Consider the following 144,179-nt stretch of genomic DNA (forward strand, 5'->3'; position numbering starts at 1 on the left):
AACGGGATCCTAAATAATGTATTTATTTTTCAAATGGGGATATTGAAGTTCAAGGACCAAATGTGACTTATCCAAAGCCACATACATTTCATTTTGACAACGATAAGAATTAGTAACCACCATTTCAATTTAAGAATTAAACCATACACCAGGCACAGTGCTAAGAGATTTTCATGTAATGTCTCATATAATGCTCACAACAGAGGAGGAATGGAGGGGAGGAGACAAAAGTTCTTCCCCAAGGTCAAATATCCAGAGAGTAACCGTCTGGATTCACAGCCAAGTCTGTCTGACTTCTTGTCTCCAACTCTATGTACTACGGCCTCTTGTGACATTGTGATGTATTATAAGAAATATGTATTTGGTCTTTATCCTTGTTTCTGGTACAGAACTCCTAAAACGCTTGGAATTTCCTAAGCAACCAGAAAGATAAAGATGCTTTTTTGTTATGTTAATGAGGTGACTTTTGGATCCTCCCTAAGATGGGAGCTAGTTGCCAGGGGAACCAACTAGGTGATTAGAGGGTTGGAACTTTCTGTTCCACCTCCTGACTTCCAGGGAGGGAAAAGGGGTTAGAGGTTGAATCAATCACCAGTGGCCAATGATTTAATTAATGGTGCCTATTCAATGAGGCCTCCATAAAAATCCGAAGGATGGGGTTGAGAGAACTTCCCAGTTGGTGAACATGTGAAGATTTGGGGAGAGTGCTGTGCTCAGAGAAAGCATGCAAGCTTGGAGCCCCTTCCCTATACCCTGCTCTATGCATCTCTTCCAACTAGCTGTTCCTGAGTTATATCCCTTTATAATAAACCAGTGATCTAGTAGGTAAAATGTTTCTCTGACGTCTGTGAGCTGTTCTATCAAATTAATCAAACCCAAGGAGGAAGTGGCGGGAACCTCTGATTTATAACCAGTCAGCCATAAGTACAAGTAACAACCTGGAATTGTGATTGGCATCCTGAGTTGGAGGGGGTTGTTGGAACCTCCAATCTATTGCCAGTTGGTCAGAAGCACAGGGGACAACCTGGACTTGCCATCGGCTTCTGAAGTGGGAGTGTAGGATTGAGCCCTCAGCCTGTAGAAGCTGACTATCTCCAGGTAGATAGTGTCAGATTTGAGTGGAATTGAGTTGCTTGGTGGTGTAGGGGAAATCTCCTCCCCTTTCACACTTTAGAATTGGGTAAGGAACCCAAATTACCTCTCAATCTGCTTTGAGCAGGATCACTGGGAGGCATGGTGGAGGGTAGATTGAAAGTTGCAGGCCTGGAGAAAGGAAAGCCAGTTCAAAGGTGCTCATGAAGTTCCCAATGACACAGTGAGGGCTTGAACTAGAACAGCGGCAGAGGGATGAAGAGATGGAGCTATTTCAGCATTTGCCTGATGCACTGCTGAGACTTGGCATAGATGTTAACATGAAGATAAATGCTACCATCCACAGGGAAGCCCAGATGGCCCACAGTATTTGTTCTATGGAAAGAGATATCAGCTATGAAGAGGTTGGTGAAGGGTGTTCTTGATCTTTCTCTGGGCATCATAGAATGGACTAGAGTATATTTCAGATACAGCTTTGAGCCAGGGCACAGTGGCTCAAAGCACACCAATAAAAGTGGCTCAATTTTTTTAAATGCCTCAAAACAACAAGGATGATAATAACATAAACCCATCAAGGACAATCTCGTGAACATCGCCAGCTGGGTCCAAGGGGGTCTTTCTGAAATGTCCAGTCCAATGTTATTTCTAATAATATTCATTCCAACAACTTTTTATTGATTAAACACATGTTTGTGTGTGAACCGCTCCTAAATATGAGAAGCACTGTGTAAGACACCTTGGGGAGATACAGCAATGAGGTAGTTATAGATGTATTCTCAAGGAGCTAACAGTAGAGTAGAAAGTATAAGATAATTTAAATGACTATAACACGAGATGGGCCGAGATAGATGACTTAAAGAGGGGACGTAGAACGGCTCTCAAAGTTGAAAGAAGATGCTTCTAGATGGAGAAGCATGAGGGAGGTGGCAGTCAGGGAGCCTTCCTGGAACAGATGACAAGAGAGTGATTTAGAAGGTTTTTAGATGTGTTCACTCCATATCTCCTCAGTTCTCCAGGAAAACCCAAAGGGGTTCAATGGAAAGGTATTATTATTATCATATTATAGAGAGGGGGACTGAGGCTTAGGGAGGCAAACTTATTTTTCAAGATTCATACCACCAGAAAGAGTGATAAAGCCAGGATGAAAACTCAGATCTTCTGTTCCCCATCCCACTACTGGTTTGGCCATGTCTCTTGGGATATGTGGGAAGGGCTCCTTTATATGTCATAAGTCCCTATCCCAACTGTGAGCAGCTGACTTTATAGACCATTTCTCAGGCTCTGGGAATGACTTTGGGCTGGCCTTGGCCAACTTGCTGTGTTGTGGAGCTTTGTTGACTGTATTCTCTGTAAGCATGTCTCTAGGGAGTTGTATGGATTCACAGGGCTCTGGAAGTTTCCTCTTGAGACCGTTGTCCTGGAAAGAGTCTGGAATGACTCTCAAATGACTTGATTTTTTCTCAGTAACACAAACACGAGGCATTTCCCAGAGTATGTATTCACATGTCCTCTGGCTTTTTAGGTAGTGGAATGTTGTGGTTAAGATTAGAGACTCTAGAGTTATGTGAATGTCACTTTGCCACTTACTAGTTGTACTGCATTGGACAACTTACTTAATTTCTCTGGGCCTCAGTCTCCAAATCTGTACAATGCAAATAATAATAATGCTTAGCTCAGATAGTTGTTGGCATATGCTAAGTTCTAGACGCATGTGAACAGTCATTTTAATTATGCCTTTTTTATTCTCAAAATAATATAGACTTTTCTGCTTCCAGTGACAATACCTTTTAAAAACAAGGGCAAAATAAAGGTTTTTTCAGCTATACAAAATTTGAAAGAATTCATCACCAGCAGATCCACACTAAAAGAAATATTAAAGAAACTCTTTCAGGCAGAAGGAAGATCATAACGAATGGAAATATGGACCTGCACAAAGGAATGAAGACCACCAGAAATACTAACTACATGGATAAATATATAAGACATTTTCTTACTATTTGAATCTATTTAAAAGATAGCTGTCTTTTTTAAAGAAAATAAAATCAATGTACTGAGATGTTCACAGTATATGTATAAGGAAAATTAATGACAACAATAGCATAGTGACAGGAAAGGGAAAGTGGAAGTATATTATTGCAAGGTTCCTATAGTACACATGAAGCTGTATAATATCACTTGAAGGTAGTCTGTGATAAGTTAAACCCTAAAGCAACCAGTAAAATAACAAAATAAAGAATTATAGCTAATGAGCCAACAAAGGACATATAATTAAATCATGACAAATACACTAATTCTAATCTAAATTAATCTAAAAGAAGAAAAACAAAGAGAATAAAGAACAGATGGGACAAATAGAATACACAAAGAGCTAAATGATAGACTCAAATTCACCATATTAACAATCACAATAAATGTAAATATCCTAAACACAAAATTGAAAGGTAGAGACTATAAGATAAATTTAAAAAAGCAAGACTCAATTATATGCTGGTTTTAAGAAACATATTTTAAATACAAGGATACAAATAGGTTAAAAGTAAAAATAAAAAGATATACCACACTAACACTAATTAAAGGAAAGCTGAATGGCTATATTAATATCAGACAAAGTAGATTTCAGAACAAAGAATATTGCCAGGAATAAAGGTCATAGTTGTAAATAAAATAGTTAATTGATAAACAGGATATAACAATCCTAATTTTATAGACCTAGTAACAGAGTTTCAAAATATGTGAACCAAAAACTAATAGAACTGCAAGGAAAATAGAAAAATTGGCATTTATAGTTAGAGATTTCAGTACTCCTCCCAAAATCGTTGATAGAACAAGCAGACAGATGCCAGCAAGGGTATAGAACACTTAAATAACGTGATCAAGCAACTTGACAGGTAAAGACAACTCCACTCAACTATAGCAGAATGCACATTCCTTTCGAGTGCACATGGAATATTTAGCAAGATAAACTCTATTTCAGGCCTGTCACTAATCTCAACAAATTTTAAATGATTCGAGTCATCCAAAGTAGGTTATTTGATCAAAACGGAATTAAATTTGAAATCAATAACAGAAATATTTCTGGAAAATCATCAAATATTTGAAGCTAAATAACACATATCTAAATAACCAGGAGTCAAAAAAGAAACCAAAAAGAAAATGCTAAGTGAATGAAAATGAAAACACAGCATATAGATATCTGTGGGATGCTGCTAAAGCTTGCTTCTGGGGAAATTTATAGCACTAAAGATTAAACCAAAATTAAACTCAAAGTAAACAGACTAAAGAAAATACTAAAGATCAGAGGAAAAACTTAATGAAATATAAAACAGAAATAGGATGGAGGAAAGCTAATAAAACCAAGAGCAGTTTCTTTGAGGAGGTAATAAGATTACCGAATTTCTGTGTCGACTGATCAAGACAAAAAGAGAGAAGACACAAATGACCAGATTCAGGCATCAGAGAGATGACATTACTAAAGATTTGGCAAATGTTAAAAGCATAATAAGTTAATATTGTGAACAATGTTATGCCAATAAATTTGACCGCTTAGATAAAATGGACAAATTCTTTGAAAGACACAAACTACCAAAGTTCACTCAAAATGAAGTAGACAACCTGAATAGCCCTACATCTATCAAAGAAATAGAATCTGTAGTGAAAAATCTTCTCACAGAGGAGAAGGGGGAGGGACACTGAGGCCTAGACAACCTCACTAGTAAATTCTACCAACACTCACGGAAGAAATAATATCAATTCTACGCAAACTCTGCCAGAAAGTTGAAGAGAAGGGAACCCTTCTCAACTCACTCTGTGAGGCCAGTGTTCTCCTGATACAAAAACCAGACAAAATGTTACAGGAAAATGTCAGAGCAATCACCCTCATAACCATAGATACAAAGTTCTTTAACAAAATTTTAACAAATGAATTCAACAGTATGCAAAAAAACTAATGTATTACAACCAAGTGGGGTTTATCCCCGGAATGCAAGGTCAACTTTCTGGAGAAGTTAAGAAAATAAATCAATGTAATTTATCACATTAACAAATTAAAAATGAAAATTCATACGACCACCTCAATAAATGTAAAAAAAGCAATTGATAAAGTCCAACAGCCATTCCTGATACAAACTCTCAGCAAACTAGAAATAGAAAGTAACTTCCTCAGCCTGATCAACGGCAGCTACAAAAAAAAAAAACAGTTAACGTCTTTCTTTTTGTTTTCTGATTTTTTTATTGATGTCATAATAGTTTAGATCATTGTGAAATTTCAGTTGTATATTATTTCTTGACTGTCACCATGTAAGTGCTCCCCTTCACCCCCTATGCCCAGCCCCCAGCTCCCTTCCCCTGGTAACCACTGAATTGTTTGTCCATGTGTTTGTTTATATTCCACATAAGAGTGAAATCATCTGGTGTTTGTCTTTCTCAGTCTGTCTTATTTTGCTTAGCATAATACCCTCCAAATCCATCCATGTCTCTTTTTATGGCTGAGTAGTATTCCATTGTACATATATACCACATCTTTATCCAATCATCAGTTGGTGGGCACTTGGATTGCTTCCATGTCTTGGCTACAGTTAACCTACAGTAAGTCTTTCTTAATGGTGAAAGAATGTATGCTTTCTCCATAAAAGCAATAACAAGGCATTTATGTTCACACTCACCACTTCTATTCAATATTATAATTTTGGTTCTAGCCAGAGCAACAAAGCAAGGAAAAGAAATAAAAAGCATCCAGATTAGAAAAGAAGTAAAACTGTCATCATCCCTTTGATGATGTGATCATTTGTTTAGAAACTCTGATGGCATCCTAAAAACAAGCTACTAGAATTAAAATGTGAATTCAGCAAGGTTGCAGGATAAGAGATCAATGTATAGAATCAAGTGTATTTCTATGTATTAGCAATAAGCAATCAGAAATTATAATAAAAATATCATTTACAATGAAATCAAAATGTATGAAATACTTAAAGATAAATATGACAATAAGTAGACAAAAACCATTCATTGAAAACAACAAATTATTACTGACAGAGAAATTGAAGAGGAACTATATAAATGAAAAGATATAATGTGGTCACGGGACAGAGCGCTTAATATTCTTAAGATGTCAGCTCTCCCCAGATTGACCTATAGATTCAACACAATCCCAAACAGAACGCCAGCAGGTTCTCTGGCCGAAATTGACAAACTCTTTCTAAAACAACTTGAAAAAGAACAGAATTAGAGAGCTAACGCTGCATGGTTTTAAGTCAGTGTTCTTACTCATTCTGCATAATCCTACATCACTGATTTTCTCACTTCACTTTGTGCCATGACTGTATCTCTTGCTGCTGCTTCAGCTGCTGAAACCCTGCTCATCTTTTTAGTACCATCTTGAAGGCCACTATCTACACACACTTTTCATGATCCTCCTACTCCTTCCAATTATATGAATAATGATTATTACTGGTCGAGTCCCCATAAGGGCCAGTTGCTTTGCGTGGTTTGCAGACAATACCAAGGAGTTTTTAATCACCGATCCTGTACACACCCAGATACATGAAAATTTTTGTTTGAACACACACTTTTCTCTGGAGGTCAAGAGACTTTGTTAGATCTTCAGAGGTGTTAGAATTTAAAAGACTTTAAGAAAACTATGTCCTTGAAACAATATGTAAGAAAATTCTTATCCTTACTCCCATCTTATGGGGGTAAAAAACAGAACTCAGGCCCAGAGTTGTCATGGCTTACCCAAATAACCGTACCACCTTAATGAAGAGAGTGCTGAGCCTCACGTACTAGGTGCTTAACTATTGGGGTCTACTGGCACGTCTTCAGAAGAGTTACCATTTTTTCTCAGTCAGATATGGGTAAAGACAGAAGACCCATAGCGCTTTGTGCCTCTTCCACATGGTTTTGGGGCTGAAAATATTTTGAGGCCCAACCTTTTAAAACAATTGCCTGAGGAGTAGCCAGCTTTCCTGAGATGTTTTTTGTGAAGATGTATTTTTGATTTTAAAATCCTGCTTTAAAAAAGTCATTGTCATTCCAGTTTGCTGTGTTGTGACAACTGAAGTGTTTAAATTCCGCCCTGTGGTTTGGCCAGAGAATGCTGCCGGCCACAGGCCCATGTGCTCCTCATGGCCCTGAGCTTCAGCCAAGCTGTCCTCTGGGCCGGGTCCAGCCAAGAGGTCTTCTCAGCTCTTTTCCAAAGAGCTTTAGTTTCCTTATGTTTTTCCTGAGCCTGGGAGTGGCAGGAGAATCAAGAGGCCTAGGTATGCGGTTAGCTCCCCAGGTTATCCTCCAGTCTCTCACCAACTCATTTCCATCTCCCACACCCTTCTCAAACATGGATCTTTAAAAACACTATCTAATCATATCAATCTTCATTTAAACATCTTTTCTGTCTCCCTGTTGCCTAAAACTCAGCAGCGTCCTCAACCCTCTCAAGGTTCTGGATCAGCGGTAAATTTTCCACACCTAGCGTAGCAGGCGAGACTCCTTACGCTCTGACCGCCGCTTACCTTTCATCTCTTTTAGCATCTCGGTAAACGGCGCCAACATCACCTTAACTCAGAATTCTGGGAGTTATCTTTGCTTTTTCCTTCTCGCTCATTCTTCACTCTCAATTTATGGTCAGGTTTGTTCAGGCCTTCTTACAAATATATTCTTACAAAATATATTATGCATTTGTTCACTTGGCTCCATGTCCACTGCCACAACTCTGATCCCTCCAAGCATTCTCTCTCCTCATCAGGGCTGCTCTATGACTCTCAAGGGCTCTAGGCACTTCTGCCTTGACGGGTCCCTTCATCCATAAAAAGATTAAATAAAAAATATATTTTAGTGCTGCATTGGCATAAAGGTAAATATAATCTAGGCTGGATTCCTTACTATATATTCACTATTATTTTATTTTTTTCTTCTGCTTTTAAAAGAAATTAAAGTTAAGACATTTTCACGGGCCCCAGGCTCTGTGCCCACCGTGTCTAGCAGATGAATGGGCCCTGGTCCTAACTACTGCAACAGCCTCTAACTGGCCTCTCTGCCTCCCCTCCACTAAATCCATTTTCCCCAAAACACCTGGAGGAATATCTTTTGTCATTGTAAATTGGATTGTGCCACTCTCTTCTTAAACACCCTGACCAGGCACTAAGGGCTTTGCATTACAGGGGATAGGAATAAAGCCTCTGGATCATGCCCTCCACACAAGTAACTGGCTGTGTTGATTTATCTCCTTCCGCACCTTCTTCTATGATATGTCGAAAATTATACAAAATGTCTATGATGTGTACAAAACATGGATTGTTTGGTGAGCCTATTGTTTTTTCATTAAATAAATGGTATCCTAACATATGTATCATTCTTCAACTCGCCTTTTTCACTCAACAGTAAGTCTTGGAGATAAATCCATGTCGATGCTTATATATCTTTCTCATCCCCTCTAACTGGTGCTCCATATTCCATACTATGAATATAGGATATTTAGCCAATACTATACTGAGGCCTATTTTTCAACTTGACAAATAATTCTGTGATGAACATGCTTGCACATGTGAGTGTTTCTCTAAGAAATATTTTGAAGTAAGATTCTTGATTTGTAGGATACATACATTTTTCTTGTACTAATAACCCTAGTTTGCCAAGTGGCTGTGTCCTTTTATATTCCTACACGCATTGTAAGAGTGGGCCCATTTCTCCACGTTTCCACCACACTAACCATGTCCAACATTCTCCAGTAATTCTTTCTGAAAGGGCCTGCAAATGGTAAGCTTTTAGAGTCTGAATATGTTTATATTTCAGCTTCACTTACATGATCCTTCAGCCAGTATTGAATGATAGGTTTACAGGTATTATCCTTTTGGACATTAAGATATTCTCTATTTCCCTCTTGTTTCCAGGTAGCTGGTGAGAAATCTGAATGTTAGTCTTATTTTTATTCTTTCTCTTTGGTAATCTTTAAGGTTTTAACTTTGTCCTTGATATCCTCACTGAAATTTTACCAGAAGAAATCTAGGGGTAATTTTGTGTATCTATCCCACTGTGGCTTCATAAATCTTTTCAGTCTGGGAATTCATGCCTTTTCTCAATTCTGGGAAAACTGACACCAATGTTTCTTCAAAGATTGCTTCTCTTCCCTTCTCTTTATTTAGTTTTTAGTGAAAATTCTGTCAGACACCCATAGCACCTTCTGCATCTATACTCCCTTTATTTTTTTTGTACTTCTGATTTCTTTACCAGGGAGAATTCCTCAGCTTGATTTTCCAAATCATTAGTTAATTTTTCAGTTGTGGCCATCCAGCTATTCATATCTATGATTGCACTTTATTTTTAATTTTAATAATTATACTTAACCTAGTTACATTTAATAAATGCAAAATTGTTGTTTTATTTTCATTAATTATCCAGTTGCTGCTTTTTTACATTTCAACCTGCTTATGTTTCAAATCTTCCTTCTATTCTTGTTTCATAGACAATATTCCCTCCTTTCGCTGGAGAGAGCTTACTTTAAAATCCTTTTCTTATGGTTCTATTAACTCTATTTCCTTCCATGAAATTCTGCTCATGTTGAGTTTCTTATCCCTTCCCCATAGACAGGCTTTAAAAAAATATTTGCTGATTTTTGTTGGGCAGTCTTTCTGTGGTGGTGGTTCCTACTCCTTCCCAAGTGACTTTGTGCTGCAGCCTTGTCCGTTTCCAGCTTCCCAATGGGACCTTAACGGCTTCCCGCATGGTCAGAATGGGTTCCCACCGTGGCCTCAGCTCACGGCTGTAGCTTCTCATCTGCTGTACTCCTTTTACAGACCTTCTCATTTTCTCATCCACAGATAATTCCTTTTCCTGATTCTGAGTGCAGTTAGTCATTTATTAATCTCATTTTTATGTCTTTCTTATTATTTCTATAAATTGGGTATAGAAGCAGGGAATTTCCATGTGTTGAAATCCAGGTAGCAGAGCCCATCATTTTAAACCTACCACCTCTTCACTAGCTAACTTGTGCTCATTCTATTCAGCTTAAACCACCATGACTTTGCTGACCACTTTGTATAACTGGGCCCTTCTATTAGTCTCTGGCATAGAACACTATTCTCTTCCTGCATGGTTCTCATCACGATTTGTAATTACAGATTCAGTTGTGTGTTTATCTGTCTTGATGCTTTCTAAAAGTTTAATTCTTTAAACATCTATGCATTTGAAAGTATGTATATGTATCTATGTATTCAGGCCCTTGAATTATTGTAGTGAAACTGTGACACAAGTAGACAATTATTTGTTCTATAATTTGACACATGCAATAATTTAAAGTACGTATAAGGAACAAAGGTAATGTTTACTTCTGTGTTGAGTGATCAGAGAAGATTTCCCAGAGAAACTGACATTTGAACAAGATTTCAAAGGATAAATGAGAAGACATTTTACAGACAAATGAGAAAGAGAAAATATCATTAAAGACCAAGAGAATCAAGTCTATAAGTGCGTACAGGCATGAGAGAGCATGAAAGAATCTGGAATATGCAACTGGTCTTGTACAAATTCTAGACGTTAAAGTGTGTATGTGTTGCGGGGGTGGGGGGGGCCCGGTGGCACAGTGGTTAAGTGCACACGTTGCGCTTTGGCAGCCTGGAGTTCGCTGGTTCCAATCCCGGGTGTGGACATGGCACCGCTCAGCACGCCTTGCTGTGGTAGGTGTCCCACATATAAAGTGGAGGAAGATGGACACCAATGTTAGCTCAGGGCCAATCTTCCTCAGCAAAAAGAGGAGGATTGGCAGCAGATGTTAACTCAGGGCTAATCTTCCTCAAAAAAAAGAAAAGTGTTTGTGCCTAAGTGTGCTGGTGGCAGGGAAGAATATGGAAGTGAAAGAGTAACTCCATTTAAGATTCCAAAAGCTCAGTAGCTTCACACAAGTTTTTTTTTACTCACGCAAAGTCTGCTGCGGGCCCCAGCGACTCTCCAGGACAGCTGTCCTCCACATGTTGGCTGAATACTGCAGGCTACTTCAATCTCTTGGCACCTCAGGTCAACAGGAACCTCCAGGGTTCAGATGCTACTCTAAGATATTTTAACTATATTCTGTAAGCCAAAGAGGGCTATGAAAGTTTTGACAGAGGGAGAGAATTAATGAGACTTGTATTTTTATAAGAGTGGTACTAAAGGCGGAGAAACCAATTAGGAGGTTGTCAAAATAATCCAGTGAGAACTAATGAAGCCCTCCACTAATGTGGGGGCAGTGAGGAATGGTGGATCTGCATGATAATGGGTTTGCAAGATACTTGTATATAGCCAATAAGACTTATTAATTGATGGCATATGAGGGGAAAGGAAAAAAATAAATCAGGGGTGACACTCCAATATCCGGCTTGGGTTTCTGAGTTGACAATGGTTCATGCACATAGTTGGTGCAGGAGAATGAGCAAATTCGGAATGGAAAGATAACGACCTCTGTCCAATGGAACCTTCAGAGGGAGGTGGGAATAGACACTTGATTTGCGGGTGAGGAACTGTGGGAAGATGTTTAGGCTAAATAAATAGATTTGTAAGTGATCACTATGTAACAGTATTTAAAACTGTAGTGGTGGAGTGTATGAGAAATATTCAGGAATAATGGTTAAAACCGAGATTCATAGCTTCAGGAGGGCCAGCAGGTCCCAGAAATTATATGCCAAGTTTTAAGAGTATGTGTATATTTAGATTTTTCTTCGGAGAAGGCCCATTCCACTAATGTTTATTAAGGTCCTACTATGTTCAAGTCAAAGGCACTATTCTTGGTAGTGTGGATAGAGCAGTAAACAAAAAATACAAAAATACTTGCCTATTTGGAGATTATGTTATTCAAATGGAGTGGGAAGCAAGCAACAAGTAAATAATTAAAGTAAATAGCATCTTAGCTGGTGGTTAGTGCCATGAAAAAAATGAAACAGGATATGGGGATAGCAAGTGTGGGTGGAACTAGAAGTAGTAAACAGAGTGGTCAGGAAGGACCTCACTGAAAAGGTGACAGCTTTAGAAAGAATTGAAGGAGTTGAGGAAGTGAACTATGTGGCTCTATTGGGGATATTCCAGACAGAGGAAATCTAGCTTTCATTAGATTCTCAGTGATTCATCAGAAAGATGAAGAGCCATTCCTCTGAAGTAAAAAGAAAGCCAAGAAACAGGTAGAGAAAGAATAATCTGCAAAGGAGTGCTGGTGATTGGTTCTGGGATTCAGAAAATGTGTAAAGCCAAGAGGATCTGACAGACTGAAAATGGAATGGTGTCAAAGGACTGGACGTCTTGGTGAGGTTGAAGTCTAGATATAGGAGCAAAAGTCCTAGAAAGAGAAGAGATGGTGGTCAGAGAATGGGGTGTTACAAGTTTAAGATTTCAGAGGTGGATAGGGCTAAGTAAGTAGTAAATGGCTAAGATGAAGTGTAAGAAGTCATCACTGAAGACGAGAAAATCAAGATACGAGAGCCCAGGCTCACCCAGGACGTCAGGAAGAATTGGCAAACAATGGTGCCACATGCCTAAGTTCTTAATGAAAGGAACAAACAGGCAGAGAAACAAAGATGAATGATAGAAGAGCAGGGGAATTCAGAAGGAGAGTGGAAAATTAATGGTCATGAAATAGCAGTAGGGAGTTAGGGAAGTGAGGACCCCGACTCCTCTGTAATCTGAGTCCTTCTCCCTACACGGTCTGACCCCAGCTCTCCTTTTGCCTCTTACAGCCTAATCAGTTCTGTCCTGTGGTTGAATCTGCTGCTCCATGTGAACTTAGCTTCTGGGCAACCCCTAGGAAGAGGAGACCTAATATGAGTGGATTGCAACTATAGTTGGTATAAAATAGATTTAGGTACAAATGTAAGGGAAGGCTGGAGGATATATTGGTTTCCTAGGGCTGTCATAACAAAATACCACAGACTGGGTCACCTACACAGCAGAAATTTATTTTCTCACAGTTCTGAAGTCTAAGATCAAGGTGTTGGCAGGTTTGGTTTCTTTTGAGACCTCTCTCCTTGGCTCGCAGGTGGCTGCCTTCTCGCTGTGTCTTCACATGGTCATCCTTCTGTCTATGCCCTAATCTCCTCTTCTTAGAAGGACACCAGTCATATTGGATTAGCACCCACCCTAATAGCCCCATTTTAACTTAATCACCCTTTTAAAGGCCCTCTCTCCAAATAGAGTCATATTCTGAGACACTGGGGGTCAGGCTTTAACATATGAATTTTGAGGGGACACGATTCAGCCTTTAACAGAAAGTATATGTCTCCAGTACTTAAGAACCCCAGGATTCTTCCTTACACATAACCTCGCCTTCTGTGAGATTACCATGAGGAGAAACAACCAAACAGGAAGCCAGGTACCCTGTGTTACCAGCTAGATTGCTACCTACTTCCGCAGAATTGGGCTTTCCAGTAAAACTGGGTTAGATAACAAGGCTTCCTTTGGTCAGAAGTTTAACTGGTGTGTCTCCACCCCCTGCCAGAGCTTAAATCCTAATCTCCTTCTCCTACCACTCTTTAGCCAGGTGTATGGAGAAAGAAGGTCAAAGAGAGAGCCAGAATGACCTACAGGAGGCTGGTTCTGAGTTGTTTTTCCCCTGAATGAAATAAGGCAGAAAGCAGGGGAAGTCGTTGAGTGTGCCCAGCTGATGCACTTCACTACCCACTAGTAAACTTAGACTCTGGCCTGGAGAAGAGTGAGGAAGAGGGTGGGAATGAGCTTAGGCTAAGAGATGGGAAAAGGGGAGAGTTGTCCTCTCTTATATAGAGACCAAAGTAGGTTCTGGAACCCTCAGGCCTAATGGCAGCTGAGAAAGAATGAAGATTTTGCTCTTTGAGAGAGGTCAAAACACCTCAGCTTACCTCTTTATTTGACAATACTGTGTGGTAGAGAGTCAGGCTGTGTTGGCCAGGCAAGGACCACTTTGAACCTTTAAAAACACAACTTTCTTTTTAAAGCACTCATCTCAGTTAGAGTGGCCTACAACCTAATATAAAAGAGCATGGGTGTAGGGAAATCTGAGTTCATGGTCTCAGCTGCACCACCTAATTTCTATGTGACCTTGGGGCAATGCATTTCCCTCCTCCGGGACTTCATCACCTCATCTCAGTATTATTAAACATATATGTAAAGCGAAGATGGTAATGTATGGCCTTTATTGGTTCTTTTGAGGATGAAATGAGTAAAAAAAGAGAAGCGTTGCTCTCGGGAATACCTTCTTCTGTGTCATCCCAGAATGCACCCTCTTTTTAAAACTACTTTGAGATCTTCTAAAACTTTAATCCAGTGTTAATAGTAGTGTAAGAGTATGTAGTTCCATACACTGAAACAGAGATATCATAAAGTGTTTAAGTAGGAATGTGCTTTAAGAAAACGAAACACGTAATCCAACATCATCATTGTGAATCAGAAATCCAAAGCCTAGATGGACAGACAAAGAACTCAAGGCTTCCCACCGGATGGGGCAGAATGTGGCCTCCATCCCTGGCATCTTGACCCACAGCCCAGTCCTCTTCCAGTATGCTGGGCTGCTTTTACTGAGCCCACGCTCTAGACTGATGTTTCCAACATTTAGTCCTTTACCTCTACAATTTTTTCATATACATGAATACCATCTATACTATTATTTATTTTATATTTTTATTTCAATCCTCTCAGGATTTTTTAAACTAAAATCCACATATTTCAAAGTGTGTTACTACCATAAATGTGGAAATAAAGACAATGACTAAAAAAATTGTGAAATTCTAGTAGATTACACACTATTGCCTCCATAAGACTCTGATCCTGGGACCTGCCTTTCCTTGTTGAAAGGAAGATTCATTTTAATAGCATAATTGCACTACTTTCAGACTTTCTTCTTAAAATTATCAGAAGTGAGAAAGAAATGAAAAAGGCAGGACTTCCTTGGTATATGAGGTGACTCACGCAACCCCCCTTCCAACCTCTGTCTTCCTTGCTGCCTGCCTCTGCTACGTAAGCTGTAAAAGTAAGAACTGGGCTTCCCAGCCTCCCTTGCACTCAGTGGTGACCGTGTGACACAGCTCTGGTTTGTGATACATAAGAAGTTCCCCAGTGCTACCTTTTCCTCTTTTCCTGCTTAGAATATGGACATAACATCTGGAGTTACAGCAACCTTTTTGTGACCACGAGGTGATAAGTACGAATGTAAAAGCCCATATCCTAAGGCTGACAGAGCAAAAAGAAAAAAAACAATGTTGAGCAGCTGCCCCAGACCTCCCTCCCTCCCTCTCACTTCCTGCCGTGTGAGGAAAACAAATTCTATCTATTTCAGCATTAGTCAAGCTTTGTCTTATTACCTACCAAACAGAATCTTAACTGATCTAGTGTCTGTTAATTCCATGCATGTGGCACCTGAAATCAGCTTGACACCACTGGTGGCACGTGTTCCATGCTTTAGGGGAACCTCACCCAAGAGAGCCTATATTAGTTTAATTGGGGTGCCATAATAAAGTACTGCAGACTGGCTAGCTTAAACAGCAGAAATTTATTTTCCTACAGTTTTGGAGACTGGAAGTTCAAGATCAGGATATTGGCAGGTGTTTCAAAATTCAAGGTCATCGTATTCTTTTAAGGCATCTCTGCTTGGCTTGCAGATGGCTGCTTTCTTGCTGTGTCCTCACATGGTCTTTTCCTCTGTGTTGTCTGTGTCCCAACCTCCTCTTACTATAAAGACACCAGTTATATTGAACTAGGGCCCCCCTAAGAGCCCGTTTTCATTAATCACCTCTTCAAAGACCTTACCACCAAATAATCACATTCTGAGATACTGGGGGTTAGGGCTCCAACATATGAATTCTGGAGGGATATAACTCAGTCCGTTACAGAGCCTAGTAGTTTATGTTTCGAACAGACGTCATTTCCCTTCCCCGAAATCTTACAGTCATGTGATAGCATGGCTCATGGATGTTCACAGTCCACAGGCAGGATCAGGAGTCTGCAGAGGAGGGGGAAAGAGTCCTGGATTTGAGGTCAGGAGGCATGGGCTCTAGAGATCGATTGTCTTGATTGTCCTCTTACTGGCACACTTAGTCTCTCTGAACCTCAGTGTCTTCATCTGTAAGAAGATGTGAATATTAAATGCAATAATGTATATGGAAGTATCTGATAACACTAAGGATATTTCATCAAATCTAAAATGCCATCAATTATCAGATACACCATTCCGTTACATGTACTCAAAATGGCAAAATCGTGCCATTTAAAATTACAGATTCTGGAGCCCCACATCAGATTCACTGATTTTGAATCTCCTGGGATGGAGCTCAGGGATCGGTCTTTTTTAAATTTCCCCTATTTTTCTGATGATCTGATAGGTTCCAAAGCAATGACTTTGAGCATACTGTCAGTCCGTGTGTTGTACAACCCAAAATTGACTTCTAAGGTGCGAGCTTCAGGGCTGTTTATCAGGTTCTTAGATATTCTATAGGAAGCCTGGATTTCGGACTTTGCCAACAAAAATCCATTGCCCAAATAGTTTACATTTTCTAACACATTCATGGAATTCCAGAAAGTCTCGGCTCGGGAGTTGCATATAATAAATACTTGAGTGGAAGATGTAAACCAAGCCTGGTTCCAGTGGTCGGAATGCTGCAGCATTCACTCTCCTAGCAGGAGCCTCTGATCCCTTTCCCTGACTACAACCTGGGGGTGCTGAGCCCACATCTGTCATTCCACACTACTGTGATTCTAAATGACATACTGCGAGTTCCTGATATGCATATTTTAAGCTTTTTTTGTCAAATTTTTTAAAAAGCTAGTTGAATCTTCTTAACGATTGTTGTTCTGAATCGCTGTGATTGAAACCTGAGTAATGTAATGCTGTGATCACCACAGATCAAGCAAGAGCCAAGAGGAGAAGGCCACTCTGGACTCCTCGATGCTCTTTACAGGTCATTAGCAATCCACCTGACCACCTCCACTGCAGCGTCATCCCATGGTCCTCACACCCGCATTGACGTGTGCTTCTTGACCTCAACAGAGTCCAATCCTCTGATTTTACAGTGGAGCAAACTGATGCCCCACTTCCTCTCCCCCCATCCAGCCAAGAAAGCAAGTGACTTGCCCAAGGTCCTGTACAAGTTAGCCGACCATATTGAGCCCACTCCCAGACCAACGTTCCTTCCATTGCTCCTACTCCCCATGATCTATCAATGGTGCCTCAGGGAGTTTTTATCAGAAGGACAGGACAATATCACCAATGCAATCCAACCCCTTGGGAAACTGAGTGAATGCCACTCAGATCATTCACTGAGCCACACAGCTCCTGTTTTCATGCAGATTCCATCTGAGCCTTGGCTAACTCCCAGGGAAACACATATCAGATCTGCTGTGTATTGGCAGAACTTTGGCTCAGAACATATTTCAAATGCCTCCCATTGAACATTGGCAGCCTTGAAAAAACATGGCCGGGAAATTACCGCGAGAGGCTCTATTGCTCTCTGACACTTTACAAGAAGCTGGTGGCTTTCCCTCTGAAGCTCTTTCCTCCATGCCCAGAACAAAGGACTGCATTTCCCTGTCTGTGCCCTACATTAGGAGAAGGGAGGGAATGTCTTTAGTGGGCAGGGCCCTCTGCACAGCAGTGTGCTTCACGCCAAGCTCTTTCTCTTTTGGTTTTAAAACCCTTGTGTACCCCAAGAGAAATGTACTCCATGTGTTTCTGATTCGTTTACACTTAAATCATCAAAATGTTGTTTGTGAGAGTTATTTGATGTCTGAGGAGCCTTTAAGTCTTCTTCATGGGACTTTTAAAGGTTTTTTTCCTACTCTTCCTGAAACAGAAAGCGACACTTTGCTGAAACACTGCCTGAGTGCAACCGTCTCCTCTCATCTCAAATACCTGCACCCACATTATCGACCGCGGCCTCTTAATAACGCCAGGCTTGGCAAGGCTGACATTCAGAAGTGTTAAAATAGAGAAACTGGAGAGAAAAGGAAGCAAGGAGAATTTCAGCAGGATTCACGCTACAGCTCCCCAGAATACACCAAAGCAAGGTTATCAGAGGGCACAAAGCACGTGTGTTTGCTGCCTCCGTCAGAGCTGGTGGTAGCCCTCTCTCAGGTACACCACTGGACAGCCACAAAAGCATTTTCACAAGAGAAGCTCACCCAAGCCTCACAGCAACTTCCATTTTCCAGATGAGGAAACAGGATCAGAGATGTTAAGTATTGGGCCCAAAGTGCACCGTTGGCTTGGATAGAAAGCAAAGATTACAGTTAAATTCTGACTCTGAGACTAACATTCTTTTCAAACTTCTTCAGATTAAGTTTCTCTGTGAATGTTGTGTGTATTCGAAATGCCATATGAATTATAATATATTAGTGAGAAGCAGTACAGTACAGTGGGTAAGAGTTCAGATTCTTCCCTATCACTTTCTAGCTGTGTGACCTTGGGTAAGTTACTTAACCTCTCTTGGCAGTTTCCTCATCTGTAAAATGGGGATAACGTTACTACCCACCTAATCAAGATGGAAAGATGAGTGAAGAGAATTAACACAATACTAGAACAGTGCCTGACACACAATGATCAATATATGTTAACTATTCATGGTATAACAGTAAGGAGTCATAAATATCTGGGTAATCCTGGCAAGTCAGAGAACCTGTCTGAGACTCAGTTTTCTCATTTGCAAAATGCATGCAGGATAATAGCATGACCCTCACAAGTTTGTGGGAATAATTGAGATGGTGTTTGTGCCCAGCACTGTGCCTAGCACAGAAAAGGCTCTCAGTACAATCTATTTTTTACTCCCAGACATCTCTCTCCCTGTTCAGTATTGGTTGTCATTTGTGGAGGGAGTAATTTTCTTTTTATTCAGCTCAGTTTAGATCTGGTGCTGCATTGCTCCACAAACCCTGGGTCTCTACGTATCTACAGACCTGGGGAGTGGGGCATGCTGGCCGTGACAGACCCTCTCTGTGCTGGATTAGACCTCAGCACACTCCGAGTTGGTAAATAGCACAAGTACCGCTTTTAAGTGGGGAGGAACAGCTGGTCAGCTGCAGGACCTGGTGCTCCCTCCCATCCCGGGCCAGCAGCTCTGTTCACGGGAAACCCGTGGTTGTTTGCTGACAGACTGAGGCTCTGGGATTTGGATCTCTTTTCTTTCCTAGTGTAGATGTCAGAACCGCCTTCTTAGTTGGTAGTTTCTGTTTAATTGGTGTCATTTTGCCAGTGTCCTGAAGAAGAGCAGAAAACTATAGCAATCTGGCAACAGAGACTAAAGAGAAACTGGACTTTGTCCCTCTACCCTCCACACACATGCACGCGTGCACACACACACCCGCACGCACACACATAGTGATACAAATACCTATTTGTGCCGCTCAGTTATTTTCTCTCAAGGGCTGGAGCCAGGAGAATAAAGGAGGGAACTGGAGGAGCAGATCTTTTGAGAAAGAAGACAGATTCTGTTCTGTCAGGTTCCTGCGAGTGTGTGTAAGAGCGAGTCAGAGGAGAGAGAGAGAGGAGAGAGGAAGAAGCAGAGGGAGAGAGGGGGAGAAGGGCTCTGTTGCAGGCAGGGGAAGGCGTGACCTGAATGGAGAATGCCAGCCAATTCCAGAGACACACAGGGACCTCAGAACAAAGATAAGGCATCGCTGACACCACACCGGGGACGAGCTCACAGACAAGTCAGGCCAGGGCGACCCAGGCCAGGCAGCCAGGAGCACCCAAGGCAGGAAAATGAGGTGAGTGCCAGGGCAGGAGTGGGCATGGGTGCCCTTTCAGGGACCAGGTGTCAAGCAGCCTGGAGGGTCTGACCTTGTGTCTGGACAGACTCACCTGTGCGTCCTGTGGGTGGTACAGGGGGTTTCTCACCAATCCTTGGGGCTCTGAGAAGGGAGAAGTGGGCTGGGCGCCTTCCCCGGGACACCAGAGACATGCAACCCGAAGTGGGAGACTTTGGGCAAATACTGCCCCACGCTGCGGAAGCTCAGATTTCTCCCTCTGCCAGCATAGGGTGCTGCCGGCTGACAAATGTCACTTTCCTCCTGTTGCCCACAAGGCTGTTTTGTTTTCTTCCTCTGCAAAGAGCATTGGTTTATCTCTTCCAATACTTTGTGAGTCAGATATGTGTTTGTGTGTTTACTTCTTCAGACCGGAAAAGAAACCAGCTTCCGACAGCTCAGCTCTGTGGTTTTTTAAACCTTCAGAAGTTTGCCAGTCAAAACCTCAATTTAGAAAACTATAATCCTGTCCCCATTTTACAGTTCCTTATAAATTTCTGCATTTCTCGCTGAAATCAGAGGCAGCTGGTGGCATGAATCAGGCTATGAATTGCACCAAATGGCTCTTAAAGGGATACCACAAATTTAAAAAAAAAAAAAAAAAAAAAAAAGAGCCTTCTGAATTCTGAAACTCTGACTTTAAATTCTAATTTTTTTTAAGTTCTTCAAATTTCCTATTCCTCAGCCTATACTTGGAGTTACTGCATCCTTCTTACCAGACATTCCTTATAAGTTTTCCTCTGCGAGTCTCAAAACCCAACCACCATAATTATTTTTACTGCTTACAAGTGTTAATGCTGTTAAAAGTCCAAAGAATAAAGAACATTCTGCAGACGCGTTAAATCCCCAAACACCTCTTTTCCCACTAATTTTCCTCTCAATTGGAAAAGCATTTCTATCTGTTTCTCTTTGCAAAGTCACCTAGCAACTTTTCTGGTTCTGGGACCAATGAGGGGTTTCAGACTGTGTTCAGTCTTTGGACTCAGATTACCTGTGGTTCAGAGAGGTAATCGGGTCTTTAAGGTTAACTCAATCATTCTGTTCTTTTTAAATCCATTGTAATTTCAAACCTGTCATATAACTTCATTTTTCTTTCTCCTAAAATAGATGAGATTTAGTCTCATCTACATGGAATGACAATTTGATTGATCTGTCACTATTTCAGTCCCACCCTGCCACCCAGGGCCCCAGCCATTGCTAACTACAGGGCTGGTTAACACTTCTGTGTCTTTGCGTTCACTCATCCTGTAACCCCGAAAGGCTTTCCCTCTTATTTTCCATCTCAAGGACCAGACTGCTCAAGCTGGCTCAAACACCACCTCCTCTGGCCAGCATCCCCAGAGTGAGCATCGCCTCCTTTGTGCTGTCTCTGTCCTTGGGAGCTACATCTCTTCTTGCCTTTGTAATATCTTCTTGTTTAAATGTCTACCCCTGCTTCCAAGACTGAATGTGCCTTAAGGTACAGGGTCTATGTCTTGTTCATCTTTGTATGCTCAGCACCCAGCATAATGTCGGTTTCCTATCAGGCATTCAATAAATATTGGCTGAATTGAATTCAGTTGTTGAATAGCAAAGCAGCCACTGGGAAAGTGCTCCACGAGAAGTCTCCAAGGGGTCTTGCCTCACATGGACACAGCACTTCAGAGTGTGCAAAGCACTTTGATAGGCACTGTCTCATCTGATCTTCAGATTTGGGATGAGGTAAGGATTTATGGAGAAGGGAGGATAAAAGCAGTTAAGCAACTTGCCCAAAGCCACACTGATCATCTCGAAAAGGCCTAGACTCACACTTGGGTCTTTGGGCTCCAAGTCCAGGATTTTCCCTACTATATTCCACCAAACTCTCAACCAAGTGTATCCTTCAATGCTGGCAGCCATCAACCCTAGCTGCACATTAGGATCATCTGCACCGCTTTAAAAAACGCCAACGACAGAACTCGCTCCAGACAATTAAACATAATCTTTTGGGAAGGGGCTTTGGTATTAGTATCTTTTTTTAAATTTCCACATAAAGCCATGGATTTTTGAATCATTTTTCACAGCATTAATTGCTTTGGCCAGATGCCTGGGCATGATATGGGCATGGACCCAGCAGGTTCCTCTGAGCTTTTGTAATTCCCTTTGTCTGTTGAAGCTAATTCACCATATGGTACTGGGCATGACATACCACCTCTTGAGGTATCCTTTTCATCCTCTGTCAAATAAGGATGTTGTCAAAGGGATCTATATAGTCCTTTCAACTCTTCTACTCAAGAACAGTCTTGGCTAGTATAGATTGAAGTGGGGAGAGTAAATGAAGGGGATAGAAAGTGCTACTCATTCCACAATCCTTGATATATGCAGGCATTTTCATGCATTCTGATAGCCTGCTCCTACAGTGGAGCCTATGAAATCCCAGCTTTATGTATTACTTTTGACATTTCAAGCAAACGTAGCTAAACTTTAATTAGCTGGAGAATAGATAGCAGGTGTCAGGAATTGTACAGCCTGTGCCTGGTGTACAAGAAGCCAAAAACATTCAGAGAGTGTGATGGGGAATGAAAGCCACCACTTACATTCGTCAGTTTGCAGCCGCTAAAGCAAGCAGGCAAGCATATGTTCGAGCCCATTATGTGCAAGGAGATATTTGTTTCATATGTTTGAAACTGTTTTGAGATGCAAACAAAATAGAACAGAAAGCTTCACAGGCTTTCCTCCCATGTTGACCTGTTGGCTACCACCCGGGGGCCGCTGAGGCTAGACAGGGCTGTCCGCTGCCAACCCTTGACAGAACTAGTGTTAAGGAGGCTCACAGTCTCCTCCATGTGGTCTGAGAAAAGCAGACATGGAGAAAGCTGACCTTTCAGCCTTGCATAATCTGAGCATTGCTATTGCAAGGAAGTCCGGTTTGGGAGCCAAAGCTCATTCCTAACTCCTGCTTTTCGGGAAGCAGCAAGATGAAGCAATCATAACTAATGTTTGCCTAAGGAAGAAGAGTTAACAAAGTACTTTCCAATCAGTCCTTTACTCCTTTAGCGACCCTGTGGGAAGTCATTGTTATCACCACTTAATGGATGAAGAAACTGAGACCTCACATGACTTCCCCAAGATGCGTCAGATAATTAAAGTCAAAGCCTGGACTTGAATATAGCTCTTATAAGCCAAGATCAGTGCTGTCCCCTCCGCAGGAGGAACTGAGCCAGAACTCCCAGCCCTAGTAACATTGGGACATTTCCTCACTTGAAAGTGGGGCTACCCGGGGCCCTGCAAGTTAGAGTTTCTGGAATCAGCTTTCCTACGAATTCACTGGAGAGCTTGGACCTAAGCTTTCCCTTCTCTCTGCCTCGGAGGCCCTCCCTCCACAGGCTGGTTTAAAAAAATATTGACCCTGGCAATTGAATTAAAACATTTTGTTTCTTTAGTTGCATCTCATTGTTGCTATTGTAGGGGCCTTGGAAAAAACATAAACACTTTTATTTTCTTTTTATTAAAAAACTAGTACAAAACCCTTCTAGACAAATTTGAACATTTCATATATTGTACACAAAAATAAAATTAAGAACATTCATGTTCCCAATTCAGAGATAACCACTGCTAATATCCCAGTGTATATCCTTCTAGGCCTTTTTGCACTTACCTATTTACCATGTATGTAAATATTATGTGAGACAGCTAGATAATCTATATATATACAGTTATCTTGTTGTGTTTACAGACTTAAAAATTCATGTGTATGCATAGATACACATATATGCATCTGTATACTGGGGAGAGAGCGTTAGGGAGAAACGATTTCCTGATTAGCAAAGATGTAATTATTAATCCAAAAATGCTGGTATAATTTCCCAGCATTGACTTTTTAGGATATTTAAGACACTGTCCCCACTTTCATTCATTCATTCTTTCATCCACCATCTATTATATACCAGCTTATGTACTAGGTCCTTTGCATATGTCATCTCCAATGCTCATGTGAGTCCTATAATTAGAGATTATAATCCCCATTTTACATATAAGGAAACTGGGGCTCAGAGAGACTACTTACCCAAGACTTCACAGCCAGTAAGTAGAAGAATTGGGATTTGAACCCAAATACATCTAACTTCAGGGGCTGTGCCTGGAGTGTGATACGTGCTCTACCGGAAGCATGGACAGGGAGCTGTGGATATGGAGGAGGGAATGTTACCCCATAGCCTGGGAGGCTCTGAGCTGGATGGTGGAGGATAAAGAAGACAAGCAGGTGAGGAACGAGCAGGGCATGTGCAATGGGGCCAAGGCATGGATGGGCATGGCACGCTCCCAGAACGGCATTACAGAGCGTTGCTGGCACTGAGATGAGGCTGGACAGGCAGATCAGCACTAGATGAAGAAGGGCTCATCAGCTGTCCGGGAGCAGATGCTTTATCCCACAGGCTAGTGGAATAGCATGGTCACATAGGTGTTTCAGCAAACCAACTTTGGTGGAAGATTGCCGAACAGTATTAAAGAGGGGAGAGGGAGATCACTCAGGAGGCAAGAGCAGTAGGCCGGGTAAGAACGTTTAAACTAACTCACTGGAGAGAAGCAGATGGAGCTCCACACCACAGGAAGCAGGATAAATAGGACTTTGGAGAGAAGTTGATGAGCCAGGTTTGGGACGTTTGAGTTCAAGGTCCTTGGGTCTTGCAGGGAGATCAATCTATTAGGTGCCTGGTGTGGTATATATTGACCGTTAGGGTTTTGACTGGCCTTGGACATTCTGCCTCATTGCATCAGCCACTTTGGGCATGCTCTGTAAGTTGTGTTGAGTTTTCCCTGCCCTTTATGCAACTCTTTGAATCTTCCATTATCTCTCATTGCTACACCTGAAAATAAATTGTAGGATTTTGCTCCTTTTATATGAACATTTACCAAGAGGAAAAAACACTTGTTTTTCTCATTTTTCTTAACTCAAAATCTTGCATTCCTTGATTGATTTTGTTAAATCTGTGTAAGGTACTGCAGATCGCATCATTGTGTATGTCTCATCCCAATATTACCGTGTTGCTATTACTGACTTTTTAGAAAACCGAATCAAGAGTTTAGGATTCTTAAAATAAAGCTGAGCTGAAGAAATAATATCAACTTTCACCTAATTATGAAATTTACATTTTCAACAGTCAAATGATATATGTCAGAGTCCCAAATGTGATACTTTCTGGGAAAGTTTAATAGTATTATCAAATCTTCAAAAGAACACCCAACTGGAAGAAACTTTAGAAATCCTCGAGTTACCATCTTCCTGTGTTATAGGCTGGGTAAGCAGGGCCCAGAGGGAAAAAGTCGTTACAGCAAGTCCGCGGCAGAGATACTGAGAACTTGGTCTCCCGGCTGCTGATTTAGTTAAATGGTGAGCACCTGTGTCCGCGAATGTACGTCGATCCATTCCTGTCTTTCAGGCGGCTCCTTCTCTGCCATGCTCTGTGCTGCTTCTTGCTGAAGGCTGAAGCCCACGCTGTGGAGCTCAATGATATGTTTGGCCAGATCCAGTCACCCGGCTATCCAGACTCCTATCCGAGTGATTCGGAAGTGACGTGGAATATCACAGTCCCAGAGGGATTTCGGATCAAGCTTTACTTCATGCACTTCAACTTGGAATCCTCCTACCTTTGCGAATATGATTATGTGAAGGTGAGACCCCTCATGTTCCCTGACTGGGCCGGTGTTCTACTGGAGAGTCTGCTGGGGGTTAGAGAAGCCCAGATGAATTAGTTGTTGTGCCTCTCTTCCCAGGGTGGCGGTCCAGTGAGGGAGAGACACACAGTTACAACGTGATCAATGAGGTTGGAGGTGATATGCCAGGTGCAGGCAGAGTGGGTAGACCTAGAGAGGATCATGAGGGAAACTGAGGCTGGCGAGATGTGACTCAGCGAAACACAACCTCCTCTTTTTCTTTCTGTTCTCAAAGTCTTTTTAATATTTTCACTAACCTCTGCTCCAAGGTCACCTTTAATTCAACAAATAGAAAAGGGCAGAGACCCCGGAGTAAGCATTAATCAGACTGAAACATGGCCATCATTATGTCCAAAGATGAGGCATTAGAAAGCATTGCCCACTCTCCTAAATAATGATCAAGTGTTAGGGAAGCGTAGGGTACACGTTAGTAGACAGGACGAGGTGAGGTTGGAAGGTTGGATTGGGGTGCGATTCTGAAGGGCATTGAAAGTCACATGCTAAAAAGTTCAGATTTTATGAGCCAAGAGTATGGACAAGAGTAGGGGGTCGGGGGCCAGCCCCATGGTCAAGTGGTTAAGTTTGCACACTCCACTTTGCTGCCCAGGGTTTCCCTGGTTCAGATCCTGGGTGGGGACGTGGCACCGTTCATCAGGACATGCTGAGGTGGCATCCCACATAGTATAACCAGAAGGACCTACAACTGAAATATACAACTATGTGCTGGGGGGATTTGGGGAGAAGAAGGAACAAAAAAGAAGATTGACAACAGATGTTAGCTCAGGTGCCAATCTTTAAAAAAAAAAGAGTAGGGTTCACTATCAGAGGTAGATGTAAAAAATGTATTAAAGAAGAGCAGGAAATGATTACGTCAAAACAATGTGCCCTAGAATTTAGAGAGAACCCACAAACGATGCCAGGGGTGGGAAGCTGTTCTCTTTTAAAAGTGGGGCTGAAGGGGTTGGTTTTGCATGCTCTGCTTCCGTGGCCAGGGGTTTGTGGGTTTGGATCCCAGGCATGAATCTACACACCATTCATCAAGCAACACTATGGCGGCATCCCATACACAAAAAAATAGGATTGGCACAGATGTTGGCTTAGGGACAATCTTCCTCGAGCAAAAAGAGGAGGGTTGACAACAGATGTTAGCTCAGGGCCAATCTTCCTCACACACACACACAAAACAAACAGTGGGGCTGAGAAAGATTGGAGTACTTCTGAGAGATCATGTTTATTAAGATTGTATCTGACTCACGAAGGTGGAGAGACCTAAGAACCTGCTTTCTAAGCTCTCTCTGGCTTCCTGAAAGAGGTTCTCATCAATCCACTCTAGAGTAGACTTCGTATATTTTTAGTATTAATGTAGCCTCATTTTGCCACAGTCAGTAATTCAACTAGTTAGCCTGTACTAACCATAGTGTTTGATCAACAGCAGAGCAGTGAGTTTACAAGGTGCTTTTACACTTATGATACTCATTCAACCTTTAAAGCCATCCTAAGAGATAGGTACAACTATCCCATTTTGCAGGCAAAGAAACAAGCCTAACAAGGTGAAGAAATTCACCCCAGGTTGTCCAGCTAGTGAGTGGTAGATCAAGGTTCCAAACCCATATCTCATGACGTTCAGTCCCATGCTCTTTCGGCTACATCAGCTGTGCTCCACTGAGCCCCAGGAATACTGCAGGGGCTTACAAGACCACTAGAGGGGGGGCAGGGAGGCCTGGTAAGTGGAGCTATGAACCCCTACCCTGCTGAAATTCATTTTAAATGTTGGGTATTGCTTACCATATATGTTGGGTCTGCGTCAAATATTCCATTTACAACAAGTTTTCCATGACTAAAAATTTTCCAAAATTGGTGCTGCATGGCAGGGTTTCTCAATTTCAGGACTATTGACATTTGGGCCTAATAATTCTTTGCTAAGGAAAGCAGTTTTGAGAATTATAGGATTTTTAGGGGCATCCCTGGCTTCTACTCCCTAGATGCCAACAGCACTCCCCCTCCAGTTGTGACAACCCAAAATATCTCCAAAAGTTGCCAATATCCGCAGAGGAGCAAAATCTCCCCATTTGAGAAGCACTGCTCTGTGGGATGCTGCCCCTCTTTGAATGTCCTCCACTAAGGACTATGAGAATTTAAGAATACAAAAGACCTGGTCCCTTACAAAGAGAGATGAGCCTAGAAAAATAGCCATTGTACAAGGTGGAAAAGAATAATGACAATAAAGGACTGAGAGGTAAAAAATGAGAAGAGGTGGAACTGGTTGCTCTAAGAGATGAAGTGGGTTGGTAATATAGATTGACATGCAGTTTCTATAAATTAATTAAAGATGGAGCCCACTTCTCAGAGTCACAAAGATCGAGCAGGGGATATTCACCGAGACCGTAAGTGTTCATCATCCTAAAGTGAAATTTCTGAGAAAGGTCAGTTATGTCTCCCAGGATGTAGCCTAGCCTCTGATAGAGCAAAGCTCCAGGAGGAGATGCATTATGGGTAGGGGGCAGAATCCCCCAGCCCGTTCTCCCAACTAATGCTGGTCATAAAACCATGGCATTCTCAAATATTTGGATTCAAGCATGGACTTAACCAGGAGGAAAATGACCAAAGATTGGCTTAACATGGCAGTAAGTTCCATGGATTTAGACAAGCCTAGATGTGAATGTCCCAACTTCTTTATTCTCTACTTTCAAACATGTCTACCATCTAGAAATTTTGTCAGTGAAAACACCTGCTTTTATTGGTAGCTAAGGCTTCAAAACCACAGAAATTACAGAATTTTTTTTCTCTAGTTGTAACCATGGCTTATTTTCATGATTCCCGCCTCCCTCCACCCCAAGAATTGACTCTCAGTTCATAGGTACTGAGCAATCGTTTCTCACAGGTTTTCCTCTTGTTCAGACAGATGCCAACTTTGACCTTGTTAGGACTCCTTTATCAACATGATAAACACACAATAGAGGATTTAACTCATTCCTTTGCCCCCAAATAAATCGAGTCTCCTGGCAAGACAGATTAAGGAGCTGACATCAGCTGTATTTTGTAGTGGAAAAAAATGACAAGGTACTTTTCGAGGACAACAATAGAATCTGAAGACCTGATGTGACACAGAATTAAGGGCACTGGAATACATTTCTACCCAGAGTTTGGCCTTTCTGGCTGGAGAATATTTTGGAAATTGATTGATGGTTTCAATCCTAGGTGGTGAGGCACCTTCCTGAAAGCTCAAGGAGATGGAACTAGGCCTTCTGGAAGGGCAGCATGGTCCCGGGTTCTTGCCTGGGATTCAGGAAATGGCTGTTCTAGTCCCAGATCTGCCACTAACTCCCAAAGGATCTGGAGTGGATGAGAAAATCTTATAGCACACTCTCTGCTCCAAAATTAGACTTGTGACCTCTGGGCATAGCAAAGAAGCAGTCTTGCGGCAACACTGGGACTGAGCTGCCCACCTGAAGTGCCCCATAGTCCTTGCAACTCTGATTTGGACACATTTTTCCAGTTTCTTTGGAAGAAGAAATTAACATATTGGGCAGGGGGAGCAGGATGTGTTTCTCTGCTTGTGCCCTTGCCCACATGTGCCCAGCAGAGTTCCCCTCCTGGAGTTGAGAGCTCACAGAATGTCAGGCTATGGGGAACCCTGGAGACTCATCTAGTCTCATGTTGTTGTGGTTATTGTTTTTCAAATATTTTCTCCCCAGTGCACATTTTCTTCTAACAAATCTTCTAGTAGGCCTGATACAGAAAACAGAAGTGGGCTGCTCAGGTTGAAGGTGTCTCTGAAGCTCACTCTGCTCACCCGTCCTCCTTGGTCACACCTTGCAGGAATTACAGCTTGAATGTTGCTTAAGTTCCCGTGGGACAAAAGAGGAGATTGAAGCTCAGAATTCAGGGACAAGACTAGTACTGTGGCCTCTGAACTCCCCAACCCAGGATCCTTCCACATATGGTTGACACTCATTCACTTTTTCTAATTGTCTCCCACCCTGGCACCTCTAGAATGTGAGCCTTTCTTGGCTATGAATGAGAGGAAAGCTCCTCCCTTTCCATCCGAATACGTGGGCATGCCATGTCACCCCTGGATAAGTCAATGTCATGCTACAAAATCCTGTTTCTTCATCTATTCCATGAGGGGGCGAGATGAGATGATCCCTAAGGTCCTTTAAATTCCAGAGTTCTAATCCTAATCCTCCTTGCCAGAACTTTCCAGATGCCCCCACCAAACCCTCATTGTCCTAGTTAGGGTAATGCACTTCAGGTAATAATATGTTACAATGGCCACTTCTCAAAGTTCCATGGCCACAAGCGCTCCAGTAGGAGCCTATAGTCTGCTGGGGATGCCTTAGTGACATGTCATTTAAAGAGGACTTGTAAACATATCATGCCATCACTCTCCTTTACCAAGCAACTTTATTTCCATTTGATGGGATAATATCCCGTTTTGAGGTTTTTTCGCTCTGCAACTGAATTCCCCTGGCAGGCCTAGGAGTGCATTTAAAGGAGCCTCCAGCTCACAGGAATGCTTTCCAGCCCAGCCCAAGCCCACAGACCACCTTTCCCACCCTGGCCCATAAGAGTGATGATGAGAGAATGGCTGATGCTGCACGTCAGTAGCTTGAAGAAGAGCAGGACCCCAGGGCTGTGGGCCGCATGCTCTCATTTTATGAAAATTCTTCTCCAGCCTGATTTTCCGCAGTCCTTGGTCTTCAAGGCATGTGCACATCTGTGCGACAGCATTTGCTCCCTTGGAATGTGGCTGCAATATGTGGATTCCTGCAGTGCACAGATGGGGTGTATGAATCACAGCTGGTTAACGCTGCAGGGGAGGTGCAGGGCACAGACGCTGGCCAGGAGTCGGGAGGCCTGGATTCTTGTGGTCATTCTCTACTATCTACGTAACTTTAGGCAAGTGACTACTTCTAGAGGAAACTCTGTTTTCTCTTCTCTCAAATACAGGGTGTTGAAACAAATGGTCTCTAAGGCCCACGTAGACCTAATATTCTATGGATCTAAGACCTCAGAAATCATGGTTCAGCTCCAGGATCCTCATGACCAAGGCCCAGGGAAGGGCAATTCATTGGCCAAGGTCACACTGGGACCAGAATGTATATCTCAGGACTCTCAGTCATTTCTTCTTTTAAAAAAATTAAATAACAGTGGAGTCTCATCTTGTGGATGCTTAGGTTTTTAAGTGTAATGTGATATAAGTAAGTATAAAGTTAGGCAAATATTGTCTGTAGTCAAACTTAATCTCTTAAGTATAGCTGAGCACTATCTTTTAGTATGTCCAGAAGAGACTTTTTTTTCAAGAAATGCAACAAATTACAGTTCCTTTGGTTGAACATCAGATGAAGTGGTTGGCTTGTATTTAGAAAGGAGCCCTGGAGCTATAGGTACTGAAGGATGTTCTTAGAAACCAGAGCCACCAAGGAACAGAAGGTTTGTACATCCTACTTTCAAGTTCTCTTCATCACATCTGTTCATTGGAAAAGCAGACAGTCAAAACCTGTGTTCAGTTTTTATTCTCTCTCTCTTTTTTTCACTGAGTGTATACAGCTCAACTGTCATCTGTTAAGCACTCATATGATGTCACATCACTGTTCTCCTGTTAACCCTATATCCATGATGTAGTCAATGTTTCTTTCATTCTTTCCGCTGTTAGCTCCTTAGCTCACCTCGTCTACGGCAATATCCTTCTAAGTGTCTACTAGCTGTCAGTCTCTGCCTGTCCAGTCCACCCTCTACCTGTGTCCAGAGAGATCTTCCTAAAACATCGCTTTGATTGTTCCACTCTCAAAATGTTTCAGTGGCTCTCCACCACCTACAGAATGAAGTCTAAGAATCCTACTGAAAATCTACCGTAAGCTGGACACTGCACCAAAGACAGGGCCCATGAAGATGAATAAGACAGTACCTGCCCTCGAAGAATTCAGAGTTTTGTAGTGTGTCATGAGACGAGTATAGAATTAATAAGTTAAAGGTGGGCAAAGTAGCACAAGGGGTAAGAGGCAGAACATAATTTGGAGAGTGGTCATTTCTGGATATTCAGGAAAGGCTTTAGATGTTTGAGATAAGTCGTGAGGGGTAAATAGGAATTCAACCGTGCAATTCCCTAATTGTCCTCCCTGTGCATCAGTTTCATCATCAGTACAAAAGAAAAGGTGTTCATGTGACACAGTACCTTTCTCACAAGTTGTGGGAGAGTTTAAATGAAACGATGGCTCTAAGTGGACTCAGTATTGCAGAAGGAAATCATGCTCAAGGGTTCGGAGACCAGGTTTTAGAACCAGTCAGGCTTGAGTTCAGGTCCTGCCTCCATCTCCGACTGCAAAATGGGGATAATATGAATGCCTATGTCATCGGCTTGTCGTGAATGCCAAATGAGATAAATGCTTTAACGACATATGTCCAACACATAATGTAATTAGCTCAATAAAACATTGTTATAGTGGTAATGGTGGCAACGGTGTGAGTGATAAAGTACCTGCTGGTATCACCAGACGCTCAGTGAATGTCCATTTTCTCATCTACTCTGACTCCACCACTAACTTGCTCCCTATGACCTGGCTCATGTCACTCAGTCTTTTCAGGCAGTTTATGGAAAAGTCCTTTGAAAGGATGGATCAAATGCAGGAGGTCGTTTATTTCTCCCGTATGTTTACCTTGTAGTGACACAATTTGTGGCAATTTCTAATCTATTGGTTCATTTGATTCTTATGGAATAGGAAGAGCAGAGATTATTATACTTAATTTACATAAAAGGAAGTTGAGGCTCAAGGAACTTAAGTGGATTTGCCAAGTCTCTCTAGAAAGCCAGGTCTTAATCCCTGGTCTTCCTACTCCCAAGTCATGATTTTGTCTCTCTGTTTGGCCCTTCTCGGAACAGGTTTTACTCTGAAAGCGACCTTCATATGCCTCCTGCCTATGCATTATTCCTAAGGCAACACTTCCTATCAGAATAATTAAGTAAAATTTAATAAAACGGGAGGAACTTGAGGGTCCCTGTGTTGTCCAGATTTTGTTAAAGAACTTTCTCTTTTATCCTGACTTTGAGAGGAAAAGTATTTTACAAAAGTAATAGGAAATGGAGTCTGAGCTGTGAAGCGTGGGAAAGTGCTCAGTTTCTCTGTTTGGGGTACCCAAGTTCTGTTGGTGAACTCAAGGTCATTCCCCTAGGCTGTCAGACCCGGAGTTTAGGGCCCATGTCTGTGGTTTTTTCCAGCAGTGAGCACAGCCCTGGGGCAAGACAGGAAAAGGCATGTGTCTCCTGGCAGTGAGCAAAAAGGAAAGGGCTCTGGTTAGAAATCAGCCACTGACTCCTGCTGAGATGCCGGGCAAGTCTCCTCTCTGCTCTGGGCCTCAGTTTCGCCATCTGCCCAGTGAGGAAATTGGACTAACAGGCCTCTCCAAGCCCTTCCAGTCTTGATGGTCTACAACTCCGAGTCTGGAGTCTGGGGCTCCCTTCCCCAAGCCTCACGGGGTCAGTCGCTTCCTGCTGTGCAGTTGAGAGATAAGTCGTCCCCCGCCCCTCGTGGCCCTGCTCCAAGCCTGGCTCCTCTGACCCCTGGGCTCCTAAATTCTGTGAGTGCTCTGTGTTTACTCAGAACATGCCCTCGACCTTCGGGCTGTGGCTGACCCCAGCTGTGGCTGCAGCTCTGCCAATTCTCTGGGAGTGGACAGGAGGCCTTGGCCCCTGAAGGAAAAGAGAAACAGATGAACACATCTCACGAATTTCAATTGTAGTCCCCAGCGGGATCCTTCCACTCCAGAGACACCAGGTCCCAACCACCAATTCTAGCTGATTGAGAAGGATCAGGAGGTGAAAATGAGCTTCAGAAAAGTGTGACAAAAGCTCATTTTATGCAGGAAGTGCAAAATCACGGGCTCTGAGTGATGGAAAACAGAAAGAAGGTGCCAGGGCTGGGGCAGCAAATGTGAGTGAGTGTGAGGTGGGAGTGCCCCCAGGGTGTGGGTGCACCTGGTGTGCAAATCTGTGTGCCATGTGTGCACGGAATGCTCTTGGATGCACCCTGGTGAAAAACAGCTTGAATTTACTTTGGTGTGCTCATAGAGGAAAAACCTAAGGAAGAGGAGTTACTTATTTATTCAACAAATATTCATTAAATGCCTACTATTTACTAGAACTTGGGGTATAGAAGTAATTAAAACAGACAGAATTGCCTGCCAGCCAGGTGTTTACGTTGTGCTGCGGGAAAGAGACAATAAACCCTAAACATAATCCAACAAGTGAATTAGGTAGTGAGTAGCCGATGACAGGTGAAGAAATGAAACAGAGCAAGGTGAAGAAATGAAACAGAGCAAGGTGAAGAGGGTCCGCCAGAGTCGGGGTGGGGTCATGCTGAAATATGTTGGTCAGGGTTGTCCTCATTGAGAGGGCGGCATCTGAGCAAAGCCTTGAAGAAGTTGAGGAAGTTAACCCTGTGACTTTCTGGGGTAAAGCATTCCAACCAGAGGGAACAGCCAGCGCAAAGGCCCCAATGTGGGAAAGTGCCTTGTGTGTTTGAAGAACAGCAAGGATGGCACTGTGGCTAGAGCAGGAGAGACAGGGATGGGAGATGAAGACAGGGAGCTTTGGGTAGGGGACAAGGAAGGAGGGCCAGATCTCCATGGGGAAATAGGATCCCTGCTAAATGCTGACAGGCAATGGCAGACTTTACAGGCTGCCTTCATGCCCATGTTTCATTTGACCTCCTGACTCTTAAGAGGCCAGAATGAATGTCCACCCAGTATGTTTGTGAAGACTGAGGCCTGAACACAGAGGTGTGCTTGTAAATGATTAAGCCCTGGCCCTGAGGGGTAGGTTGCATAGAGGGGGTGTGGGGAGAAGTGTGCAGTAGCACAGCATTCACCACTCGGATATCCCAGACATTATTAATAACCTTGACAGCACAGGTAATAGTAAAATGCTAAAAAAGGAGATGATGAGTTTTTATGTAATTTTTTTATTTGCAATATAATTTATTTGATTGTAAGTTTATAAAACACAATATGGCTGTGTTTAACAACAGGATCACAAAAATCCCTGAAAAGTTGACAGTTAGTTCCTATAAGCTGGTTTGAACCAGCTCCAGCACACTGCTGCCTGGGGAGGTTAAAGTGACACATGACATAAGTGGCAAAGCGGTGACCAGAACTCAGGTCGTTTGGTTCCTATTCGAGTTCTCTCGAAGGATACCCATGGGCAGATTTGAAGATGCATAATGGGCTGGGGCAGGGCAGGGTCGCAGGCAGTGGCAGAGGAACACGCCAACTTGCACATTCCGGGAAACTCTGCCAGGCAACCCTGGCCCATGGTGATTCCCTTCTCTCCACTTGGTACTTACTTAATCACTGCTTTCACCCTGGTCCTGACTGTGACATACCTTGAGCCAGGCTGCCTCTGCTGCAGAAGAATACAACAACACTTTGTTCTTTCCTGTCCTCAGGCTATTTTCGTGTCCTGAACTATTGGGGTTCAGCCTCCCTGTCCCCGAGGGAATTTGCATGTAAATTGGCCTGGCTCTGAAGTCACAGAAGGAGTGGGGTGGGGAGTCTGAGCCATTCACAGGCCAACAAGAGCATAAATCCTTCCTGATCCTCCTTCCCAGCCACCATCCCAGACTCTCCCCGCCCCCCACAGGACTGCTCCCACTGAGACGTGGGCACTGCCAGTTTCCCACCTGCGGGATGCCTGCTTCCCAGGCTCATGGTGACCCCTCCCCAGCCAGCTCTTTCTTCTCCCTGTGCTTCTGCTGCCTGGAGACGATCCCCTCTGCTATCCAGAGCCCTCCCCGTGAATGGGCAATCCTGCCTGTAGCAGTGGGATTCTTGGACTCCAAGGACCTGCCAGCTGTCTCTCAGGCCCCTACATTGTTGATGTGTCTGACATTTGCATGTATACAATACCTTCTTAGCAGGCCACCCAGCGCAATTAGGTTTTTACTCTGATTAACAAGTAAATAAGAACACTGTACTGGAACTATCATATACCTGGCTCCTCACCCTGACTCTGCCATTATCTGGTCATGTGACTTTGAGCCAGTTACTTCTCTGAGCCTCAGTTTCCCCTTCTAAGAAAGGAAAAAGATAGACTGGGTCACCTTTGGTGTCTTTTCCATCTCTGACTGTCTATGGTTCTCTGATTCCAATTACTGAACCAGGCCTGGAAGTCAGGACATCTGGATTTTGTCTCAGGTCTGCTATTCTTATGCTGTGTGGCCTTTGGGACTCATGCCACCTCTCTGGGCCCAGAATCACAATGTCTGCCTGAAGGGCATTCATTACAAGACTGCCATCAGAAGCAAATAGAACAAAGAAGGTGAACATACTCTGTCAACTGGAAAGTTTTACAGTTTCAACTACTATTACTCCTCCACCTCCTCCTCCTCCTGTTGTTACTATTATTATTATTTTATGGCCAAATGACTTGGGCCAAGACTGAAGCATCAACCTTTAGCCTATTTCAAATGAGGCCAACTTGAGTCTTAGACCCACCAGCTGTGCTATTTTTATTTACATAGCTTTCAAGAACTTCTGAAATGTAACACGCGCGCGCACACACACACACACACACACGTGTCTCCTGTTTTTCGTAGTCCCTGGTTTTTGTCTGGCATCTGGTGCCTTTAATTTGCTCCTTCTCATGATCTTTAACTGTAATTTGAGTAACTAGGTAAAGTAGCAAGGTTGGGCTCTTAAACCCTGGGGCAGTCCCCAGAGGTGACAGACTTGCAGTAAGGGTGACCTCAGGAGCACAGAGCACTCACTTGTGAGTCAGGAGTCCTGGGCCCAGGGCTGTCACTGAATCATTGGCCTAAATTCACACATCTGGAGAAATCCTTTGAAGGACAGGCAAGTAGAGAGATTCCTGGACTTAATGCTATTCTCTTGTGGATGGAAGCTTTCAGAGATCCCGTACATTACTCTGGTTCTCTCTCATAAAATAAGGGTAATAACCTTTCCATGTCACCCACCTCCCAGCACTGTTAGAACGCTTGTAAAATGCAGAACTTGTAAAATGCACAGGGACCTATGATGCCACCTGCCACCTGAGGAGACCAGGCTGCAAGGACTCTCTGGGTTCCCTTCCTGCTCCATCATCCTGAGATCCTGGGTCCTTATAAAAAGGGAAGTCTGTGCTGATGGCTTCAGCGAGATTAGGGAGGAAGGAGTGGAACCTGGAAACGAGAGGGTATCCAGAGTCAGTTTCAGTCTCTTAATTCTTCAAACGTGTGAAATTACCCATGCCTGACCTAGCTGGGAGTCCAGCAAGGCGTCATCTCAGTTGGTTGAACGTCAGTGGTCCTGTTCTTCTCGCTGATTGTCTGAGCGCTGACTGTATTTCGGTCATCTTTGTAGATGTTTTACACATGTTAACTCATGTCATGTTCACAACAGTCCTATGAAATAAGTACTATTATTTTCACTATTTTACAAATGAGAAAAGCTATATACAGAGGGTATTAATTTCCTAGGGCTTCCATCACAAATTACCCTAAGCCAGGCAGTTTATAACAGAAGTTGATTCTCTCACAGTTCTGGAGGCCAGAAGTCTGGAATCAAGGTGTCAGCAGGGCATGGTCCCTCTGGAGGTGATAGGAAAGAATCCTTCTTGTCCCTTCTAGCTTTCTGGTGGTTGTTGGCAATCCTTGGCATTTCCTGGGTGTGGCAGCATATCTCCAATCTCTGACTCTGTCTTCACACTTCCTTCTGTGTGTATCTCTTTGTCCAAGTTTCCCACTTCTTATAAGGATATCATTCATTGGGTTAGGGTGCACCCTAATCCAGTATGATGTCATCTTAACTTAATTACATGAGCAAAGACCTATTTCCATATAAGGTCAAGTAAAGTCTAAGGGTTAGACTTAGACTTGTCTAAGTCTTTTTGGGGAATACAATTCAACCTACAACACAGAGAATTTAAGCACTAATTTTCCCAACATCTAATAATTGGTAAAGCCTCGTGTGCAACTCATATAAAGATGAAGTCCCACATGATTCAGTCTCGGTAAGGGGTTCCACCAAAAAAACAGAAAACAAAAAATTGAAAACAATTGACAGTTCAACTCACTCTCTTGAGAAACCAGAAGGACAGAGATGTTCCTATCACAAACATTCTTAAATGTTCAATTCCTCCCCCACTGATCTCTCGCTCACTCTTCCTTTACCCAAAGTCTTTGTGAACTCCACAAGGCACTCTTCCGCCTCCCTCATCCGTCCTCCACACCCCATACACTGACTCCCTCTTGGAGCTGACAATCGCAAAAACTGTCCCCTGACATGAGACCCTCCCTGCCATGGACTACCATATGTGAATTTCAGTTATTCTGAGTTTCTTGATGGTTTTATCAGAATTTTATTTTTCAACATATTGTTTGTGTGGAATTAAAGATTTTCAGCTCTGTTGGGACCCAAGGGCTAGAGAAAATGAGAGGAGGTGAGAGGGTGATGAGAAGCTCCCATAGCATGACGATAAGGATGGGAAGACTCAGGTGCTTATGAGTGATGAAGGGGCTAGAAACCAACCCTGAACTTCCAGCTGCTTTAGTTGCCCCTCCTGTGTGTTCCCTTTGTTTGTTGACTTGAACTAACTCATTTTATGCCATTGGGTAGAAGCTGGAGAGAAGTAACTGTGGGCCTGAGTTTCTTTTTTAAATACTTTTAAAGTATAAAAACAGAGGACAAAAGAAAAATTACCTATAGTTCTGCCAGCCACTGTTAACTATTGGCTCTAACTCCTACCACTTTTATGTTCAATGCAAACTTTCAACATAGTTGTAATTACCCTATACATTCAATTTTCCCTGCTTTTTCACTTAATATAACCTACTAAGAATATTTCTAGATCATTGCAATTTCTCCATTAATGTGATAATTAACAGCTGCTTAACTAGCTTAATGCCATTTTAACTGTTCCCCTAGAATTGGAAATTTACATGCTTTCTAGTTTTTTTATTAGTATGTATAGCTGCTACACACATCGATCTTGGAAGGTAGTGAGTTTCTCATCTCTGTAACTGATTGTGAAAAAGTGGGATGAGTTTTTTTGTTTGTTTGTTTGTTTTGAAGAAGATTAGCCCTGAGCCATCATCTGCTGCCAATCCTCCTCTTTTTTGCTGAGGAAGACTGGCCCTGTGCTAACATCCATGCCCATCTTCTTCCACTTTACATGTGGGACGCCTACCACAACATGGCTTGCCAAGCGGTGCCATGTTTGCACCCAGGATCCAAATCGGCGAACCCCGGGCCGCCAAAGCAGAACGTGCGAACTTAACCACTGCACCACCAGGCTGGCCCCAAAGGGATGAGTTTTTGATAAGGGTGTGTTACAAAGATGTGAGGTTAGACTAGGTACCTTTAAAGCCCCAAAGGAGCCATGAGATTGCAATTCTCCAAATTTCAGTTCACAAATGTCAGTGTTATTCTTTGTCCAAAATTGTTTCCTTACTCCCCATATCAGTTACCTATTGCTGTGTAACAAAACGCTCTAAAACTTAGTAGCTAAAACAATGTCCATTTGATTTACCCATTATTCTGTGGTCAGGAGTTTTGGCTAGGCTCAACAAGATGGTCCTTATGCTGGACTTACCTGAGGTCATTCACATGGATACAGTCATTTAGAAGCTTCACTGAAGCTGGAAGGTTCAAGATGGCCTCCCTCACCCATCTGGTAGTTGGGGGTACTGTCAGCTAATTGGTCCAGAGACCTCAACTAGGCCTACTCATCTCTGCTCTGTATCACCTTTGTTTCTCCAGTAGGCCTGACACGCCTTCTTTACATCATGGCCTCAGGGCAGTACTCCACCTAGGAAAGAGCTACAAGTCCCATTGAGGCCTGAAGGAGTTACAAGGCCCCTTGGACGTGGCACACCATTTCGTCACATCATGTGCTTTTTGTCAAAGCAAGTCACAAGGCCAATGCATGAGCAGCAAAGCTGCTTTGCAAAAAGGGTCTGTGTACAGGAATGGAAGGGATTATTATACGTATTTTTGCAAACAATATATCACAGCCTATCCTCTGGCCAAAATAATTCATGTGCCTCCCATGTGTAAAATACACTTTTTCCCCATCCCCCCGAAGTGTCATCCCATTAGCACGTCAGGCTTGCAGTCCTGGACCTCATGATTTAAATGGGCTCCAGAGGCAGATGAGACACCCAGGATATAAATCCTTGAGTACAGTTTCTCTTGATCCAGAGACCTCTGAACCCCAAAGAAAAGTTATCTGCCCTCCACAGACCCAATATCTTCCTGTCTCGGTGATACAAGCACAAGACAACCACAATAGAACTCCCATTGATAAATGGGAGGAATAGAGGCATATGACAGTTACTGCTCCATAGCAATTCTGAAATCCATCCAGGCTCATGTTGCCTACTCCAGAGACCAGGAATGCTCCTTGATTAGAGCCCAGTTCTGCTCCCTGGGGGATTCCTCAGTCCCTTGCTCTCTGTAGCTCTTGACTCTGCCCTCTGGCTTCTCAGCTTCACCTTCTAAGACATTCTTCTTTTTCCTCCAAAATGTCCCATGTTTACAGCTGAGTAGTCCTTTCCACCTACTTCCTGTGCATTGAAACTTGGGGCCTAGAGGCCTGTTTTCATTTTAAATTGTCTCAGTCATTTCTAGTTCATGCTGGTCAGTACATCTCCCTTGAAATTTTTTGTGTGTATCTCTTATATGTCAGAATGTAGTACACGCCACTGAACAAAAACAAGACCCACAGTTCTTTTCAAAGTAGGCTGTCTCTACTTTGGAAGGCGTGTCAAGGTACTGTGGGACCATACCCTTCAAGTTCTTCATTGCCCTTTTGTCTAGCTGACGGGAGTCCTAGGCACTGCCTGAAATCTTCTACATCCTCACGTAGTGTCTTACAGCCACATCTTTGACTTGATTTTTATCCTGCAGCCATTTTGCTTTTAAAATAATTTGCTAGTGGAGAGACTAGGCATGAAAGATAGTCTTAGTTTCCAACCCAGGTAGTCCTAGGCCCTCTGTATTTCCTCTAATTTCTGCTACACTGAAAATGTACCTCTTCCTGGAGTACCTTGCCATGTACAGCTAGAATCACGTATCTACACTTTCAACATTCTCTCTGGTGATCTCCTTAGCCAGATCCACAAGTTCGTTAAGTACATTTTTCTACCTTCTAAATCGCCATAGACAAGTTGGGCCAATGGTTTTACCACTACGTGACTCAGGTTACCTTTTGTCAAACCTCTTATAGCAGTTTTCTCTCTGCTTTTCTAACCTCTACTTGCTAGACGATCCCAAAAGTGAAACCACGTGTTCTAGTTTTTTGTTACTACAGCATCCTACTTCTGATACCAATAACTGTATTAGTCAGAGTTCAGTCAGGAAAGCAGAGCTTCTGTGCGTGTTGTGAGGTAATGGATATTTATGGGCATTAGAACTCATAATTATTGGAGGAGCTGAGGAAGTGAAACTTGGGGACAGGGAGTTGGAGGACCACAGAAAGCTCACTAATCAGTTCTCCTGAAGTCCTGCAGGAATGGAAATGTTGGCATCTGCAGAGGAATCTGAGAATTCAAAGCCCATCTAAGGAGCCAAAGTGGTGCCATAAGGGGGAGCCCACAGGAAGAGGTCTGTGAGAAGCTGTTGGCTCTGAGCAGCTACCACCTCTGTGGGTCTACCTGCAAGTGTCTGGTGGTAGGTCTGGGCCACTGTTGGCCATCAGAGCTGGTGGTTGAAAAGAAGAGCTGGATGCAGAGCGGAAGAGAGTTAGGACAAGTTAGAACCTACTACGCACATCCACATCTGTCCATCTCTGTAACTGATCACAAAACAACCTTCAGAGCATAAAGACTGTTGACTTCTAAACTCACACAACTCCTTTTTTTGGCCAACTCTACCCTGGAAGTACACAGCAAAGGAGAATCTAGGGAATTGACAATGGGACAACCCCACACACTCCTTGAATGTCTGCCTAAATTAACTCTGAAAGACCCTTCAAGGGCCCAGAGAAGATGTCACAGGGCCTCCAGGATGTAGCTTGGGAGCAGTGACAAGCAAAGCCATGAGGCATTTGGATCTATAGGACAGACAGCCTTTGTTTATTCGCCTAATGCCTTAAAGGAGCATGAGCATTATCAGCCAGGGAATTGGGATGCTGTAGTTGTGGACGTGGAGCAACCACTTACTAGATAATGACCTTGCCCGATTCATTTAAATCAGAGCTACCTTCTCAATCCGTTGGTCCAAGGAGCTGATGGGGAGCTGTCCATGCCTTTGTTGAACTCTGATGAGATGACTTTATGGACATGTGAAGAGCAGCCATAGCTGTCCTCCAACTGAAATTTGGCCAACTTTTCTGCTTCCCTGCCTTAGTTTTGCCTAGGAGGCTTGTGCTGTTTCTACTAAGGTAGAAAATTCGTGGAAGACAGACTTTGGCTTCTCCTCCTTGGATCTCTCTTCCCAGCTCCCTGTTCTCAATAACACCCCTTCTCTACATCAGGCGGTGGTGGGAAGGGAGGAGCATTGAGACTGTGAATACCCTCAAGCCTCCTCTATTCCTTCTGCCTCCATGATCTCCCTACTCCCCACAACCCTCCACCTACTAATTCTACCTGCCTAAATGTCACTCACTTTTCCATCCCAGCTCAAAAGATATTCTCTTCTCCTAAATGTCTTCTGACTCCCCTCAGCTGGATGCAATTTTTTTTACCTTCTTTAAACCCCTGGGGCTACACATCTTTCATTGCAATAACTATACCCCAACAATACCCAACACATACACATTTCAGTACTTATCTTATTCTCCTAAATTTCACATTCCCAGAGGCAGAGGACTTGCTTATTAAGCTCATGCAACAAATAAATAACTTTTGGCAACTTCCGCATTACACTCCAGACAGGACTTGGTATATAAATATTTGTTGAACTGAGTTGAAAGAAAACAAATTAGGGATATGCATCCACTTGTTGGTGTCCTAAATAACAATAGTCTGAAAGGACATGGCTGCCCATCATAAATAGAAAAATGAAGAGTCTGTGATCCTCAGCCCTATGGTTCTCTATTATTATGAATTTTGTGTCTTCGTTTTCGTTTGATAGGGTATTTCTCTCCATCATGTTAATATGATGGCTCTAGAAATGGGACAATCCACATGGAAGCCAGAGCTCAATCCTGTGCCTGTACTCAGATGCAAATGACTTTTGTAGAATTTTACAATTCATAGCAGGGGCTGAAAATATTAACCAGGGCCAGTGACCCCTCTGTTTAAGTTACCCCTGGAGCTGTCGCTGAGCCACATCCTCCCTGGGAGATAGTCCATGCACCCAAGATAAGGTTTCAAGAGACCCTTGAGCCAGAAAAATTGTCTGGCAAAGTGTCTATGTCTTTTGTCATGTATTCTCTGAGTTGGTGTTTCCTTTCCAGGGTCAGAACAGTTTCCGAAAGCAAAACTGATATCAGGAAATGCTTGTAGTTATCTCTCTACCCTTGGGCAAGTCACTGCCCCTCTCTGGACCTCAGTTTCCTCTAGAAGGAGGGGGATTGAAATAGCCCTTAAAGGTTCCTTCCAGCTCTGACATTCCAGGACTCTATTCTGGGCTCCAGGCTAAATTCCCAGGGTCCCAAGCTACTGGATTCCTCTTCCCTGCTTCCAAAGGTGTGTATGGCTCAGATTTTCCCATGAGTCGTCTGGGGCATGCTTACCTGTCCTCTGGAATAGTGTGACTCTGCGGGTGATGACTGCTTATCTGCCATCATGAAAAGATCCTTAAGCCTGGAGGTCATTTATCACAGAACTCTTCATTAGATCTCTCCCTAATCCAAATTATCTCTAGTTGGCTTCACTTGAAAGTGTCCATGCTATAGGCATTATAGAAGCCAAGAGACCTTGGGGATGCCAAATTACAGGAAGGAGGCTGCTGTGTCTGGAACTGCTAATGCTCAAGGCGTGACTATTCATTGGTAATTGATTTTATATTACACAGTTATAGACCACAAACAAGTTCAAGTCCACCAAGTTCTTCAGCAGGAAGCAATCTGTGTGTTGAAACTCCTGTTCACCATCTTCTAGTTGGTTTATTTGATGTATGGATGTGATGACTAGTTAGAATACCTGTATGTCAGAATTGGAAGAGAATTTAGATGTCAGCTAGTTCAAACCCCTGGTTTACCAGGTGGATAACTGAGATCTAGAGAGAACGTGACCATGTAACAGTTTATAGCAGAGTCAGGAACAGGGCCCAGGACCTCTAAGGTCTATACACCTTACATGACTTCAAAGCAGAAATCACCAACATAGTGCACTCTAGATCATGTAGTTACTCAAAACAGAATCCCTTTCCCAGGCCTTTAGTCTAAATCTGTTCAGTCTCATTTTTATTAAGTTCTAAAAGACCAGCTTAACTGGTTTCTATTTTATAACATATTTCACCTAATAAGCTGATAAAAAGATAGGAAATAAAACACTACATGAAGAAGACACGAGAACAGCAAAGGTATTACAGTCTGGGGATGTTCAATACAGGGCAAGCAACATTGCACAACTCATATCCCCAAGACGGTTGACCTTCATAACAATGTCCCTGGATCACCAATGAAGGGATAGCATGATTCACTAAGAAAGCAGGGATTTCTATGAAGCATTTTAATAACCACTACACCTAAAAAAATATTTTTTAATTCTATTTAGGTAAGATTTCAGCTATCTGGAAAATTCAGTTAACCAAAATAACAAACCAGCTGTGATGTTCAAGGAAGTGACATTTCAGCTGTGTTCAGAGAAGCACATTCTACAGTTATAAGGCTAGAGTGAGCTCGGCTAGTATCTGCAGAAAAGGAGAATAAATAGCAAAGCTGTGATCTCATCTTCTGTTTACAATTCAATTCCCAAAGTTAGTGATTAATTGTCCCTGTGTTTTGTTGGCAGGGAAAATTGTTTTTCTTCAAAACTCCCACTCATTTTAAATAAATAAATCATTAATTTCAAAACAGAAGTGTCAAATGTCAAGATACCTCTGACATTTGAAGCTAATGAACAAAACAATGAATTCATTAGAAGCTACTAGAGATAGGCAGCCTTTGAGAACTTTCCTTTAGTGACTTTGAAAGGCAGAGGAAATCATTCTTGGTAAGAGATTTTTCTCATGCATCTTGGCTAAAACATTAATCTAGAGGTTACCAACACAAATATGAGGTTAAAAGAATCAGGTTAGGTGTAAGATGATGGAATGGTGGGCAGGCCAAGTATTGATAGTCAACCACATATACCAACCAGCTACCATGCTGTGCTTCCCAAATCAAACGCACATAAAATCAGCTTTAGGCAAGCAGTTTAGGATCTCTGCTTGGATCTCAGAATTTACGCAGGGCCTCTGGCTCTTCCAAAGTAGAGAATTCTTTTAGCAAATAGACAATTTTTGCATCTGGGTCTTGACACAAACATCATGTCTGGATGATTTCAGTAGTTTTTGTATTATTAAGACTACCTATAAATATAGTTCTGATTCCATGACTTCCCTGCTCAAAAGTTTTCAATGTCTTCCCTTTACTCATAGACTTAAGAGTCACTTCTTGTTACGGCACTCAAGGTCAACTGTAATCCAGTTTCAAACTGTCCTTCCAAGTACATCTTCTCCTCCAATCCCTACAGAATCCCTGGCTTCTCGTTGTTCTCAGAATGGGTCTTGCACTTTTAGTTCTTGATAATAAATATTTATTGGGTAACTGCTATGTTCTAGGTCCTGTTCCCAACACTGAAGACACATCTGTAAAGATAATAGTCTTGTGCTTCTGTAGCTAACATTCCAGTGGGGACCATTCACCCCTGAGTGTACTCCCAGTGCTATGTTCCCATTAAAGCACATGTCACACTGTGCAATAGCTCTATCTGTGTTTGTTTTCCTCTCTCTGAACACTGCCTCCCCTGCACAATTCTATGTCTTCCTCATTTCTCATCACCCCCTATCCCATGCTTTGTTCAGTGGCGGGTACGCACTGAACGCTCAATGAATGATTTATATTGTATATAAAGGTTCTTTTCTTTGGAACAGTGGTAAGTTTCTGTTACGTATAGAATCCATCCATGAGCTTATCTAACTATTTCTGAATTTTAACATTGAGTTGTTTTCAACAAATAAGCCATTTGGTTATTAACAGGAATGACAAATGTCAAGTTACTTTTGATGGAACTAAACAAAATGAATGAAACAATGATTGGATGGTCACATTGCCTTATCCTGTAATGCATCTTTCCTCAAATCCCAGAATCCCTAATCTCTTTCTTTATATTTCCGAGGTCTACTCATGGGCAGCCCCTTCCTCTTTTCTCCTGGAGACCAGCAGAGAATCTAACTTGCAAAGCTGCTCATCTTGTTCCCTTTCTCTTTAACCTCAAAGGTAGAAACTGAATACCAGGTGCTGGCAACATTCTGTGGCCAGGAGACCACAGACACAGAACAGACCCCTGGCCAAGAAGTGGTCCTCTCCCCTGGCTCCTTCATGTCCATCACTTTCCGGTCAGATTTCTCCAATGAGGAGCGATTCACTGGCTTTGATGCTCACTACATGGCTGTGGGTAAGTTGGAGAACTGGGTGACTCATCCACAGATCTCCCTTTCTCCCCAAAGACTAAAAGTGCCTGGTGCTGTCTTCTTTACAAGGAACACCTGTATACTCACCACATAGATTCTACTGTTAATATCTTTCCTCATTTGTTCTATCACATATTTATCCATCTGTCCTCTATCTATCCATCAATTCATCTTTTCTGATAGATTTCAAAGTAAATTGCAGACATCAGTATACTTCTCCCCAAATACTTCAGCATGCTTACCATTTTGCTAGAGTTCAATATCTATTCACAGGTTTTTTTCTTTTAATATAAAATTTACATACAATGAAACATCAAAATCTTAAGCACATTTGTTGAGTTGAAAAAATTTATATTCATGTGTAACCTGTGACCCCAAGAAGACGTTGAATTTTACCATCAACCCAGAAAGTTCCCTCATGTTCGTTCCCAATCACACTCCACTCTCACCTCCCTTAGAGGCAACAACTGTTCTTATTTTGTTCCACTTAGACTAGTTTTGCCTCTTCTAAAATTTCATATAAATGAATGCGCACAGAATATATCCTGGGGGCGTGAGAATTCTTTTACTCAACATAAAGTTTTTGAGTTTCATTGACGTTGTTGCAGTGCGTCAGTAATTTGCTCCTTCTCCTGGCAGAAGAATTTTCCATTGTATGAATATGCTATGATTGTTTTATCCATTCTCCCTTTGATGGACACCTGAGTTCTATCCATATTTTGGCTCTCACTAACAAAGTTTCTACAAACTTTCTTGTACAAGTCTTTTTGTAAACACATGTTTTCATTTCTATTGCATAAATATCTAGGAGCAGAACTGCTGGATCATAGGGTAGGTGTATGTTTAGTTTTATAAGAAATTGCCATACCTTTTCCAATGCGTTTGGACCATTTTATATCTCTCCAGCAATGTATGAGAGTTCCGGCTGTTCCTTACCCTCACTAACACTTGATGTTATCAATTTTTAAATTTTTAACCATTCTCCTGAGTATGTAGTGGTGCCTCATTATGGTTTTAATTTGCATTTCCCTGGTGACTAGTGATGTTGAGCATCTTGTTATGTGCTTGTTGGACATTCGTGTATCCTTTTTAGGGAAATGTATATTCAAATTTTTAAACCGAATTGAGAACATACATCTTTTTATCTTTATACTTGTAATGTTTAGGACAAGGCTTGACCCACAGTAGGGACTCAGAAAAGAAAGAGGAGCATGGAGTAAAGTTCAAAAGCCCAGACTGTGGAGCCAGACCCCTGGATTTGAATGCTGGCTCCACCATTTACTCTTTGTGTGACTTGGAGTCAGTTTTTTAATGCCTCTAAGTCTCAGTCTCATCGTCTGTAGAATGGGGATAGTAATAGTCCTGCTTGCTATTGTTACAACTGTTAGAGGATAGCAGCACCACCAGGAATCAGGTTGCCTGGGTTTGATCCTGGCTGTCTGTGATCTTAGGTAAGTTACCTCACCTCTCTCAGTTTCAATTTCCTCATTTGTAAATGGAGGTAACAGCTAATTCTGGATTTTATGTGAAAATTAAATGAGGGAATGCATGTACCTCCCAACAAAGTGAGTGGCCCATACTAAGTGTTCTGGAAACGTTAGCTGTTGTCTTCTTCATCATGGCTGGGTTGATTGACGGAGAGACTCTACCTGCCCCGCAGATGTGGATGAGTGTACGGAGCGCGAGGACGAGGAGCTGTCTTGTGACCACTACTGCCACAACTACATCGGTGGCTACTACTGCTCCTGCCGCTTTGGCTACATCCTCCACACAGACAACAGGACCTGCAGAGGTGGGGCCCAGGGGTGACTCTATACATCACCCTTCTGTGCCACATTTTCCAGTAAGATTGGGGGAGGCTCAGAGGAAGGACTGATATGTAGCAGGAACAGTTAAAAATGAAGTCAGAGAGCTGTGCCTCAGATACCACATGGATGAAGATGCTAAAATGCCCACTAGTCTGGAAGTCCAGGTGCAGGTTCCCAAAGGTCTGCATTTGAGAAGCCCTGGCCTCTAGGCCATTTTTCTTCCTGGGCAGCAGGAATTTCTAGTCTGTGGTCCCTATCTCCTCTCCTACTGAGGGAATCAGCCTGGCCGGGTTAAGGGAAAACCTGGGTTTCCCAATCCTCTCCCTCTGAGCCATGAACTAGACCTCACATGGCAGTTCTATTTTCTCTTCTCTTCCATGGCCCCTTAAGTTCCTCTGTGATAGGGAGAAAGGAAAGAAGAGAGGAGAGAGAGGCAAAGAGAGAGACAGGAAGAAAATGTCCCATTCCTTCTATCTCTCTCTGTGTTCATCTCTCATCAACGTGCCTACTTTGCTATAGTCTCAGGCTGGGGCAGGGGTGGGGAATTGGAAGGGTTCAGCCACTTTCTGTGAGGACCACCCCGGCTACTGGGGTAACAGCCACATAAGCAAGTGGTGAACTGTAATAACTGCTGTACAAGGAGTGTGGACACATTCCAGTCAGGCCTGAGTCTGCCTGGAGAGGTGGGCAAACCCCTCCCAGAGATGGTGCCCCTGACAGAGATGGCATTCCAGCCAGAGGGAACGGCTTCTGCGAACATTCAGAGGCATGATGGAATTCGGAAACTTTGGGGAACTACCAGTAGATAGCATGACTGCAGGGCAAGGATCTGCGTTCTAGAAAGATCACTTGGAGGCTGAGTGAGGGATCTTGGAGGAGGACAAGGCTGGAAACAAGAATTCTTTTCCTTCTTCCTTCAGAAACTTCTACTTGCTTCTGAATAAAATCCCTATATGACCCCTGAGGATAAAGCAGGCACACACAGGCATTTTCTTGAAGAGGGTTATATTTCCTATGGCTTTCATTCAATAAGTATTTATTGAGTATCTACTATATGCTGATTTCAGTGGGGGGCTAAGAATGAGCAAGTTTTCTCAATCTTTTTTTCATTTTCATCTCTGCCCCCAGGAGTCTTTTTAAACATTCTATTCTTAATTGTCCCTACCCATGAAATTTTAATTCCACAGATATACTGTATATATGTTCATGTGTCATATGTCTGTCTCTGTATTACATATAAAAAGAGTAACAACTCCCCCCCCCCAAAAAAACCAACTTTATCCCCCGTGGGGGTGATATTACCCCCATGAGAGTGAAAATGAAAACAGATGGGGATTCAAGAGACCTCATTCTAAACCCTGTTCTGTAGCCCTAGCTGTGGGATTTCAAGTTAGTCACACCTCCTTTCTGGGCTGCGGTTTTCTTATTTGCAATAAGAGGATAAACAAGAATTTAGAAAGGATTGGCATCCCCAATCGAGGAGGGGTCAGCCCAAGGGGAAAAGTTCAGTGACAAATGAAGGGGCCTTGGGCAGGGCTAAGCCATGGCCAGGGTCCCGGGATACTGGGTCCCTGGTTGCAGCTGCAGTGGGGACAAAGCAGAATCCCTGAGGTCAGGGAACTTACAGTCTAGATGGGGGAAAGAAAACCCACAAACAAATGTATTACATCATGTCAAGTAGTGGTCAGCAGCGTGCAGAGAAACCAAGCAAAACCAGAACCCAAGAGGGAGGGTGTGTGGAAGGTCCTTTGTTAGATGAGGGATCAAGAAAGGCTTTGAGCAGAGACGTAATGGAGTTCTGGGCTGAGGGGGAGCAGACAAAAGAGGACCAGACATTCCCCAGACACTCCATCTCAAAACCTTTCCAGCCCAGACCCCTCCTGTCCCCGCCAATCCCAGGGAATCTGATGCAAAGGTCACCACACTCACTGCCTTTGAGTCTTGACTCAGCAAATTGCTTGGTGTGTGACCTTGGATAAATCACTTCCCCTCATTGAGCTTCAGTTACCCCATCTGTAAAATGGGGCTAATGATTCCTCCCTTGCTTGCCTGTGGCGACCACTGGGAAAATTGTACAGTAACAGATAAGGAAGGGGTTGCCGTGGCCATGGTTGTGGCGTACCACTTGGCTTGGTGTGTTTCCCGCAGTGGAGTGCAGTGACAACCTCTTTACCCAGAGGACCGGCGTGATCACCAGCCCCGACTTCCCCAACCCCTACCCTAAGAGCTCCGAGTGCTTCTACACCATCCAGCTGGAGGAGGGCTTCATGGTCAGCCTGCAATTCGAGGACGTTTTCGACATTGAGGACCATCCTGAGGTGACCTGCCCCTACGACTACATCAAGGTAAGCCTGCAATGGACACTTGCCCTGGGGATGCTGGGAAATCTTGGCTGAATTGGGAAAATTGATGTTCTTGGCCCTCTACCTTCTCCCAGAATAGAGGGCCAAGCAGCTTGCTTCCCCAAAAGTAATTATTTGGAATAACATCTACCAGCTTAATGAGATCCAGTCTAGGGATCTTACCTGATCCAAAACTAGCCCCTTGGCCACCTGCAAAATCCCTTTTGTCATGGAATGTAACATCATAGTGAAGTAACACCAGGGGTGAAGGTCATAGGGACCATCTCAGAATTCTGCCTACCACACATACTATCCCAGGAGCTGTGCTATGAGCCTGATCCAGGCACTTAACCTCTTGGGGCTTTACTTTTTCCCCTCGCCACAATAAGGGTGACAAGATGAAGCTGTCGCCCAGGATTGTAGGAGTCACTGAATGAGGGTTAAGGAGTGCTGGTCCTCAGAGATGGAAAGAAAAAGAGTTAAAGGCATAAGAAGGACCCAGGACTGGGAGTTGGGAAATCCAGACCAGCTAATAGTGCCTGTTCTTTTCTCTCCATCCTCACTGCCTCTATCCTAGTCCAAACCCTGTTATCTCCTAGTCAACTGCAAAGCTTCCTAGCTGGTTTTCTTGCTTCACCTCTTGCCCTACACAATCTGTTCTCCTATAGCCTCAAGGAGGATCCTTTTTTTTTTTTTTTTTTGGCTGAGAAAGATTCGCCCTGAGTTAACATATGTGCCAATCTTCCTTTATTTTGTATGTGGGTCACTGCCACAGCATGGACACTGATGAGTGGTGTAGGTCCATGCCTGGGAATCAAACCCCAGGCTGCCTAAGTGGAGCACACCAAACTTAACGACTAGGCCATGGGGCTGGGAGGAGGGTCTTTTTAAAAGCCAGATTTGATCAAGATGGCCTTTGGAAATAAACATGAATTCCTCAACACGGTGTGGCCCTTGCCAGCCTTTCCAACCTCACGCCATGGCCCTCCCTCTGTTCCAGACACACTGGCCTCCTTCTGTTCTTAACACTTGCCAGGCTCTCTCCCACCTTTGATCTTGATCTTTGCATATGCTCTTTTCTCTGCCTGGAGTATATTCTCTCCTCCCGTTCAAATGACAAGCTCTTATTCATCCTACATGTCTCAAATCCAATGTCATCTCCTCAAAGAGGCCTCCCCTGACGACCTATTTAAAGTTGTTATCTATTATGTTACTGTCTATTATAGAAATGATGAATTATATAGGTTACATAGATTTTACTACATAAATTATAAACATAGAGTGTGTATTTGTACTACATATGTATATCATTCCAATTATTTTTTTATAACCCTTACCACAGCCTGTAATTATTTTGTTTGCTATTTATTGTTAGTCTTCCCCGACCGGACTGCAGGTTCTTCGAGAGCAGAACTCTTTCCTATCCTGCGCCCCTGCACATCTGCTCTGCCCCTGTCTAAGCCACAGTATGTTCATTCTTGAGCAGAGAATTGTTAGCCTGCCTTGTCCATTTCCAGGGATGTGGTAAATTATAAAGGGGAGAGTGGCGATGAAACTGATGAATGGTAAGACCCACTAAAAGCATCAGTGGATACCATGGGTTCACATAGAGGCTTCCAGAAAACTCTGGGGTGCAATGTAGAGGTCATCCCTGTAACAGCCACCACTGCTCAGTTGTGATCCTCTTTTTTTCTCTATCTTGCCCCTCACAGATTAAAGCTGGGCCGAAAGTTTGGGGGCCCTTCTGTGGAGAGAAAGCCCCAGAACAAATCAATACCCAGAGCCACAGTGTCCAGATCATGTTCCACAGCGACAACTCTGGCGAGAACCAGGGCTGGAGGCTGTCATACAGAGCGACAGGTGACTCAGCCTCCTCCCTCCTGGATCACCCTCGGTCACTGTGCTCAGCCTAACGGGACAGTGACTGAGGGAGGAGGGGGTGCAGGCCTGGGACTCCCCTGGTGATCTGGTGGGATTCCCAGCTCTGCCACTGAGTAGCTTGGAACCAAGGTACATTCTCTGTCTTGACTAAGTTTCCCATATATAAAATGGGGGCAAGGGCAGCAACGACTATGGGTTTGAACTAGACTAGTAGTATTCAAACCTTGCTGTACTTCAGAATCATGTGGGGAGTTTTTTTTTAATTTTGTTTCCTGAGCGCCACCCCTCCACCCCCTGATTCACTGGACCTAAGAGGACCCTTCCAGCTCCAGCTTTCTCCAAGTCTGGGGCAGGAATCAGTGTGGGCCCTGTAGCTCAGAATGTTTCATTAAGGTGGTTTACGCCCTTGTGCACTCCCTCTCAGACTAGCGAAGCCCATGGGTCTCATTCCCCAGTAGATTCTGGCACAAACCCTGGTAAAGCCATTTGACTCAAGGGGTCTGCAGTAACTCAAGGAAGAAGAGGATGAACATCAGTGACAAGACCGCAGCTGGGTGTGACTAATCCAATTCATAGACTGAAATCCTGGCCCTGCCTGCATTGTCACATTCAGTGCCCAGTTCAGCGGAGAGGAGTCAAGAGGATATGAACAGAGGAGAAAACATGTCAGGGTAGGACCAGGCTGGGAATCCTATCAGATTTAGTCTTTTGAAGAGAAGGCTCAGAGGCATGTGATCCCAGTCTCTCCGCCATTTTGAAGAATGATCTGGAAAGAAAGAGCAATTGGGGTCATTTGGAGTGGCCCAAGAGGGCAAACTATGCCCAAGAAGTAAAAATTACAAGGGTATAAATTTCCGCTGACTAAGGACACACTATTCCTTCAGTCAGAGGAGTCCAGCACAGAAGGAACATGATTGGGAGGCATTGAACTCCCTGTCACTGTAGGGATGCAAATAGATGTTTGATGTCATTAAGGAAGCTTCAGACAAAAGTTATACCCATTGGTATTTAATATCCTTTCCAATCCTGAGTTTTGATGAAACCCTTTGGCCAACTACCTCATGTTACAAATGAGGAAATAGAGGTCCAGGTTGGAAAGTGTCCTGCTCAAGTTTCCAGAGTCTGTCTCCTTCAGGCCCTGGAGGTCCAGGCCCACATAACCCAGTTCTGTGGTTTTTCCACCTCCATCAGGCCCTGCATTCTGGGGTCTGGCCTCTGGCTTCCAGATTTTCCTTATGTTCTCACCAGCTGTCCTTTCATGGTTCCCCACAGGGAATGAGTGCCCAGAGCTCCAGCCTCCCATTCATGGGAAAATCGAGCCCTCACAAGCCAAGTATTCCTTCAAGGACCAGGTGCTCATCAGCTGTGATACAGGCTACAAAGTGCTGAAGGTACCGGGCCCTGCCTGGGGAGGGGGAGCCACCAGGCCAGAGAGATTCTCCAGAGCCTCCCAGGGCAGGTGGGCTTCCAAAGCTTGTCATGGTCCCACCACAGTATTTCCCAGCTTCCCCATAAACCTCCAAAATGACCTAGAAATTCCAGTCTTCTGAAAACCCAACGCATGTTTCCCTGACTCTCACTTCTAGAAGTGGCGTAAGAGTCTTTTATCAGAGAACTGGCTGGTTTGAATTTCAAAAAAATCTAGATCCACTCAGCCCTACAATCAGGACAGCACAACCTTAACAAATTTCCTCAGGCTTATGCGGGGAAACTGGGACAGGAAGCAGAGACTTAAAGGAGGCAGATGGGCATTGCTCACTCTCCCACCCTCTGAAACGGCAGTTCTCCTAGCACTTACCTGGTTAACCTAAAAAACAAAAACCACTTCCCAGGCCCCACCTGAGACCAGGAAAACCAATCACTGCTCCCCACCCAGAGGTTCCTGTTCTGTTGCCCAGGTGAGTCTGATGTGAGCCAAGCTAGAGGACCACTGCTGTCACAGAATGGTTCTCCAACAGGGGTCCCCACTGCAGCATCACCTCACGTGTTAGAAAGACGAAGTCTTGGTCCCCAGGCCAGACCCACTGAATCAGAAACTCTAGGGGCTGTGCCCAGCAGTCTGTGCAAAAGCCCTCAGGGATGCTGATGCTTGCTCACATTTGAGATCCACTGCTCTGAAAAAGGAGTCAAGCGGACAGGTTCCCCTTCAAAGACAGTTGCCCAAACCACTTCTTGTACACAGTCCTTGCCTCTCTCCAGAGTCTGAATGGGGAATTTGAATTCAGCATCTCTCTTTCCCTTCTCTTCAAGCTTTCCCTTGGAGGCTCATGGTTGGAAAATCTCAGTCGAGGACAGCTGGATTTGGAGCTTGAGCTGGTTTTTCTGGGAAACAGCCACCAAACCACTCTCCTCCTTCTTCTCACACCTTCTTCATGTTTCTTCCTAGGATGACGTGGAGATGGACACATTCCAGATCGAGTGTCTCAAAGATGGGACATGGAGTAACAAGATCCCTACGTGTAAAAGTAAGAAAACAAAATCGGGTGATTGTATGGGTAATGAGCTCCCCAGCACTGGTGGCATCTGAGCAGAGACATACAAGGCTGACAGCTTGGCAGATGAACTCTAAGAGAGATGGGGGCAGGAATTCAACAGACACATTAGGGTTGGACAAAAAGGCTATTCATGCCCCTTTCTGTAATAAGACTTTAGGATTCTCAAAAAAACTTCTTGTGGGTCCCAGTTTGCTTTCTAAATATTAATTTTACCTCTGCCTACAGACAGGTTGCCAAACTTGCTAAAGGAATAGCATGTCTCCATGTCTGAAACTAGCTCGGGCAATTGCTAATTCAGGAAACTATGTTGGCACTGGTGCCCAGAGCTGTGACCTTGCCAGTCTCTATGTGGCCTTCTGCCATATCCACTAAGTCTTCCGGGACAGCTCATGCCTTAGGGCTGTGGAGTCAGCACAATGGACCTGTGTGAAGCAGGGGTCACAGCTCTGCACTGGTTCTTGGAACCCAGAGCTCTTGCCTTAGCTCTGCTCCTAACCCATCCTGTGACTACGGACTAGATTCTTCACCTCAACTGTAAAATAGAGTTGGGACTAGCTTTAATATTCTACAATATGGCCCCATGGTTCTAAAATAACATAATCCATATAAATCACTTAGTGAGCTCTGTAAAAATATAAATTGCCAGCCACCACTGCCTCTCCCCCTACCAGGTGATTTCAATGCAAGACTTGTAAGGACTATGATTTTAGGAAACTTATCTATGGCAACAGTGATGTCTGGAGGCATGGTGACAGAAACAGTTAGAGAAAGAAAGAAGAGAGGGAGGGAAGCAGAGAGGATGTGCTTTGGAATGGAGAGGTGAGAAGTCAAGAATTCGGGTTGGACGTGCCCACCCCCATTTCATGACTTCATGCAAACTTTGGAGTGGTGTCCTCTTCCCTTCTAAATGGCTTGGATCCAGTAAGCAGGTAGATCCACTCCCACTGGCCCAAGGGGGACACTCTCAAGGCAGGGCTCCCTTGAGGCAAATCCCAGGCAGAACTTTGGAGCAGAATATGCTTGTTTTTAATTTTTTTAAATCTATATAGATGATGTGGCAGGAGTCAGAGCCCAATGTGGTGAAAGGGAGATGGTTTATGGGTTCAACAGAAAGTTTCCACAAAGATTTACCGGATACCTGTGCAGAGGTCTATAGGGAATTCAGATGGAAAATACAAGGTCCAGCCATGGAGGAACTCACATGATGGTAGACATATCCACCATCTCCTCCAACACACAGCTTATGTGTAGTGCTGTGACTGAGTTCTACCCAAAGCACTTTGCAGGGCAAAGCAAGGGGACGTTCTAAAGGACGAGGTAAAGGAGGATGTGGGGTGTAGATGACAGCGTGTGCCTTGGAGCCAAGAAGTTCTAGATTCAAACCCAGACTCAACCAGTTGAGGGTCCCTAAGCAATTTACTCAGACTCTTTTGGCTTCGGTTTCCCACGTTCTAGATTTTTCTGAGAACTGAGTTAATGTTTGTATCATACCTGTGGAGCACGAGGAAAAGCTCAATGAAAAGCTTATTTCTTCCTCCCACACAACCCCTTCTCTAGGAAGAGGTTTGGTTCCTCTCACTTTGCTTTTAGAAAGTAGGAAAACTTAATAATATTTTTTTTTTCCCTGATGAAACACACACACTTTTGATTGTAACAGAAATGTTGGTAGAGTACGGCACTATGTATATGATGGTTCTATTTTATGTGACTTATGTTGGTATACAAAAGAATGCCTGTCATTTTGAACTGAAGAAAAGAAATTTTTTTTTTCTCCCTAATGTGACCCAATTGTCCCAGCATAGCCTAGATTAGGACTATTCAAATCCCCAGACTCCTGACATCTCTGCTCATTCACTAAGTAGGTATTTATTGAGCATCTCTCCATCCCAAGCATGTGCTGGGTCCTAGAGGAGATGCAAAGACAAAAACGACTGAGAAATTGAGAGTCCTCAGAGATTACGGGATTAGGAACAGACAGGAAGTGTGAGTATGCGGTGAAGAAACTTGCACTGGAGCAGGAAGTGGAAATGATGGGTGGTTGTCCTGGCCCTGCCTCCACCTTGCTGTGGTGACCCCGGATAAGTCCTCCTCCACTCAGAATGCCATCTGTCAAATGAGAGTTGGTACGAGATGACTGCAAAGCTTGCTCCGAGGGCAGAATATTATAATCCTCATGACCCAGGATTTATGACTGTGCAAATTTTCAGAGTGGTACAAATTCCACAATCCCAAACTGTCCTTCACACTGGCTGTACCTAAACTGTGCATTCTTAATCAATTCTGGTGGAATGATTTCTGTATTTCCTGCGTGAACTGTTTCTGCTTTGCTTGCTAATTTTTCTCTTTCTCTTCTTTTTCTCTCTCTCTTCCTCTTTCTGCTTCCTTTCTCTGTACCTCCTGACCCCTCTTTGATCTTCACCATGGTGGCAGAAACCGAAATGGATATGGAGAGCGAACTCGAGTCAGAGCAAGTGACAGAATGAATGACGGGACCCCACACAGTGCAGACATCCGGGAATGGATCACTCCCAAGACCCCCGGGGTCCCAGAGCTCCTCCACCCCTCCCCACCCCACCAACACTCCAATTCCCATTGCAGTGTGGATTAGAATGGATGCTGGGAAGACAGCCCAGCCTCAAGCAGCTGAAACTGCTGTGTGTATGAGAACAATTCTCCATGTCAGGGTTCATGCATCATTCAAACATTACTCTGGAAAATAATGAAAAGACAATGGGGGATGTTTTTTAGCACCTCTAAGTGGACTGTACTCTTCTCAAAGGAAAAATGACTTTGGTCCCAGAGACACAAGATTTAATATACAATCACATGGCTGACCAGGTCAAATGGGCCCTGGTTTCTAGTCCACGCCACAGCTGAATTTTAATTGGGGCAGAATGCCTGTGACTTTATGACTTTAATATTTTTACCCGTTGCTACTTTCTTAACAACCACGAGTAGGTGAAACTAACAATAACTCATATAGCATGGATTTTAAGGAAATCTAGACATATTCTTTTGCCAGAAAGTTTCTCTTCCACCTACACCTTACACAGGGCTTAAATTCCATCATCAGATGTTTTTTCTTCTGGAGCGTGCAAATTTTGCATTTCTGAAAATTCCTTGATTAAAGTTTTTCAAAACATAGGTATCACACTGGAGAACAGCGGTTGTCAGTTCTGGCACCATGGAACATCACTGGGTCATAAATAATGATAAAGAAAGGGCTTTGGAGTGGCAGCCTGCATTCTGGGAATCTCTGCTTCAGCCTGAACAAAGTCTGGGTAGACATATCAGAGAACTCCTGCATTACAGGGTGACTTCTCAGTCTATTTGGTGATTTAATGGCCTCTCAATGAGGGGAGAACCCCGCAAGCGTAGACAGTGAGAGGTCCAGAGACTGAGGTGCCATCCAAAGGCAGGGGAGCCCCTGAGAGAGGAGATGGGGCAACCAATAAAGACAAGTGTCAGCTGGATCAATATTTTTAAGGCCACAAATTATAATAGATATTGTACTCAGTGTGATAGAGGGAGTCATAATTTAGGCAGAAGATTTGATATGGACCCAAATAATTGCAATACCAGACAACGTAAGATACATGCATCTGAGAGAGATGAATAAAAGTCTCCTTAGGGAGAAATGAGGAAGTAGCCTGATCTGATTAGAAGAGTGAGGAAAGGCTTTCAAGAAGAAGCAGTGTCAGATCGAGGCCTCGAGGGTGAGTCCAGAGCATGGACCACAGGGTTTTCTCCGTGTGAGGAAAGCAGCAGGTGAGACAGCAGCACAGCTAGGGGTCTGTGATGCTGGAGCACCAGTGCACTGGGGGAAGGGATGAAGATGAGGTTGGGATGGGGACATCCCTGGGGCCTGAGTATAGGGTGAGCTGATTGTATGTAGTTCTCTAGGAAGCCCCCAAATTGTGGCAAAGCATGCTCAGGACAGCAGGTCAAGAAAGGTGTGTCTGAAGGAAAGTAAACGGTAACAAGAGGTGACAGTGGAGACAGGGTGTGGGCTGCTACATTGCATCCTGGAGAATGATGAGAAAGAGAGGCCAAGGGAATGGAAAAAGGAAGAGCATTTTGAGTCCAGAGTGTGGAAGTGGCCAGAAGAAGCTTCAGAGAAAAAGATGAGACCCTTCACAGAGCGGAAAAGATAAGACTAGCTGAAGAGGCAGGGTCTGGATATAGCATCTTTGATTGTGCCAGGCAGAGCTTAAAGGCCACTCGAAGGGCAAGTTGTCTCCAGGTTCCAGAGAGATGTGGCTCTCTGCCTGCCATGTACACTTGGGGAGAGGTGCACCCTTTCCCTGCTCACTATACCCAGGCTGAGGTCACCTCTATTTCCACTATTTATCACTCTCCCTGTCTGGTTGTAGGACCAGCTTTATCCATGGGCAAATTTACTTCTCTAGAGTTAAGTGAAAGTAGGTCCTCTATCCAGAAAATCTCTGCCCACCAGTGCTGGCCATGTAACAGGCTCCCAATAGTCTGACCACCTCGCCATGTCTAAGACCAACCCTGGAATTCCTCCACCTCGAACTAGGTAATAAGTCTTAAGGATAGCTTCAGCAAAATGACCTGCTAGACCAAAGTTAAGATAGACAAGAGTCATACTACCAAGATCCAGGAACACATCAACGGCATTTTCTAAAAGAGGAAGAAAAATCTGCTGTGAGACCCAACAGGAAAATGCACTTAAAATTCTTTGTAGCTTCACTTAATAAACATTATCGCCTCTTGTTATCCTAGTGCTGACCCTCCCATGCTTTCCTTGCAGAGTAGAAGTGTGTCTCTACTTTGGGGTGATCAAAACAGATGGGAATGATTTGACCAGGGAGCTGAAGGCCAGGACAAAACACTAAGCAGTTCTCTTGGCTTTTGCCTCCCTTGTGGATAGGAGTTACCTGCATTTACTCTCATCCTTCACCCCTGTCCTCCACCCTGGAGGACCTGCGAGTCACCTATAGTTTAAGTTAGCTCTGTTCAATCGGAAAGATGCATTTGTAGTCCTAAAGCTAAAAGTCGCATTTCTGAGTAGCATCTCAGGTGTAAAGTGCCATCTCTCTTTATGATGAGATGAGGGAAATTTGGGAAATTCTGCCATAGTTTTGGAACGCTGTCTTCTGAAATTATCAGAACATTGACAGCTAATGTCTGCCATTACCCAGCTAATATTTATTATAGGCCAATTTAGCTAGAAAACAGATCCTTAAGAACTGTCAGTTTGGTTTACTTAAAAGAGCACTGAGTTTAAGGTCAGTTCTAGTTGTCTGACCGTAACTCACTGTGTGACCTTAGACCAGTCAAGTCTCCTCTCTGGGCTCACCTTTAAAGACGGTATTCTAGATTGCCTGCCTTCAGGTTCCTTTTCAACTGTGAAGTTATATGAGTCTTCTATGATTCTTCAATTCCGGCAGAGGCTGTTAGACCTAAGATTAGAATTTCCTTAGAAATGAGCACCATCCCCTAATGGAGGCCCCTGAAGAGACACTGACAAACTGGGTCCTCATCCTCTGACCTGGCTCACAGCAGACTCATGCTGGACTCTATCAGTGCTGGCAACTCCCCTAAGATCTAGCTGGACTGGCAGCTCCTCTAAGACCACCTCTGAGAAGCAGGCATCTTTGGTCTTGTTCTGCAGCCATCCCCAATGTCCCTGCACCAACAATTGGAAACAATGAGCAGATGAAGACTCAAAGTTGGTCCACACCTGACTCTACCCCCTGCCTTCTGTGCCTGCAGAGAGCCAGCAGGGTGGGGCTGTGGACTCATGCAGGAACTGGGTTTCTTTTGGTTTGTTTTTGTTTTCTTTATGCCAAGCTCCAATGTGAACACATTAACTGCTCTTACTCAGCATGTGTTGGGTCTGGAAGAACTGAAAATTCTTTGGTTCACATGAGCCAGAATTTTCTCGCTGAGCCACAGGCTTCATGCTTGGGCAGAGGAGGCTAAGAGGATTGCACAACAGAACTGGAAGTCAAGGAAAGGGCCCTGGCAGGGAAAGACTGTGGTCTGCTTAAATCTCAGCAGACCTGCTTCTGCCCTGGAATTGACACCAGGCCAGGTGAGTTGACCACACGATAGATGAGAAGGACCCCAAAAGTAGGGCCACTGGTGACTGCTATGGGAATGGTGCCCCATCTCATAGACTATAGCACTGCTCTCTGGAGTTGCGCACATCCATGTGAGACAGACCCACCAGATGGCCCCAAGAAGAAGAACAAAAGGTAGTTGAGGGGTCTCATTCTCTTCTCTCTCAGTTGCAGACTGTGGAGCCCCAGCAGAGCTGGAACATGGGCTGGTTACCTTTCCTACCAGGAACAAACTTACCACATACAAATCTGAGATCAGATACTCCTGCCAGCAGCCCTACTACAAGATGCTCCACAATACCACAGGTGAGCTCCCCATGCTAAACCAGCCCACTCCTGCTTCATACCCTCTGAGTCTCAGCGTTAGGCTGGAGGCTGAAACAGCCAGTCCATTGGCCACAGTTTGGGAGGAATTGGGAAGAGAAACTCTTAGAGACATGCCTCGCCTCTCCCTGCCTCAGGCTAACACCCCAAGAGTTAGACTGTATGGTAACCCAACACCCACACATACACCTTCACAGCCTCTGGCAGAGAAGTAACCCTCAGGGAGATGGGAAGGCCAATGGGCTCTGCCTCTGCCACAGACTAGTGCTAAGAAAATTCTCGTAATTTCTCAAAGCATCCAAGTCCTCACTTCAAAAAAGGAGCAGTAAAATAGCTCACGTTGCTATTGTAAGGCTCAAACAAGATGGTGGACACAAGTGTGGGTTACTAAAGGGTTTGTTAGGTGGAGAAGGGAGGGAAGGGACAGTGCTCCACAGAGAACGTGGGAACCTAGGCTGTATGGCTAATGAGGAAATGTGTCTGCTAGGGCCCGGGCAAGGAGGGATCAGCCCCCAGACAGGCAGGGGTCAGACTGCACAGAGCCTTGGACCACATGCTGAAGAGCCTGTTGTTTATTCTGAGGGGAATGGGGAGCTATTGGTGATTTTGAGCAGAGGAGGGACATGGTCAGATTCTCACTTTAGAAAGCCCTTCAGATTGCAGAGAGGACTAGCTTAGAGAGAACTGCATCAGAAAGGCTGTTTGGAAGACTCGCAAGGATCCACAACAGAGGAATTAAGAGCCCAGCTCTGTTTTCTACGTGCTATAATCAACCACTTTCCCCCTCTGCCCCAACCTTTCCTGACTCTCCCAGGTGTATATACCTGTTCTGCCCAAGGAGTCTGGATGAATGAAGTACTGGGGAGAAGCCGACCCACCTGCCTGCCAGGTACCTCACCCTCCAAGTCCTCTGCCTCATGGTCTCCCATTCAAGGCCCTTGGGGGCCCCAGGTGCTCTTGTTAATGGAGTAGGGAGTGGGACCATGATGCTTTATTGTTTTCTAAGAGATCTCTTCAGAGGGTCAAAGGTCAGAGAAGCCCAGCCTCACACCTTCTTTCAGCTTGTTCTATCATGCCAAGAGCCTTCTTGTCTCCTCTGCCTGCAGTTCTGCTCCTTTTCCACCAGGTTTTTCACCCCACACAGTTTGTATATGCACCTGTCGTGCATCAGGAAAATCAAGAAAGTGGGCACCTTGTCCTCAATCACTCATTATGCTGTAGAGGAGATGAACAGCATCAGACAAATAACAAACAACTCTAGGAGAGAGTAAGAAGTTCTTCCAAAGAGCGGTGTGTTCAAGTCTTACCCATTGCTGCCGCTCCGTGGCTCACCTACTGACCTCACTTTAAAGTGAAAAAAGAATTTTGTGGTAACAGAGAGTGTCACTGTGCATACAGATTTGGGGGATATTTTGTGGATATTTGCTTTAGCATTAAAAGTATGGATGATTTGCATTGCAACCATAGTACATACATATATTCAAATCGACGACTTAGAAAATTATAGCCCCAAATGCACACTGTAGGGTTAAACAAAGAACCCACAAAAATTAAATTTAATATTCACCATACAGAAATTTACACTTTAAAAAAAAAGCAGGAAGAGCAGTAATTGAAGGATATAGCCGTTCAAGAAAGCGCTGAGGAGCCGTGCTGATTCTGCCCGTGCGTTTGCTCAAACAGCCGGAGCTTTGCTGTATGTTTAAGTGTTGGGTGGCATTTGTGTTTTGCTGAATTAGAGTGTTGGGTAAACTGAGATAGTGTGTTATTTGAATGGTCCATTTTAGTTACCCTTGATACCTCATTAGGGTCCTAGATGTTAGATGAGATGTTAAAATGGAAAGGCTAAGGAGTCGTCTACCATTATACTTAAGAACTGACGAAAGTGTTGGTGTTTGGGAGTCAGTTTTGGCCGTCATAGGTGCTATGAGATCCCAGAGAAGGAGGAGTCCCTGCACGTGGCTGTCTGGGAGTGGAGGGATGAGGACTGGAGGGATTGGGGAGACTTCACTTAGAGGGGTTTTATGACTAAGAAGGAACTTGTGAGGAGGTGACACAGGGGAAAGGTCAACCTCCCCACTCTGCTGACCTCCATCAACTCATTTAGGCTTAGCCAGAAGCATACCCAAAGGCCACAGTTAGTAAAGCCTCAGAGATGAGGAATGGTGGAGCTGTGGCAAACTGGAGGGGCAAATTCCCATTTGGCTAAAATACTATATGGCCCAAAGAAAACAGCACTGCAGGTGGATTCCATGCTGGGCAGCCATGCTGCAACCTCTGGAGGGAGAAGAGGCATTGAACTGGGAGTCAGAGCCTGGGTCCTAGTCCTGGTGCTATAATTTCCTAATTGTGGTATTTGATAAGTAATCTCACCTCTCTGGGGCTAGGATTCCACACCTCAGAAGTAAGGGAGCAGAACCAGGTGATCCATGACATTCTATGACTCTGAATGATCATCATCCTCTATATTTAAACAAAGCATCTTGGACACAATGAGTCATGAAATTCTTTTAATATTTGGTATTGAGAAGAACAATGGTGTATCATTGGACCAGGACAGAGATTTCTAAATTCTGTCCTCCTAAAACAATGAAATTGAACCCAAGCAAGCAAGAATGGAGAAAGCCATTTCATCTAGCATCATAATATCTACCTTTCCAAGGAAACTGCTAAGCAAATGTTTTTTTGCCCCTTATTTTACACATGAGAAAACTAAGGATCAGTGAAGTGTAATGATTTACCCAAGGCTACCCACAGAAAGCTAGGGGCAGAGCTGGAAAGTGAACCCAAGAATTTTGATGTCAACACCAGCAATCCTGAGCCATTCTTGACTCTGATTATGTTTCATGCCATCTCATGAACCCAGAATTCGAGAATATCACATTTTTTTAAGGGCCCTCCCTCAATACCTCTAGTCTTCTAGAGTCCAAGTCTGGCTTCAGCACAGCTGAAGTTCTAGTATTTCCAGAAGGTTCTTTTGTCCCAGGAAAGACTGGATGAAGAATGCTAGCAACCAATCAGAATGGCCCCATTTCAATGAGCCCTCTCAAAGTTTTGTTGCATCATTCAACCTCTTTAAAGGACAAGAGAATATCAAGAAGAAAAACAGACATTAGTGGAAAAAATGAAGCTAAAATCAGAAGAAATGGGCTCCACTTCTGGCTCTGCCACTAATGACTTTGAGTACCTCACTTGCCTTCTCTAACCTCAATTTCTCCATCTGTAAATTAGCTGTTCTCCAAGCTTCCCCAGTTCTGACATTCTGTGACCTGGGGCATGATACTGGCACCTTGGTTGAAGAAAGGCATCCCTCAGTGCTGGCTTTGTTGTGACCATGGACTGAGCAATTGGCATGTCCCTCACCAGAAAAGGGCCTTTCAGCACTAAAGGAGTTGTGCAGGGCCAGTCATCGACTTGCCTTGAGGTGTCATTTGTAGGCTTCTGCATATAGTTGGGAGTCTGGCTGTCAACTCTCAAAGGCCAAGCCACAAAGAGTTAGCAAAAGCCAGCTCACATCTGGCCTGGGGTGAATAACAGAGTGTCTCAGGATCATGTAAGAAGCATTTGGCCTCAGGAAGCGGACCATCTGCAAAGCATTCGGTTACTGAAAGCATGACCTCCTCAAGTTGCCAAGAAAACTCAAATGCTCCTCGGTCTTTAAAGGATTGTTGAAAATGTCCAGGGCCAAGGAGTATAGCCTGGCCATTTGCAACTAGGAGGCCCACACTCACAGGGGACTTATCTCCCAGGCCTAAGAAATCCTGATGGGAAGGGCCCATGTGAGCTTGTTCTTAGTCAGTGATGGGCTGGTACTGAAGACCCTCTGCTCATGGGCCAAAGCATTTGGCTGCAGGAGGCTGGTGGTGCATGTGCATGCTCGGGGTACAAGTCGGTGGAATGAAGTTTAAGCAGACCTTTCTTCTTCCCCTGAAGGTACTACAGGGTTTCTGGGTGCAATGATGGGTGGCTCGGAGCAGGGTCCATGCATCATTGCTTGTAGATTATGCCACCTTTCCTTAACCTTGGGTTCCTTGGGCATCCATTCATAGCATGAGTCCTTCAGGCCAGAGAAGAAAAGGTTAGAGGGCCCATGACTGTGATCTTCATATGTAAGGAGGCGTTGTGGGATACAGGATAAGACATTGATCTTAGAATCTAGTTAAGCCCCTGCTACTCAACTTAATAGCCATGTGACCTTAGGCTAATCACTTAACCTGGAGAGTTTTACTCATCTATAAAATGGGGGTGGCCAGGACAAATAAAATAAAAATGAAAGGAATTTGGAATTGAAGTATCCTTGGAAATCATCTTGACCAACTGCCTCATTTAGTAAATCAAAACTTGAAATCCAGAGAGAGAAATTTACTTATCCAGAGTCATATAGGACATAGGAGAGAAAAGCTGAGTCAAAGCTCCAAGTGTCTTGGCTCCCAGTCCATTGTTTGCTGTGACCTGCTAGACAGTCCTTTAGCTTCCTTCCATCTCCCAAAGTCCATGATTTATGGTTTTCAGAAGTTTTCTAAGCTCCCACTGCATGGCCCACTTCTGAGTTATGAGATGCCTTTCTAAGGAAGAAAAGGGAGAGGCGGCCACTGTTAGAGATAGGCATGGCTAAAGAAGATCCAGGCCAAAAGTGATCTTGGCTAGAAACGGTTCAGGATGGTGAAGCCCCATGTATGAAAAGGTCAGTTCCATGATGGTCCTGGCTCCAGAAGTCCAGACTATAGGTGGGCCAGATTAGAAAGACATAGGCCCGAGATGACCCCACGCAGAACTCTCCCAGGGTTGCATGGCCCTGCATGATGTAGGGTAGGGTCCTGTGGTGGCATAATCTACAGTGGATGAGATGTGAATTTCTTTCAGTGGCTCTTTTCACATGGCTGACCTGACCAGTCTCTGTCTCTTGTCCCCGTTCCCTCCTTCTCCTTACAGTGTGTGGTCAGCCCTCCCGCTCCCTGCCAAACCTGGTCAAGCGGATCATTGGGGGTCGGAATGCTGAGCCAGGCCTCTTCCCATGGCAGGCCCTGATCGTGGTGGAGGACACCTCGAGGGTGCCAAATGACAAGTGGTTTGGGAGTGGGGCCCTGCTCTCTGAGTCCTGGATCCTCACAGCAGCCCATGTGCTGCGCTCCCAGCGCAGAGATAACACAGTGACACCGGTCTCCAAGGAGCATGTTACCGTCTACCTGGGGCTGCATGATGTGCGGGACAAATCGGGGGCTGTCAACAGCTCAGCTGCCCGAGTGGTGCTCCACCCAGACTTCAACATCCAGAACTACAACCACGACATAGCTCTGGTGCAACTGCGGGAGCCTGTGCCCCTGGGACCCCACGTCATGCCCGTCTGCCTGCCGAGGCCTGAGCCCGAAGGCCCTGCGCCCTACATGCTGGGCCTGGTAGCCGGCTGGGGCATCTCCAATCCTAATGTGACAGTGGACGAGATCATCAGCAGTGGCACGCGGACCTTGTCAGATGTCCTGCAGTATGTCAAGTTACCCGTGGTGCCACACGCCGAGTGCAAAACCAGCTATGAGTCCCGGTCTGGCAACTATAGTGTCACGGAGAACATGTTCTGTGCCGGCTACTACGAGGGTGGCAAGGACACGTGCCTTGGAGACAGTGGTGGGGCCTTCGTCATCCTTGATGACTTGAGCCAACGCTGGGTGGCTCAAGGCCTGGTGTCCTGGGGGGGGCCTGAAGAATGTGGCAGTAAGCAGGTCTATGGGGTCTACACAAAGGTCTCCAACTATGTGGACTGGGTGTGGGAACAGATGGGCTCCCCACAAAGTCTAGGGGAGCTCCAAGTGGAGCGGTGAGCTGACTGACTTCTTCAGGGCCTGCCTGCCATGCCCCAGCCCAACTGAGGCTGCACACCACTCTTCCAATGACACACTCCATGTTACCCACCAGACCAAGTGGAATGGAACATGCTGTTCCCATCCTCCCGAGACAGCCCCCTGGACCCTGAGAGGCAGGAGTGTGGTATAGGGAAAGGTCTCTACACAAGAGACTTGGGTCCATGGGCTTGGGCAAGTTGCTTCCTCTCTCTGGGCCTCACTCTCCCCAGCAGCACAATGAGGGAGCTAGACCTTGGGCCTGCTCAACATTCCTCTCCACCCCAGGGCCTTCTTCACTCCTATTCACTTACCGCACCCATTGGTGCCACTGTCGGTGTAACTGAGCTTGGAACTGGTTGTTAGAAAATATTTTCTTACATTGAGCTGAATGCTGAGTCCATGTATCTTCCCAGCGCTGCCCTCTCGGCGCAGACAGGTGTAGTCCCTCTTCTAGGAGAACACCACTCAGTTTTGGGGAGACAGGGGTTATACTCGGGAGGCCCCTCTCTCCTAGTGAAAGGCCTTATGTACTTTTGTCCCTGAGCTTTCCCTCCCAAAAGCTTCTGGCAGTCTAAGCCTTATCGCTTACGTTCCCTGCTAAAGGAATTTCAAAGGACAAAGAGAAAGCTGGGAAGGTTCACAGCGACTGGGGGAAGGAGAAAAGCAGTGGGAGGCTCCCCAACCCTGCTAAATTCCTACTGTCAACTCAGAACAGTAATTTGGGCCCATATGTCACTCTTGAATACCAGCTGACAACACAGAGTGTCCACATCTGCCACTCCAGACAAGCATGAAGCAATCTTCCAGCCTTGAAATATGTCATCTTAAAAGGCTACTTGAGCCAAAGCTCTAGGTTGGAGACTCAGCTGGATCCTTGGAAAAAGAGAAGGCGCACACTATGCCCTGCTGTGTTTCTGGGCAGGAGAATGGAAGAAAGGTGGCCTTAGGACGTTAGGAGTGACCTGATCCCACCAGACTGCCCAGTGCGCCCATGGTCTGAGCCCTTCAGAGAATCCACCGTGGATTCTGAACGTCTATCCATGGATGCTCAGAGGGATCCACTCCTCCAGTTTCCAGGAACCAGAGTCAAGACAAGCAGAGACTTGCTAGTGAAAGGCAGTGAGAAGAGATGGAGAAACATGAGTCCTGGATTCTAGCCCCAGCTCTGCCTCTAACTGGCTGTATAACCTTTGACAAATCACTTTCCCTCTCTGGGCCTCAGTTTCCCAATCTGTAAAAGGAAGGCATTAGATCTCCCTCAGGGTCTTTCCAGCTCTAGCACTCAGTGCTTCTGATTGCCAGCAGCCTCTCCCTCACACACACCAGGCTGATTGTCCTCCTTCTTCCCGGATGTCCCTCTCCTACGGATTCTCCATCAGAGAAAAGCAGCCAGAGAAGGCCCTGAGAGGGATTCCAAGAAAACAAGTGGGAAGTGTCTACTTTTGCAAGGCAGTTCATGAAAGCACACTCCTACGTCTACAAATGGTGTATGTAGAGGATGCTGCATTTGTCTATTTTCTATCACAGGCTTCACTGCTCTGTCAGGTGCCTCTGCACTCCATTTCTCCTGTCAGGGGTCTAACGTGGAAATAAACCCTCTATGGATAACCAACAGCCTTTGTTTTAGAGTTTGGTTATTGTTGATGTTTGGTTTCTTTGACACTTTAAAGAGAAACTAGCCTCTCATTAAGCCAAAATCTCTCCCATTTTAGAAAAACTACAACTTTTGCCACCTGGACATCATCTAAAAAGGGGTGATGAGGAATGGGGTTGATTCCTGACACGTGTCCTCTCAGGGGCTGCACGTTCCTTCATTGAACCACCTGCCTTTTAGGTCCTTGACTTCAAAGAGCTCAAACTAGCATGCAAGGCAGCGTCATGTGCATGTAGGTCTCAGACAGGCTAAAGGAGTCAAACAACATAAGAGATTGCAGTATTATGGGAACTTAACGGAGGGAGAGATTCATACTCTGAAGGGGATCTGGAGAGCTTTACAGGGAGGTTTCAAAGGATGCACTGGGAGATGGGACAGAAGGGTCCAAGTGGACAGTCAAGCAGGAGGGCATGCATGAGCAGAGTGAGAGCAGTGGGGACTGAGGGAGAACGGAGTCTTGAACACCATGCTGGCACTCTGACCCATAACCAGTGAGTCTCCAATTGGGGTCTATCAGAATCATCTGGGGTGCTTGTTAGCAATGGAGATTCCTGGGTCGCACCCACAGGAAGTTCTGTATCAGCAGGTCTGATGAGGGCAGCAAGGTGTGGAAAGTAGGGTGAAGCTGAGCTAGAAAGAGTGATTAGGAAACCACTGCAACTCTGGAGAGAGTTGGCAAAACCCTACCAGACCCAGGGCTGTGACAGTGCAGACATGGAGGCAGGGGGAGTTTGCATATTTTGCGTATTTAAGTGCTGTATTGACAGCTCTTGGTATAATGGCGTCTTGTGAAATACTGCAGGTGCAGGAGTATGGGAGAGGCAATGACTTTTTTTGGGGTTTATATCATAATGAAAACATCATGCTTTTTACACTATTGAGAACTAAATTTTGCTTTACACATTATATGTAGCTGGTTTCAAGGATTATCATGTCTTGTGTTCTATTACATGTCAGATTTTTACTTTCCTCTAGATATTTGGACTTTTATGTTGTAACATATTGAGACACTGAGGTGTCATGAGGTTACATGGAAAGCACACTATGACATGGAGTGGAGGAGACACGTTACTCTCTGCTTCTCCCAGTAATATTTTTTACTGGTTTAGTGGCTGATTGAATAGGAGGGTTGAAGAAAAGGGAGGCAAGAAGAATGAGGTCCATGCAGACATGAATAGACATCTGGAATAACAAAGAGGAGAAGGTTAGTGAAGGGTGGAGACCAGGGCTTGGTTTTGCTGTGCTTGCAGAGTTTATGAGCAATCCAGCTGGAGATATAAGGAAGGAATAAGGAAGAAAGGAATATTTCAGAAGAGAGGGCAGATGAGAGACACTGATTTGAAATCCATCAGGGTATAGGTGGGATGATGGCATGGGAGGAGATGGTATTATCTACTGAAAGTTTGCAGAAAAGAAAAGGGGCTGAGCACTGAGCAAGGGTAACACCTGTGTGGAAGACATGGAGAGGAGAAGAGAAAGCCCAAGAAAGAGACAAAAAAGAGGGATCAGAAACACAAGAAGAGATGTGCTTCAGAAGCCAAGGAGGGAAAATGTCAAGAGGGATGAAGTGGTTAACAGAGCAAGTGCCACAGCCAGTCCAGAGGAATGCCTCCACGCTGAACATCCCTGGGGATAGGGACCAGGCAACTACTGTGAACTCTGAGGGAGGAGCCATGTTTAAAGTCCCTAACCTTCCCTCCATCTCCTCCTCTTCCTCCTCTTCTTCCTCCTTTCTCTTCCCTTCCCTTCCCTTCCCTCCCTCTCTCTTTCCCTCTCTTCTCTCCCTCCCCCCATCTCCAGACTTCTCCTGTATTTTTTTCTCTTTCCTGAGGCAGGAAACTACTCTCCATCCTCCCTTCTCTGTGGCTTATAGTAAAAGCTATATGCTCAGTTCTCCAGGTTTTGATTCCTTGAAACCTACCAATCTTTTATCACGATGCCTGACTCTTCAAACGAAAGTCTGTGTTTCCATACTTTGGTTTCCACTTTTCTCTTTCAAAAGTCAAAGCTCTATCTAGCCTCACCTAAAACAATGGACGCTCCAACTTCAATAGTGGGGAGCCACAGGGAAAGAAGAATTCCTAGGGGTGAAGAATACATGAGCTAAAATTTCAAACAGTATCCTCCTATATGTGTAAATATCACTGTGGAAGTTCCAGGTATGGGCCCAGAGCCATTCTGTCTCCGTCAATGGTTGTGGATCTATTAAATATTCAAATGGCTGCTTTATTTCCATGTTCGTGCAAGGCATGGCACCTTCTTCTTCTGAATCCTCCTCCAAAGAAGAGGGAAGGATATGGAGACTGAGTGTCAACTCCTCATTCTAGAAACTTGACTGTTGAAGGGAGGAGAGGGAGAGACTGTGGAATGAATGAGAAGCACAGAAAGAATTTTGACTTTAGGAGAAGAAGGCTTGACCATGTTTTGGAGGCATAGACAAAGGAGACATGCAAGAATCAGGAGAGGGAGCAAGAATCCCCAAAGTCAGGTCCCCAAGAGTTTGGAAGTGAGGACATCCAGAGCCTAGAATTAGTTCTGAAGAGAAGAAAGTTTACAGAGGAAGTAGGTTGGAGAGGTGGATGGTCGGGGAAGCTTCCATCCAGCAGGCTTGGAGAATCTGCTGGGAATGAGAACAGGAGGTTAGCCTGGGGCAGTTGGCCAAGGGCATCCAGAATGATGATATTGGAGATGTTGAAGACGCTGCCAAGGTTGCAGGACATTCACTATGATTTTCCCCAGCCCTACTCAGCATCCTGGTAACAGTTACAAAGAAGGCAGAGGGCTTGGGGTATGAGTGCTCTGGGAAGACATGTAGGTAAGAGTTAGTGGTGCTGGCCAGAGTGGGTAAAGCCCAGAGTTGGAAATCAGGAGACTTCAAATTTAGAGTCTTGCCACTAACTCATAGAGTGACTTTTGGCAAGTCAATTCCCTTCTCTAGGCTCCAGTTTCTTTAGCTATAGGGTAAGAAGGATAGACTTGATGGTCTCCAAGATCTGTTTACCTATAAGGTTCTGCATGTCTACGTCTGTGAATCCAAGTCAATGGAAACTGAGTACAGAGCAGGCAGGTACTTGTTGTGGGGGTCTTCAATCCCCCATGGCCCTGAGGAAGGGCTTCTCTGAGGAGGAGAGATCCCTGTGGATGGAGCATGAACATTCTTTATTAGTCAAGACTCTTTCATTTATGTGATGGAAATCCAACATAAACAGCTTAAGGGACAGAGAGAGAGAATTAGAGGCTCACATACCTAAACAGTCCATACCAAAAGGCTTCGGGTAAGCTTAGATCAAATACAAGGATAAAACCTCTCTTGCTTAACTCCTCATCTTCTAGCTCCACTTTTTTCTCTGTTAGTAGCATCATTCTCAGCAGACTTAAGTGATCATTGCCAGATCTGGGCTTATAGCGAGCAGTTTAGCAACCCCAGCAGAGAAAAGTCTTCTCTTTTTCTAATATGTTTAACAAAATTCCCAGGTCAGGCTTTTATTGGCCTGACCAGGGTCACATCCCCATCTCTAAGTAATCGCTGTGACCAGAGGGTGAGAGGCTTTAATTAGTCAGGTCTGGGTCACATTCTCTTCCTGAGAACAACAGGTAAGGTCATTCCAACTCATGACATATGGACTAAGAATTGGGGAAGAGGAGACTCCAGAGCGAAATTGTGGTGCTGTTAATGAAAATTCCGATGGGTATTGGGAGATCAAAAATAACAAATGTTCCTAACAGAGGGTGATGATCTGGTAGCCCCAGCAAAGGGCAAGATGGAGCCCAGAGCGTGATCTGTGCTTCCCTCCCTTGGCTGCAGTGTGTGGGATCCCCAAGTTCTCCCGGAAGCTGATTGCCAGGATCATCAACGGACGCCCAGCCCAGAGGGGAACCACTCCTTGGATTGCCATGCTGTCACATCCGAATCGGTTGCCCTTCTGTGGGGGCTCCCTTGTAGGTAAGGAGAAGGTAGAAGGCATGGGGGACCCAGAGTTAGGGGGCAGGGTGGAAGCAAAGGCATCTGACCCTCTTGCCAGAGACCCACCAAGATTACCTCACTGGCAATCACTGTCCACACTAGCAGCAGGACCCAGAAGTACAGTGTGGTAGAAAGAGCCCTTAGCTGGAGCCAGGAGACATGTGTTCCTGTTCTACCTGGCTCCTTCAGTCAATAAGCACCTACTGAGTCCTGGTCAGTCTCTGGCACTGGGAAGAACTAAGTTAAGGAGTCAGTCCCTCAAACCTGGATCACGACACAAGGCACTTAACATGCGGCTCAGAGGCAGTGTGTGCCAGGGCTGTGGGACCAGGGAGAACCAGGACACTCACCCTGGAGCAGTCAGGGAAGGGAAGTTATGAAGGTCTTGAATGCCATGCTTAGGAATATAGATTTTATCCTGAAAGCTGCTGCAGGTTTATAAGCATGTTCCGGAAGAAGTCCTCCCCAGGGGCAGAATAGATTGAAAAGAAGGTGAATCCAGAGGCCAGGAATTTGGTGAGGGGACTATTGCAATAGTGAGGAGGGAAGTCATTAGCCTCAGAACAAGGGCAGGGGGCAGGGGATGAAAATGAGGCAGATTCAAAAGCATTGGGACACAGCATTGTCAGAATTTTGTAATGGAGTGCATGCGGGTGGGAGTGGGAGCGAGGACAGGAAAAGAAGGGCTGCCAGCTCTTCCTGCTGCAGTTTGCTCTGGATAATGTAAGGTCCGTTCCATCTCTGACATCATGAGAAAAATGGATAGCATGCCAGAGTCCCCCGCCAATTCCTGGTCTGATCCCGTCACAGAGGAGGAAGGCCTGGAGGGTTTGTCTGTGTCTGGGCAGCTCACGTGCTGCTAGCTTGCCTCTCACTGCATCACCTCCTCCAGGGTGCAGTCAGGTAATGACGGCTCCACATCAGGGATCCCCAAGGCGAGGCACCAGGCCTGGATGAGGGCTTCAGTCCTGACACCCTGGGATATGTGAAATGGCAACCAGGCATTAGCCTTCCTTTGCGAGGAATTGATCTTTATAATCCCGAAAACACAAGGAAGAATGGTCTCACACTGTGGAGCCACCCAAAGGGGCATGGAGAGTGAGTCTGGGTGTTACAGGGGCAGCCCAGTGGGAGAAGGCAGAGGAGAGGACCAAGAAGGAGGGGGAAGGGGCAGAGAGACAGGGCTAGAAGGACAAAGATAGAGAGAACGGAGAGGGAGAACATGCCAGAGACATGGAAAATAAGAGGAGGAAGTGAAAGATTAAGGGAAAAAGAAAAGGAAACAAGTAGACAATAGGAAGAAAGACTGGCGGGGCACAAGAGACCTGACAGAGAGGAGAAATTGAGAAAGCCAGAAAAGCAGGGTGGAACCAGAGAGAAGACAGGGTCAGAAGAGGAGCAGAGAGATGGTGAGGGGGAGAGGCATGGTGAGCGGAAGGGAGGGGAGATATTGCTGATTTTGCTAAAATGTGAGTAGGAGATGTTGTGTGTGCCTACAGTTTTAAGAATTAAATTAATCTTCTTAAGCCTTGAGTTTTTAAGTTCAATAACATCCAACACTTATTTGTGTCTACTGCATGTTTATTCCCTATCACTCATGTACGGAAAGACGTTTGAAGTATACTTCTCTACCCTCAGCCAAGCTACACCTTCTCTCCCACTTCACCCTCCCCACAGGTCTCCTAATCTAGACTCTCTCTCCTCCTCCTGTTATTCAGTTTTGTAGAGCAAGGGAGGTGGGAGAGGGCAGAGGAAGCAGGAGAGGAGCTGAGGGACAGAGGAAGGGGGAAAGCACGGTTTCAATGCCCACACCGAAGCCTGAGCAGACAAACTGACTCAGGGACTCTGACAGTGTTGGCAGAGTAGGGAGGCAAAGCTGCATCTTTGGACTTATCATTGCACACCCCTGGGTTCATCGAAATGGCCCAGAGCCCTGCTTTGAAGCAGGCTCTCTTGCCTCATCCCACTTTATCCACCTGGAAAATTTGGCCAACAGTCCCTATGTGGACAGGGATAAAAATATCTCCAAGGGAAAAATTGTGGCCTATGTGGATCTCTATCCAGAACCCAGTAGCCCGAGCACATAGCTGCTCCCGAGAGGGCCAAGTAGAGCCTGCAACCTGCTCCAGAAAGGTCCCTCTGCCCTGAACTCTGAACTCAGACCTGATGCCCCCACCCTAAAGCCTTGATGACTTTCTTTCTGCTTGGCTCATCCTGGTTATGCCTTTGTGCTCAGCTATTTATAGGTTTCTTTTCCACTCCACCTAAAGTATGAGTCAAACTTCGACCCTATATTAAGCAAAGGGCAGGAACCTGTCCACTGAGGGAAAAAGACAGTTGAAATACAAGAAATGCACTAGGCTGACCATCAGGAGACCCAGGGTCTGGCCCTGGCCATGCCACTAACCTGCTGGGTGACCTTAGACATCCCTGCTTTCCTCCAGGCCTCATGACCCATATCTATAAAAGGAGAGGTTTGGGTCAGAGCAGTGGTTCTCAACCCTGGTGGCAGTAGAATCATCTGAGGAACTTTTAAAAGGCATTTGAGCCTGGGCTCCACCCCATGACTTAGACGGTCTGGCTTCAGGCCCAGGCATTGTTTTCTGCTCATTATTTTTTTTAATTCTCAAGGTAATTCTAATGTGCACCCAGAGTTGAGAAGCACCGTGCTAGATCAGTGCTTTTCAGACTTTAATGTGCATGGGAAATACTTGAGGATCTTCCGAAAATCCCCAGATTTTACTGATGAATGCAGATTCTGATTCAGTAGATCTGAGGTGGGGCCCGAGAGTCTGTATTTCTAAGAAGTTCTCAGGTGACGTTGCCGCTGCTGGTCCAGGGGCTGCACCTTGATCAACAAGGCCTGAGGGGCGGCCAGTGAGCACGAGGTTTTTTGTGGACCCATCTTGGGCTGTCTGGAGCTCACCAGCTCCATGGGTTTAAGGCAGCCCTGAAATCCTCTTTAAAATGTTCAGTCTTGGCCTGCGTTGGAATAGGCAGATGAAATCACAGATTTAACTCCTAATCTTCAGATTAGGGTCTCACGAGTGTCTGACTTGGGACTACGAAATGCAATGGAGAGGAGTGCCAATGGAGAAGAACAGTGTAAGGGCCCTCAGCTCGGGACAGTGGGAGGCAGGCTGGGCAGTGCAGGATAGCATGCGTTCACCATTCTGTCCTCAGGTTCCAACTGGGTTGTGACTGCGGCTCACTGCCTCCACCAGTCGCTGGATTCAGAGGACTCAAGCCTACATGACTCAGACCTGCTCAGCCCTTCTGACTTCCAAATCATCATGGGTGAGTGAGCTGATTCCTGAAGCTAGGGGTGGTTCTGAGAATGGGGTGTGTCCACTCTCTCACTCACTTATCAGGGCACGGAGCCTAGGGTGCAGAAGGAGCCAGGACTGGAGTCTAGGGACCTGAGTCCAAGCCCAAGCCCACGATTTTCAGGTGGTGGGACCATGAGCAAGTGATTGAAGTCTAGGCCTCGGTTTTTATAATGGTAAAATCAAAAGCCCAGTCTAAATAATTTCCAAAGATGCTTCAGGTTTCTATAAACCCATGGTTTCAAGTGGATCATACACAAACAATCCAAGTTTCCTGTCTCCTTTATAAAATCAAGACCACCAGCTGATTCAGTTCAGTTCAACCCATAGTATTTACCTCCTGACACTAGGCCAGGATCTAAGGACACAAGCATAATTAAGACCTAGTTCCTGCCCACAAGGACCTTACAGTCTAATAACAGAATAAAATATGAGCATGGAGACCTCTAATACAAGATAGAAAGCAGCAAGTTCTATAGAGAGGAAGAGATCAAGCGCCATGGGAGTGCGCAGGGGAGAGACTTCTAACTGAAGAATCTAACTCAAGAATCTGAGAGGCTTCATGGAGGGGCCAACACATGACGCAGGCACTGAAGGGTGGTTATATGGTTTGAACATGTGGTAGTCAGCATAGGAATGAGCATTATAAGGCAATGGGATCAGCTTATGAAGAAAGACAGAGGTGGGAGCCCATGAGAAGATGGGGGAAGGGCAGATAGGAGGAGTTGGCTGGAAAAAGGTGAGCGAAGGGCAGTGCAGGGGTTAAGAAACATGGGCTGATGGGGCAGGGGGCTGACAGGGAACAAGGTGTGACCTAACCCCCATGCCTCATGTTCCTTGTTCTTGCCTAGGCAAGCACTGGAGGGTCCGGTCAGATGAGAATGAACAGCAACTCAGTGTCAAACACATCTTCCTCCATCCCCAGTATGATCCCAACACATTTGAGAATGACTTGGCTCTAGTGGAGCTGGCAGAGAGCCCAGTGCTGAATGACTTCGTGATGCCCATCTGTCTGCCTGAGGGGCCCTTGCATGAAGGTACCCCTCCCCACCCCTGGTCTCACCTCTGCAGAGCAGCAGGTGCCCCCACAGGGATTTCCTCTTCAGCATTGGTGAGGCTCCGGTGCCAGCTGAGCCCGCTGACGGTATCTGCATGATTCCTCAGCTGCCTCTCCTAAAATGGCTAAGTCAGAGCTGGTTCTGAGGCAGCACAAGTAGCGGCAATGACACAGTAAACAGGCTCGATCAGTACCGTAAGTACCGTATCAGTCAGGGTTCAGATAGGAAGACAGAAAGCAGGCTAGTTCTTATAACAGAGAAAACTTAATACAGGGTGTTGGAGGACGGGAGAAGTAGGAGGGGAACGCTGAGATGATGGAGATAGTACCTGTAGGAAGAAGCCACTGGCCCTTGGGCTGTGGGAACAAAGGCAAGAGGTTGGAGTCACAGAACCTGGAAGCCTGGAAAGGGGCCCTGTGGAGCGGGAACTCAAACTCCTGTGGAAGAGGCCCTGTGCCGATGGTGCCGGGGAAATTAGTTGGAACCAAGCGCCACTGCTGGGTGAGGAGTCTTTGCCAGGGTGATGCCAACAGTAACGGCAAGACTTCCTGGAAGTGCCTGTTATTTTCAGGAAGCCCCCTGGAAAAGCAGAACTGCCATTTCAGAGTCTTATCCACAGTATCACAGAGTAGAGTACAGAAGGGTAAATTTGGAGCTGAGGGACAATAACTTGATCACCAGCAAAGGTTCAAATACCCACGGTGCCATTACCTAGTTGGGTGCCCTTGAGGAAGTTGCCAAACCTCAAGCTCCTTACCTCTACGCTGGGGATAACATGCCATGAGGTGGCTGTGATATTTAAATGAAATAATATACTCAAACATATGCAACGTGGAGTACAGGCCAGCCCATGGCAGCTGGCTTCCTTTTCATCTGTTCTAAATCCAGTGGTGCCATGTCATAGCTAATCTCCTTTAGTTCAAAGATGTTATTAAAAATGGCTGAATGGAATCTGAGAAGTTTCTAGGGGCTGTGAGCCAGAAGGAAAGGCACAGGCATTGTTCTGATTCATCAGATGCCATGTGCCTATTATGTGTCCATTGCTTTGCATCATTGATTTACTTCCCGCTTATAAAGCCTTGAGAGATGGTATTGTAGTCCCATTTTACAGGTGAGAAAACTGAGGCTCAGCCAGGTGAAGTGACTTGCCTAAGATACAGCTTGTAAGAAGTAGATCTGGGGCTAAAATCCAGGTTTTCCAACTTAAAGCCCAGTGCTGTTTTCAGTTTCCAGGCTCTTTTTCAAGTGAAGAAATAACTGCTCTATCATGCTCAACCCATTTCCACATCATCCCAAGATCTGTCAACTTCACAGCCTTCCAAAACATTACAGCTGGGTGGGGTTTTAGAGGATAACAAGTTCACCTTCTTCATTTCAAGGATAGGGAAATGAGGCTCAGAAGGGGAGGAGTGAATGCTTACTAAAGGCAGCCTAGCATGTTGTTGACTAGGCTGGACTTTTTGTTTATTCACAGTTATAGATTGAGCACCTACTGTGTTCCAGGACTGCTGTGGGCATGGGGATACAGAGCGAACAAGATAGATGAGATTACTGCTCTCGTGGAGCCTAGATCCGTCCTAGTTGGGAATGGGAGAGAAAACTGAATAATAAGCCAGCTAACGTCTCAGAAAAAATAATGCCCAAACTCTGTGGCAGGTAACCTCCAACCCAGCAGTCTTCCTCCCTACCGTGCTGCCTTTCTCAGAGGGGGCAAATTCAGTCCCTCCTCCACAGGCAAAGGATGACAGGACTGCAAGATGTAACCCTTGGAAAACCCCCTTGACAGCCTTTCTGCCCTTGCTGTGTCTTCTCTCTTCCAGGGGCCGTGGTCATCGTCAGTGGTTGGGGGAAGCAGTTCTTTCAAAGGTTCCCAGAGACTCTGATGGAGGTGAAGTTCAACTTATACCCTACAGAGAGTGACACCTCTGCCCTGCCTTGGACCTTCCTCCTCCCAATCACCCTCAGGGATTTGGAGGCTGGGGCAGGGCGTGGGTGGGAGATGCCAGGAGGTCAGACTCACCTCCAAAGTTAAATGAAACTGAATCCCAAAAAGCTTGACTTGTTGGTTCAACATATCATGGGGCTCTAGACTCTAAACATTGTTCAAGGTTTCCATAACTTAATAAAGGCTCCATTTATGGAAATTCTTCCAGAAAACAGCAGGCATGGACACCCCAAAAGGTGATTCGTCTGTACACTGTGAAGAATCACATACCAGAGTAGTCAAGAACGGGCCAAAGAATGGGCCTTTGGGAGCCACAGTCCTTGCAGTAGTGAACTTGACTGTTGCATTTAGAGGTCACATTCATATTATTTCAGAAAAGAACACTGAACTAGGAGTAAGGAGCCACGGCCCCAAGTCCTGGCTCCTATTAACTTGCTGGGTGATCTTACACAAGTCACCTTGCCTCTCTAGACCACAGGGTAACATCTCGAACTGCAAAGTCAGGGGCAACACTAGGTGTCCTCCAACAGCTGCGTGCCTCCGACATTACGGAGTTCCATGACTGCCTCAGCTAATTCTAAATCTTTCAACTTATGTTATTTTAACATACTTTAAAATTGGGCGTTTGCAACAACCATTCATCCCTTCATCCATTAACTCCCAGGTGTTTATTTGGTGCTTCCCATGTACCAGACGTTGTACTAGCTACTAGGTATGCTGGGGGGTAAAAGGACAGGCCTGGTCCCTGGCCTCCTTAGGCTTACAGTCAGGTGAGAGAGAGGAAAAAGGGTCACCAATGTGAAGATGTGATGATGAAGAAGTATGGATGCTCCGGAACGTGTAACAGGGGATCTGATCTCCTCTTGGAGTGCAGAAGGGCTTCCCAGAGGAGGGGACACTTAAACGATCCTTGAACAATGAGTAGAGGTTAGTCGGGCACTTCACGGTTTGCTGAGGATTTGTGCTCACGACCACCCTGCCCTGACTTCTTCTCCCCACTTATCCAGGAAGGCCATGACCCAACAAGGACCTGAATGGCCTCTGGTCCCCTCTCAGCAAGGGCCAACAGGAGTGTACTTTTGGGGCATGTGACCCATTCAGTTCTCGGTTTGGCTGAATGAGACTCATGCGTTTCCTCATTTTGTTCCTGACATCTGCTCTAATATTTACCCCCAAGCTGAATCAAGGACAATAATAATTACAATACCTTACTTTTATGTATCAGTTTATCACCTCAGTTCAAAACAATATTTCCTTAGTATCAACTATGTTCCAAGCTATGTAAGGTAGACATGGACAAGATACAGACCCAGTATCTAGAAGCTCAGACTGCAGCGAGGGAGAACGGAAGCAAATGCTTGCTGTGAGGCGAGCAGTGGTAATGCCTACAGTACCTAACAGGCATATGGTGTTAGTATTTACAAAGCATCTGCTCATTCATCTCTTCTTTGTATAATTCCATGTGACTAGTATATCAAATATTGTGACTTCCTTTTTTCATATGAGGAATCAGACGTAGAGGTCCGAAAAGCAGCTATTAAGCCATACACCCCAGGTCCCACAGCCAGTAATAGTAGTGGAGGGGGAAAAGAAGACTAACCATAGATTTTGCATATATTGCCATATTCAAAATAATGCATGTGCTAGGCAGTATTATTATCTGCATTTTACAGATAGGAGAACTGAGGCCCAGAGAAGGCATATGAGTTGCCTGAGGTCACACAGAGAGTTCACGACTGAGACTGTACCAGAACATGGATCTCCTGACTCTCCATTAAGTGTTCCTTTACCTGCTCCATAGGGCAGTTTCTGAAACCAGGTTTAAGGTCCACCCAGGTTCATCCAGGAAGGGGACAGGGAGGAGCCAAGTCTAGGGATGTCAGAACAGCAGGGACTCCTCAGCCAAGGGTGGGGACCAACAATGGCCTTGTGTTCTAGATCGAAATCCCAATTGTTGACCATGACATCTGCCAGAAGGCGTATGCTCCACTGAAGAAGAAAGTAACCAGGGACATGATCTGTGCTGGGGAGAAGGAAGGTAAGTCAAGTGGCTGGCATACAAGGGCAGCACCAGCCAGGCTGTGGTACAGAGCCCAGCAATGGAAGAGCTGGAGACCTCGGAGTCTGGCAGGCTGAACAGTGGAGGGAGGGAGAGGAGAGGGCAGAGAAGGGGGACAGGCAGGAGAGGAAGGATTCCAGTGGGGAAACTGTGTCAGAGAAAAGAATGTTAAGGAATTTCCATCATTCCCTTCTCCAAGCTCAACTTGTCTCCTATTGAAATGAGAGTTCTGAATGTGCACTTTTAAAATCATTGCGCTCTGAGGAGGCCTGCCCTGGAACTGCTCAGCCCAGGTTTGGGTCAAATGGTCTGCTGCGCCCCCCCGTGCCCAATTCTCTGAACTACAAGTCAGACGTGGGAACAAGGAGGCTTCCTCGGATCGGGGCTAGGGAAGAGGACAATTTAACCCGCATCTCTTTTTCATCCAGGGGGGAAGGATGCCTGTTCAGGTGACTCTGGAGGCCCTATGGTGACCCTGGATATAGAGAAAGGCCAGTGGTACCTGGTGGGCACCGTGTCCTGGGGGGAGGACTGCGGAAAGAAGGACCGCTATGGAGTGTATTCCTACATCTACCACAACAAGGACTGGATCGTGAGGGTCACCGGGATGAGGAATTGAATTCAGTTTCTCAACCCCGGCACCACCTGTCCATGGTCAGTCAGCAGCAGAGGATAATTATCTGATGGAAGATGCCCCTCGCCCTTCAGCCACCCACCTCATTCAGCCCAACCATTACTGGCCCATAAAGGGGGTGTCTCAGCCCCCTTTTCACTCACTTTAAAGGAGCAGAGTAGCTGAGTGATCAGAACACATGGCCAAATCTAGGCTCACTTACTTACTATCACTTACTAGCTTTGCAACACTGGGCAGGTGACTTCACCTCTCTGAACCTCAGTTTCTTTGTCCATATTATGGAAATGGCATACCTTACCTACCTCCTAAAAGTCTGATGAGGAGCCCATTAATTAATATATTCAGAGCACTTAGCACAGTGTGGGCATAAAATAAGTGCTCAATAAATGTGACTTAGCAGAAGGTCAGTGTGTCTACCAAGCAGAAGAAGTTGTCTTACAATTCCCAGCTGGGTCTTAGGGCTGATTAGTGTACACCCTTCCCCCCAAACTTGACCTTCTCCCTCATCTGCCCCCAAATGCTCTATGCTTTTTGCTACCATGCACCTTTCTGAACCCAAATCCCTGCCCCCATAAAAAAGTAAAAGAAGGTTCTTAGTCCTATAGCATGTCCCATACAAACACACATATGAACATGAGCTAGACACCAAATTGTGAGAATGCCTGAGAGACTCAGGCCAGGGAGGGAGGTTGGGAATGGCGGATTGGGAAGTTAGACACCAAGTTCGAGAACTAGCTCTGCCCCCAGCTCCCTGTGTGACTCTAGGCACAAGTTCCTTCCTCTCACCCCAAAGTACCCTCCCAGCTCTGACAATCTAAGATCCAATGAAGCCATTTTCTCCTGGTGAGATGAGTTAAAGCCAAAGTAACCAAAATGCCAAAGTGACCTCAGGCTTCAGTAGACCTTTGATGCAGACCAAATACTGCTGCTGCTGCTGCCACACCCACTCCATCCACCACACCCAGGTTCCTAAGGACAAGGCTCAAAGTGCTAGCCAAGGGAACTTTCCTTATTCCCACCTGGAGCATCTGCTCGAGGCCAGGGCCTCCTTCCCTTCCTGAGAACCTCAGCTGCACAAGGTCAGCCTTGGTAGGCTAGACCCAACCTCTGCCCTCCCCTCCCTATGTCCACAGCTGACCCCAAGCAGCCGTTCCCCTGATTCCTTGCCCTGGACACCCAACCCTGCAAGGTCATAAGTGTTTCCCAAGCAGAATGCCTCTCCCTCCAAGAGCCACCTCCTCTCTCAGGAAGCTTCCAAAGACCTCATGCCCCCTGAATTCTGAGATTAAGCCCTTTGAGGGATCAGAAGCCCCAGGTCCCTGTCTTCTATTCTATAAAAACTGGTCTTCATGGGATATTTCAGTTCTCAACTTGCACTGCAGCTGCTGGAGTCATTCGGGGCCTCTTGCTGAAAGAAGATGCTGAGGAATGAGAACTTACAGACATTAAGCCCTTAGTCTGAACACTCAGGAAAAGCAATTCACAGCCTTCTTCTGGTTCTATGAGCAAGTCATTCTACCTCTCTGTGTCCTGCTGTTTATTCTACAAAGGGAGGATGGCAATGTGTCCCAACTCCAGCAGATATTTGTCAAGCAAGCTGGAGCTCTATTTCAGATACTGAAAAAGCATTGTGATGCAAAGTTTTGGAATTGTCCTAGGGCATTCCAAAACACCATACTTTCCTGTTTCACTGCCTGGGTGCCCCCATGTACCTGGCTGTGCTGACTGCTATGGAGACTACTGAGACAAAGACTGAGATTCATCCCTTCCAGGAGCTCCTAGAGGGAGAAGTGACACATACACAAGTGACTACCCTGTAACAGAATGAACCCCGCCAAGTACTATGTTTTGGAGCAGTGTGGAGGCAGAAGAATGGCCATTCTGGTATGGAGGCATTGAAGGAGGGGACATCAGGAAACTGTCCCACAGGAGACAGTGTTGGAGCTGAACCTTGAGGAGGGTGGGCATTTCCACAGGTGAGACAGAGGGAGGCCTTCCAGGTGGAAGCAGAATAAGAGTAAATGTCCACTTAGGCTTTTCTCAGATTATGTGACCTCTCACAAAAATGTCATGTCCAGTAGACCAGTTTTCTGATTCTGGGATCACAGCTGTACATTTAGAAAAGCATTTCTCGTTAAAGTGAAACAACTATAGGACTCAAAACAGCCTTAGGATTTGTGTACAAATATTGATTTCTGGCTGGAGCAGTTTATCCTGTGTATTTCCCCCACTGCAACTTCATCTTTACCCTGTGGAAATGTCTAGATGTGCCATGAGACTTCAGCTTACCCTTGATCTACAAGCACTTGTTAGATATACCAGCCCCTGCACTGCTGCTAAGGTCCAAGAAGCCCAAATCTCTCACAGTCATAAAAGCAGAGGGTTGGAGTGTCTGTTAGGACCATCTTGTCCAACACCATGACCTCATTCTTGAACGTTTCTAGAGATAGAAAACTCACTACCTCCAAATGCAGCCCATTCCAACTTCAAAATGTGCCGCATCTTAAGTTCTCTCTTCTATGCAACTCAAATCCACCTCCTAGAATATAGTTTGTATATCTAAAGCTGTGATTCCAGACCATGAATGTCCTTATTAGCAATAATGATCATGCCTGATTTCATTAGCAACAGAAGCTGTTGTTCTTGTGGGTAACTATGAATTTGTTCCAATAAACATCTGCATTGAGTCAAAGCATCCTGTTTGGCTTGTATGTTTTTCCTGTGCTGATGACTCTGGTGAGTTGTGTTTTAATTTATCAACGTTTTGCTGTATTTGATTAGAGATTATAATGGAAAGATGGTATTACCAATACAAAAGCATGTCTTGGGTTTTTCAGGTTAGTTCTGATTAAATACCTTGTCCTATAGTTCCTGTAAATTATCAAAATATCCCAGGATGCCAATCTTTCAGCATCCAAATTACATTTCTTGATTATCGCTCCCACCCAGAATAGAAGAAAATATTTTGAGGGGATCACTTTCTCAATGTTTGCTTCAGAAAATATGGTACCATGTCTATGAGTGGGCTGTTCTGGATTGGAGTATGTACTTTCCTTCTGCCGTGAGTTAATCTTGTTCCCCGGGGGCAGGAACCAAAGAAATAGCACTACAAAGAAGTCCTTCAAGCAAAGGTAGGCAAGATTCAGGGAAGGGGAATCTAGACCACCCATGTGGCAGAGAATGGCCAATCTGGGTCTAGAATGAGTCTTGAAATCAAGAGATTCAGTTTCTAGTGCAGTATAGGTCAACTCCCTTACCCAGCTAATTTCTCCATCTATAACTGGCAGAAAAATCTTTGCCCTCCCCTGTCTGAGGGTTGTTAAATCAAATGAATTAGCAGATAGGAAAGAACTTTGGAAACTAAAATTAGTTCAAATATAAAAACTTCTATGGGAAATAATGACTAACATTTTCAAGCATTTACTATCTTTTTTTTTCTGAGAAAGATTAGCCCTGAGCTAACTACTGCCAATCCTCCTCTTTTGCTGAGAAGGACTGGCCCTGAGCTAACATCCATGCTCATCTTCCTCTACTTTATATGTGGGACGCCTACCATAGCATGGCATGCCAAGCAGTGCCATGTCCGCACCTGGGATCTGAACTGGTGAACCCTGGGCCGACGAGAAGTGAACGTGTGAACTTAACCACTGCACCACCAGGCCAGCCCCAAGTATTTACTATCTAATTGAGACCGTATTAAGCTCTTACACAATTCTCCAATTTAATCCTCACAATAACCTGTCACAAAAGTACCATTATTATGCCCAATTTACAGGTGAGAAAACTGAAGCACAGTGAGGTTTAAAATGTGGGCCAACCTAGAAACAGCAACACCTCAGTAGCAATGAGCACATCTGCTGTCCAGATTTTGATTTCTAATATTTCCTCCAATAAAAGGAACAAGGGCTCCTCAAAGAAATGGCTGATTCAAGGACTAGGGCAGGAAATGGACAAGGTCAGCCTGGAACATCTTGCACCAGAAAGTAAGGCAGTCACACAATGACAGAGGTATGTCAAAGTGACACAGGGCCAACTAGAAGCACTCCAATGGCCAAAGCTGGGACAATTTGAGCAATAAAGCAAATGAAATAGTATTGTATTATAACCCAAAGTATAAAGTAAACATCCATGAACATAGACTTATATGAATAAATTACTGAATAAATAGATAAATAGAGGAGAATAAATAAATGTCCAATGGAGAAAGTCAAATAATTAATGTTATACTTTGCCCTAAAGGAGAAGGAGCATAACTCCCCACCCCGTAAGTGTGGGCTGTACATAGTGACTTCCTTCCAAATAATGCATATGAAAATGGGGGAGGAAAGAGAAATGTTATAGTGGAGAAACCTGACAAAACACTACCCCAGCTAGGTGATCACAGTTAATATCAACAGCAATAAGTCACATTGATAAGCTGTGATGACAATGGCACTCTACCTCTGGGTTCTTCCTCCTCAAGTCTCATAACCCCAGTCTAATAATGAGAAATATATCAAAAATCCCAATTGAGAGGTGATGTCAGCATCATGGTGGAGTGAGCTCGCCCAGGACTCTCTCCCCTCCGACATACAACAAAAAGCAGCAACCACATTCCAACAAAAAATATCCTAATAGCACAGGAATCCTCAGAGACCCACAGCAGCCAAACAATGGAGGGCAGAGAGGCTGGAGCCCCCTCAGAGGAGCTGGAATGGGGTAAGAGAGAACTTCACTCCCTCCCCTAGAGACTGGGATCGCTGCCACGGGAGGATCTGAGAGGAAAGGAGTGGGGGAGGGATCCTGCATCAGGGGGATTATCCAGGACTCCCACCACCCTTGCAGCCCAGATGGAAGCCTTCTAATGGGGTGAAAGCTTTCAGGTGGGGTGATCCCATCAAGCCAAGTCACCAGGAAACCAGAGAGTGAGAGCTGATCGGGAAACCAGGTCTGCGCGCAAAAGAAAGTGCCCCCCCTCCCCCAACCTGCACTGTGCGCCACCATCGCAGCTGAAGGCAGAGGGTTCAGAATACGTGGCTCTCGACCCCCATCTAGTGGCGACAGGCTGTAACTGCAACTGAATAATAGTACTTGTGCAAAAACCATTCCTCTACCATCCAGCAATTTATAAAAGCTCCAGACCAGAAGGAAAACAATAAAAACACAGAATTATGTCCTGAGGACTTGGAAATAGGTAAACTAAGCAACAATGAATTCAGAATAGCTATCATCAAAAAATTCAATGAGGTAAAGGGAAATATAGAGAAACAAGTCAACAAGTTCTGGAGTTACTTCACAAAAGAGATTGAAACTATAAAGAAGAATTAATCAGAAATACTAGAGATGAAAAATACAATGGATCAGATAACACAGAATACAGATTCCCTGAATGCCCGTGTAGACACCATAGAGGACCAAATTAGCATAATCAAAGCCAGGTTGAATGGCTCCAGACAGAGGAAGAAAGAGAACTAAGACTAAAAAAAACTGAAGAAAATCTCTGAGAAATAGCCAACTCAATGAGAAAATGCAACTTAAGAATCATCGGTAGTCCCAAGGGTGTGGAAAAGGAAAATGGAGCAGAAAGTGTGCTCTAAGAAGTAATAGAAGAGAACTTCCCAAATCTAGGGATTGAGAGAGAAATGTGCGTGGAGGAAGCTTTCAGATATCCTATATTTGTCAACGTAAAAAGACCTACTGCAAGGAATATAGTAGTAAAAATGGCAAAAATGAATGATAAAGAAAGAATACTCAGGGAAGCAAGGCAGAAGAAAATAACCTACAAAGGAACCCCTATCAGACTTTCAGTGGATTTCGCTACAGAAACTTACAAGCTAGGAGAGAATGGAATGACATATTCAAAACTTTAAAGGATAAAAATATTCAGCCAAGAATACTCTATCCAGCAAAAATATCCTTCAGATATGAGGGAGAAATTAAATCTTTTCCAGACAAACAAAAGCTAAGGGATTTTGTGGCCATGAGATGAGCTCCCCCCACCCCCCCACCCCCCCCCCCGCCAACAAGAAATCCACAAGAAGGCCCTCATACCTGAAAAAAGGAAAAAAGGAAGAAAGGGGTCACAAAACACAGATTAAGTAGACAAATAGAATCAGAATAGGATAGCAAATATTCAACTATAGCATTAGGATAAAGGGAAGGAAATCACCAAAAACAAAGACAATCTTATCACTATAACCACAAACTTACAACACAATTTGGAATAAGAGATGAAAATAATAACTTAGGAGGGGAGGAAGAAAGGGACTGAGTCAATTTAGGCTAACAAAATAAGAGGTCATCAGAAAATTGACTATGTTATGCACGAGATTCTGAATACAAACTTGAGGGTAGCCACTAAACTAAAAAACAGAACAGAGACACAAAAAAGAAAGAAAGAAAAAGCTAAGAAACCCAGCATAAGAAATTGCAGAAGTCAATGGGTAGGCTAAAACACACAGGACGAGAAACAAAGGAAACACAGGAAAACCAGAAAATGAGCAACAGAATGACAGCATTAAGCTCTCATGCATCGATACTCACCCTCAGTGTAAACGGGTTGAACTCTCCAATAAAAAGACACAGAGTGGCAAGATGGATTAAAGAACAAGATCCAACAATTTGTTACCTCCAGGAAACACACCTCATCTCCAAGGACAAACACAGGCTCAGAGTGAAGGGGTGGAAGACAATACTCTAAGCTAATGGCAAACAAAAGAAAGCAGGTGTTGCAATACGTATATCAGGCAAAGCAGATTTCATGATAAGGCAGGTAAAGAGAGACATAGAGGGCCAATATACAATGATCAAAGGGACATTTCATCAAGAAGAAATAACACTTATAAATATCTATGCACCCAACACAGGAGCACCAAAGTTCATATAGCAACTATTAACAAACCTAAAAGAAGATATCAAAAATAACACAATAATAGTAGAGGACCTCAACACCCCACTCACATCAGTGCAGAGATCATCCAGACAGATGATCAGAAATCAACAAGGAAACAGTGGAGCTAAACGAAAAGCTAAAACAGTTGGACTTAATAGACATATATAGAACACTTCATCCCAAAACAGCAGAATGCACATTCTTCTCAGGTGCACATGGAACATTCTCAAGGATAGACCACATGTTGGGAAACAAGGCAAGCCTCTATAAATTTAAAAAAATTGAAATAATAACATGCATCTTTTCTGATCATAATGCTATAAAGCTAGAAATTAATCACAAGAAAAAAGCTGAGAAAGGCACGAAGATGTGGAGACTAAACAATATGCTATTGAACAAGCAATGGATCATTGAAGAAATTAAAGAAGAAATCAAAAAAATATCTGGAGACAAATGAAAATGATAACATGCCATACCAACTCATATGGGATACAGCAAAAGCTGTATTAAGAGAGAAATTCCTCGCAATACAGGCACATCTTAACCAACAAGAAAAATCCCAAATAAGCAATCTCAAACTACACCTAACTGAATTAGAGAAAGAAGAATAAACAAAGCCCAAAGTCAGAAGAAGGAGAGAAATAATAAAAGTCAGAGCAGAAATAAATGCTATCGAAACAAAAAAGGCAGTAGAAAGGATCGATGAAACAAAGAGCTGGTTCTTTGAGAAGATAAATAAAATTGACAAACCCCTAGCCAGACTTACAAAGAAAAAAAGAGAGAAAGCTCAAATAAACAGAATCAGAAATGAAAGAGGAGAAATAACAACAGACTCCGCAGAAATACAATGGATTATAAGAGAATACTACGCAAAACTATATGCCGACAAAATGGATAACCTAAAGGAAATGGATAAATCCTCGGACTCCTACAATCTCCCAAAGCTAAGTCAAGCAGAAGCAGACAATTTGAACAGACCAATCACAAGGAAAGAGATTAAAACAGCAATCAAAAGCATCCCAAAGAATAAAACCCCAGGACCAGCCAGCTTTCCTGGGGAACTCTACCAAACTTTCAGAGAGGATTTAATACCTATCCTTTTCAAGCTATTCCAAAAAATTAGAGAGGATGGAAAACTTCCTAACACTTTCTACGAGGCCAACATCACGCAGATACCAAAGCCTGACAAGGACAGCACAAAAAAGGAGAACTATAGGCCAATATCGCTGATGAACATAGATGCAAAAATTCTCAACAAAATTTGGCAACCTGAATTCAGCAATTCATCAAAAGGATCATACATCATGATCAAGTGGGATTCATACCAGGGACACAGGGATGGTTCAACATCCACAAATCAATCAACGTGATACACCACATCAACAAACTGAGGAATAAAAACCATATGATCATCTCAATAGATGCAGAGAAAGCATTCGACAAGATCCAACAGCCATTTATGATAAAAATTCTGAACAAAATGGGGATAGAAGGGAACTACCTCAACATAATAAAGGCCATATATGACACACCTACAGCCAACATCATACTCAATGGGCAAAAACTGAATGCCATCCCCCTGAAAACAGGGATGAGACAAGGATGCCCTCTATCACCACTCTTATTTAACATAGTACTGGAGGTCCTGGCCAGAGCAATTAGGCAAGAAAAAGGAATAAAAGGAATCCAAATAGGGAGGGAAGAAGTGAAACTCTTGCTGTTTGCAGATGACATGATCTTATATATAGAAAACCCCAAAGAATCTATTGGAAAACTTTTAGAAATAATCAACAACTACAGCAAAGTTGCAGGGTATAAAATCGATTTACATAAATCAATAGCATTTCTATACTCTAATAACGAACTAACAGAAAAAGAACTCAAGAACACTATATTATTCACAGTTGCAACTAAAAGAATAAAATACCTTTGGGTGAATTTAACTAAGGAAGTGAAAGACTTACATGATGAAAACTACAAGCCTTTTCTGAAAGAAATGGATGACGACATAAAGAGATGGAAAGACATTCCGTGTAGATGGATTGGAAAAATAAACATAGTTAAAATGTCCATTCTACCTAAAGCAATCTACAGATTCAATGCAATCCCAATCAGAATCCCAATGACATTCTTTACAGAATTAGAACAAAGAATCCTAAAATTCATATGGGGCAACAAAAGACCCCGAATTGCTAAAGAAATCCTGAGAAAAAAGAACAAAATGGGAGGCATCACAATCCCTGATTCAAAACATACTACAAAGCTACAGTAATCAAAACAGCATGGTACTGGTACAAAAACAGGTGCACAGATCAATGGAACAGAATTGAAAGCCCAGAAATAAAACCACACATCTATGGACAGCTAATCTTTGACAAAGGAGCTGAGGGCATACAATGGAGAAAAGAAAGTCTTTTCAACAAATGCTGCTGGGAAAACTGGAAAGCCACATGTAAAAGAATGAAAATTGGCCATTCTTTTTCACCATTCACCAAATAAACTCAAGATGGATCAAAGACCTAAAGGTGAGACCTGAAACCATAAGGCTTCTAGAAGAAAATGTAGGCAGTACACTCTTTGACATCAGTATTAAAAGGATCTTTTCGGACACCATGCCTTCTCAGAGAAGGGAAACAATAGAAAGAATAAACAAATGGGACTTCATCAGACTAAAGAGCTTCTTCAAGGCAAAGGAAAACAGGATTGAAACAAGAAACCAACCCACTAACTGGGAAAAGATATTTGCAAGTCATATATCCAACAAAGAGTTAATCTCCATAACATATAAAGAACTCACACAACTCAACCACAAAACATCAGACAACCCAATCAAAAAATGGGCAGGAGACATGACCAGACATTTCCCCAACGAAGATACATGGATGGCCAATAGGCACATGAAAAGATGTTCATCATCAGGGAAATGCAAATCAAAACTACACTAAGATATTACCTCACACCCATTAGAATGACAAAAATAACCAAAACAAAAAGTAACAAATGTTGGAAAGGTTGTGGAGAAAAAGGAACCCTCATACACTGCTGGTGGGAATGCAAACTGGTGCAGCCACTGTGGAAAACAGTATGGAGATTTCTCAAAAAATTAAAAATAGAAATACCATATGACCCAGCCATCCAACTACTGGGTATTTATCCAAAGAGCTCGAAGTCAGCAATTCCAAAAGTCCTGTGCACCCCAATGTTCATTGCAGCATTATTCACAATAGCCAAGACGTGGAAGCAACCTAAGTGCCCATCAACTGATGATTGGATAAAGCAGATGTGGTATATATATACGATGGAATACTACTCAGCCGTAAAACAACAAAATCGTCCCATTTGCAACAACATGGATGGAGACCTTGAGGGAATTACGTTAAGTGAAATAAGCCAGATAGAGAAGGACAATTTCTGTATGACTCCACTCATATGAGGAATTGAAACATGTAGACAAAGAGAACAGATTAGTGGCTACGAGGGGAAAGGTAGGGTGGGGGGTGGGCACAAAGGCTGAAGGGGTACACCTACAACATGAATGACAAACATTAATGTACAATTGAAATTTCACAAGATTGTAAACAATCATTAAATCAATAAAAATTAACTTAAAAAAAGATTTTAAAAAATCCAAATTGAAGGATATTCTACAAAATACTTAACCAATATTCTTCAAAACTGTTAAGGTCATCAAAAACAAGGAAAGTCTAAGAAACGGTCACAGCCAAGAGGTACTTACAATGGGTTGAACTTTATCCCCCAAAAGTATGTGATGAGTCCTAACCCTCAGTACCTCCAAATGTAATCTTATTTGGAAATAGAGGCCTTGCAGATGCAACTAGTTAAGATAAGGTCATATCAGAGTAGAGTGGGCCTTTACTCCAAAATCACTGGTGTCCTTATAAGAAGAGAAGATGAGACACAGACACAGATACATGAAGACAGAACATTATGTGATGACAGAGGCAGAGACTGAACTCCTGCAGCTGTAAGCCAAAGAATACCAAGGATTGCCCGCAACCACCAGATGCCAGGAAAAGGAAAGGAAGGATTCTCCCCAAAAGGTTTCAGGGGGAGCATGGCCTGCCCACACTTCCATGTCAGACCTCTAGCCTCCAGAACTGTGAGACAATAAATTTCAGTCATTTTAAGCCACCCAATTCGGGGTGCTTCAGGTCACACAGCTGATGCCAGGCAGAGATGAGGTGGGCACCTTGCTTCTCTAGCCCATGATCCAGAACTTTTCCATGACTCTCAGCGGCAACACCAGTGTCAAGATGTTTCTAGGTTAGTGTTTTCCTGGAAAGAACAGCCCCCCTTTACTTTGCAGTGGTCAACTGAAGAAGGGGAAAGCCTTCCAGGCACGGGGGAGAGCATATCTGAAGGGGCAGTGGGTGTTTGGGGGAAACTGCATGACCTGGTGTCCCTGAAGAGCCAGACAAATTGGGAGAAAAAAAGACCACCACCAGGAAGATCTGAAGTGTCAGCTAGGGATGCTCCATTGGTTTTGGGAATAGGGAAACATTTGAGGTTTGGGCACCAAGGAGAGACATGATCAGCTTTACCTTTCAAATGAGGCATTAATGCAGAGGGTAAACTGAGGGAGAAGCGGCTTAAGGCAGGGAGACTCAAGATGGCTTCCGAACATCAGGCAAAGGACTCCCTGGTCCTGAAGGAGGGCAGGCCTGTGGAGAGGGGGAGAGGAGTCTGCTTCCTGGAGCTCTGAGAACCTAGGGCTGGGCCTGAAGAAGCCACTTTAAAGAGATTCCCAACCTCTCTTAACACTTCGGTGTGAATTAGTGGAGAAGTAGAGAGGAAACAAGGAAGAGGCAAAAACTCCGAGGCAGTAATGGTTTTCCAGGCCCCTGGTCTTTCTGTGACCTGTGGCATCATTGTTGGTTTCCAGAACGGAAGCCATGGGGTTCTCTGAACTTGAGGGCAAGAGACAAAGATGGTCTTTGCAACCATCTCCTGCATCTGTTACATGTTGGCCTTTTTTTTCAAGATTAGGAAAATGTCTTTCAGATGCAAAAACACTGGCTCAATTCACAGCAATGGGCTTCTGATCACAGGAAAGAGCCAGGACCCTTTCAACACCGAGGCAGATCACAAAGGCTCCAGTCCCCTCTGAGGAGTGGGGTGTCATACAAGACAGTGTATGACAGGGGAGAGGTGTCATGCCTGGAGGGTGCCCAGGGAGAGCATGCTGAATGATGAACAGATCGGTGCGGGTGGGAACGTATCTCCTCCATCAACATCTGCCAGTCCCAGGGGAGGCCTCTGCAAAGTAACAGGTTATGATCCCCAATCCATACCAACAGGCTAGCACCAACCAAAGCAAGGCCCAGGGATCTGAAGAGCACAGTGTAGATGCTGTCCAGTCCTGAGGTCTCAGAAGATTCTGACCCATTTTGAAAGTGAACACTTTCATCTTCCCTTGAGTTGTTTATCCGGTGACATTATTCCACCTTGCCCATCTCCTGGGACTATCTGGCTTATTTAATCCTTGGCCATTAAATGCTCACATGGTGGCCCAGGCTTGCCAACAGGATCCAAGACAACAGAATCCTTGCTTTAAACAACTCCGACAAAGTCTCCCTTCGGTCTGAGTTTTGCATGTCCAATGCCCAAATCCATGTTGGCAGTCTAGGCCTCCCACTGTCTTTTTATTTGAGAGCATTTTAAAATTATGATATACTTCAAACACACTGAGAAAAACAAAGACAAAAATCCTCAACCAGACTTGATGAAACAACACATCCCATGCAAGGGACATGGGCAGGATTCCAATCCAAGGAGTAAGTTGGTGCCATGAGAGAGAATATGCTTTGAGCCAGTGGAAAGAGCCCTGAACCCTAACTTGGAAGCCCTGGGATCAAGTCCAAGCTCTGTTGCCTAATGGCTCTGAAAGTCCATGCAAATCATGCCCTCTGTTCCTCAGTTTCCACAGCCACCCTGTTGAATTTCTCCTTCTTCCCAACCTCTCTACATAGAGAGCCCAGGGCTCAGTCCTCGGGCCTCTTTTCTGTCTACCGTTACTCCCTGAATAATCCCATCTAATCTCATGATATTTAACGTCTTCTGAGTGCTGATGACTCCAATTTTATCTCTAGCTGGGACCTCTCCTCTGAACTGCAGGTGTAAGTATTCAACTGCCTCCTTGGCATTCTCACTTTAATGTCTAGCAGAATGCCTAAAATGCACCTCACACTTCACATGTCCAAATCCGACCTCCTGATATTGCCCCCCAATATGTTCCTCACACAGCCTTCCTCATCTCAGAAAGTGGCAACTCTATTCTTCCAGTTGCTCGGGCCAAAAAACTTTGGGCCTCTTTGCCTCCTCTTTCTCTCAGATCCCATATCTGAGTCATCAGCAAATCCTCTCAGCTCTCTCTCTCTCTCTCTTTCTCTCTCTCTCTATATATATAAAATATACAGAAAATTATATGTTTATATATAAATACATATATAAATCCATTATTGCAGTTATATATATAAATAAGTGAAAATGTATATAAAATTATATATAAAATATATCCAATCTCAATCCCAGTTGCTGCCATCCTGGTACGGCCACTGCCCTGGAATAGGCCACTATCACCTCTTTTCTGGATTACAGCAGGAGCCTCCTGGCTAATCTGTCTTCTTTCATTCTTGTCCCCTGTGGTCTATTCTCCACATGGTGGTGGTAAATTGGATTGCATCACCCCACTTCTCAAACTCTCCCAGTGGCTTCTTGTCTCGTTCAGATTAAAAACCAATGTCCTGGCAATGACTGGTAGCATAGCTTCCAGAACCACAGCAACACACAGCCACCACAATATGAGAACTGACAGAGGGTGGTGTGGTTCCCCACCAGGATGAACCTGGGCTGTAATGATGACAGCACTGAATCTTAACCACTGGAACACCAGCGCTGGCTCTTCCCTGCCTATCTAATCTAACATTATAACTCTGTCCCCTGCCCTTCCTAGCTCCCTTGCCTACTTTATTCTTCTCCTTAGTACTAACACTAATACACCACACATCTCACTTGTTTATTGTTTAGTTCCTTTGTTATCCATAAGGTCAGCAATTTAGTCGCTTTGTTCTCCACGATATCCTGAGTGCCTAGAACAATGTCCAGCACATAATATGTACTCAATAAACATTTGTTGAATGAATGAATCTTGAAAATATGGAATATCTCATTATGTCCTCAAAATAGTACTATGACCCTATTAAGATGGGAGTGAAGAACGACTGGGCTTATTTTAAAAGCGAGAGGATAAGACACAGACTGAAATTCCATCACTACCACCCAAGTCCTCATACAAGGCCACACCTCTCAAGGTGACCACCTTTCAAAATGCGAATACCTTTGGAGAGAGGTCTAGTCAGACTAACGTGTAAAAGATTGCTTCTAGAAGGAACAGAAAGAAAGATATTATAGATGTTCAGATAAGAGGGTCAAACTCCAAACAGACCTAGGCAGACTGAAATCCTGGGGTCACAACTAGGTGACCTGCTGGAGGGGTCAGGATCAGGGCAACACCCCACATGCCTGAGGGCAAAGAGGGCTAAGCAGCACTTGGTGAGCAAGGTCAGCAGTAGCAGGGACCCTGCAGATCTCTGCACCTCTTTGCTTTACAAATGAGGACACTGAGACCTAGGGGAGGGGAAAGACTAAGTCACCCAAGGTCAGCACGCAGATGTCTAGACAATGGGGAAATCAGGGCTGAAACCAGGTTGTCCAGCTCCCAGGCCAGTGAGCATTCTATACCACAACTACCACCCTACCCAACCTCACAAGCCCTTCCCAGAATAGCCATACAACAGGCAGCTTTCATTCCCCCGATGCATGTGGCAGTATCCATACAATGCCAAAAATGATTCCAAAGGAAATTCCTTAGTTGGGAGTCCTACAGAGAACCAGAATGGGACTTGGAAAAGAACTAAATTCTTTCTGGGCTATGTCAGCCAATGGGAATGGAGCCCAGAAATCACTGGTGTTTTCTGTTTGGGAGCTTTCTAAAATAGCTATCTTTGGAGAATGAAGAGTGGCTACCATGATGCTGGAAAAATGAAGTCATTGCTTTGAAATAAATATGAAGAGAAGAAAAGAAATGACTTCACATATATTAAAATAAACCAGTTCTAACCCTTGAGCTGGAAAGTTAACCCTTGCCTTCCATTTTTTTTCCTAAAGCATTTACCAACAGAGCTGAAATAACGAAGAGAAAGAGCACTTCAGGACTCAGAGAGGAGGCTGCCAGTTGAAATGGAACTGGGAAACAAGAAGAGGATGAGCATGTGCTCTGTATCAGGCAATGTCACAGGCAGTGTATTATTTATTCCCTACAATAGCCCTCCATTTTTGACAAAGAGGAAAATGAGGCTCAAAGAGATTAAGTAACTTTCCTAAGGCCATACAGCTGGTAAGTAGCAGAGCCAGGACTCAAGTGTTTCTTGACCCCAAATTTCATGATTTTCCCTTACTGCCTATTGGACAATGCTGGTCAATTTCCTTATTTTCTCTAGGCTTCAGTTTCTTACCCATAAAATAAGGGCCCTAGATGGAGATGTCTCATATCTGTCTTACAGCTCTGATGGTTTATGGACTTAATACATTGAGATTGTCCTTAGTTGGCGATCTCCTTGGTTCTCAGGGCTCCTGGCCCCCAGAAAGAGTTCTCCCATTGGGCTGGTCCCCTGTCCTGAAGAGTTTGAGGGAAGTGAGGATTTCAGCCTCTGGAACCACAATTCAGTGCCTGTGAGTCTCTTCCTGGCTTGAACATCAAGACCAGTGCACAGAAGCTCTAGTGGGAGAGAGCTTGGAATCCTGGAATGTCCCTTAGTTTATTTATAATACCTAGGCTACATCTAACAAGTTCATCATGTGGCATGTGGCCATGTTCACAGAGAAAGAACTGTCCCAGAGAAGTTCTTTGCAAGACAAGTTCTGAGCCAGTGAGCAAGGCTAGAACTCTCCATCTGTAGCAAGTATAAGAGATATAAGGGGAGGCCTCCATCGATTGCAAACATCCTCCTACAGAGCAGGAAGAGGCTTAATGTTTTAGAAAAGAGTTCTGGACTAAAATTAGGTGAGGGTTCGACTCCTTGGACTGCTACGACCTGGCAATGGGACCTGGGGTAAGTCACTTCTGCACTGTGGTCACATTCTAGCAGGGAGTATAGCCATAGACAAGTAATTATAACAAAGTTTGATGGTCATCTGGGCAAAGTGGCAGAGCTCAATACTGAAGCTTCTCAGAGCAGGATAAAGCCGTCAGAGCAGGCAGACAGGCTGGAGCAGGAAGGTTTGAGGGAGAGTCAAGTCCCCAGGGCAGGGAGTGCGGAGTGCGCAGGGAAGCTGAGCCCTAGTCCTAGAGAATCCAAGGCAGGTCCACGAGGAAGTTCTCAGGGCTCATCATTATAAGACTGGGTGCAAGGGGAAGTCTGCTCCTCAGTGAGAAGCATTATACCAGGCAGCACAGGTGGATCACCTGTGAGTCTTATTCTAATTCAGATGCTCAGGCCTCAGGCCCAGAAATTCTGACTCTATTGGTCTGGGCTGGAGGCTGGGCACCAATATTTCCTTAATAGCTCCCCAGGAGTTCTAAAGTGCAGCCAGGGTTGAGAACTTCTGCAGTAAAGAGAGATGGCTGAGAGACAGGGCCTGCCCACTGAGTGCCCACTGGATCCCAGCACCCAAATCAGGGCTTGCCAGATAGAAGGTGCTCAAGATATGTGGCCTGGATAAAGGAATAAATACTGCATGAATGAAGTGAAGGAAGTCACCAGCCAGTCGCTAGAAGCAGAGCAAGGGCAGGAGTAAGACTGATCTTACGCTGAGTCCCCTAGAGGACTGACCAAGTGCTGCCTACACCCCTCCTGACTACAGACAAGACTGGCCCAGACTTTGAAGCTGGAGCTGGATAAAGCCTTATGTGGGGTCCTCAGAAGTGGGTAGAGGGGATGGCGGAGGGTGATCCAACAGCCCATTACAGATAAAGGACTGCGGTGAATCCCAAGCACACACATTAATGACTACTAAGCATGACAGAAGATAGCTCGTCTTTATTAAAGTATCCCATCTTCATATGAGTGGCCCTCCTCCCTCCACCACTAGATGGTGGTGACTTTCTATTACAAGGGGAGTGGTGGGGGAAGGGGGAGAGGCAGTCAACTTACTAACAGAGGTGGGGTGAACGAGGACCCTGAGAAGTGCAGGGTGGCATCCCACTTTCTCCTTTCTGCCTCCCCTGACACCCCACTTCATACCCCTACTAACAGAAAGTCTTCTCTCCTTCCACTCCAAACCCTATTGCATCCCACTTCAAAGTAATATAAGATTCACCCACATACCCGTGCACTTCACTATGAGCAAAGCACTTCACATCTTTAACGCTCCCTTCTTGCTAATGACCCCCATCCTGGTGGTTCTAGGTGGACAGCTGATCTTTGGTGAGAGGGCCCATGCATGGCCATGTAAGAAAGCCCCCCAGTGAGGGTTGCAGCAAAGGGCCCAGGAGGCCAGGCCCCTGCTCCTGTGTTCTGGCCATCAGAGCCACTGAGAATCAGGCAGACTTGGTCCCTGACCTCTGGTCCCTGAACTCTGAAGACTCTTCATTATAATGGAAAGTCATTATATTTGTTTGCTAGAGATTTTGTGCTTTGCTTCTAACACTCTACCTTCTAACCTCCCCTAAATTCTGGGCCACTTCATATTCAATGGATGGAAAGCCTAGCTCTGTGGGACTCCACCACAACCACCATCTCTGAGCCAGGCAGACCCCAGAATCCACCTTGAGTGGGGGGAAGCTGGGAGTGTGGGGAACAGAATGGACCCTGGGTGCCCAGCAACAAAGGGACAGCCTAGTGCCCCCACCTCTCTCTCTTCAAGAGGAACCTCTGCTGTGTGCATGGAGGCAGAGCCGTGGATGAGACTCACACACTAGGCAGAGGCTAATTTAAGGCTGCAGCTCCAGGTGTGGGAGATAATGAGGGGTAGGGGTGCAGAGTTAAGAAAGCAAGGATGAGCTCATCACTGTGGAAAGACCTTTGAGATCACCTCATCCTGTAATTTTCAAAATTTTTTAAAGCAGTTGAATTTTTTTCATACAAAACTCTCAAATGGAACTCCATCTAAGACGGAGCTGTTCTGATTAAAGCAAGAGAGGAGGTAGGAGTTGGGGATGGCTGGTTTGACCAGGATAGGAAGCCCACTTACTCAGACTACCTTCCAAATCCAAAAGTTCCTGAGGGACCTATGCAGAACGTTGAGGCCCTGGGTTTCACTTTGAAAAACCAATGGTCTAGCCCAAATCCTTAATTTTATTGATGGAAAAACTAGGTGATTTGTCGAGGGTCCCCACCGAGTCAGTGGCGGCACCAGGGCTAGAATTCAACCCCACTCCCACCCAACCCAGGTCTCTCTTCGCCCCCTCGCACTAGCTGGCTGGCCCCTACAGGCCTTGGGACCTTAGAGTGCCCCCGGGCCCACCAAGGGGAATCCTAGAAGGAACTGCGGAAGGAGAACTGCAGGTAGATGATCAGCAGCAGGACCGTGGCCCAAAACAAGCACCACGGGATAGAGAAGAAGTTGCAGCCTGAACCCTCCTCGGCTTGCGGCTTGGTGGGGCTGGGCGCCCGGGAGAAGGTGTAGGTGGTCGCCTCCTCCTCCAGCAGCTTCTCGCTAGGCTTCCAGTGCACGATGCCCTCCTGGCAGGCCTCGCAGAACTCGCCGCGGTGCCGCCGGTTATCTTGGCGGCTGGCCACGTGGATGCGGTACTGGCCACCACGCTCGCCATAGCACTGCTCACGCAGGCTGGTGATGAGGTTGTCCACCAGGCTCTCGATGTTCTCCTCCAGCATGCTGGACTCGTCCAGCCGCGAGGTGCCGCACTCGTAGCACAGCTGCTTGAAGACGCGCATGCGCACGGAGCCTGCCCGCTGTGCACGGTCCAGGTGCATGTGGAAGAGGATGACCACGTGGGGCGACTGCCAGGTATGCCAGCACCAGGAGCAGTGGAACCTGCGGGAAGGGGGAGGAGTAGGAGGAGAGGATGGAGTGGAGGTGGTGGAAACAGCTCCAGGAAGGGGGTTAGGGGAAGTAAGCAGAGCCTAGAGGTGGAGGTAAAGGCGGTGTGTTTACTGCCCCATGGGTTCATTAGCTATCCCCAGGCTGCCACCCAGCCTGCCCCTTGTGCCCTGTAGGACCAGAGCGGGCACCTCAGGATGCACCTGGCATCCAGCAGAGCTCTGTCCTTACCAGCCCACCTCCTCGGTGCTCTGCAGAGGCCTCGGATCTCTCCATCCCAATACCCGCAGGCCTTGCCCTTGGGACTTTGGTTCTGGGCATCTTTCCTCATCTGTAAAGTGCTCACGGTGCACTAGTGAGTCCTTCCTGCTCAGATTACCTTTGAGTCTGATAGCAGGGAATGGCCTGCACCATATAGGAAACGCTTAAGCCATCCACATATTCTTAGCTGTCAGCACCGACTGAACAGGCTAGACTCAAATCAGGAGAAAATGACACCATCACCACTTCTCACCTCTGGGCCAGTGGCAAGGTTAATGCATCCCAAGGCCCAGAGTGAGCTGACTTGGGCCAGCTGGGGATCACAGGTCACCAGCCAGGTCTGGAGGGGCCATAAGCCCTCCCCACTCAGCCCCACAATCTTTCCAGGTCTTCAGGAAGCTCCTAGGCCCTGCCAACAAATGTCCAGCCCTTTGAGCCCCTCTCATCAGCTAGTTTAGGGGTTTCATGTTTTCATTCTCATCTCTTCTCTTTCACTCACATCCTTTGAGGACTGTTTCCCCTCTCCCAGACTAGACTACAAAACTTGGCTTGGAAAATAGAACTGGAGGGACCTTAGAAATCACTTGATTAACACTTTGTTCTACTCTGAGGCACAGAAAAGATGGTGATCCGTGTACACACAGCTAGTTAGAGGCAGAGCCAGTACCCAGCACATAACAGGTGCTTGATAGATGTTTCTTCAATTGAATTGAATGGACTGAACCAGGGCAGGAAGGAAGGCCTTGCTTCTCACCCCCAGGGTGCACCACCTAGCCTCCCATCTTATGTCCCAAAGGTAAGTCTTTACGTAATAGACCTGTGGACAGGAGTGCTGGAAAGTCATCTCAGATATGATTTTACATACAAATCATCTAGGGACCTTGTTGAAATTCAGATCTGTTGAAATGCCGATTCTGAGTGAGTAGGTCTAGAATGAGGCCCGAGATTCTGCATCTTTAACAAGTTTCAGATGATAGTTATGCTGCTGCTCCGTGAACCGGAAGGCAAGGATCTAGGCTAACCCCTCCTTTTGCAAAAGGGGAAAATGAGGTCCAAGAAGGTAAGTGAATTACTCAAGAGCTGTGGAGCTAAGAGAAGAGGCATTTTCCAGTACACTTCATGTGTACAATACTTTATATTAAGTCAAGCTAAATTAAATAGATTGAAACTGAACTGTCCCAGGACCAGAGCACAGACCTTTTGACCCTCAGTGGACCTGAAACCCTCCTTCTCTTAGTTTTCAACCATTTTTAAGAGATTATTAAAATCTGAAAATAGGTAAAATGTCAGAGTGTAGAACGAATAAATATATTCCATCTCTTTTTCTAGAAGGGGAAACTATGGCTCAGAGAAGGAAAGTTACACCTGTGCTCAGGGGAACAGCTAGAATCAAGTTCAAGTGTCCCAATTCCCAGGGAGGGACCCTTTTTCTGCCTCCCGCTTAGACTGACCCTAAGCACCTGGGTTCTCCAGGTCTCCGTCTACTCTTTGAAGGTGCCCCAGGGGCTGCCTCCAGGGCCTCTACTTACTGAGGTACTCACCTGCCCGAGGCATGCAATTCCAAGTACTGCTTCCAGCCAGGGGCCAGCACATTGTGCTTGAGGTTGGGATCTATGATGAGGTCCCAGCTGTCAGCCGGCTTTGCCTCCTCCATCTTCTCGTAGAAGACTTTCTTCCATTCTTCTGTGGTCACGCTTTTACACATGGTCTCGTCAGTGGCGAGGGTGGGCAGGCTCCACCTGAGTGAGAATACAGAGAGCGAGGGCAGGTGCAGGGCAGGGCAGCGCAGTCTCCACGGTCTAAAAATCCTCATCGACAGGACTGGAAGCAAGCAGGACCCAGCTCCCTCCTTTGTCCGCAGTGGAACCTGTTTCCACGGCAACCAGGCAGGGTGCCAAGAGACAGAGCTTGGGGAGGAGAGAGTCTCCTAGGGGGTGTTTCAGGGCCCCGAACTGAGGCTGCAGAGGCAGGGTTTGTCGGTCTCAGTACCCGAGGCAGGATGGGGGGCCTGAAAGAGGCTGAGCTTCAGCCCAAGTCACTCTGGCCTGCAAAGGGCATGTGGAGGCAAGGACCTGGGAGCTGGTTCAGCTTCACCTTCCTGCCCCTGAAGGCATCATCAGCATCTAGCTGCTATGGTAACCATGATGCCTTAGGGAGCCAAAGAGAATTAAGGGATGGGAAGATATAGACCTGTTAATAGATGCAGCAATAATAATAAACTCTCTCTGCACCCCCACACATCTCGTGACCAGCACTTGCCATTTACAAAAATGACTGGAGGTCTCTTTACCCACAATTGTTATTGCCACGGTACAGATCAGGAGCCTGGGACTCACTAAGCTCTTGAGGCCATACCAATTCATTAATTCATTCATTTCAAACATATGCCAGGTTCTATGACAGGTGGTTGTAACTGGGTATGTACCGAGTAACCAGAACACAACGGGATCTGTGCTGTGACAGCCAAGTGTAAGACCAGCCACCTGTGCTCAAAGCTGGGAGCCATTCCATCAGCCTGGCAGGAGCAGAAAAGATGATTTTCAACTTGATTATAGAAGAGGAACACAATATCCACGGGAAAAAACAGCCTTTTCTATAGGTGCCTCTCCTGCTATTTTTTAATAAATCATTTTTCCTTTATAAAAGTCATACAGGTTTATTATAGAAAAATTGGAAAATATAGATAAAATAAGGCAAAAATAAGACTCTTCCTAAGATCCATGCTCAAGATAATCACTGTTAATGTTACGCCATATGTACCCTGCCTGCTGTTCTTCTGTGTGCGTGTGTATATGTGTGTATATGCATTTATGTGTATAAACCTACACGTATTCTACATACCATGCTGTGATCTATTTTTTAAATAACAATATTTCATGAATATTTTTCTAGGTCATTAATATCACTCCAACCTGTAGGCTGCCTGTATTCTGGTGTAGGGCTAGGCGTAATTTATTTAGCCAGTCCTCTATTTGGGGGCATTAAATTTTTTTTTTTTTTCAGTCTCTCACAATTATACTCTTGCTACCTATTTGTATAAAACCTATTGATGAAGCTCATGGACCTGCATTCCAGGCATCAGAGATGATGCTTCCTTTAGCTGGAAAACACATCTCTTCACTCTACTCTCTACGGAAGCTTGATGTGGCAGAAGAATCTGAGCAGTCTCTTCAAGCAGTGTGACTTGTAGACAGCCTGCAGATCCTGAGTGTAGGGATGAAAACAAGGGCCTAAATCTCCCGTCTGGTACCGGAGACCGTCTTCCAGTTGCTCCTCTGCCTCTGCATGAATGCTTGGTGCCTTGACCTACTTTATTTTAGCCTCAGTTCATTCATCTTGGCAATGGGATGATAAGGAAGGAGTATCTGTAGTGATTAAAAGCAGGGTCTCTGGAATCACTTGCCTGTGTTCTTTTTGAATTGCCTTGTATCTTTCTAAGTAGCTATTTGATGTGTATCATTTTATCCTGGCAAAACATGTATCGATGTTCTTTGTGAACATATCTTTAACTTGCATAGTAACAGTAATCACTGTATAGTACTTACTAGGTATCAGGCATTGTCCTAAGTGCTTTATACATATTAATTTATTTCATCCTAATAACAACCTCTATAGGTAGGTAATAGCAGCAGCAGCTCCATTTTGCAAATATGTAAGCTAAATCAGAGAGGTTAGGTAACTTGCCCAAGATCCAATAGCTAATAATCAGTGCAACTGGGATTTGAACCAAGATGACTGTCTTCAAAGCCACAGCTTTAATCACTGTACTGCCCAGCATGGAATCTAGAACAAGACATTTGCTAAATAAATGTGTCTTTCTCATCACTGGGTATGGTCATTCCAGACTCTGAGAGTTGAGATTCGTGTCCTTGCAGCAAATGGCTCACTAGGCCACACTGAGGCCACAGCCCCTGGGAAGAGGAGTAAAGCGTGTTTGACCCACCAGACTCCCTGTTACTACTGCAGATACCACCTCTGCTGCTGAACTTCATGGAGCAACAGTGTCCACAGACCCCTGATGGCCAGTGTAAATATTTTAGAGCTGAAAGAGAAATTCAGCTTGAAATCTTACCAAAGAAAAGATAGCGCATGAAGCCATTCCTATGAAGCCATAAGCATTTGGTGATAGGCACCCTGGTTCAGTGGAAGGAACACTGAACTGGAAGTCTGGAGACATAAATATATATTCCAGCTCTGCTACTGGTTGACTTTGTGATCTTGGGCAAGTCATTTCTCTTCTCTTGGCCTCAGTTTGTCCACCTGTTTGATGAAAAATTAGATCAGATGGTAACATTAAGGCCCCCTCTGATTGGAACGACATATGGTTTCAAAGACCTTTGTACCTAGAAACCTGAATCCTTGGGGCAGAAGGTAGGATAGAGGCCAGCGGATGGAGGAGGGAAGCTTCTAATGAGGCATTGCAAGTAGTGTCTGGAGTCAGGGTCTGTCTCCTTGGGGCCTGCTACATAGCTGAGGAGCTCTGGGGAGGTGTCACTCCACTAGCTTTGTACTGCACACAGTAAGAAGGACAGAAATTAAATCGGAGCCTTTGAATATTAACACTAGAAAGGATTTTTAAGTTCATCAAACTTTTATCCTTCAAGTCACTATTCTTGCCTCTGAATTAAGGCAGTCAATGCCCAATGAAGTGAACTGACTTAACCAGCCTCAGAGGGATGAGCTAAGCTAAGGGGTGCTAAGGTTGCAGCCATGGGCCAAGGTGAGAATGGAGGCCTAGGACATTCCCAGAAAGTTTGTGAAACTAAGAGAAGCTTATGGAACTTGCCCTGGAGCCAAAGTGTGTTACCCAACCAGGAACGAATTCTCTAGAAGTATTTTGCAGTTGTTACTACAATAAACATTATGATGAAAAACAAGAACACAGAAGGTAAGAATTACCAGCATTGTATGTGTGTGTGTGTGTGTGTGTGTGTAATCAGCTGATGCAATCCCCATTGGCACAAGTTATGTTTAATTTAGGACCTGAGCTTGCTATGCAGAGACCAATGTAACACATCCTTCTGTATAGCAGAATGTTTTTTCTAATAAAATAGAATTTCTATCAAGACGGATAACCCTATTGAAACTTGTTCTCTGTCAAGTGAACTCCGATGCTATGAAATCCACAATTTAGAGATTGCCAATCTAAACATCTTTAAAGCCAATGGCCTCACCTTGGCCAATTTCTTAAAGTTTGTGATCATGATTTAAATCCATAAAATGGTTTAAAACTAAATCCCTAACTATTATTATCCTGTAAATATCCCTGAGATTTGGAATGATAAAAAACACTAAAATGCAAGAAAGAAAAAAAAAATAAACCAAATCCCCAACTAGAAAATAGAATAGTGAAAAAAACAGAAAAGAAAACCATGTCTCTAATTTGTTATTTGATTCAATAAGAAATACTTTATAAAGCTTATTATTCTATTATTGCTTATCAAAATGTTACAAAATAAACTCTGTCACTCTTGAAATGATGCATTAATGGAAAGTGATTTTCATCCACAGGCAATTCCATACCCCTAAGGGGCATTTGGGAAAGGGGAGGGGTATTTGGGGGGGATGAGTCAATTACTAGAATTTCTACTGGCACTCAGTGCCCAGGGACCAAGGATCTAAATGTGCCTGACAGTTCCACAACAAAGAATTTTTCTTCCCAGAATGTTCCACCCTTGCTGAACCCAATGGTAAGCACCTCCATAATCTGTTGGTTTATTGGTATAAAGAAAGAGTCCAAGTAGTAGTCTCAGCTTCCAATTTAATGGAACTACTGTTTTGTTCCCTGGTGGAAACACCATTCCTTGGTTCCTCCATTGGGAACCAAGACCTCTAAACCAGCAGAGTCCAAAGTTGTCAGGACAGAAAGCAAAGAATCAAACAAAAAACAAACAAACAAAAGCACTAGTGTACCATTAGGGGTAATTTTGAGAGAGTATTTCCACCTCTTAATTCGTGGGTCTGAGAAAAACAGCACCAAATCTTGGTTGCTAATTCAGAGCATATGCCACATCCTGGAGAACATTACCCCAGCCCGGCAAGGTGCTGTCACCTAGATGGTTCTATAACTGAGTCTTCCAAAGGCCATCCTACTGTTCAATCAGACCAGATGCTTCAGGGGGATATGGTGAGATGAATGAATTCCATGTGCATGAGCCTATTGCCAGGTTTCATTTGCTTTAAAGTGAATTCCTTTTCAGAAGCAATGCTATATGAAATATCACCGTAGTAAATAAGGTACTCTCTAAGTCCACTGCTGCACGTCTAAATGCCTGTAGCAGAGAGCAACACTGAACACTTGAGTGGGGCATGATTCCTTGGAGAATCAGCCAACCACCTGGTGGCAGTTTAATTATACTGGACTGTTTCCATCCAGGAAGGGGCAGAGCTTTGTTCTCACTGGAACAGACAATTACTATGCACATAGGTTTGCCTTCCTTCTCCACAATGTTGCCGCCATTTGTGGACTTTCAGACTGCCTTGTTCACTATTCTGATACTCCTCTGCTTAGGCCCTCAGCTTAGCTGCTTAGGCTTTCTCACTGCATGGTGGTTGGTTTCCAAAAAGGAGGATTTCAAGAGGAAACAAATGGAAGCTGCCAGCCCTCTTAATATCGGGGTCAGAAATCCCAGAACATCACCCCCATCATATTCTATTGGTCAAAGCAATCACAGGGCCAGATTTAAGAGGATGGGAAATAAACTCAACCTCTTGATGGGGAAGTGGCATGTGCCTACAGGGAGGGAAGGAATTGATGGTGGCCATCTTTGGAGACCATCTTCCACAATGCCCAATCATTTCTTATCCTGCAAAAAGCTTAGTGCCTTGAGAAAGCTATGTCAAATTCTATGATGTAAGTAGAGGTTGACGTCATTTTGCAAAAAAGTAAACTAAGGATTGGAGAGGCAAAGTAGCAAAGAGTAAACTAAATCCAGTAAGCCCAACCCCAAAACATAACCAGAAAAGTACTCAGCCTGCCACTACCACCCACCCCTGCATGCCAATCATGATGTATAACAATATTTTCCTCTCCTTCCCCTCCTTCCCTCACTACCACCATTGAGCTGTTCTTCCAAGCCGTCACTCAATTTTGTGAGTCGCATGTGCCACTGTTGTGCAGGGCTCTATCAGAGCTACAGCCATGCCTCATCCCCATTTGTCACAGCCCAAATTCTCAATTCCCCCAGTCTTCATGCTCTTGATCTCTTATCCCCACAAAACTCTGTTTTATTTTTGTGCTTATTTTTATTTTCTGCTCATGACCTGACCTTTGGCCAGGAAACATTCCATAGCTTGTAACAGAGGTACTGTGCCATGGTCCGGGAGGTAAAAGAAGGGCATATTTGAGAGAAATTACCAAGTCCTCAAAAACTGTTGTCCTCATTTTCAGGATATTTGATCCAAAATAAAAGACAGCTTCTTTCCCCTTATTCTGAAGAAGGGGCAAGGTCCAGCAACTTTACATGTCAGGAAGCAGCAAATTTTTAATTCATTTATGGATTCAAAAAACTGAATTCTCAACCACTATGTATCAGGCTGTGTACTAAGCACATGGATATGAACTGCATGAGTCTCATTCTTTCCATGTCCAATGACGTCAATCAACCAGGTCACCTAGACTAACTTAGAGCCTTTTATAACCTATGACATGAGAACTTAGCCTAACGTATGCTCCTGTTGTTGGTCAGCCACTACCATGGAAATGCATCCTCTTCAAAATTGAATTGTGTCCCGCTCCTAGAGATTAGCATCCCAGGGTGGTTCTAGAAAGATATGCAGCTGTTCAACTCTAACAACTTGGTTTTTCATGGAATGTCTAGAAAAGAATAAGGGTGCAGTCCATTATCAAAAAATCTTACACTGTGGTTGAATATCATACTCATAGAATTCAGAGGACAGTGCACAACTTTCCTTTACTTTTCTGTCAAGTCACCCATCAGTACAGTGAGAGTCCACCAAGGATGCATGTCCAGAATTTTCCCTTCCCTCTCTGATCTCCTTTCTCTCTTCTCCTCTGCGATCTCTTCTGCTCTTCAGGTTTATCTTCAGGGCCCTGATTCAGTCTTCAGAATGGAGCATCTTCAAGCAAATAAAGCTTCCTTCTACTAATACTGACCACCTACCACTGCATAACTTTGATTCATTAGCCAAGTTTCTCTCCTTTCATTCTATTATATCAAAGAGCCTTTACTCACCAAGGGAAAGATGAGAAGGAAAGTAGGGGATGAAGGAGGAGGAAAATTCCATTGTGCCACACACTGTCCTCTCTCCAAGCATGACCTCTCCAAGAAAAGCAATGAAGAAAAACTCTGGTTCTTTCCTTTGAAAGTGAGGGGCAACTTCTCTGGAGAGCAAATGTGTATTTCATGGCAGTTACAGAATAATCCCAGATCATGGTTGCATTCAGTTACTTTGACTGAGCCTCCACCGTGTGACCTGGAAATATAAAAGTGTATAGAACAGAATCAAGGAGCGGAAGGGGTCTGGGAGGTCATCTAGCCAAACCCTGATCAGACGCACCAGTGACTGATTCATCTCATATGAAGCCTACAATAGGCCCAAGATGACCAGCTTTTAATTTAGTGTGAAGGGGACTCTTCACTCAGGGTGAGGAGACTATTCACTGTCAATCTGCAGACACACCCAGCGATCCACGACTATGGTTACTGCTGAAGTCCAATAACCACCAATGCCCGTTGACAGTCAAGTGGTCACCCAGCCTGAACGTGAACCCCACTGCCATGGAGCTCACTCTCTCCAGAGGCCGTGGATCTATCTAACCTCTGGCTGTTAGACAGCCCTTCTTGGCTGTATGCCAACCTCTCCCTCCCTGAAACCTCGGCTCACTGTGCCTTGCAATTCAGGGCACTTAGCAAAGTGCCAGCCCAGCGTAAGCAGTCATTAAATATAACCACTTTTAGATGAGGAAAAAAGTGTTGTTGCTTTTCTGTTAGAAGATTCTATGTAAATAATTTGTAAAAGTCTGTATTGCCAGACTGTCACTGCTTGTTTTATTTTTTAAACATGAAAGCTTTTATTAAGAATATGTAATATTGAGGTGAAATACAAGTTTAGGAGAAAGAGTATTATTTATTCTATTTGCTGACATAATTTTCTGTAATGATAAGAGCAAAAGTCTCTGTTAATCTATGTATTATGGAATCCTTCAAACACCATATAAAAGTGAAAAAAAAAAACAATGAAACTCCACATATCCATCACCCAGCTTCAACAACCACCAGCTGTCTACTATTCTAAGACATTTTCTTCATCATAATAGCTGAGATTTCCCTCAAAATCATATGGGTAGAGGTATAGATAAAACATGATTAACCATGAGCTGGTCGTTGGTGACTCCAGGTGGTGGGCACATGGGCATTTATTATACTCTTCTCTTCACTTTTCTTATGTTGAAACTTTCCATAATAGAAAGTAAATCAATAAACAAACATTCTTTTTCTTTTGCTCATTGTTCTCTCCTAGATTTTTGCTTTCAAAACCGTGAACTCATTGTTCTTATCTCTTGTGGCTGTGGGTTTCTAGTTTAACCCTTTGTGGTCTGAATTTTTCCATACATCTTCCTATCACTGCAATGATAACCTTATAAATACAAAATAGTCTAAACTTGTCCTCTTATGGCTTCACAAATACCAACAAATGTCTATACTTGAAATACGTGGTGCACACATACTATCTAGGTAATTAGCAGTTTCATTTATCAAGATGACTAGCTTCTTGGGCCAAAAGAATTTTTTATTAAAGGAACTGGACAATCCTGGTAAGCCATAAAAGTTAAATAGAGTTCCATTCATTTAACATCCATCCATTGAGTAACTCTTAGATGCTAGATGCTGCACAGACTGTGGGGCACCTAGACAAATTATTCTTCACTCAGCTCAGAGTAGTGTTGACGTAAATTTTATAGTATTGATGAAAGGACCACAAGCACCCTCAGCATCTAGAATATTGTTCAGCATGTAGTAGATCCTCAATAAATGTTTGTTGCATGAATAATGTATAAGCACGTTGCTGAATGTCACATTCTAATGCCCAGCCTTCTAACAATAGATTAATTATTGAGAGGTGGCTTTTGTACTCAGCGAGGATTTAGTCTCCCATATTCATCTTTCCAGGGCCTCATCTTTTGACTGGCTTTGGCTTGGAGGTTAATTTGGAAGTTTAAATGTAACTTTTTGGTTGCAATATTTGATATAGGTGAATGAACTTGGAGAGTTATGTGCTACATGCGAACAGGACAAAAGAACAGTGAAAAAACCAGGTGCATCCTTCACAGCCAGCCACTTTAATTGTTAAGTCAACTGCTTTACCAAAAACTGTTCTCACTTCCTCATAGAAGCTAGCACTGATCTTTCAAGAATTTAAGTTAATTTCTTTGCAGATCTGATTCAAGAACAGAGGAGTAAAGGGGTCCTCACTTGTTAGCCACATGGGAGCCCAGAATCTTCAGACTCCAGATTCTCTCCTCCCAGAAGAGTCATTTTCTTCTCCAGGATCAATTCTAGACCCGGATTGACTCCTTGAAGAGTGTGACTTCCACTCTTCAATGAATGAGAGAGAAGTTCCAGGGTGAGGGTTCCTTTCCCTGCGTGGGTTGGGTTAGGTGGCAGATGTTCAATGCCAGACATAGCCAGGAAGAGAAGTAGGCAAGTGAGCCCTGAGTCTAGAACTGGCAAAGTACCAGGACTGGAAGGCTGGCCTTCGAGCAGGTGTGAGGTCTGTCTTCCAGCAGGCTGTCTGGGGCACCATCTCTAGAAGCTGCGGTTCCTCTCCATCAGCTTCCAGAAGCCAAGCCCCCGCTCAGGGAGCCCTGACAAGCTCCACCAGAAGGGAGATGACTTTCACACCAGGTAGAAGGCCCAGGGTCTGAAGCCCCTTTTGTGAGTGCCCATGGGGAACATCCAGAAGGCCCAACAGATAAACACTCCAGCCCAGAACTGGCCAAGTCTGCACCAAGAGAGCTCATGGGTCAGAGTGGCCCAGGCATTGCCCTACATGAGAGCCACCTGTGCCTGACTAGTCCTTTGGCATCCATATCCATTTCAGTTTAGGTGGTGCCTTGACTGTTTTCTTTGGACAGTCTGTCATTGTTAGACTGAACTGAATTTCAGACATCTGGGGCCCACACTTCTGGAAGCAACAGGCATCTGGTATAACTAAGTATGCCACGTACCTCTGCATAAATATACAGGTCTGCCTTAGGTGTAAATATGATACTCAGTTAGTACATATCTACATACATAAACTCTCAGAAACTACAGGAGAGAGATGGTGTTAGCAAGAACTATGTGGAAAGAGTGAGAAAGAGAAATTAGAGGTCTGCATTCTGTCACTGACTTGCTGTGTGACCCAGAGAACTTGGTCTTTCCGGTCCTACATTTCTGTGTCTCTAAAATTGGTGGAATTGTACCACATGTCTATATGTTTCCTCTCTACTCTAACCACTTGTGGGCCCACAATTGTATGACACACCTGTAGCTTTGGTAAATGCAGGATTTCCCTCTTCGAAATCCTTCTAGATCCTCAGAAACATATACAAGGAGCTACTTTCTATTTTCCTAATGAAGAGATATTGCTACGCCCATAATTTTTCCTTATTAAATATTTACTGAATAAATAAAGACTAATGGTTATCTAGAAAATGCCTGAAATTTTTAGATGGCCAAAGTTATAAAATAACCACACCCTGATTCAGACAGCTCTAGGTTATAGTTTCATCTGAATTGGTGTGTCTTGCAAGTTTTTTCTGGTTCCAAGTAAACTCAGCAGGGTCTATAAGAGAAGGATGCTTAAGTACGAAAGTCAACCCCTGCTCTCACACTTTAGGGCCATACACTGGGTTAGCTGCTTAGCATGGCACTCAAATTATCCCATGATCTGATCTTAGTCTAACTTGCCAAGTATAGCTCCCACACCATTACCCTTTTTTTTTTTTTGGTGAGGAAGATTAGCCCTGAGCTAACATCTGAGCACATCTTTCTCTATTTTATACATGGGATGCCTGCCACAGCATGGCTTGATGAGCAGTACATAGGTCCACACCCAGGATGTGAATTGGCAAACCCTGGGATATGAAAGTTGAGCCCGCAAACTTAACTGCTATGCCACCAGGCCGGCCCCCACATTACCCTTTTTCAACCTACCTGGTGGATGCCTCTCTTTTCCCAGAACAGGATCTAGAATCCCACTTCTTCCTTTGCCCTTGCTGTCCCTCCCACCTGAAATGCCTTGATCCCATCTTCTTAGAGCACCATTTTACCCAGCCTGGTATACTTATTCCCCTGTACTGGGTCTGGGGCAGGGAGTTCCTATGTTCTGTATAGCAGTCCACATTTTCCACACCACAACAAGAAGAATTGCTAGCATTTACTGAGCACTTACTATGCCAAGCAGGCACCCTGCTAAAGCTTTACATTTTATACTCACATCAACGCTATAGAGTAGGCTCGTGTTTTTCTGCCTTTCTTGGATGACTCAAATAAGCCTTGAAATGGTTCAACCACTTGCCCCAGGTAACTTGGCCAGTGGGTGGTAAAGGAGGGATCTGAACCTGGGCAGTCTGATGGAGGGCCCATCCTCTTTACCACCGTGTCATGTAATGGCAGGATTAATGATCTGTCTTCTTCAAGAAGCTCCTCTGGCTTACTCGTTGATGCTTCAAGCACAGTATCAAAGAAAGTTGGCATTGAATGAATGGGTTAAAATCCTGCATGCACTGGGAAGATCCCCCACTGTTGCCTGTGAGAACATGCTTTCTCTCTTCTAGGTCACTCCAAACCCTTTCTGGTGCCTCTACTACACTCTCCATGTTATTTTGCGTATGAGTGAGTTGTGACAATTCTAATAGTTCACAAGCCCTTTAAGGACAGAAGCTGTGGCTGCCACAACCACACGGGCTCAGTGAACTTTTCTGGGAACACAGGCTGACTTGCAGGAAGAATGGAGGGATCTGCTGGGCCCTAAGAAGTATGACTACACTTCCTGCCCTCATGGACCTCCACTCAGATTGGAAAACTAAGTCACACATTCATAGCCCCGCCTTTAACCTCACAAGAGAAGCAAAGAAACACATCTGCAAATTTGCTCCACACAAGCTGAGTTAACCCCCTCTCCCCCAACTTAGAGACTGTCAAAGACTTGACTATCTCATTCCTGCTCTGAGGGATTAGGCAGTGATGTGTCCGTTGGGTAACAGTATTTGCAGACATTTCATAGATTACTGAGCTAAGTGACTCACCTGGTCTATGGGACATTCACTCACACACCAGAGTCTATCACTGTTGCTCCTGGGCAATTCCTACTGATTGTTCATGTCACCCCTGCTGTGCTATGGTGCCACAGGTCAGATACCCCAGTCTTATGAGAGATGAAGACTGGATTCTGGAATCAGCCTGTCTACCAAATCCTGGCTTCACCTCTTCCCGGCTGTGTGACAATTGGTACATTGTAAATGTTGAGCAAATGTTAGTCATTATTATATCATCTCTGAGATGGAATGGGCTTTAAAGATCATCTAGGTCAACTGCCAATCCTAAAGAAAGAATCTGCTCTCTAACTTTGTCTGCATTGCCAGTTTCTGTTTAAGTATCTTCTCCTACAGTCAACTCACTACATCATAACAGGCCTGATTTTGAAAAAGTACTGTCTTTTACTAAACTCTTTCTTTCAATGAGGTGAGCCATCTGTTTTCCTCTTTCATCCGTACAGCGGCCTTAGGTTTGCTTTCTGGACCCACATTGACCAAGCGTTACACCCCCCATATGCACACTTCATGGCCCTCTTCAGATGCTTAAAGGCAGAAGCTATTGTGATCTTTGGGGATTTCCCAACCCTCATCTCAAGGCACAAGCCTCAGAAAATGTCTCTGTGACTAAACTTACATTAAATACAGTACGCTAAAGTCATGGCATCTCCAGGGAACTTCTCCTCACCCACAGCTTCCTGCCACCTTTGAGGTATTAATATATGAAATCATGTCCAGGGCAAGGACCCTTGGCTTCCCTTCTATTCCATTCTATCCATTCTATGATTTTCCCCAAGTCTTTAAAGAACATTTACTTTGAGAAATCAGGACTTCTTTATTCACAGTGATCTGGGGCTTGAAGACCTGCACAAACTTTAATGCCTTCAAAAGGGACTCCCTCTGTCTACCTTCTTGCTGCCCTACCCCTCATCTCTACCTATCAAAATCTGACCTTTCTCTCACACCCAGTTCAAAACTGCCTTCCCCAGAGAGCCTTCCCAGATCCTCCCCCGAGGATAATATCCCTCCTTCTTGATCTTTTCCTTGTTCCTTTACTATTTTGGTCATTATCTCTTTGTACCTTGTATGAAGGTCAAATCCATGTCTGAGTACCTCTGTCTCACTCATCACTGTGGCTGCAGAATGAAGGAGTGTATTCGATGGATGAAGATAAAACACCCATACTATGTATATCTCCTAGGTAACACTCCAGATGTCCACCCAGATTCCCTCCTCTACAGATGCCCCCATCCCTCAGCTAAGAATCTGATGGCTCCCTGGAAACTGCCCTTCACAGTAACCTCCACAAGACCGATGACAAGCTGATTCAAGGATTCAAAGTCCTGCCCCTCCTTGCCTGATTTGGGACAACTCCGAAGAACTATCTCAGTTTCAAGGCTCCCCATGGGATCAACTGAGGCTCAGTTGCAACCACATTGAGTGATGATTTCTTCTCTGTCTAATCCTGTCTTCCTCACCTCCCTACAGGTGTAACTTCTGAGAGTTCTCCCCAGTAAACTCTGCATGCGACTCTCCATCTCTGAGCCTGTTTCCAGGAAACTCAATCTAAGGCACTCTTAGACTCTACACAGAGCATCACTACTGCCACACACCTGGTGCATCTTGCCTTTCTTCACAAGCCTGAGCAAGTGAAACTGGAGCCAAGGGAATCTGATGTAAGACTTGAACTCAAACACTGCAAGGGAGTGATTGAAAGAGAGCCGCAGAAAGAGAGATTTCCACTGGAGGCTCAGGGACTGAGAGGACCTGGAACTTCAGACCCCAACACTCCCTCCATGACATGGGGTGGAGAGTGAGGAGAAGATTAAAGATATCCACCATGTTGTCCTCAGCAGGGGCCATATAAACTGAAAGGGATGAAGAGAAAATAGGGAAAGTAAGATGCAGAGGGAGAAAGAAAAGGAGGGAGGGCAAGGGGAGGAGAAGAAGGAGAGAAAGAGCATGGAATGGTGAAAGACTGGGAGACACAAGAGAGCCACAGGAAGAAAGAAACAGAGTTGGAGAGAAAGGAAGGAAAGCAGATTACTCTAAAGCGTGCTTTTCATTTCTATAGCAACTTCTTCTAAATGTGTACTTCTTTTATATGTTTAGAGTATTACTATGCTTCTTTGTGGCTTAATTGCTTTTATAGAGTCCATTGGGATTGGGTTTTTATTTTTATTTGGCTTGATTTGGTTTATTTTAGATTTTCCTGTTTGATCAAATTAGAAAGAAGATCCATGGTGGCTCAGTGTTTCCAGCAGATGGTTAGCACGGGTTCCCTCATTCAGATCACACCCTGGAGAGTGGTGATTGTCCTTTAGACACGCACCAGGAGTGACTTACCCAGGCTAAGAAGGAATCCTTCACCTCTTCCGCTGCCCATTCCCATGACTAGGAAGAGGAGATAAGTTTGGATCCCCTTCTGATCATTCATTACACAGAACGACAAGCACAATCCAGAAAGGCATTGAAAAGTAATTTATATTTCTAGGGACATTTTCTAGAGAGGCGCCAGATGGGGAATTACATTGTATAACACAAAACAAAGTGTCCTTAAATTCTTTTCACCCATCCATTTCCCACTTACCATATATAGCAGTTAGACCTCTAAAATCGTTTTCTTTTTCTTTCTCCCAAACCACACAGAAACCCATCCCTTGTTGGCTCTCCTGAGTACCTCCCCCAACAAAACCTGTTGAATAATTCTCCCCATTCATTATTCCTGTTGGCACAACAAAGGCATGTTGCGGGGGGGGGGGCGGGTAGGGAGGAGCAGAATAGTGCTGTCTCAGGAAACCCAGCTCCTGAGTGCACGCACTGCCCTTGGGCTCTAATTCTCTGCCTGGCTATTTTTATATCTTGTGCCAGGAAGACACTAACACAGACTCTTCCCCTGTTTCCCTCGCATCCAGTGAATTGCTGTGTCCAGTGGATGTGATGACTTAGAGATATGTGATGACTTAGAGATGGGTGATGGCATGGCCTGGAGAGAGGAATTCAGGGAGGGGAGTGTCAAGTCTGCTTTCTGGCCTCATCAAGACTAGCCTTGCTATTCAGTTTCACAGGTCAAAGTGAAAAGTTTGTCATTTTAAGCCCCTCCACATCTCACTTAGTGGTAAATTTTCCTGACACTGGCAAATAGTCCATTGACATCCTCAATTCCCAGTGCTGTACCAATTGTGTCCTTTGGGTGTTTTTGCACATATTGGTGAGAATCAGAGATATGGTCTATCAGGAATGGTTATACTGATGCTTTTTTTTTTTTTTTTGATGAGGAAGAGTGGCCCTGAGCTAATATCTGTGCCCATCTTCCTTTATTTTGTATGTGGGACGCCTCCACAGCATGGCTTGATGAGCGGTGTAGGTCCTTGCCTGGGATCCAAACCGCCAAAGCATGGAGCACGCTGAAATTAACCACTATGACGCTGGGCTGACCCCATGCTAATGCTATTTAGACAGTCATATTTTAAAAAGGACAGTTAGTTGGCAGCATGCAGGGTGGATTGAAATGAGGAGAAATAGCAGAGTGGTCATCTGAAGGCCAGGGCCATAGTCACCCCAGGGAGGGAGGACTTGGCAGGAAGCACAGTGGTTAAGAGCACGCACTTTGGAGTCAAACAGACAAGACTGAAATTGAGGCTCCGCTGCTCACTATGAGTGTAACTGAGAAGCTTGTATCCTCTAATGCTTGTTTCCTCATTGGCTGATTTGGGGGCTGGGTGGTGGGTGGAATAATGGTTCCTATTTCACAGGGTACTTGTGAAGATGAATGAGATAAAGATATGGAAATTTTACATTTACTTTTAAAACTTTGAGCTGAAACCAGTGGTGGGCAGAAAAAGGCAGAGTTTTCTTCAGGGTAAATGCCAATATCAGCACAATAATCCAGAGCTAAGCTTTGGGCAGAGAGAAAGCAGAATCAACACAAGTTCCCAGAATAGGTCTGTGACAAGGAGGCGTGCTAAGCCATCCCAGACCTGTAACTTCTTCAGGCTACTGCAAATAGGAGTTTAATCCCCTCTGGAGGAAAGAATCAGGGATTCAAGCCCCAGGTTTTCCACAGGTGGAGCTCAACTAAATAAAGGGTTCAAACCACTACCCTCTGGGAATGGGCTTCCAGTCAGCCCTCAAGGCCATCAGGGACCAGACCCAGAGGCTCCCTTCCCACAAAAGAATCCTGTGCAGGGCAGATGTGGCTGCTCTGATCGTGGGCAACCTGACCTCGGTCTCCCCTTAGATGACAGCCACGCTTGCCAAAGTTTTGACGGCCTTGCCTAGTCTGTGTAGCTAATATGTTGGCTGAGCTTAGAGTCGGGTTTTCATTTCTGTTGCTATGTTTTTTCTTCTTTTTTAGAAATTTTACCAGTTATTCAAATAGTTTCTTTCCAGAAGACCTGGATTTAAGCATTAGGATGTAAGTAGACGTTTAGTATGACTCAGCCTTGCTTTATAGGTCTGCTTATAATTAGAAAGAGACATCCCTACGTTATGTGTTATGTTAGGTATGTGGAGGGGTTGCAGTTAGCACATGGGCTTGTACCTATATTTTAATTCATACATAACTGATTTCACACTGACAGCCAACTTCAATCTCAATCTAGTACTATCTGTACACGCATTAGGTATTCACATTACGAAGACTTGATGTTATAGTCCACACAGATCCATCTCTACATGGCATTATGTTCCAGATGCATAGTGCTAAAGCCAAACAAGTAATCATAGCAGAATTTTATTCACTAGCTTTTCCAAAAGGAGACAAAAGTGACCAAACTCACAAGCTGTAGCAACATCGCTCAGATTCCATGTTTTTTCCCCTCTCCTTCTTGCCCTGTGTCCTCCAGCACCTCTCATTTGCTGCCTCCACCTCTCCACACATTGCCGGCCTCCAGCCTCTGTGATCTCCGTTTTCTCACTCCCATCCCTCTCCCTTTGTCCCTAGGCCATTTCTCTGTGCCATAAAATCCTTCTTGACCCATTCCCACGAAAGTCTACAAACTGGACTGGCAATGGCAAGTGTAGTGAGGGACAGGGAAAGTCTGGAGGAGAGGACAGAGAGGTGGACCTGGTGTTGCAGGGTACGCTTTGGTGGGCTGGGGGGGAGTGAAATATATGGATAATGCCTGATTAACATTAATTTTCACAACAGAGTCTTAGGCTTATAAATGATAGATACACATGCAATCATAAATTTATTTTATTTAGTGCCTCATAAAACATATTATAATCATGAAAATAAAAATTAATTTATGACCTAACTTTCTTGAAAAAGAGTTTAAAATAGCACAAAATAGAACATGTTCTATATTTGAAAACAGCCAAAAATGTGTAAGAGGATAATATATCCATTTCTCTAGGATTCCCCAGCAATCCTATGTTTAGAAATCTATGCCTAAAATATACCGGCAAAAGTAGAAAATTATTTGTAGTAGGCAAAGATTGAAATCAACTGAAATGCTTATCAGTAGGGTACTAGATGAGTAAAACATGGAATACCTGCCCACTGGAGAACTAGGGAGCTGAGCAAAGGAATGAGCACGGTCTCTATAAACTGTTATAATCTCCAGGATCTACTCAACATAAAAATTTTAAAAAGGAAATAGATGGGCCGGCCCGGTGGCGCAGTGGTTAAGTGCCCACGTTCCGCTTCAGCGGCCGTGGGTTCGCCAGTTCGGATCCTGGGTGCGGACATGGCACCATTTGGCAAACCATGCTGTGGCAGGCGTCCCACATATAAAGCAGAGGAAGACGAGTACGGATATTAGCTCAGGGCCAGTCTTCCTCAGCAAAACCTGGAGGATTGGCAGCAGTTAGCTCAGGGCTAATCTTCCTCAAAAAAAAAAATTTAAAAAGGAAAAAGAGAAAACCAAGTGGCAGAACTGTATATAGAGATTGCTACCTTTGATCTAAGACTGAGAGATAAATATTTGCATATATTAAAAATAAATGGAAGGATCAATTAAAAACCAAAGGAAGTTCTTGCTTATCAGGGAAGGAGAGAACAGAGTGGATCAATCATGAAAAGAAAGACAAACAGACATTATGTGGCTCTTGATATAATGCTATAGGAATTATACTGCACTAACCATGAAATATTCATATCAAAAAATTAAATCTGATTCTGATCAGGCCTCCAGATAGTCTAGAGGAAATATAAGATATGGGAGAATACCTCAAACACCACCACAAGGATGCTACCAGCAAAGCCCAAAATGCGGAAAATTCTGTAAGACACACTTTTTTTTCCCAAATAAATAACTGGCAAAGGAAAAATAAGGGAGGGAGGGACTATGATAAATTAAAAGAGAATTGAGATGTACAATCAAATGTGATGTGTGGACCTTCTTTGGATACTGATTGAATCAAATAGACAGTAAAAAGCCATATTTGAGATAACATGAGAAATTTGATTATAGACTGAGGTAGATAATTCTGAGGAATTATTGACAATTTTGTTAGGTGTGATAATGTCATTGTGGATTTTTAAGAGTTTGTCCAAAATTTTTAGAGATGCGTACTGAAGTATATAAGGGTGAAGTGACATCATATTTAAGACTTGATTCAAAATTCTCCAGCCATGAACAAAAAAATAAAAGGACTCAATGATGCCAATGTGGCAAATCTTGATACCTTTAGTGTGGGGGACGGATATATGGAGGCTTGTTGTACTATTCTCTCTACTTTTAAGTATGTTCAGAAATGTCATACTAACAATTTTACATCAGTAAGAACAAAAGCAGAGGGTAAAAAAGAATAAAACTGTAAATAAGATGGATCCAGAAGTGGAGTTTATGCACAACTGAATCCATGTCCTCCTACACATGTGTTACAGGAGCGGCCACAAAACTGGCTCTATGTTTGTAGCCACCAATGTGATAGAGGAAATAAGAAGAGTGAGAAGGTTCTTAGCGTCTACACGGCAAACACAAACAAGATTGTCAGGCAGAGCACCACCAGCAATGCTGAGTCCTAAGCAAAACCTCTCCTATGGGTCTTCATTAGAGAGCCACCGTGAGGTACTGTGAAAAGCGCCGTCCTCAACAACACGTTGAAAACAAACCCAGGAAGGCTTCCCTGGGGCTGCGACTGACCTCCTGGGCCTGCCCTTCACCATCAGCTCTCTCAGTTCTGGGAAACTATGGCCCTCAGAAATGCCTAGAGCTCAGGCAGGGGAAGCAGTGTAGACATAGCACCCATTCGTTTCCCTCTGCTTTCTCTGAAATCCTCCGGACCAAGCATTGCTCTCTGTTCTTCCCCACTGGGAACTCTTTGCAGAACCAATAGCTGGTCCGTTGTAATACTCTGAATGAATAAATGAGGACCAGATTATTAAGGAGCCTCCTCAAGGGCTCAAATGCTCCATGCTATCGATTTTACAGTGGCTTCCAAACTGGGCTCTGATTGAAATATGCTGAACATGCTCTTTACCCGAAGTAATTTGTCCAGCCATATTTTCTATCTTTAAAAGTAAAATTAAGATTCTGTCTCTACAGAATTCAAATCTAAATGAACAAATTTTCACCAAACTTGGATGCTGTGTTTGGAATAGTCTGATCTAAATTAGATGCTGTGTGGCATATGTAAAAGTTATGAATGTCCTTGAGTGACAGAGAGAAGAAACAGCCATCCTTCAGGGTGGCTGAAACAAAGCATAATGAAAGGCCATGAGGAACACTAATCTGGAGAAGCATGCCGTGCACGCAAAGATTCTGCACAGAAAAAAACCGTGGTTTCCTTCAAAATACAATAGTAATCTAGAAGCAAGTGTCTATTTACTTCTGGGTGATTGGTGATGCCTCTAAGAAACACAGGAAAGGTCAGCCAGATACAAACTCTACACTTCCTGGACGTGACCTCCAAGCCCGCACCATGCCTTTGCTCGTCCTCTGTCCTCCAATTTTTCCTTAGAGGCAGAAACTGGTATCCTGACAGGAAAAGTGACTAACCAAGGTCACAGAGCTACTACAAGGCAGAACTAAGATTCCGATCCTAGATCACCTGACTCTAAGCACAATACTCTTTGCACAAACCCAAGATAGTTCTGGAAAGAGAGGGCTTGGAGGGAAATGAAAGAGAGGAAGGTGAAAAGCGCTATACAAGGCAGAAGAAGAGGCTGAAAAGGGAGTTGAAGGGCATCCAATATTTTTGCCAAGTCCCAAGTTATGAAAAAGCCTCAGCAGCATTCCCTGTGAATCAAGATGAGGGGTGCTTCCTAAGGGAGTAAGAAGTGGGTTAGAGAGAAGGACAACACAAGGCTACTCCATCTCCCTAAGCTGGACCCAACCCTGCCTGCGTTTTCCCATATCGTGTCCTCAGTCCACCTGTCATTGGCATTCTGCTAGGCTGGGCAGGCTGACGCAGTGGAGGGGTTGGAGCTTTGTTATATCTGCCTCCATAGAATCGACCTGGAGCTTTCCTATCCTCTGTAGTAGACTGAGGGCTCTGGAAGGTGGAAAGGGGAGAGAGAGGCCTGAGTAAACTCTATATGCCCTGTCTGCTTTCCAAAGAGTGCACTCAGTCCCTTCCTGATGTCAGCCAGGCTTTCTGAGAACTCCATCCCATTCCCTCTAAACACTGGGAACTCCTTTCATGGTTTCCAGACTTAGCCCCTCTTCTCTTTAGTATCTTGGCTCAGCAGCTTGCAATCTATGTCCTATAGCTAGGGCCTGCTACCCACCAACTGGACTTTCAGCCCCTGCCTCTGCTTCTAGAATCGATCTCTTGTTCTTTTGGAGGCAGGGCAAGGTTGGGGGGTAGATTTATAGAGGCTTCCACATTATGTTTCAAGTAATAGAAATTCCAACTCAATATAGTATAAGCAGTCAAAGGAATCTACTTAAAAGCCAACCTTTTGGGTACCCTCAGCCAGGGATGGCTTGACCAAGTGGCTCAACAAAATCACTGAAATCTGTTTTGCTTTGTTTTGTTTTGTTTTTCCTTTCCTCTTTCTCTTCTATCTTTAGTGGCAGGAACTTCAAGTTTGGCTGCCCCAGTAGTCGTAAGATGGCTACCAGCATGAACCAGACTACATGTGTTTCTTTTTTCACATTCAGTGAAAGAGGGTAAGCTTCTTTCCCACAATCTTAGTACAACGGCTCTGGCCATCCCTTTGATTAAGCCAGGTAGGGCAATCATCCACACATGGACCAATCACTGCAGCAAAGGGGCTGAAATTATACCACTGGTTTGGGCCCATTACAGCCCACCCTGGAGCCCTGGGAGGTGAGAGGTGTCAATCCTGCTCAAACAGCGTGGCCGCTACCCAAAGCGGGAAGGCAGGGATGCTGAGGAAGAATCTGATGATATGTACTACAGTTTCCACAGCTGTTTGGGCCACAGTTGAGTCTTTTCTTTTTGTCTCCAACTTTGCTCCATAGCCAACCCCAAAAGGTATCTGTTGGGCCTTTATATGTTCTGGCTGTAGGACCAAAATTTTCCAGGCTGCGGATTCCCCCAGTGGCTGAGGTCTGCTGTTCAGAGGCGCTGCCAGCAGGGGGTCGGTTGTGCCTTACTCTCACCTCATGTTGTGTTCCAGAGTCACTCCCTCCTTCTGTAGGGAAGCGTTATCTCTATTTTTTTATGCTATCTCTAGTTTTTGTTTGTTTGCTTTCTATTTTTAGTAATGCTATCATTTGATGTCTCCCCTTATATCTTACACTTCTATTATTTATTTACTAATTTCTCTCTTGTAGCTCAATCTCAAATCATAACATAGTGACTAAACTGAACTAAACAGAACTCGGCTTCTTTTTATTTTATTTTTTTAATTGATATCATTGTAGAGTCACATGCAGTTGTAAGAAATAATACAGAGGGATGTCTCTTACTCTTTATCTAGTTTTCCCTGATGGTAACATTTTGTAAAACTACAGCATAATATCACAACCAGGCTGTTGACATTGATGAAATCTACTAGTCTTATTAACATTATCCCAGTTTTACTGGTATTCATTTGTATGTGTGTGTGCATGTATACATGTTGTTCTATGCAAATTTATAATTTTATCATCTGTGTAGGTTCATGTATCCACCACCACAGTCAAGACATTGAATAGTTCCAACAAGGCAAGAATTCCTGGTGTTGCCTTTGCTGTGGATTGAATTGTGTCCCCCCCCCCTCAAAATTCACATGTTGAATCCCTGATGTCCTATGTGACTGTATTGGAGATAGGGTGTTTAAGAAAGTGACAAAAATTGGGTCAGCCCTGGTGGCCTAGTGGTTAAGTTCAGCGCACTCTGCTTCAGTGGCCTGGGTTTGGTTCCTGGGCATGGACCTACACCACTTGTCTGTCAGTGGCCATGCTGTGGTAGCAGCTCAGATACAAAAAGAGGAAGGTTGGAAACAGATGTTAGCTAAGGGCAAATCTTCCTCAGGAAAAAAAAAGGAAAGTGACTGAGATTAAATGAGGTCATAGAGTAGAGCCTTGATCTGATGGGACAGTGCCCTTATAAGAAGAGATAGCAGAGAGTTTGCTCTCCCCCCACACCCTGCTGGCTCTCTGTCTGTATGCATGCACATAACAAAGACATCATGAGATAGACAGTGAGATAGAGGACACCATAAGCCAGCAAGAGAGGTCTCACCAAAATCTAATCATGTGACACCTTGATCTCAGACTTCCAGCCTCTAGAACTGTGAGAGAGTAAATGTCTGTTGTTTAAGCCCCCCAGTCTGTGGTAATGTACCCTGAGCCAACCAATACCCCCACCACCCTCCACCTCTTCCCCTCATTCCTAAACCCTGGCAATCACTGATCTGTTCTTCATTTCTAAAATTTTGTCATTTCAAAATGTTATATAAATGGAAAATTTGGCTATTGGCTTTTTTTTTTTTTTTGGTGAGGAAGATTTGCCCTTAGCTAACATCTGTGCCAATCTTTCTCTATTTTGTATGTGGGATGCCACCTCAGCATGGCTTGATGAGTGGCGTGTAGGACCATACTTGGGATCCAAAGCTGCAAACCAGGCCACTGAAGCAGAGTATGCAAACTTAACCACTAAGCCACCAGGCCAGCCCAGCTTTTTATTTTTTTTTAAACTTAGCACAATTCCCTGGAGATTCGTTGAAGTTGTTGTGTGTGTCAACAGTTCATTCCTTTTTATTGCTAAATAGTACTCCACAGTGTGGCTATTATACCGTGGTTTGTTTAACCATTCACCTATTGAAGGACATCTCGGCTGATTCCAGTTTCCAGCTATTACACATAAAGATGCTATGAACATTCTGGTACAGGTTTTCATGTGAACATCAATTTTCATTTCTTTGATATAAATGCTCAGGAATGCAATTTCTGATGGTATGACAATTGAATGTTTAGTTTCTTTAAGAAAATTCTAAACTATTTTCCAGAGTGACTATACAATTTTACATTCCCACCAGCAATATATGAGTGATCCAGTTTCTCTACATCCTTGCCATCATTTGGTATTGTCATTATTTTTTAATTTAGCCATTCCGATAGATGTGGTATTAGGCCTCATTTTAATGTGATTTACCAAATGTTTAAAGCCTTTATTCCATACCCCAACTAGCTAGACTGTAAGGCCAAAAGACCCTTTCCCTCGTCATTCAAGAGACATTTGTTGAAATCAACCATATTTCAGTGTGGATGCTAAGAGTGGAGTATATGTTTATAGATAAGAGAGTGCCTGTGCTCAGAAAACTCAGAGTCTATTGGGAATGGCTGTTGTTCATATAACCACACGATCATGCAAAGATGAGAGGTGTCGTGAGAGCGGAATAAGTAATGTCTCTGGAAGCACAGAGGAGAATTCCGATTCATATTTCCAATTCTCAGGACAAGTTAAGGTTTTTTCCGAGAAGGAGCATTGGTGCCACCTCTGTGGAGGGGAGAGAAGGACACTCCACATAAAGAAAGAGCAAAGGCAGAGAGGTGGTCCTCACATCCTTCTATGGTGCTGAGTGCAGTGACAAGCATTAAATAGGCGTTCGTAATTGCCTATCCGCCAGAAAAATTATACAACAACTTCAATAGGTTCCTACAGAGGTGGTGATACGCATACAGTCCAAGGACGGGTGTTCTGCGACCATTCTTCTCCTCCAAGGAAAACTGATAAGAGATTAATCAATAAGACAGGAGCAGAGGCTTAAGTTTGTTCGGCAGCATTTGTCAGCTTCCTGACGTGAATTTGGCTCTCTGTGTTGACTTTCAGAAATGACACAGACCCCTAGAAAGTCAGATCTATATGGATTGTTTTGTGTCCATGCACATACACACTATGAGATATCTGTTTAAATGCACATGTATTTAGAGATATACATGCACATGTAAATATATATATATGTATATGCATGAAGTATAATTTACATGTAAGCATATAGATTTATGTATACATTCATGGTGTTATTTTCTAAAATCCAAACAGAATATTTTCAGTTTCTAGAAAAGTATTCAATATGATCACAACACCAACACACAAGTGGTAAAATCTATAATGAGATGACATCTCTCCAAAGCCAGCCTTGGGCCCTGTCCAGGTAGCCAGAAACATTTGGATGCCCAGTGCTCTGGAGGATTGCTAAAATTAGCTAGAGGAAGAAGAGGCAGACATATCTTAAGGATGGCCAGGAGCTGAATCCAACTTCACTTCTGTTTGAGTCAAGTGACTGTTAAAAAGCTGTCAGTTCCACACTCAAAGGGGCTTCAGAATCCATTTGATCTAAGTTCCAACTGATGTGTAAATTTTTCATGCAGCATTGAATTAGTTCTCTATTGCTGCATGACAAATTATCCTAAAAGTTGTTGACTTAACACAGCAATAAAATTATTATCCCACACGTTCTTGGGGTCAAGAGTTAGTGAACAGTTTACTTGAGTCCTTCTGGCTCATGGTCTCAGAGGTGCAGTCAAGATGTTGACCAGGGCTGCAACCATCTGAGGAAGTTAGATCCACTTCCAAGATGGCTTATTACATTGTTGACTCTTGGCAGGAGGCCTCAGTTTCTTGTCACATGGACCTCTCCATAAGTCTGCTGAGTATCCTTATGACATGGTGGCTGGCTTCCCCCAGAGGGAGTGATCCAAGTGAGAGTGAGGTGGAAGCCACAGTGTCTTTTATGACATAGTATTGGAAGTCACACTGTCATTTGCACACTATCCTATTGGTTATGTAGGTCAGCACTATTCATGTCGGAGGTCAGACAACACAGGGCATGAACACCAGGAGGCAAGGATGATTGGGTGCCATCTTGGAGTCTGGTATATCCACCAAGAGGCCTCCCGCCTCTTCTTGGATGCTTCCAGTAATGGGAGCTCATTCCACAAGACAACCTGCTCTACTTTGAGACAGCACTGACAGAAACTCCTCTCTTGCTTTGATTTGTCAATACTACCCCTATCTTTTTAGTTCTTCTCTGTATGTGGGGGCTCACAAAACAATTCTAATCCCTCTTCTAAGAAAAATAGCCCTTCAGATATTTGAAGACAGTACCCTGTCTCTGAGTCATCCTAAGCTCTACTCTACTCCCACTCCTTAGTTCCTTAATCAATTTTTGGGGAGCTTTAGGACAAGATTAATTGCTTATCTTAAAATATTTCTTTAAAAAGAGGTGAGGGCAATTATCCCCTCCAGAACTCTCCCTCCGCCTACTGTCCCAGTCCTTGTCTCAGAGTCTGCTCCTCTCCTTACCCAGGACATCTGTCCTGTGGGTGGTGCCCAGGTGCCATCTCATCAGCTACCAAAACCAGGCTTAATTTTCAATCAGAAGTTCAATCTTTCTTCAAAAAGCCCATCTGAATTGAATACAAATTTTACATGGGAGCAGAATATGAGAAACCCACCAGGGTTTCTCAACAACTTTACAGCACACATTAACCCCAACGATCATTGACCCAAGATACAAAGGTGTAAGCATAGTGAACTCTGTCTTGGGGCAGTCATATGTAAGGGTGATGGAAATATCCCTATTCAAAAAGCCCTGGAAAGCTAGAGGATGGCAGTGATCTTATAACCAGACAAATGAACCAAATGGTATCTGAAAGTCAATACTTACATACTACCTTTGTGACCCTCAGAGGAAGGGGCCCAAAGGTTCATATTCTAGTTAAAGATCCCACTTGGGGCTCACTGTGAATGTTAGTTAAAATAGATTGCAGCTGTACTAGAAATAGATTTCTCTCTTACAGAGCTACCTGGATAGACAGCATAGGACTGGTATGGCAAGTTCATGATGTCAAGGACTCAGACTCCTTCCATTTTGCTGCTGAGGTAAGCATGGCCTTGATCTCATAGTCAAAGAGCATTATTCATGCTCTGGGAAGCAGAACTGAAGGAGGAATAAAGAAGAAGCAAAAGGGCATGCACCAGCTCTCTCATAAAGAAGGTTTCCAGGGGCCAGCCCCGTGGCCGAGTGGTTAACTTTGCATGCTCCACTTCAGCGGCCTGGGGTTTGCAGGTTCAGATCCTGGGCATAGACCTACACACCATGCATCAAGCCATGCTGTGGCAGCATCTCACATAGAAGAACTAGAGTGACTTACAACTAGGATATACAACTATGTACTGGGGCTTCGGGGAGAGAAAAAGAGGAAGATTGGCAAGAGATGTTAGCTCAAGGCCAATCTTCCTTGCCAAAAAAAAACATGCCTTAAAAAGAAGGTTTCCAGAAGACACTATATGAACTTCTACTCACATTCAACTGGCCAGAATTGAGTCACATGACCACACCTACCAAAGAGGCCAGGAAATGTTGTCCTTATTCTGGATGGCCTTGGGCCCAACTAAAACTTTCATTACGATGGAATACAGGGAGACAAGCTGTCAGGGGATAATCAGCAGTCTCTGCCACTGTCCCTGAGTGAGATCCCAGGTCACATTCACTCTGGTCAGATTTTAGATGCAGCTACGCATATATATTTATAGTGTTGGAATCCATAGAGATGTGGCCTGGCATAATCTATATATCAGTTAGCTATGAAACACCATGTGGATGAAAACCTACAAACATTTTATTACATTGGTCAGCTAAGAAATTATTACTTTATTTATTCCAAGAAATATTAAAGCAGTTTTTGGATAATAATTCAACAATGAAACAGGAAAAAAAGGTACATTAAATAGGTGAGAAAATGCGGTCAGAGAAATTAAAAATGAAAAAATAAGATGAACGAAAGCTGCAAAGTTATTACGTTTGTGTTTTAAAGAAGATTGCATGCAAAATCAAAGTCATTGGTCACCTACCTGAGCCAAGTCATCACCCTGGTGACCTGAGCAGATGATGTCACATATCTGGTTAGTACTCTGTCTTCTAGTGATGCGTAATCGAGAGTGGCTTTGTGTTTCCACTAAACTTTTCAGCCATATAGGTGCAAAAGAGAAGATTTTCTTAAAACTTTTCAGTGATTTTCCTCCCAGTAAGCCATGGATGCTTTTTCTTTCAACATTTTCTTTTTTTGCCTACCTGTAGTATCAGCAGATATTAATTTAAAATGCATAGAAGACCTTTGAAATATTAATCAATCTTAAGTAAGCTTAACTTCTTAAGAGCATGGATTACATTTCTTGAAAAATTCTTTAACGTCTTCACTCAAAATCTCTAGATCTCTCCTTCCTGGTCTTAACTCAATCCTTCCCAACCAAGCTTCTATGTCATCACCTGTACTAAGGTCATTCTTACCAAGGTTATCAGTGACTTCCATCTTGGAAAATCCAATGGTCAGTTCTCAACTTTCATGTTACCTGAACTTTCAATCAGCTTGTTTTTTTTTAAAGCAGTTTATTACTTTCCTTTTTTAACTACTTTTAAAAGTTACCTTCTGGATACTAAACTCTTTTGGTTTCCTTCTACCTCAGCTTCTTTTGCTAGCCCAATTTCTCTTACAGCTGTCTAAATCTTGAGTGCCCCAGAGTTTATTCCTCAGTCTTTTCTTCTACTTTTACTCCTTATGTAAGCTCATTCAGTTCCATTTATCTCATAATTATTCTCACATGTATACATCAAGCCCTAATCTCTCTCCCACATTTATGTTCCATCTATCTGCTGGACATGTCCACTTAGATGTGTAATAGTTATTGCAAAGTTACTGTACCCCAATAGAACTTGAGTTGTGCCTCTCCCCCTGACTAGTCTGACCTCCACCCCTCTACTACCAGCTAAGCCCAAACCCAGGAGTCATCCTGGATTCCTGTTTCCCTCATTCCCCATAGCCGATTCATCAGCATGTCCTGTGGACTCTATCTTCAAAATATGCCCTGAATATGACCGCTTATCACAAGCTCCACCATTTCACCCAGTCCAAAGCCATCCCATTTCTTGCAATAGTGTTCTAATTTCCTACCTTGCTCCCACTTTTGTTTTCCCAAAATCAATTTTCCACCCAGCAGCCAGAGCGATAATTTCAAAATGTAAATTAGATCATACTACTCCCTTGCTCAAGTTCTCCAATGGATTTCCATCACTCTCAGAGTAAAATCCAGTTTCCTTACCATACCCACATGTCCTCTCTCTCCACTGCATCTCCTCTACTCTTGGCCTCCCTCCTCTGCTCTTCTGTACTGCCCTCCTGCTGTCCTTCAGGCATACCAAGCTCTTTCCCACCTCAACACTTTCACCTTGTAGTTCTCTTTCCCTACACTCTTCCCGGGACCTTCTCTTGACTTGCTCTGTTATTTCATTCACATTTCTGCTTGTTGTCTCCTCTGAGTGGCTTTCCATGGACCAGCCCATTACCTCATTTTTTTTTACCATTAATTTGTCTTCTTTTTAGTGCTTATCACTAACTGGTAGTATATTACAATAGCTATTTGCCTATCTGCTCATTACATTTGTTTACTTTTGTATTCTAGTGCCTACAACAATGCCTGGCACTTACTAAACATCAGGTGAATAAAAAAGTGGAATACTCATTGAAATGAATTTCTCCAGCCTGCTTTCAGAATAGGACTTGGTATTTGCATTAATAATAGTGTAAAATATATCTCTTAAAAAAGCATTCTTTTAGGCACCTGAGCACCTCCAAATTATATCTTGGCAAATCTATTTATGCCAAATTCCTTTCTGTCCCAGCAACTCAAACCTCAGTAGAGTCAGAGCTGAGCTCATGCTGGTAGTAGAAGCCTCTCCCTCGGGAGCTCGTTGCCCCTGAGAGGTGTGGTCGCCTCAGCCCCCATGTGTAATCTGAGCAAGTTGGCCTGGTGAAACTCAGCTGGTTTTTGGAGCCCTTTGTTTGCCTGTGAGGAATAAAAAAGGATACACAGGATGATGCTGTTATAGTTGTTGGTAAGACACAAGGGGGCAGCAAATCCAGCTCTTATTTTTAAAAGCAAAACAGGTATTCTTGATAACTACAATTTGATGTTCAATAGATTGGAAAATTTCAGTATATCCATACAATGAGAATTAGGCAGCAATGAGAATGAATGAACTATGGCTACAAGAGGCAACATGGGTGAATCTTACAAACAAAATGTTTGGTGAAAGAAGCAAGACACAAAAGAACACATATGGTATGATTGCAAGTACATAACATTCAAAATTAGGCAAAGCTAGGGGCTGGCTCCATGGCCGAGTGATTAAATTTGCACACTCTGCTTCGGCGGCCTGGGGTTTAGCCAGTTCAGATCCTGGGCGTGGACACGGCACCTCTCATCAGGCCATGCTGAGGCAGCGTCCCACATAGCACAACCAGCAGGACCACAACTACAATACACAACTACGTTCTAGGGGGCTTTGGGGAGAAAAAGAAGGGGAAAAAAAGATTGGCAACAGATGTTAGCTGAGGTGCCAATTCTAAAAACAAAAAAAAGTAGGCAAAACTGAACTATGTTGTTTAGGAGGCACACGTAGGTGGACAAACTATAAAGAAAAGCAAGGAAATGATAGTCACAAAAGTGAGGTTTGTGAGGATTAAGGGGCTAGTGGTCAGGATGGCACATACTAGAGGCTATGAGTCCTGCCGAATTTCTTTTTCCACCTTAGCAGAAGTTACATAGATGCCAAATTTATAATTACTTGCTAAACTTTACATTAATGGTTTGTAACTTTCTTCGTAAATAAGTTTATACATTACAATGTCTTTTAAGGAAAAGAAAAGAGGTTAAGAAAGTGAGTGAGAACGGAGAAACAGAGACAAGTAGAAAGAAATAGAGATCAAGAAATAAAGTAGCAAAGAGAAGCTTGGAGATAGATAAGAGGAGGAGAGAGATGCTGAGAGAGGGAATAAAAGAAAGCCGGGGAGAGATGGGAAGAAAGAGAAAGAACCAGGAAAGTCTAGAAAGAAATTTTTAAAAGAAGATAACGTGAAAGAGAGTAAATGACAATGGTCAGTAGGAGAGAGGAAAATGAAGAAAAAGAAAAGATAAAAGATGAGGGAGAAACAGAGGGACAGTGAAGGAAGAGGTAAAGAGGGTTGAAGACAGAAAAAGTATAAAAGATGAAGACACAGAGTTACCGGGAGGAGATATCAAACAGTAAATCCAGAAAGGATAAGGGAAGTGCATCTGGCCAGGTTAGGCAGGGTGGGCAGTCACCCCTGAGACATCAGGGAGCCTCTCTCTTGAAGTGGGCTGCAGCTAGAATATGGTGATGGCAAAGAAAGATGCTGAGAGACCTTCAGTGTCAGCAAAGATTTCTTCATCTGTGGATCTGTACAAGACAGTCAGGGCTGTGAAAGGCAGGGCTGGGGCCAACACAGGGATGATGATCCTCAACATCCATCAACACGATGGACTCAAGACTGCATGGCTGCCTATCTTATTAGTGACCCTTATGTAAACACTACCAGTACTCTCTCTCTTTGCCTGACTACTTCCCGGTATAGTTTATAACCTCCCCTCCTCCTGCCTCCATACCCTCCTCCCTATCCTTGTACCCTTGGTTACTTGGTAGGAGTTCTTGGCCTCAGAAAACATGCTGGACATACTGCTGATGCCGTGGAGACATCACAGTCTCCAAGTTGGGGAAACAGGTGGCACAGGCACATTCCATCCCATTGCTCAGAGAAGGATGTTCACTCAAAGTTATACCTGAGCAGGTAAATTGGTCGGTTAAATAGGGACATTAGTTACCCTCCTCAGCACCTTATCCCTACACGTGTTCTCAGCAACAAAGGTTTCTATGATTTGGAAAAATTCCAAGTGTCATCAGGAGTCAGAGTCTAACAATTGCCATTTTTACTTCTCATCTAACTCTGCTTCTGCCTCCTGGACAAACTGTGCCTTTCCCACACAGGGAATTTATCTAAAGGCACAACTCTTGGGACCTGAATCCCAACTCTGATTTATTTTGAGAAGCCCTTCTCCTAGAGAAATCTAATAATAATTCTGGCTAAAACTCAAACCTTGGCCTGAGTCACAAAAGGGGAGATTGGCCAAGGAATGAGAGCATAGGCGCTACTAGGAAGACAGCCCGTGTGTTCTCTGGGGCCATCCGGAGCTTCGTGAGGGGATGAGCCAGAGGAGGACGTGCGTCCTTGAGCAGGGAGTGGGGCTTCTGTTGGAATCAGAACTGTGAGAAACTTGACGTTTCTTGGGCCTGGACAATGAGGGGCTGGAGATCCGCCAAGGTGTCCTTGCCAAGATGTGCTTTGAAGTCCACACTCTTAGCACCCCTTCCACCCAGACTTCATAAAAACAAAACAAACAAGTACATAAATATTGCATAATCATCTGCAGCAGCCCCGGACAATAAGGAATAGTGTCATCAAAGGGCCAGAAACTTGAAGACGTGTTTTCAGGGGATGATGTAGATGGGAGGAGATTGAGAAACATTTGGACCCACCAGTCACACGTTAAAAGAGGGCCTGAGAGGAAAGTAAGCGAGTAAGAGCCCTCCCAGAATCTGCAAAAACCACCAAGTGGAGCAGGAGGGCTGGGGATAAGGGCAGGCCCTGGGCAGCTGGGGGATCCAGCAAAGGAAAGATGGGATGGAAAGGAAGTCATGGTAAGCAATGAAGTAATCACTATAAACATAGTTATGAAACAATGTTAGGTTAGAAAATAATTCTTGAGAGATGAGGTACACAATGCAAAAACTTTAATAATCTGTACAACTTATAACGCTAGATGAGCTTTGTTGAGTAACTATGTACAGACACTGCACTGAGCACTTTATGTGCATTATCTTATTTAACCCTGATATAATACTGACACAGTAGATCTCATAATTATATCCATTTAAAGGATGAAGAAACCAAGGTTCCAAGAGAACTTGACCAAAATCACACAGCACGAAAATGTCCCCCAGGCTGGTCTGACTCTGAGACCGTGCTTTTAATAATGGCAGAATGTTTCCTCTCGTGTGATTCCAACAAAAACTAAGGAGTCCACAGGACAGGCAGAGTTGGGTGTTAGGAAATCTTTGTTTTAGAAACTACCCTGACTGGAAGGCACTGTGTGATGTTGTTCCCAGTTTTCCCACATGAAAGTGACAATGTAGTTTGATTAGAGCACAGTTCTTTAAAGTCCCTTCCAGCTCAAACAATTTGTGAAGTTGACCCCCTAGAGACTCTTTCAGGAGTGATATTTCTGGGTTTTATTCTGCTTATTTTTTTAAAGGTTCACACTTGATGGATGATGGTGAGCAACAAGGTGCCATCAGATCCTGACCAGAGATAATTCTTGCTTCAGTATTTTCCATTCTGGGCCATTCAGGGCCAGGATACAAGCACAGTTTGAAAAGTGCCCTCAGAAAGTGTCCCCCTTTGCATCCAACAGTCCCAGATAAGGCTCCATCCTCTCCCGTGGCATTGCTCTGGAATCTCAGTCAAAGGGAAGACGCAGGGATGTGATGCAAGTCAAGGAACAAAGAACCCTCAACAAGTGTCCACGCCAGGACTCGCGCAGTGCTTGGAGTGCTTCAAACCAGCCTGTCACTCACAGGCCAGCCCTAGCACTGTGTGTTCAAGCTTAGGAAGCAGCTGGAGGCCAGGGGACTTGTGGACAAGGCATAACCTCACCAGGGAGCGGCAAGTGCCTACAGACGCCTCCCTTCAAGTCGTAAGCCCAGAGGACCCTCTGTGCTTCACTTCCACCCCATACTGCATACCTACTTCCTTTCGGAGGTCTGGACTTTTCTATGTACTGAGACATTTTGAATTCAAAGCCTAGAGTCTAGTGACCAGCTTTAATCTCCAAAAGGACTTCACTGCTCCTCTCTCCATTTCCACCTGTCAAAGGAAATCCATCCTTCAGGGCCTAGCTCAAATGCCACCTTTTCCAGAGGCTTTCCTTGATTCTCTCAGTCTCAATTTCTCTCTCTCCTCTGACCCCAAGGGTCACTTCACGGTCTTCTCTGATGGCCCTCATGGACAAATAGAGGGGCAGCATCACATGAGGCCAGCAGCATGCACAGAGCCTATTGGAGAAAGCACTGGATCCAGACTCACACTCAGTGCTAGGTGTGCTACTCATCTGGCCCCAGACCTCGCCACTGTGGCTCACATTAGTAATCATAACACATATTTCCCTGGCTTGTTAATATGAGCCTAACCCAAGAAGCACATATTCCAGGGAGACGCCCACACCCCGCCCCCCTCCCCGGTTGAAATATGAGTAATGTGGGACACATGGAAGGGGACCCACCCAGAGCAGAGCCTCTGCTCAGCTTCAGCTAAGGATGCATCCTGAGTGCAGGATGCTCACTGGCCTCAGGCATAGTCCATTCTCTAGAAGGAGGTACAAGCAAGGGTATGCAGGGATCACTGCAGAGAGTATATGCAGACAGCCTCAAATCTTCTTGTTGCCTTCATAAAGCTACTCCAAAGCATTCTTAGAGGCTGCCCTATCCTTACCAGGACCAGGTAGCCCAAAGTTCTGGAGCCCTGAGGGGGCATGACCAGGAATCTGCCCCCTCACAGAAGTCACCAGTGCCATGACTGCTCACTGGAGTGTCCTGAGCACATGTATAGAAGAAGAGGGGAAGGGTTCAAGGACAAGTGGCTTGCCTGCTCCGTATGGACAACGTGACTTCACAGGGCATGCAGGCCCATTCTGGACGCTCCTCAAGATGACCACTCTCCCTGGGGGCGGGTCCTGACTTCTTTGACCTCTCTCAGCATTGTGAATAAGGTGGCCAAGGTCATGCCCCTGCAAGCTGGAACCTGTCAACACTGACCAGAAGGCACAGCAGGAGGGAAAGCCTCCAGCAGGAAAAAGCCCCAGCTTCACACACCCAAAGCCAGAGAGAGGGACGGAGCAGACCAGCGCTGCCCTCTCCTCTTGAGCTAGGGTGACTGGGGAGAAACGGGGCCATGAAAGGGGAGAGAATAGGAAAAGAAAATTGAGAGTGGAGAGTGGACAGAGAAAGAGAAAAAGTGTAATAGTGATAAGCGGGCAAAAGGGAGGAAAGAGGGAGGATGCATGGTGGGAGGGAGGGAGGACAAAGAAAAGAGGAAAAAAGGAAGGGATCTTTAGAAAGAGTGAAGCAGAGACTCAAGGGAAGAAGTAGAGGGAGAGAGAGCAATAAAAATATGAGGAAGAGAAGCAACAGAACAGAGTCAAGAGGTAAGAACAACAGGACAAAAACAAGAGAGAGAACAAAAAGAAGAAAAAAGACTGGGCAGGAAAGTTCAAGGAACAGAACAGAAAGGAGAAGAAACTAGGGGAAGCCAAGGTGGAAGAGCAGAAATAGAGAAGGAGCAAAGCAAGAGACAGAGACAGGAGGAAGGGAAGGAAGAGAATCCTCGAGATAAGGGAGAGATAAATTTTCACATATTGAGGTGTAAGTAGCTGCTCTGGTTTAAACCTGATTCAGCCTGAACTAAAGAACCCTGACTTGTTACAGCCTGTCAAACATACATTGTACATCTGCTTTAATCATCTTTTTTTTAAGATTTTATTTTTTCCTTTTTCTCCCCAAAGCCCCCGGGTACATAGTTGTATATTCTTCGTTGTGGGTCCTTCTAGTTGTGGCATGTGGGACGCTGCCTCAGCGTGGTTTGATGAGCAGTGCCATGTCCGCACCCAGGATTTGAACCAACAAAACACTGGGCCACATGCAGCAGAGCACGCGAACTTAACCACTCGGCCATGGGGCCAGCCCCTGCTTTAATCATTAAGATAAGGATGCATTAAACATTATCTCAAAGTAAAAGAGTGCACTCTTTGAAGATAAGGATGCATACTTCCTTTCCCAGATGTCAGAACAGTAAGGCCAGTATCGGTAAGACAAGTTGAAGACCCTTTCCCAGACATCAGGGTCATGTTGACTTGCTAATCTGCAACTAAATATCTCTTTGAAACTTTGATGACTACGTATCTTGGGCATGTTTGATGTATGTTCTTTGTTCCAAAAAGGTATAAAACTCTACTGAAAATGATGTTTCTCTGGAATACTCTTGTCCTGGGCTAGTCCTCAGCTTGGCTCAAGTAAATCTCACTTTATCTCTCCTATCTGTAGAATGGTTGCTGGTTATTTGTGTCAACAGCAAGATAGAGTGGAAGGAAGAAAGGAGAGAAACAGGAAAGACAGCATCAGAATCCCAGAAAGAACTGAAAGGAGCAAGGGAGAGAAGAGAACACAAAATGGGAGGAGGGAAATGAGAATGGCAAAGCAAAGGGCCAAGGAGAAGGACGGAACAGAGATAAGGAATTTGAGGGAGGAACCAGTATAGATAACAGCGGGGTTGGGTGCTAAGGAGAAGAAGCAGGTGGGGGATAACATCAATAGAAAAAAGAGGGGAGCAAAAGAGAAAGAATTGGGTCAGAAACAGGATCCAGGAACTCTGCCCACTAGTCGTCTAAATCTGATCATGTCTGAGTCTCACTTTTCTCAACTGTAAAATGAAATGCTTACTTCAATGATTTTTATGGTAATTAAATACAATAATGGATGTAAAGCATCAGAAATATCATAGTCACTTAATGATTCTCTTTATTTTGTGGATTATATTTCTGATGTCAACAATGAACTAAGTTTCAGGAAAACAAGGATCTTGTTTTACTCACCTTTGTATACCCACTACCTGACACACATGCCTTGGTACATAGCATGTATTAGTACCCCCTTATCCACAGTTTCACTTTGCACAGTTTCAGGTACCTGCAATCAATCAAGCTCCAAAAATATTAAATGGAAAATTCCAAAAATAAACAAGTCGTAAGTTTTAAATTGCATGCCATTCTGAGTAGCGTGATGAAATCTTGGGCCATCCTGCTCCATCCCACCCAGGACATGAATCATCCCTTTGTTGGATCCCCAGTCATTGACATCATCTGCTCCTGACATCCAATCATCGACATCCTCATGGCTCCATGATCCTCCTTTTGGCGTATCATCAGAAGGTCAATATGTAGTAGCCTAACACCATATCTTTCACCTCCTTTCATCTCATCACATAGGCATTGCATTATCTCACATCACCACATAAGGGTGAGTATAGTAAAATAACATATTTTGAGGGGCTGGCCCAGTGGCGCAGCAGTTAATTTCACACATTCCACTTCGGCGGCCCGGGATTCGCTGGTCGGATCCCAGGTGCAGACATGGCACTGCTTGGCACACCATGCTGTGGTAGGCGTCCCGCATATAAAGTAGAGGAAGATGAACATAGATGTTAGCTCAGGGCCAGTCTTCCTCAGGAAAAAGAAGAGGATTGGCAGCAGATGTTAGCTCGGGGATAATCTTCCTCAAAAATAAAAAGATATTTTGAGAGAGAGATCACATTTGCATAAATCTTATTACAGTATATTGTTATAATTGTTCCATTTTATTGTTAGTTTTTGTTGTTAATCTCTTAATGTGCCTAATTTATAAATTATCATAGGTATGTATGTATAGTAAAAGACATGGTATATACCAGGTTCAGTACCATCCACAGTTTCAGGCATCCACTGGGGGTCTCGGAACACATCCCTTGTGGATAAGACAGGACAACTGTACGTGTAATGTGTATTCAAATGAATTGAACACAGACAATCAAAGAAAGGAAGACAGAATTCTTAGAAGCAAAGAAGATAGACACAGGAAAAGAGAAATGAAGACAAGAAAGAGACAAAGCAGCAAAGAAATAAGATTAAAAAGAAAAAAATGGAAGAAAAGAATGTAGAGGAAGGAGAAACAGGAAGCAATGAACTTCACCAACATGACAATCAGGCAGCTCAGGTGGGCTGCTGCCACTTGGCAGTGAGAACTGTATTCCCTGGATCTCTCAGGCCATAAGCTGCCAGACTGACACTTCCGGCTGCATGGAGACATGGAGCTGCAATAAGTGATGAGGCAGGAGGCACCTCCGAGGAGGATCGCAGGTATATGTTGAGAGCTGAAGAGTTTGTGACCATCTGTCACCTTTGGGGATTTAATAAAAACCCTCTGAGCCCAGCCTGACTTCTTCAAGCTCCATCTAATTTCAGTACCTTGTTCCCAGGCAATGAACTCCACTTGTCACAGCCACACTGACATATTGCCAGGGCACTAGAGATCTCAGCCCATGGCTACCTTGAGCAGATTGGGAAATACAGAGTTAGTGAGGGCTGAGTAACCACCCTATTCGATAGAGAAGTTTGCCTCAAGGTACAGTAGAAGTAGGTAGGATTGATTACTGAATGAATCAACCAATCAGTCCCCTTAACTCCCACCCTGCTGCACACCTGGACATCATCTCCTCCAAAGGGACCTCTTCAGAGTCCACTGTTTGGATGAACTAAGTATGGGGGCTCAGTATATCGGATTAGTACATATGTGGGTAAATGGTGCATTGGTTAAACTAGTTCATCAAAAGCAGTGAGCGTGGAAAATGGGAGGAAAGTTTGGACAGAACGACTTGATGACCCAGTGGCATCATATGGGGAAGAGTCATTCTGAGGATCGTCATTCATCATGTGTCCTAGGAAATGAGGGTGTAGCGGAAGGTGGAATGAAAATAAAAGAGCTATTTCCTGTTGAATGCTGAGGCACAAGCATCACAATTGTGCTGCCCAATGACCAAATATAACACACAAAGGAGAGGGGCTTTCTCCCCCATGGAACTCTGTAGAGCTCTGGTACATGATAGCTCCACTGCATCATGGTCCCCAATTCCAGTGGGATCTGTGGTATCCAGGAGAGCAGCAGCAATGCCTAGTGAGGCCAGGTGGTACCCAAGGGGAGATGGTGGTTCCTGAGAAAAGATAGTGGTGTCCAGAAGAAAGCAAGTAGCAAAGGTGTCCAGCAATGAGAACAGTGTGCAGCTGAAGAGTGGCAATGCAGCATCACGAAGAGCAGGTTTTAAGGAAACAAACAGAAGCAGAATGAGTGTCAGCAGAGCCTGTGGTTGGCAGATAGGGGATGCCCAAAGTGGAGTGCCAGGACAGAAGCAGGGAAACCACAGCCACCCTGATAACGCCCAGAGATGATGGTTGGGGGAAGTGCTTCCCTTATTAAAATGATACTTCAGTCCCTAAAACCGTCAGGGGGAGGGAGAATCTACTCTTTGGCACAGCTGAACCTAACAGTCTCTGGTTCTCTTTCCTTAGGATCCACCCTCTGTGTTGGTCAGGACCTAGCAGCCAGCTTGCAACCAAAGGGAAAAGGCCAAAAGCATCAGATGGTTGTTTACCCTGACAACACTGAGCCACATCCTCCCTCCAGATTTCTGTGGGGAAAATAAACTCCAGTTTGTTTAAGCCAGTGCTGGACTAGTTTATATTACAATTAAAAGCATGCTATTTCCAACCTTGAAAATAACTGGAAGGAATTATACCCAGGAACATATAGCTAGCTACTACATGTAGCCCCCTTCCATGCCACAAACCCCAACACATCTTCCTGCTTCTCTTTACTGGGTCCTCTGTCAGCTACTGACCTTGTTGGTGTCAGTGGCCATCTACTATCCATCACCCAAAAATGCTTCAAGCACAAGACTCCCCAGAGTTCAGACCCAAGAGAGAAAAAGCTAAACTAAGCAAGAGGCAGACCTAGACTCCAGGGGTAATTTGTTAGCGGGGGAGGAGTTCTTTTATTTATTTTAGAAATATGGTTTACAGCACCCATAGAAAGGGAGCAGTTGAAAATATACAATTCCAAAGGAATGGATGCTGGTGCAAGATAAAGGGATTTTTCCCAACAGGAGAACAAGTTCTTATTCCTCTGGGCCCGGGGGGGGGGGGGGGGGGGGAGTAAAGGTGATAACTAAATATAGTCTCAGGTATGCAGGCAGGAAACTGAAGGAGTTAAGTTGAAGAGAAGGTTCTACTGAATAGGGGCTGTGTACAAAAAGGTAGGCTGGAGGTTTGGGGAGAAGTAATGATGGTTTGGAACAACCTTTGTGGGGAATGGAGAAATAGCTGTTTGAAAGGGTGAGTAAGCCACTGTCAGGAATTTCCCCAAGCTTACATATAATCAAATGAGATTTCTGGTTATAAATGGCAATCTGAATATTTTCTTTTATTTCAACTCCGTTCCCACATCACATAAAGACAAGATAAAATAGATAATTTTTAATATATAAATCCATAAGAACAGACAGAATGGGAAAGGAGACCTTAGATGTCAGGAGAATGTAATACAATTTTGGAAAATCGAATTGGTTGGATGAATATTAAAAGAAAGCAAATCATCAGTAGTCAGAAAACTGTAAGTGAATGCCTAGGGGTAAAAGCAGGATGTTTCACTCACCTGAGGCATCAGCATCACCTGTGAGCTTGTTCAAAATACAAATCTCTGGCCCTACCACAGATCTGATGAATAAGAAACTCTGGGGAGTGGGCCCAGACATCTGGGGGTTCAACAATCTTCTCAAGTGATTTGTATACATGCTAAGTTTGAAAAGCCCTGCAATAAGTAGGGTGTCAAAACCCAGAGTTTGGGGAATTGTATCTAGTACCTCTGAGGACAGGGGTTCAGAATGAGGCTAACTTCAAAAGAACTGGCTGAAAGTCTGTTTGAAGAGAGGTTAGAATCCCAGATTTCTTCTCTCAGTTCAAGCAGTCAGAGAACCATACTAACAAGGGATTTACTTTCAGAAGATAATGAAGCGGGTAGACTTGAAGCAGATGGACCAAAAATGCCTGAGAGTAAGAATGAGTCAACATACTCACAACAGGGAGATTATAGAGAAACCTGCTTATTAAAGTGCCTTCTTCTCCCTCTTGGCTTTCAAAATGTTAGAGATCAAGATTGTAATTATCTCCCTCCCCAATGAGGAGATGGGAGGATTCCTCTGTAGGTAGACTGAAAGCCCACAGATACTCACATGATGGGGTAACCACCCCCCCAAAATAAAGCAGGGTCTGTCACTGTTCAGCTACCCTGCAGTGAGGCCCACCATCCTGCAGGCCCCATGAATGCCCTTCCAAGCAGCACTTTAATGCTCCCTTAAACATGAAGAGGCAGCCAAAGATCTCAAGACATTTGAAGAAATAATATAATGCAAAAGACACAAAAACAGACCAAAATAAGGAACTCTAAGGAGAGAGAGAGACAATGCAGGAAGCAGAAAAAAAATGCCTCAAAACTGTAATTAATGCCCTCTGAAAGATAAGCTATTGCATACATGAAACAAGAACAGAAAACTATAAAAAGAGTACTCAGAAAATAAATAAGCCTTCTTAGAAATTTTAAGATTCTTTAGGAGAAATTAAAATTGCACAGAAAGAATTGGAAGGTAAAATTGAGGAGATTTCTAAGAAATCAGAATGACAACAACAAAAAGGCAAAGAGGACATAGAAGAGACAAGGAAACTAGAGGATCAATCCAAGAGATTCAATTTTTTAAGGAAGTTCCATAGTGATTTCATAGCAGCTAGACCATTTTGCATTCCCACTAACAGTGTGCAAGGGTTCCAGTTTCTCCACATCCTCGCCAACATGTTGTCTTTTGTTTTTTTGATACTAGTGATCCTGACAGGTATGAGATGATTTCATACTGTCATTTTGATTTGCATTTCCCTGATAATTAATGATTTTGAGCCTTTTTTCGTATCTCTGTTGGCCAATTGTACGTCTTCTTTGGAAAAATATCTATTCAAGTACTTAGCCCGTGTTTTAAATGGGTTATTAGGATTTTTTGTTAATTGAGTTGTAGGAAATCCTTACATATTTTGAAGATTAACTCCTCAAGTATCATATGATCCATCAGTCCCACTTCTGGGTATTTATCCAAAAGAATTGAAATCAGGATCTCAATATTAGCACTCCCATGTTCATTGCAGCACTATTCACAGTGACCAAGTTGTGAAGAAAACCTAAATGTCCATTGACAGATGAATGGGTAAAGAAAATGTGGTATATACATACAACGGAATACCATTCAGTCTTTAAAAAGAAGGAAATTCTAGGGGCTGGCCCCATGGCCGAGTGGTTAAGTTCGCGTCCTCCACTGCAGGCGGCCCAGTGTTTCGTTAGTTCGAATCCTGGGCCCGGACATGGCACTGCTCATCAGACCACGCTGAGGCAGCGTCCCACATGCCACAACTAGAAGGATCCACAACGAAGAATATACAACTATGTACCGGGGGGCTTTGGGGAGAAAAAGGAAAAAATAAAATCTTTAAAAAAAAAAAAAGAAGGAAATTCTAGGGGATGGCCCTGTGGCACAGCAGTTAAGTTCACATGTCCCGCTTCACCAGTCCAGGGTTCAACAGTTCGGGTCTCGGGTGCAGACCTTGAACTGCTCGGCAAGTCATGCTGTGGCATGCATCCCACATAAAATAGAGGTAGATGGGCATGGGTGTTAGCTCAGGGCCAGTCTCCCTCAGCAGAAAAAGAGGAGGATTAGTGGCAGATGTTAGCTCAGGGCTAAACTTCCTTTAAAAAAAAGGAAAAAAAATGACGGAAACTCTGCCATATATGACAATGTGAATGAATCTTGAGAACGTTATGCCAAGTGAAATAAGCCAGTCACAGAAAGGCAAATAGTGCATTATTCCACTCATTTGTGGTATCTAAAATTATCAAATTCATAGAATCAAAGAGTAGAATGGTGGTTACCAGGGACTGGGGAGCCGGAAATGGGGAGCTACTAATCAACGGGCATAAAATTTCAGGTAAGCAAGATGAATAAGCTCTAGAGATCGTCTGTACAACATTGCACCTCGAGTCAACAGCAATGAATTATGCCCTTAAAAATTTGATAAGAGGGTAGCTCTCATGTTGAATGGCTTTATCACAGTAAAATATATTTTTTTAAATCCAAGCAATTCAATATTTGAATATTAAAAGTTCTAGAAAGAGAAAATTATAAAAATAAATGATTTTCCAGAACTGAAAAACATGAATTTCTTGATTTAAGGGATCCAGCAGAAGTTTGGCATAGTAACTATAAAAGGAACCACAATAAGACATTATTATGAAATTTCAGAACAGTAGTATTAAAGAAAAGATTCTAAAATTTCCCAGAAATGGGGAAAAGAAGGTTACACACAGAAGTTCAAGAATCAGATGT

The 144,179-nt window shown here is 44.2% G+C and overlaps 2 protein-coding genes and 1 long non-coding RNA gene across 11 annotated transcripts; 1 reads left to right on the plus strand and 2 right to left on the minus strand.

The window, feature by feature from the left end:
- Window positions 1-15,543: 15,543 nt before the first annotated feature.
- Window positions 15,544-19,531, minus strand: LOC123286015 (uncharacterized). Its single transcript, XR_006528176.2, has 2 exons — window positions 19,392-19,531; window positions 15,544-16,132 (listed from the first exon to the last, which is right to left on the minus strand). It is a non-coding gene; the product is annotated as an uncharacterized lncRNA (long non-coding RNA).
- MASP1 (MBL associated serine protease 1) lies at window positions 19,166-84,140 on the plus strand. Of its 9 annotated transcripts, none has more exons than XM_014843363.3 (17): window positions 19,509-19,767; window positions 25,203-25,434; window positions 45,836-46,013; window positions 47,690-47,821; window positions 49,986-50,182; window positions 51,892-52,039; window positions 53,333-53,451; window positions 54,447-54,525; window positions 60,813-60,950; window positions 61,783-61,857; window positions 72,265-72,402; window positions 75,607-75,720; window positions 76,601-76,786; window positions 78,628-78,695; window positions 80,691-80,790; window positions 81,240-81,465; window positions 82,828-84,140. In XM_014843363.3, exons 1-16 carry the CDS (start codon window positions 19,763-19,765, stop codon window positions 81,428-81,430), a joined length of 2,100 nt encoding a protein of 699 aa, XP_014698849.2. In that variant the 5' UTR covers window positions 19,509-19,762; the 3' UTR covers window positions 81,431-81,465; window positions 82,828-84,140. The 9 variants fall into 9 exon arrangements, with proteins under 9 accessions (XP_044627205.1, XP_070365343.1, XP_044627204.1 ...); XM_014843362.3 differs by having other exon boundaries at window positions 82,809-82,947; XM_070509241.1 differs by adding an exon at window positions 23,894-24,025 and having other exon boundaries at window positions 19,630-19,767; window positions 81,240-84,140.
- Window positions 84,141-98,041: 13,901 nt separating this feature from the next.
- RTP1 (receptor transporter protein 1) lies at window positions 98,042-105,893 on the minus strand. The gene is made up of 2 exons (XM_014843359.3): window positions 102,140-105,893; window positions 98,042-100,331 (listed from the first exon to the last, which is right to left on the minus strand). Exons 1-2 carry the CDS (start codon window positions 102,409-102,411, stop codon window positions 99,812-99,814), a joined length of 792 nt encoding a protein of 263 aa, XP_014698845.1. The 5' UTR covers window positions 102,412-105,893; the 3' UTR covers window positions 98,042-99,811.
- Between the last annotated feature and the right edge of the window lie 38,286 nt (window positions 105,894-144,179).

The sequence above is a fragment of the Equus asinus genome, chromosome 5 (assembly GCF_041296235.1).
Source record: "Equus asinus isolate D_3611 breed Donkey chromosome 5, EquAss-T2T_v2, whole genome shotgun sequence".
Lineage (NCBI taxonomy): Eukaryota > Metazoa > Chordata > Mammalia > Perissodactyla > Equidae > Equus > Equus asinus.

What these genes read in the sequence shown, in the direction of transcription:
- MASP1 (XM_014843360.3), top strand. An exon ending in TGCTCACTACATGGCTGTGG is followed by an intron (nt 46,014 to 47,689) that starts GTAAGTTGGAGA and finishes CCTGCCCCGCAG; the next exon opens with ATGTGGATGAGTGTACGGAG. An exon ending in CCGACCCACCTGCCTGCCAG is followed by an intron (nt 61,858 to 65,900) that starts GTACCTCACCCT and finishes TTCTCCTTACAG; the next exon opens with TGTGTGGTCAGCCCTCCCGC.
- RTP1 (XM_014843359.3), bottom strand. Translation starts at nt 102,411, where the DNA reads ATGAGGATTTTTAGACCGTGGAGACTGCGCTGCCCTGCCCTGCACCTG. An exon ending in GAATTGCATGCCTCGGGCAG is followed by an intron (nt 100,332 to 102,139) that starts GTGAGTACCTCA and finishes CCCTTCCCGCAG; the next exon opens with GTTCCACTGCTCCTGGTGCT.